The sequence below is a fragment of the Neofelis nebulosa genome, chromosome 11 (assembly GCF_028018385.1).
Source record: "Neofelis nebulosa isolate mNeoNeb1 chromosome 11, mNeoNeb1.pri, whole genome shotgun sequence".
NCBI classification, from domain to species: domain Eukaryota; kingdom Metazoa; phylum Chordata; class Mammalia; order Carnivora; family Felidae; genus Neofelis; species Neofelis nebulosa.
This window is the reverse complement of record NC_080792.1, coordinates 15,762,240-15,906,418: the sequence shown is the minus strand read 5'-3', so window position 1 is coordinate 15,906,418 and position 144,179 is coordinate 15,762,240. Positions and strand designations below refer to the sequence as shown.

Here is a 144,179-nt window from a genome sequence, read left to right as displayed (position 1 = left end):
TGCAGGAAAGCAGTATTATGTGAATCTAGCGGTATAAATCACTTGTTAGATAACCCAAGACTTTGTAATAACCACTTTATAAAATGAGATTCTTTCATGTATGAAAAAGTCAAAATGTAGCTCTTTTCTAGAATATATTTGTTAAAAGCAAACTGGAAAAAAGAGCTAAAGTTATGCAGGGTAGCCCATGCAAATAGTTGTTCCTTTAAATTTTCACTTTGGAATCAACGTTTTAATAGTTGGTTATACATCAGTTTTCACTAGACCCTGCATACAGCGAAAGGTAATGTTTGTGTGACTTTATTTGATTTTGAGCTTGATAGCATTCTAAAATAATTTAAGTACCTTAAATCGTGCCGTACTTATGTTATAACTGTAAGTGAAGACACTGTTCCTGCCATCTTTTTAAATTACAAGTTTTATATACATGTACGTATATATGTATATACATATACACATATATACATATGTATATATACACAGATATATAGTCTAAATTAGATACATATTTCTATTAAAACTTGAAAAAAAATTTTTAACGTTTATTTATTTTTGAGAGAGAGAGAGAGACAGAGCGCAAGCCGGGGAGGGGCAGAGAGAGAGGGAAACACAGAATCCGAAGCAGGTTCCAGGCTCTGAGCTGTCAGCATAGAGTCCGATGTAGGGCTCAAACCCACAAACTGGGGGATCATGACTTGAGCCAAAGTCGGACACTTAACTGACTGAGCCACCCAGGTGCCCCATATTTCTATGAAAACTTTTCATGGACTCATTAGTCTGTGATATGATCATGAGGAATAAAAGGTGGCTAAATTGTTCTTTAGACAATTTTCTGTTTAAAATTTTTGAAAAATAATTATTAAAGTAATGTTTTATTGCAGAATGTTGAAGTGTAAAAACATTATATATACATATATAATTATAAAGTCATTATTTTGTATACAGGATACTCCTGTAATAAATATAAAATCTCAGATTTTAAGATTTTAACTTCTCTCTATAAATGCCTCAGCAACACATAAAATCATACCTGATAACAATAAAAAAGAACTTCCTTAATAATTCAAGAAAGCTTAATCTTCATCTGGTACCAGAGTTTGATTTTGAACACATTTTTTTTAATTAGTTAAAAATTATTTAACATCCTGTTTAAAGAAATAAAACTAAAGTGTTCTCTTTTTACAGTGCTGAGTTCTATTCTAAATGTCATGGAAAGACAAGATACTTGTGCTCGAGAGCTGTTAACCAGGTTAGTGGGTAGTTACGACTAAAAAATTGGTGCTTAATTCCACTTGGATGAAAATGACCTTCTATTAATATAAAGCAAACCATTTTGTAAATATATCAAAATAATGCTTGTGGGAATAAAAACATCAAGTAATGGGTTATTATTTAAATTTTTGATATGGGCTATTATTTGAATTTTTAATAGTCCTTCAGTATAACCAGCTTTTAAAAGCATCGTTTATTTAAAATTTCAACAGCTATAATAAGATTTCAAAATTTCAAAAGTTCATTCAATTAGAGAAAATTTTTTTTAATTTTTTGATGTTGTACCAGACAACTGAAGTTTTCAGAGCAGGTGGTAAGTAACTCTTTAAGCAAATGGAGAGAATTCAACTCCCTCATAAACACTGAAAATCTAGAGGGTTTTTTTTTTTGTAATGCTTATTTATTTTTGAGAGAGAGAGTGAGAGGCAGAGAGGGGCAACGAAGAGAGGGGAAGAGAGAGGGGGGACAGAAGGTCTAAAGCAGACTCTGCTGTCAGCACAGAGCTCAAAATGGGTCTCGAACTCATAAACTGTGAGATCATGACCTGAGTTGAAGTTGGACGCTTAGCCATCTGAACCACCCAGACACCCCTAAAAATCTAGATTTAACTGACTTCCAAAAGTTATTTTACACTATGTGCTAAAATATGAAATATGTATAATATTAAATATGAGAGTAAGGTTGTTATTTATATAGAAAGGAAGAACAAAAAGAATTAAGGAATGCTATGTAAGCTTAGATTCGTGGATGTTTCTACTATTAGCTTGTACTTTTTCATATAAAACTGAAAATAATCTGTTAGGTTATTTAAAAATTCTGATTTCTGTGTAAGTTGGAGTGATATGTAAAATAGTTTGCACTCATACTTTCAGGTGTGATAACGACACTCAACTGTAACAAGTTGAATTGTTCCCCATAGTTGGGCATTATATCCAGCCACTCTTTCTATTTATGTTTACCCAGACGGGTTTTAACCTGACTGTTGAATATCAGCATGGCTAAAATTTACATGGAACACTAAAGTCTGGAACACTCCAAATGCCGCATTAGTGCGTTTCAGATTTTGTTTTTGTTGTTTGAAATGCGTGTATGCTAATTTCAGTTTCAAAGAAATTTGGAATTCAGTTTGACTCACAAATAATCCAACATGCTTATTACCAAGTATCTCTACTCCTCCTCTGTCAAGTCTCTCGTGTAGCCTGATCAATCATAGGCACGGTTTCGGTTGCTAGAACCCTCACAGACAGAGAAACCTAGAAATATCTAGGTTAAATATCCGTTAAATTCATTAAACAAGGAGGCCATTAGACTGAGCTGGCTAAATGCAGCCGTGGTCTATGTAAGCAAACCAAAATCTAAACTGTAAACGCCTCAGGGCTACAAATTCAAAACCCAAGGACAACCAATCACAAATAGCCAACTAGGCTTTAAGCCATAGGCAATCAATGACTTCCTTACTTTGCTTCTGCCTTTTCTCTATAAAAGTCTCTCTGTGAAAGTTCTCTCTAGAAGTCTCCCCTGGGTGGAGCGCTCCTAACCACTTCTGGTTTGGTATTCCCCAATTGTAATGGAATTTTGCTCAAATAAACTCTTAAAATTTTTTTTTACCATTTGTCTTTTAACAAATCCTAACATCCAGTTTTAATCAAAGCTCTCCCTGTCAGCATCTAGAGATTCTGGCTATCTTGGTCTCTGGCTTTGTTAGTATCACTGGTTTGTTTGAACAAAGCCTGTATTCTATTTTATTCTTGGTTACTCTTTGTTCACTCATTCATTTTCATTTATCAGTTTGGGGAGCAAATCCTCTTTCGTTTCTTGGATTTTTAGATTATCAGACCCTCGAAGCTTTTGCTGTTCTTCCATTTGAAACACATTTCCTTCTTTGGCATTCTTCAGCATCAACACCAACACCTCCAATCATTATCTGCGTGTATATAGGACAAAGCTTTAAATGAGGTACAATCTGCTTTCCAAATTTTGCACTGAGGAAAATGGCAACCTCTGCCTCAATTACAGGTAAATTTAGTTTTGCAATCTTTCGTGTATATTAAATAGATTTCAAACTAACATCTGCAAATTTTCAAATTTCTCAGTGCTGATTTCTCTCATGAAGAAAGCACACTGCACTGTTCTCAGAAGTATTTTTCTGCCTCTAAGTTAATTAAAAGGTTTGGGTGAGGACAATCCTTGCAATGACCGTGACGTTTGGAGAAACTTTATGAAATTCATTGGTGGCATAGAGGTGGACACCCACTGAACAAAGGGTCCAGTTTAATTTATACTAACACTCATTCGTTGTATGTCACTTTGCCTAAATGTCTCTGGTGTTTCTATAGAGCACAGGATAAGCATTCTTCCTGAGAGCATTTTGATATCTCAGCCTCCATTGACCTGTCCCCACGAGGGGCTATGACTTGCTTTTTAATCTTATACTTTTATTTTTCCTACCCAAATGGTACAAATTTCTTGAGCATTTCACTTAAAAGTATTCAATAACGAACTGTTAAAATGCCACAAGGTCTATCTCTTCACATGGAGGGTAGCTATAAGTTTGTGTTCTATCCGTGGAAATTCAGTGAACTGTATACTTACACTGTGTGCACTTTTTTGTATGTCTGTTTACCTCTATTTTTAAAAAGTTAAAGAAAAAACACCACCACTCTAGGTTACTATGTGGTAGTTTATACCAGACTAATACTCCTGTGCACCTACCAAAAACAATTAGAAACCGTGAGTAAAAGACAAAGAAAATGCCATCTCTTTGAAGGCTTTGCAGAGCCGCCGAAGCAGCCAGACCTCGAGGAATCTCGTTACGTTAGAGTAAAATTAGGATTCCACTTGTGTCCCAGGAGCATTTGGTGACTCTTGAAGTAGATGGGAGCAGCTAAGAAGTCATCAGGGTTTTGAGCAATCACACTGAGCTAACGTGCAAGAGCCGGCATTCGGGATTGGCGCGGCTTCTGTCCATGTTGGGGGAGTCGAGCTTCTGGAGCAAAGGGAGGCCACAAAGACGTGCCCCTGACACTTGGAGGTTTTCCCCTCGGGGCAATTGCTCTTCAGACAATAGGTTAAAAAACCAAGCTGATGGTGGGAAACGGCAAGATACATACGTGTATTTCTACTCTGTCTGCCAAGAAGGTCTGGAAAGTGATAACCCAGTAGCACTGGGTACACCTAATACCCAGATCTTGATATCTAAATACCATTCTCCAAAACGAGGAAGCAGGGATTCTTGGAAAAGCGGCCAGTTCTAGGGTTAGGGCAGGGAAAATACAACAGGAAGCTGGTACATCTTGTGGTGCCGGAAACGAAGCAAATAGACTAAAAAACAAAACAAAACAAAAAAGCCATGTCTGTTGAAAGGGCACAGAGACACGGTAACTCACTTGAAGGGCCTCCCGGTGGCCAAAACTGAGGTAATTTGAATATTAAATAATGATAGCATTAAATTTCAGCCTATAGAATAAAATAGATCTTCATGAACCTCTTCTGATATAAGTGGGTAACCGAATGACAATTAAATGGGGAAAGAAAAGACTTTTACTTACATTCGAACAAAAATGAAGAAAATAGAAAGTCATTATTAAACAAACACCACAAGAGCTCCTGCAGACGATGTCAGTGGGTGCTGAAATTAGTGGACAAAAGTATGATGAAAAAACAGAATATTTCCACAGTCTCGACATATTTTCCCCTGTACTTATTAATTACAAAGAAAAAAATGTGAAGAAACCTGGCACATACCACCTTAATCACGTGATCAAGGTGAACCTCACCCAGTAATAAGATATACCAACAACACATGATGTGCTGAAAAGGCACATCACACATTATTCAAATGTGCCCAGGAGATGACAAACGATGAAGGACTGAACATCTGCCAGATATTGAAAGAAACCGAGGAAACATGACACTCAAGCGCATTGAGGGTTCCTGGACATTACTGAAAAAGTAGGAAAATCCTATTCAGGTCTGAAGGTTAGTTAACAGTTTTGTACCAATGTTAATTTCATGGTTTTGCTAATTACACGATGTTTATGTAAGATATTAATGCTGGGGGCGCTTCAGGAAAGAGGAGAACTCTGTATGAGTTTTGTAAGCTTTCTTTAAGTCCAAAACTATTTCTAAATAAAAAATTTAAAAAATTAATGTCCCAGGATGTTTTGTCAAGCAATTTATTCATGAGAGTTTTGACTCTTTTGTTTAGAAATATCTGGGGCGCCTGGGTGGCTCAGTCCGTTAGGCGTCCAACTTTGGCTCAGGTCATGATCTCACGGTGTCAGAGTTCCAGCCCCACATCAGGCTCTGTGCTGACAGCTCAGAGCCTAGAGCCTGCTTTGGATTCGGATTCTGTGATTCTATCTCTCTCTGTCCCTCCCCCATTTACTCTCTGTCTCTCTCAAAGCAAAATAAGCAAACATTAAAAAAAAGAATATTTAGAAACATCTTACGCTCTAGTGTTCTAAAGCAAAGGTCAGTCAACCTGTGCTAGATGGTAGGTATTTCGGTAAAACAAGAAATTTGATATGTACTTTAATATAGTTAAATAATGAATTCTCTATTCCTTCCAACTGGCTTCCTACTTTATATTATGCTATTTTATACCCTATTTACCTTATTTAAATTACACTGCTTAATATTGTAATCCCTTATGTTCTTTCATAGTAAATTAAATTACAGCCTGAGACATAAATTGGATTATGGTTGTTTATCCTTAGAAAAGTGGGAAGTGTGACACATTTTATTATATTTTAATATTATAATAACAAAAACATTAATTTAGTTTATGTTGCTTTTCCTTCCAAGAAAATGAAAATAAAAAGTGTATCAATTATTTACAAGAGAGGATTTATTTAGAGTGCCTAAGGGTACTATAATAAGGGTATTTAATTTATATTTTAACAGTTTTGAAGAATGATCTAAAGATCTGAGAAGACCCATGTTTGAACTACACAAGCATGAATGTTTTTCAAGCCATTCAGGCAGTGCTAGGCAGCATATAATTTTTGCAGGTCCAGAAACAGATGCTTAGCATGTGCTGAGTCTGCCTGGGAGGTGGGGGGAAGAACCTGGAGGGATGTGCAGAGGCGGCCAACAAAGGGCACGAGCCGGCCACCACTGTGAGTGAACGGACTTGAATCCCACTGGGATGCCGTGAAGGTCCACAATTATTGGTTGTGGGCTGCTCTGAAGAATGGTCATTCCCCAGAACTCTGGCTCACTGTATGCACAGCAAAGCAGGCTCCAACAGCAGGATAAAGCCCACATGCAGAGAGATGCGGGTGCCGGCAATAAAGAGTCAGGCCAGGGCGTGCCGAAGTATGAGGGGGCATAGGTAGGACACAGACAACATCTACCGCCATTTATTTAACTGATGAGCCTACACCAGCTTTTGATGCCTGGGAAATTGTCGATGCTATTTTTCCTCCTCTTTTGCTCTTTGGGGCAGGGTAGAGAGCAGAATATTTCTATTTCCTTCTCCTTCTTCCCCTTTTTCCTCTCCTCCTCCTTCTTTTTCCTCTTCCTCTTCCCCTTCTCCTTCTTCCTCTTCTCTTCCCTTTTCTATTCCTTCTCCTCCCCTTCCTCCTCCTGCTCCTCCTTTTCCTCCTCTTCCTCCTTCTCCACTTTGTCCTCTTCCTCCTCTTCCCCTTCTTTTTAGTTCCTGTAAATTTAATTATCAAAAAAGGTGATCATACAGCAGCGAGGAGACACGTTTTCCATCGCACATGACATTGCTGTGCACTTGCAGCTTATCTCCAAAGCTTCATTATATCTTTCCTTAGTCAAGAAAGTACTTGTTTGTTGGAGAGGACTGCCCACGTTAGCTACGAGGCTATCCATTTATGGCAGCACAATGCTGAGGAATGCTTCAGGGCTGTCCTGCAGAGAACACATCTTGCAGGAATCTGAGAGATGGCAGACGTGATCTTTAGCCGCACAGTCTCCAGGCTGGGCTTGAACCTGAACCTACACACCTTGCTCCCTGGAGCTCATTAGTGTTTCTCGTTGCTAGTGATATGGTGGAACACAGTTTGTTCCAGATGCTGCTGGTGTCTGTAGGTCCAATTTAGTTCTTCACCGTATTTAACCTATGAGTACACCAGGAAGAAGATACATCACAGGCTAACTCACTTTGAACCATTAACCTAGATGGATGGCAGAAAAGAGAATTCCTTCTTCGTTTCAGAAAACAACGTAATAACTGTCTGACCACTGAATGTAGGGCCCCATGATATTGAACTTAGATAAGGTAGGCGTAGATAAAGCGTGAGTTTTCCTCTGAAATAAAGGAAAAGAGACTTTGGAGCTGTGTTGTGTTTCTGCCTCTAGAAGACGAAAGAGGAGAAGAAAGGGAGAGAGGAGAAAAGAGAGAAGGGTCCAAGAGAATGGGGGAACCGGTAACCTAACAGCAGGCTGCAGCCTCAGGAAGAGCATATCCACTGAGAAGTTCCTTGTGGTGGAGACTAACCAATGACTTTACAGGTGTAGTAATATTTTACATGCAATTTAAAACTGTCTTCGGGGCGCCTGGGTGGCGCAGTCGGTTAGGCGTCCGACTTCAGCCAGGTCACGATCTCGCGGTCCGTGAGTTCGAGCCCCGCGTCAGGCTCTGGGCTGATGGCTCGGAGCCTGGAGCCTGTTTCCGATTCTGTGTCTCCCTCTCTCTCTGCCCCTCCCCCGTTCATGCTCTGTCTCTCTCTGTCCCAAAAATAAATAAAAAAAAAAAAAAAAAAAAAAAAAAAAAAAAACGTTGAAAAAAAAAAAAAAAAAAAACTGTCTTCATCTGTGATGCAATTATTCACTCTGACCCAAAGTACGTTCCGTAAAAAATCTAACACAGACAAAAACTCTGGCCGGTAGAATTTGGGACATGAAGACAAAATAATCACAGTTCTGTATTTCCAGGAAAAATTCTGCTTAATAACATAAATGTCAAATATTCTATGAAATAACTGGTGTAGACTCTTTTAAAGGTCAATGTTGTTGGGCGCCTGGGTGGCTCAACTGGGTAGGCGTCCAACTCTTAATTTTGGCTCAGGTCATGATCCCATGAATCATGGGATTGAGCCCTGCATCCAGCTCTGTGCCGACAGTGCAGGGCCTCCTTGGGATCCTCTCTCTCCTTCCCTTTCTGCCCCTTTCCCTCTCTCTCTCTCTCTCTCTCTCTCTCTCTCTCTCTCAAAATAAATAAATAAGCTTTAAAAAAGTCAATGTTAAAATAAGAAGGGAGATCAGAAGGAGAGGAGGACTTCTTTTCATTATTTCTTCACAGGAGGGAAACACCTCCAAAAGCATTGCTTTGAGGCAATTGTGTTAGCAAAGGATTTTATAAATTTGGGGGGAGGGAGCGATTGTGGCAGCAAATGACTGAGACATTGGGGACAAGACCCAGAGCAAGTTTCCAAGCACTCTGACCTGTACATTTTCAAAACAGGATATCTGGTTGACATGAGCAAGAAAAAAAGATTCCTCTCGTTTCCCCAAGAAAAAATGAGTGGTCATTCTCAGTGACTGGCGTTATCTTAGGGCCATGTAGAATTCCCCAGTTGGGGTATCTAGGTAAAATTCTATTAGGTTAGGGGGCATTCCGGATAGTTCAGGAGCATGCGGTATTTCAATGGCACGAGAGACTAAATAAATCAATGTGCTGTAAACTCTCTGTCCTACATTTAGAAATGTAAGGGGCGCCTGGGTGGCGCAGTCGGTTAAGCGTCCGACTTCAGCCAGGTCACGATCTCGCGGTCCGTGAGTTCGAGCCCCGCGTCAGGCTCTGGGCTGATGGCTCGGAGCCTGGAGCCTGTTTCCGATTCTGTGTCTTCCTCTCTCTCTGCCCCTGCCCCGTTCATGCTTTGTCTCTCTCTGTCCCAAAAATAAATAAAAAAAAAAAAAAAAAAAAAAAAAAAAAAAAAATGTAATAACTAAATATATTGTGCAAATCTTAATTGGATCTTTAAATAAATAAAACAACTAAAAAAGACATTTTGGGGGCAATCAGGGTGTGTTTAATATAGCCTCCATGTTATATGATGTCACTGAACTAACATCAATTTTATTAGGTGTGATAACAGTATTGTAGTTATGTAAGAAAATGTTTTTATCATCAAGAGATGTGCGTGCTGAAATATTTAGGAGTAAAAAATAGCTTTACCAGAAGATGTGTGTGTGTGTGTGTGTGTGTGTGTGTGTGTGTGTTGTGATAAAGGAAATATGGAAAAAGGACAACAATTGGTCATTCTAGGTAAGGGTGTCATATATTCATAATACTATACTTTCTTCTTGACTGTAGGTTTGAAAATTTTCTTTTTTTTCTTTTTTTTCATGTTTATTTTTGAGGCGGGGAGGGGCAGAGAGGGAGAATCTGAAGCAGGCTCTAGGCTCTGAGCTGTCAGCACAGAGCCCAATATGGAACTCGAACTCACTAACTGCAAGATCATGACCTGAGCCAAAATTGGACATTTAACTGACTAAGCCACCCAAGCTCAAACCCCAGTTTAAAAATTTCAAAATGAAAGTGAGTGTGGAGAAAAGAGTCTTGAACTGATTCTTGTTTTTTTAAAAAAAACTGATTCTTCGGTGGCTCAGTTGGTTGAGCAGCCGACTTCAGCTCAGGTCATGATCTCACAGTCTGTGGGTTCGAGCCCCGTGTCAGGCTCTGCTTCTGATTCTGTGTCTCCCTCTCTCTCTGCCCCTCCCCTGCTCTCTCTCTCTCTCTCTCTCAAATAATAAACATTAAAAAATAATACATACATACATACATACAAACTGATTCTTGATTACCTCAAACATCAAAGACCAGATGAAGTCTGAGCCAGCAGAAAATGAGAAATAGCTTGGAAGGTATAGAGGAAAGTGGACAAGTATGGGGTCATTGTTGCCAAGAGGGAAGAAAAGAACGAGTCTAGAACAAGGGACCAGTACAAGTGTTCAGAGCTCCCAAGAGATCATGTAAGGCGTGGGCTGAGGAAAAGGCATTGGATTAAGTGACATGGCAGTCACTGCTCATAACATATAGCTCAAAACTCAGTTTCTAGTTTGAAAGAGGAAAAAAGGGAGATACAGTGAATTAAGTTTTTAAAAATGGAAATAACATCATGATGGAAACGGAGAGACAAAGATGACTTAAGATCAGGACAACTGGTGTCCCTACGGAGAAGCACAGAATTGAAAAAGCCCAGAGAGGAGGAACTAAAAAATTCTGCTGAAATGTGTGATTACTTTATCAGCAACTTCCTAGTTGCATTCAAATGAACAAGCTCATCCCTGGTTAAAGTGTGTCGTCGAAAGTTCTGTCTTCAAAAGAAGACAGAAGGGCAAGGAAGGCTGTTGTCAAGGTTTTGTAGATCAGGGGCACCAAGTCTCAGAGGCTTAGGCTGTGAAGTAAGAGAGGAGTCATCCAAAGGATGTGGCATTAAGTAGAGGTATCCATGGACTGGATAAAGAGAGAGAGGTTTATGTTGAAGTGCTGTTTCTTTTGTTGTTGCTGCCGTGAAATTCATTTATTTACTTTGAGAGAGAGAGAGCACAAACAGGGAAGGAACAGAGAGAGAGGGAGAGAGAGAGAATCCCAAGCAGGTTCTGCAAGACCAGCCCAGAGCCCAATACAGGGCTCGAACTCCTGAACCCTGAGATCATGACCTGAGCAGAAATCAAGAGTTGAACGCTCAACCGACTGAGCCGCCCAGGTACCCTAGAAATGCTGTTTCTTGAATTAGTGATTTGAAGGCGGAACAGTTTTCAATGATAATAAAAAAGGAAGATGTGTAGAGTAGATATGAACTTAGATGAACAAAGGAATTTCAGAATTGAGGCACTTCTGTGATTGTGGCTCTAGCAGTCACTCCCAATGGCTATCTGAGAAAGCAGTCAGCTTAGGAGTGAATTGTGTGACAAAGGCATTGTATTTTGTAGGGATTTAGGAAAATATTTCTGAATAAATGTAATTAGAAATTTGGGGAAGGGGTGGGAAAACATGAAATAAAAGGATATGTTTTGATCAACTGAAAAATATTTATCCAATTCTTACCTAAGTATGCAACTTTCAAAACTCTTTCTCATTAAATGTACTGTAGTTTTGACTACACTTTATTTTTTTTTTTTTAATTTAATGTTTATATTTATTTTTGAGACAGAGAGAGACAGAGCATGAGCAGGGGAGGGGCAGAGAGAGAGGGAGACACAGAATCCGAAGCAGGATCCAGGCTCTGAGCTGTCAGCACAGAGCCTGACACAGAGCTCGAACCCATGAACCATGAGATCATGACCTGAGCCGAAGTCGGACCCTCAGCCGACTGAGCCACCCGGGCTTCCCCTGACTACATTTTAAAAGTCAATGTTTAGCCATTCTTTTCTATGAACATATAATAGTTATTAGATATACTCACATTAAGAAACATTAAAAATTTTTTTTAACGTTTATTTATTTTTGAGACAGAGAGAGACAGAGCATGAACGGGGGAGGGTCAGAGAGAGGGAGACACAGAATCTGAAACAGGCTCCAGGCTCTGAGCTGGCAGCACAGAAGGAAGCATTTTAAGGACTAGTATGTGCCCACATAAACATCTTAAAAGTTCTTACAGAAATTTCGAAACAGATTATTATAATTCCAGTAAAATTTTTCCTTGGGTTGATTCCTAATTATAAACAGAATACTTGTTTTGAGGAAAGAGATAATTTATATTAAATCCATTATCTATGAAGAGCAAGTTGGGAAAATGTATTGGCATGTTGAAAATACAGGGTATATTTCTACATGTAAAAAATACAAAAAAACCCCACTTTAAACATAAAAGGAAATGTTCGAGTAAAAGCAATCTTTTTTTTTAAGGGAAGGCAATTTTCTGTTAATTAAATTACTTGTAATTTAACTTTCACGTATAAGTAGCAAAATGGGAGTGTCACATCAAGTTAAAATTAGCAATATTTAAATTTATGTATTTATGGTGTTTCATTTTAAAATTCTTTTAACCTTGGATTTATTCTCTGACCACATACAATCTATAGCAATATCCACAATGTACTTGATACATCTAAAAAGTACCTATTTTAAAAAATTTAATATTCCCATCTTACTGATTAAATTTGCTCTCTAATCTACAAAAGCACAAAATGTATTTATTTTTGAAGCTCTAGATCATTTGGCTGATTCAATATCTGAAAACCAATTAATGTAATCCATCATATCAGCAGACTAAAGAAGAAAAATCACATGCCCGTATCGATAGATATAGAAAGGACATTTGATAAAAGCCAATATTTATTCAGGATGGAAACATTTAGCAAACTATGAATACAGGGGAAATTTCTCAACTTGATAAGGAAATTTTACAAAAAAGCTACAGCTTAATAGAATGAGTAGATAAGCCACAGACTGGAAAATAAATGAAGAAGACATAGCTGATAAATGACTGTTATCCAAAATATACAAAGAACTACCTTAAATCTCAACAGTAAGAAAATGAACAACCCAATTTACAAAATGGGCAAAATACCTGAACAGACACCTTACCAAGAAAGATACACAAATGGCAATTAAGCATATGAAAAGAAGCTTGACATCGCATGTTATTAGGGAAATGCAAATTAAAACAACAAGATACACATCTATTAGAATGGACAAAATCCAAAATTCAAAAATTAAAAATACCAAAAAATACTGGCAATACCAAATGCTAGTGAAGATGTGAACTAATAGGAGCTCTCATTCATTGTTAGTGGGAATGCAAAATGGTAAAGCTACAGTGTTTGGCAGCTTCTTACAAAAGTAAACGTATTCTTACCATATGATCTAGCAATCATACTCATTGGTACTTACCCAAATGAGTTGAAAACCTATGTTCACCCCAAATCCTGCACATAGATATTTATAGCAGCTTTATGTGTAATTGTCAAAATTTGGAAGCAACCAAGATGTTGTTCAGCAGGTGAATGGATGAATAAACTGTGGTACGTCCGATTTAGGGCTAAAAAGAAATGAGCTATCAATCCATGAAAAGATAGGAAGGAACCTTAAATACATATGAATAGGTGAAAGACGTCAGTCTGGAAGGCGATATATTATTGTATGATTCCAACTACATGACATTCTGGAAAAGGCAAAACTATGCAGATAGTAAAAAGATCGGGGATTTCCAGGGGTTGGGATGGCGAGGAATGAAGAATAAGCAGAGCATGGAGAATCTTAAGGGCAGTGAAAATCCTCTGTATGATATTATAATGATGTTTACCTGCCATCATATATTTGTGCAGTCTCACGGAATGTACAACATCCAGATGAATCACGACATAAACTATGAACTTTGGGTGGTATTGATGTCAATATAGATTCATTGATTGTGAGACATGTACCATTCTTGTGGGGGATGCTGATAGTGGGGGAGAATGTGCATATGTGGAAGCACTGAATATATGGGAACTCTGTACGCTTTCTACTCGATTTTTCTGTGTGAACCTAAAACTGTTTTTAAAAAATCAGTTTAAAAATAGACAGCTAACAAGGGTGCCTGGGTGGCTTAGTCTGTTGAGCGTCCAACTCTTAATTTCAGCTCAGGTTATGATCCCGGGGTTGTGGTATTGAGACCCGCATCGGGGTCCATGCTGAGCATGGAGCCTGCTTGGAATTCTCTCTTTCCCCTCCCTCTACCCCTCTCCCCTGCTCATGCTTTCTCTCTAGAAAAATAAAATAAAATAAAATAAAATAAAATAAAATAAAATAAAATAAAATAATAGCTAACATTATACTTAATTGTGAGAAACAAGATGCTTTCTTCCTAAGATGGGGGAAAGGACAGGATACCTCCTCTCACCACTCCTATTCACCATCGGACTATTAAATCCTAGCTAGTGCGTAAGATAAGAAACGGAAATAAAATGTATAATGATTAGGAAGGAAGAAATACAGCTGTCTTTATTTGCAGATGACATGATTGTCTATGTAGAAAATTCTAAATGATTGACAAGAAAAATATCCCGAAAAAGTCCTGCAACTAATTGGTGATTGTAATAAGATTGCAGGATCCAATCCGATGATACTAACGTCAACTGTTTTCCTATGTACCAGTAAAGAACTCTTGGGATTTGGAAAGAAAAAAAAATACTATTTATATTAGCACCAAAAAATGAAATACTTAGGTATAAATATAACAAAATATATATAGCATGTATATGAGGAAATCTATATAACTCTGATGAAAGAAATCAAAGATCTAAGTAAGTGGAGAGATACTCCATCTTCATGGATAGAAAGATTCAATAGCTAATATGTCAGTTCTCTCCAATTTGGTCTACATATTCAGTCCAAATCCCACCAAAATTCTGGCAATTTGTTTTGCAGATATCAAAAAACCTGATTCTAACATGTTTTGGAAAGACAAAAAACATAGAATAGCCAACATATTACTGAAGAAGTACAGAGTCAGAGGGTAGTCACTAAAAAAAGATTTATGTAGTAAACCCTGATGTAACCACTAAAAAATAAATAAAGACATAAAACTAATGAACTATTGAGGGAGATAAGTGGAATTTTTTAAACTACCCACAATCCTTAACTCAAAAGAAAGAAGGGCCTGGTAAGAAATAAGTGGGGGCTGGGGGGCAGGCAATAGAGAAAATGGAGAAAATATAAAAATGATTAGCAAGATCGCAGCTTTAAACACAACTACATAAATAATTACATTAAATGCCAACATTCTCAATGCCTCAACTAAAAGACGGAGATTTTGATATTGACTTAAAGATGTGTGCTAGTTAAGTATAGGTTGAAAGTTAAAGGGGGGGGGGGAGGAAAGGAGTAAAGAAACGACAAAAGGGGTCAATTCACCAAGAAAACATAATTTTCCTCTATGTATATTTACCTAATAGAAGAGCTTCAATATACAATAAAAATGATAAAAATTTAAAGGAGAATTAAATCCATATACAATTAGCATTTAAGACTTAAATTTTCTCTCAGTAATTTATACCACAAGGAGACAGATGATCAATAAGGGTAAAGAAAACCTAAAACCAATATAACCAATTTGATCTAATTGACATTAGAGGAACCTCCATGACAAAACAAGATACAGGGCTGGCAGATGGACACATGAAAAGCTCATCACCATCTTTAGTCATTAGGAAAATGAAAAACAAACCATAGTGGAAAACCACTACAAATTAGAATAACACACACACAAAATTGACAATACCCAATGCAGATGAAAATGTCAAGGAAGAGGAACTCTCGAAATTGCTAATGGGGATACCAAGTTGAATGATCACTTTGGCAAGCAGTTTGGTAGATGTTTATATTTTTACATATTGACTATGATTTAGCAGCCGCACCTGTCGATTTCTACCCAAATCAAATCAAAGTGTATGTCTGCAAAAAGCATCTTTGCAAATGTTTATAGCAGCTTTTATCCAATAATAGTCCCAATGAGCTACTCACCAAGTGATGACTGAATAAATAAATTGCGATGCATCCATACAATGGAATACTATTCAACAGTAAACATAAAAACCACTGATACATGTGGTAATACAAATGAACCCCTTAAGCGTTATTGTAAGTGAAAGAATCCAGACACCGAAGGCTACATGCTGTTTGATCCTCTTTATATGACATTTTGGAAAAGACAAAATGATAGGAACAAAAAGTATAGCGGGGGTGAGTTGCCAGGGCTGAGGGTTGTGTAGAGGGGACTATCAGGGGGACAAGGAAAATTTGGGATAATGGAAATCCTCTACCTCTCCGTCGTGATGGTGGCTGTGTGGTTGCACATATTTGTCGAAACAGATAGAAATCTACACCTGACAGAGTAAGCTGTGCTTTGTGTCAATTATACTGCAAAAAAACCTGAATTAAAGAAATAAGGAAAAATGCTAAGGAAGAGCAGGAGCTACCCCTCCTCCATGGCTGAGTCTTCATGCAGGGTTGGAAGGATGATGCATAGCAAGCAGCCGGGCAGCACACCCTGAGGGATGAAGGAGAAACCTTCACCCTCAACACAGTTTGACTCACTCCCAGGGTCTCAAAAGCCCTGGCAGTTCAGAGCAAAGAGCAATTTGCCACCCTCCCTTCCTTTTCTTTCTTTACTTTTTCTTTTCGACATATGCCATCTTTCTCTAGAGACCACAATACAGGCTTCATATTCTAATCTATGTCCAATGGAGGTGGTATCTGATTTGGTGATGTCTTTGTGTAAAACCAAATGAAACAGAAATCATTTTCTATGTGTAAAAATTTCTGAGGAAACAGGAGACTGTGGGTTTTTGTGTGCCATTTAATCAAAATTCTAATGCATGAATCATATTCAACGGGTTGATAAGCTGGGAGGATTACCTGCTGTAGAAGGCCTAATTTGTTTCAAGCCACAGAATTTGATTTCTCATAAAAAAAAAAAAAGAATATTAATATACTCCATGCAGTGTTCTCTTGTGAGAATTAACTGATATTATGGATGTAAATTATCTGAGACTCAGAGAAATTAAGCAATTTGCTTAAGTTTACCCTGCATAAATGACAGATGAGGGATCTGGCATTAATTACTAGTAAACCTTGTTAAATATAAGTGGGAAGAAGTTGAATATCACGGCTCGTAGGAACTGATTTTTTTATAGGTTCAATTGAATATGCTTTACTGTGACTTCACACAAGAAAATTCACTATAATCCCTTTACTACACACACACACACACACACACACACACACACACACACCGCGCACGCTCACCTGGAAACCTTGCTTGCATTTAATTTGTCCACCAGGTGGCACTATCGGTCCACAGGCGGTCAGATAGTCTTGTAAAAAAGGTTCTTGTAAAACTTACCGCCTGTATTTGTTCTGAGTTAGGGAAACCTGTGCTTTCGCCATACTTGTTCCCACACATGTTGACATTCCGTTTACCATTCTCAAATGAAACATTACTGAAAAATCCAATATGTTCAGTTGTTTTACCTGCGTTGTGGTGGCGATGCATGGTGAGGCTGGTGGAAGTTCAAGAGAGCCACCAGAGAGCGTGCTACACGTGGATAACTCCAGGCTCCGCCCCCCCCCCCCCCCCCCCCCCCCCCCGGGAGAACACAGAACACCAGCGCGGGACCACTCAAACACCACCAAACTGGGGCACCAGACAGAGGGAAGGCAAGTGAGCTGTGAATAAGCACTATTACTGTAGTTTGGGTGGAAAAGAAAGTGGAGACAGGGCGAGCATGTTTGGGATTGGCTAATTTGAGTAACATCAGCAGGCTCTGGGGATGAGGGCTGTCCCTGGCTGTCTGGTACCTGGCCCTGGGGCCATAAGGGAGTTGGTTGGGGTGTGGACTGAATGTAATGGTCAAGAAGGAGAACTGACTGATTTCTCAGCTGATGTCAAACCTGGGTCAAGACGACACACACACACTCACACACACACACACACACACACACACACACACACCACGAGTGATATAAGTATCCATTAAGTGTTGTGGTAAGTCTATTCATACTTCATGTAAGTGATAGCCATTTGGATCTATCTTGTTAAAAACTTGAGACTCCATTTATTCCTAAATTCCTGAGGAATTCTGGCAGAGAATGTCTGTGGAGCAGGAATGGAACAGAGCAGGAACAGGACACGTAAGCCTGGGAGTTTCCATTCTCTGAGGTTGCCTTTGGATCCACTTAATGTGAAGTTTTACCTGGCTGTCTTACATTCCTTGTGTACAAAATTAAAAATGTTGAACTAAATAGCGAAGGCATGGTGTTTGATACATAGGACTTTAAAGAAAGAGCCTGAAAGAATAGTGGTGAAAGTTAGACAGGTTCTGGTAGTGGGGGTCAATTAAATAGCCATGTATTACACAGTAAAAAGCAAATATTGGGTAGCTCAGTTGGTTGAGTGTCTGACTCTTAATTTTGGCTCGTGGGATCAGGTCAGATCCCAGGGTCTTGAGATGAAGCCCAGTGACAGGCGGGGAGCCTGCTTAAGATTCTCTTTCTCCCCCACCCCGCCCCTCCCTCATTCTCTCTCTCTCTCAAATAAAAAAAAATTAAAAAGCAAATATTGTGGATTCCAGTGGCAAAATGATTACAAAACTGGGGCCAGGGCATAAAATTCAAACCTAAAACATAAGTTCAGGCAAAGGGGGCACAGATAGTAAAATGTACAAATCGAAAGCCCAGGAGTAGCAGACCAAGTCTGTAACAACCCCCAGACCTTCCTCTCCACCTCCAAAACCAGAAAGTACTACTTTCTACTCCCATGCAGAAGTAAAGAATCTCCTGGAAAGAAGGCCCTTTCTGAAGGTTCTCCACTCCAGCCATCACCATGATGTTGACAGGTGCTGGGGGGGGTTGGTGGGTGGACATTCAAATTTATACCACCTCTGAACCAAGCCAGGCAAGTTCTCTCAGGGCTTATGACCAAAGAAGCCCTTTCTACAGCAGCTCTCAAGAACAGTGCTCATGGATTTGCCTGAAGCTTATCCATCAAGCAGACTGGCCTGTTCGATATGAGATGAAAAGAAAGAATAGAAACAGTATCTGGTTGGCTTTTAAACACTGTGGGGGTTAGGGGCTCTGACCCCTGATGCATTTGAAAATCCAAGTATAACTTTTGACATCCCCAACACTGAATTACTAATAGCCTACTGTTGACCAGAAGCCCTACCGATACCCATATTTTATATGTCACGTGTTTGATCTACTGTGTTCTTACAATAAAGTAAGCTAGAGAGAAGAGAAGGTTATTAAGGAAATCATTTATATACATAAATGTATATGTATAAATATGTATAAATGATAAATGTACATATGTACATTTATGTATTTATATAAATCATTTATGTACATTTATAGTACAGTACTATTTATATATAAAAACATCCATGTATAAGTGGACCTGCACAGTCCAATCCTGTCTTGTTCAAAGGTCAGCTGCATTTCAAGATAGTATTGTTCTGGGAGATATTAGGAAATTAGGATAGCGCTGCCACAGCTTACAAAGAGGAAGGTGGCCCACAAGCAGCAAGATAAACCCAAGTAGAGTGACTGGATGGTCAGTTCCAGGAGATACATTAACGAGAAACATGTGGAACATCTTAAAATATACAAAATGGCCAGCTTTTCTAGTGTTATGATAACATTCTAGTGTTATGATAACATTTCTAGTGTTATAACAATCTGAATGTTCCTTTTTAACCGGTTTGGGGCAAAGATGAAATTGGATTCATTTTTCTCTATATTAAGCATCTCACATTTTACAAGTCGAATGACAGGTTGGGGGATTAATTGTGTAGATTTGTGTGAACAGCATCTATTTACAGCCCTCTCAAGCTTTCAAATAGAGCTAACTGAAATAGTTTTGAAGCCCTCGTATTGTTAGCTAGCCCCTCTTTCATTCTTCATCTTGACTCTAAAACCACTTGTCCACAACTTTCAACCCTTTACCTCATTAAAATTTATTACATTTTATTATAAATTCATACCTTTATGACTATGGTCTCCACTAGGCTATCAACTCCTAAAAAGAAAACGTTCATTATTTTATATTTCCCAAAGCCTAGGATATTAGATGGCATGCACACAATGGACAATTAAAATAGGCCGAGGGAATAACAGAATATACAGATTTTGATTTTCTAGGGAAAGAAATGGGAAGTGGACAAAATATCAACACTGAATTATCACTGAAAAAAGAAAAGGACCCTGCTTAATGTTGTGTCCTGGAGAGTTGCACAGCCAATTTTTAGTAGGGAACAGAATGCTCACCGGTGAAGAAAAAATGAGAAAAGGTAGTTATAAATATCAAAAAAGGAAAGGTTCTATTTATTTAAATTTTGGGTACAGTAAAAGCATTGCACTAAGAACAAAGTATAAATAGTTGTCTTGTAAGAGATAAGCATAAGAGAAATCTTACTGGAGTGCCCAAAACTCCAGGAGGAAAAGACATAAAGAATACGTAGAGAAGAATCCAATGGTGGCGTCTTTTTGCATATTTAATTTTAAGCATAGATTTCTACCTTATCCTAATATTTTCCCACCTTCATTTTTTAATCATGTCTCACAACGTGCCGTCAAATATTGAGGTTTTAAAGACATTTAAAATAGTTCGCCATGATTACATTTATAGGTTTTGGTTGGGGTTAAGATTTTTATTTTACCTTTTATATTTAGTTATTTTGTGATCACATAGATTGCATTTTCCTGGCATGGCCCAGTCTATACTGATGCTTTTTTAAAAAATTTTTAATGTTTATTTTTGAGAGAGAGAGAGCGAGAGAGAGAGAGAGACAGAGCATAAGCAGGGGAGGGGCAGAGAGACAGAGAAACAGAGAATCTGAAGCAGACTCCAGGCTCTGAGCTGTCAGCACAGAGCCTGATGTGGGGCTCGAACTCGTGAACTGCGAGATCATGACCTGAGCCTGAAGTTGGACGCTTAACCGACTGAGGCACCCAGGTGCCCCCTCCCTTTTCTAAAATTTTTTTTAATGTTATTTATTTTTGAGAGAGAGAGTGAGCAGCTGACAATGTTTTCTTAATGAGCATGGGGGATTTTCTAGACACAGGCACACCATCCTGTTGCAGTTGTATTTACTCAAATGCCAAAGAAAACTGTATATACATAATAAACAATATGTAAGCTTTTTGAGGCAAGGATGCTTGTTTATTTTGTTCATTTCTTATCTGCACTGTTCAGAATTGTGAACGGCCCTGTTAGATCATCAACACATTTATTTCACTGAGTGCATTAGAATCAATTTCTTTTGTCTACAGATTACTGTTTGGAAGGAAGCAAAAAAAAAAATTAAGGTGAGTCACTGGAAATTCACAAGAGGAAAACGTATGCAGCTTCAAATCACACACAAAAATTGTGTTTGGAGAGTGGAAACTGTAGACTTTGGAAATGGCAGTGTAAAAGAAGAATGCTTCTCAGATTCTGAGAAGAATGGTCAGCTCTAATAAAGACAGCTCAACTGGTGCAAAATTTGACAAAAGATTTGAATTTAGATGAGATTCAGGTTTGCTAAAAGAGCTGAATTTGGAAGAGAATCTTAAATGTTTGGTTTCTTTTTGTTTCCCCAGTGTTTGGAACAGTGCAGAGTATGTGGCACATATACAGAAATAATGAGTTTAAAGGAGATTAAAGATGAGAGGTTGCATATATATTGCATATATATTGGCCCTTATCCTTGAAATCTTATGCTAATGAGAGATAGGAGACTATCCTGAAAACAAATGATTGAGTTCATGGTTGGAAACTCATTGGCAAAGTAGCAAGAGAAGGAGCCCAGTAATGAAAGGAGGTAGGGAAAGTCTGGTTGTCTGTGAGCATATTTTTTTAATAATAAAGGGTCCATCAAGGACATCAGTCAATTGGGAATATCCAAGAAAGACTGGATGGATTGTTTGTATTTCTAATGTAACATCGTAAGTTCCTTGGGTTTCTTAAATCACTCTGGGATGATATTTTGTACTTCATTCAGTATATCTTACACATCTGTTTTTCCCATTTCTTCTAGATCTAGATATTTCTGTACTAGTAGATCTTTTTCTGAACATTGTGACTGCTCTTTTCTGAGGCCAAGGCCAAATTATACATGCATCTTTTAAAAGACAATAGCTCTGTGGTTGAAGAGTAATTACTTTTCCAACTTTCATAGTAAATTTTCTTTTAAAACACTATCTGCAGTGTGAAATTGAGTAGACATCTGATGGAGCTCAACCCATTTATTTCTCCCCTCAAAAAATCATTAAGTTTGAGTCACATTGAAAGCTGTACTGACATTAAATAATGCATTCTATTGCCTTAAATTGCTTTTCTACCTACATATTATCCAGGTACAAAAACACCTCACAGTCTTCCACATTTTGAGCTTGTGTGCTTTAAATACACACACACACACACACACACACACACACACACACACATCCACACACTTACACCACTTCATTATTAATAGATAATAGCAACACAAAGAGAACAACTTGACATAAAGTTTTGGTTTTTGGGGTATAATCAGTAATTTTTGTGATCAGGGATGTTATTGCCATTGGCTTTTTTGAGTGTTATTTAATTTGGTACTAATTTTCCAACAAAAGTGCTTGCTATGTTATAATTTGTTTTGCCTTTTATGAAGTTATCTTAATTATGCAGAAAATGTTAGCACTATGGTTGACTTTAATTAGCATATTCCAAGAAGAGAATTTAATCCAAGCAAGGATATAAGGGTATTGATTTTCTGTCTTCCATGTTACAGGGTCAAGTATAATGTGGATGCTGTTTGTATTAATATAAATTCCTAGCAATAGCATTGAAATCTGTCACTATTATTGATTCCTGTTTTAAATGGCCAATGCCCATTGATCTGAGCAGAAAAAATATTGGGATGGATTTAGCACTTGCTTGCTTTGACTTGTAGTCAATACATGACTTATTGAACAGACATTCATAATATTGCACTTTATGCATACCCATCAAAAAGCATGCAAAAAGATACAGTGGATGGGTATATTCGAAGTGGCTTGTAGACCACATGTCCTTGCTGGTTATTTTCTGATGGATTTCCAGGGAGAATGGAGAGAAATTGTGCATAGATGTGGGTATCTTGTAAAGTGCATATAGCAGAAGCTATGGTATCTGATATATTATCATGGAAGTATCTGGAATTTGTGAGAAAATCCCAAGACACTAAGAGTATTAGAATATAAGAGACTTTCTGGATACCTCTAGACAATCACAGAAGTAATGACAATATAGGCAGTAATGAATATGTGGCTAAGTTTGAAATTCAACACTTGTAGATCTAGGAGCTTATGGGGTGAAATAGTCTATTTCCTATTTCTTAACAAATAATAATTTTATCAATTATCTCCGAACTACCCCATGTCCAGGGGAGTTCAGATCTAGAAAGCAGAGGTACCACACCACATGACCTATCAAAGAGTTATCCCTGTTTTAACTAGGCCTTTATATTCATTTAATACCAACCCAACCTCAGACTTTTTGATTTAGCCCTTTGTCTTGTCTCACTATTGTACTGCATTCTGTGGTCTTGAAGCTCATATTTTTTGGTTTGTCCCCATTTTCTGTTGTTAACTCTTCTGGTTTTACACAACTTCTCCTGGCTATGGTCTGTCTGATGCCTATGTGAGCCTGATTTTTACAACTTCTCATAATTTTCCAAAGGGTAGAGAAAAAAACATACATTCTATCTTCAAGAAAAGCACCTACAGGTGATCCTGGGACCTGAGCTAACTTTGAATGTCATGCCTTCATTTCCATAGCTCCTGTGATGTTTCTTGTTTCTTGAAACAAGTGTAATTGGGAAAGAGACTCAGGTAACCTTGAGCAAGTCACTTCATCTCCTAAGATCCACCTCACTAATTTGTATAATGATGATCTTGATTTTAATTTTCTGAGTGATACTGATCTGTAGAACCTCTATTTAACAGCAGTAGTAGCTCAATAAAATTTCATTGTGAACTGGGATTTCTTGTGGTTATAGCTTGGTATCTGCAAGGGACTTAGGTAACTGGTTGATAAGTATTTGAGTTTGGCTGAATCTTAAGGCATTATGTTCTCAAATATTTAAGAATGTTGAATTTGGTTGTTCTTGGATGAATTACACTCTATACATTCCCCAATGCAATAATCTTCCTGGTTTCACCCTTTAAAAAAAAGACCCATCCTTTAAAAGAAATCACAAAATTGTGGGGGCATCGATCCAAAGCCAGTCTCTGGCGTTAGGCAACCTTGATCTCACACTGGATTCCACCACTTAGTGACTGTGAAATTCACCACGTCACTCAATTTTCCTAAGGATATTTCCTAATCTGCTAAATGAGGATAAATAAAAAAAAGTGAGGCTTAAATAAAAATGTGTACATACTTAAATGTGACATATTTGTTTGCTGTTATGCCATTACTATTATCAGTATTATTTTCATCACTATTATTATTAGCTGCCTAGTTATATCAAACCATGATTTGACACTAGTAAGCTGACCACAAATCATTTACAATTTGATGGGTATGTTTTAACTCCAAAGTACATTCATGTCCCAAATGACTGCCTTACTTTCACAGTGGGAAGGGATAAAATCTGTACAAGGCATGAGATTGAGCACATCTCTGTAAGTTCAACGGGGCAAAAATGAGGCCTAGAAAATCATTGTAAAATTTTGTAGGAGTCAGAATATAAGAATGTTGTTTACAGAATCCAGTTCCTTGTGGTGCAGAACTAAGGTCTGTGTTTTCTCAATGGATGTGAGCAGAGCCCCAGCCGGATCGGACCTGAGGCAGGCCCTGTGGAGCCCTGCAAACACAGTTCACAAGGCTGTGCTTTCTTCCAGGCCCAAGAGTGTGTCTGCTGCCATATCTTCTGCTTTTTAGGACCCATTTGATTAGGTCCTACCCAAGATAATCTCTTTTGATTAACTCAAAGGCAACTGATGAGGGACCTCAATTCCATCTGCAAAATCTCTTTGGCCCTAGAACATACCATAATCAAGGGAGTGATGTCTCGTCAGATTCGCAGGCTCTGTCTGAACCCAAGAGGAGGGGAATATGCAGGCAGTGACAATCTTGGGGGCTACCATGGAGTTTTGCCAACCGGAATTCTCCTTGAGTGACAAAGGCATTAATAAAAGGACTACTATTGGCTGGACCTGTCAATAACCTTTTCATGGAAGCAAATTATTATATGCAAGAGGTTGAGATAAACCCAGCTTTGGATTATAGAGAAGCTGGCGATCCATGAGGGCATATAGAGCAAACAAAGATTTGAAACGGGTGGAGAAAAACTGCAGAGGACCAGAGACGAGACTAGTCTGCCTGGAGAAAGGCTTAAGGAAAAGTAAAGTTCAAAACCAAGATGGAACCAGTTGATAAGGAGGTCTATAGATTTGTAGAGCAGAGAAGTTTATGTTTCCTATAAACTGTCAAGCACAAAAAGGCAATATTTATAAATAAAGATATTCCCTAAGATACATAAAGAGAAGCTAACAGGATGATTTATTTGTTTTTCCTCCAAAATGAGGTAAAGACTTTAGGAGAGCGTATGAGTTCAAAATGTATCATTTATAATTAAAAAAATTAAATATTTAGCAAACCTCAGAGAGTGAGATACAAAATTTTTTAAGGTTAAAATACCAGATGAAAAGATAAAACAAGTAAAGTTAACTACATATATATAAATAATCTGTATAAAACTAAAGTTCATGTTTGATAAACATTTATAGTAAAGGAGATCGAAGGTTAGTAGTTTTACACAAACTCATCATCTAGTAAGTGAAAGATAGTCTTTCAAAAAACAGTGTTAAATACCTGAGGGGTATAAATTGACCATACCTACCATTTTCTGAATGTTTATCATATGCTGCTGAGCTCAGTGATTCATATCCATTCTCCTAATTTTAATGTTTAGTTTGATATTGGTACTAGAGTTTTCAGAATGAATATGATGATTTATAGAGGTTGACTGCCTTAAGTCCCCAAGACAAGATGACAGAGCCCTCCCCAGTCAGTGCCAGGGCTGACTTCAAAGCTTCCTCTTTCATTTTTCTGCCTCCCCCCATTCTAGTACCCCAAATATAAGTAGTTAAGAAGCAGGAAGTTTAGGTAGGCCTCAAATATGCAGAGTACAATGCTTAATCTCTTTACTAGTGAAGGAGTTTTTAAAATCAGATGTCATTTTCATTTATCAAACTATAAAGATCTTTTTTTCCCTCATTTGTAAAGAAGTTTATTTATTTATTTTGAGAGAGAGAGCAGGGGAGGGGCAGAAAGAGAGGGAGAGAGAGAATCCAAAGCAGGCCCCAGGCTGGTAGCAGAGAACTCCAGAGCCCCAAGCCAGGCTTGATCTCACAAACTGTGAGATCAAGACCTGAGCTGAAACCAAGATTCAGATGCTTAACCGACCGAGCCACCCAGGCGCCCCTTTTTCCCCCTCATTTTAATTGCCACTTATCAAGTTGGCTGGTCCTCAAATGACAATAGATTCAAAACTTCATTTAATAGCCTTGGTTCATATCTGAAATCACTGTGAGAGTATCATGCAATAAACATTCTAAAACCTAGCATTCTGTTCATTGTCTTTAGCCACTGAGGAACCTGAGAACATTTTCCTTAAAAATTTTACAGGCCTAATTCTTGGGTCAGTGCTGTAAAGATTAGGACATGGGGGTTGTAGATTGTCTAGTCACCCTCATGATAGGCTGAAACAAAATTTAGTCCTTTAGCGCACACTACATATTTGGGAGGTAGCCCCCAGAAATGCTGGTAAGAGAGTAAGAGAGTCAGAGAAGAGGAAGGAGCCAGTGAAGACAATATTCTACACCAGCTGCCACTGGGGACTCTGGAAGCGGAGTAGACCATGAGCTGGGAAGAGTAGATAAAGGGCAAGGGAACAGTGGTATTTATCACCAACTCCCGCCAGTCAATGTGTGAGTACTGTTCCTACAGCATGTTAACGTGCTGATGACACTTTGGACAACTTAACAAATAGTTGAGTAGGTTCTGGACACTGGAGAATGCCCTCAGACAAAGAGATGTGGGACCCAACCTCCCAGTACATGACAAATACTATAATAGTAAGGCTAAGGGCTATGCGTGGGTTCTTGAGACATGTTTTTATCAATATTTATTTGTGCCTTAACTTTAGGTAGCTTCTGTATTATGACTAAATAATGATATGTAGAGAATGGCACATCAAACATATTAATATTCATGAAGAAAATGTGTTAATATGATAATGTTTATTATATAAAAATTTTATTTTATGTTATTAAAAAAATTTTAATATTTATTTATTTTGGAAAGAGACAGAGACAGAGTGCGAACAAGGGAGAGGCAGAGAGGAAGGAGACACAGAATCCAAAGCAGGCTCCAGGATCTGAGTTGTCAGCACAGAACCCTATGCGGGACTCTAACCCATGAACGGTGAGATCATGACCATGAACGGTGAGATCATGACACAGAATCCAAAGCAGGCTCCAGGATCTGAGTTGTCAGCACAGAACCTTATGCGGGACTCTAGCCCATGAACGGTGAGATCATGACCTGGGCCAAAGGTAGATACTTAACCAACTGAGCCAGCCAGGTGCCCCTATTATATACAAATTTTGTTTGTAAAAATATTGTTTAATGTTTATTTTATTTTTGAGAGAGAAAAAGGGAGTGTATGGGAGTAGGGGAAGGGCAAAGAGAGAGGGAGACACAGAATCTGAAGCAGTCTCCAGGCTTTGAGCTGTCAGCACAGAGCCTGACCTGGGCTTGAACCCACACATTGTGAGATCATGATCTGAGCTGAAGTCGGATGCTTAACCGACTGAGCCACCCAGGCACCCCTATATAAAAACTTTAAAATAGAATCCAAATTGTATATTTTATCATTTAATGCAGTAGGTTTGCAATGATGTTAAAATACCAATAGGAAAATCTAAGAAGAAAATTCAACAAAAGATACATAGCTGTTATCTTTAGGTATTAATTTTTCTCCATATTTAATTACTATATTTTTATATATCCTTAAATATGTAGGCATTCTTTTTATATTAAAAATGAATAATTACATTCTTATTTTTAAAAACTGGTTTAGAAATAAATTGTGATTAAATAGTTTTGAGAGATATGTGATTATTTTCATAGTGATGAGTTCTTTTTTTTTTTTTTTTAAGTAGGCTCCACGCCCAGAGCAGAACTTGAATTCATGACCTCAAGACCAAGACTCGCATGCGTTACTGACTGAGCCAGCCAGAAGCCCCCATAGTGATAAGGTCTGATCATTTTCTCTCACAGGCTGATACCTATCTATACCACTTACAATAACTGGGGTAAGCATACAACGGAGGACCACATATAATGGATCTAAATTTTAAAAGTTGTAAATCGAGAGCAAGATGATGGACTAGAAGCTTCCAGTCCTCACACCGCCCATAGAAACATAAATTTTAACAACCATTCATGGACAAGAATACCATTATGGGAGCCCAAGAATACAGCTGAGAGATTCCCAAACTGAAATGGAGCAAAAAATCTGAGAAGAACTTCATTTTATGAGGCCAGCATTACTCTGACACCGAAGCCAGATACAGCAATTTTGTTTGCAATATACAAGCAAAGTGTAGATTGTGTGAACACGCACATTCACATACATGTATACACACACACACACACACACACACACACACACACACACACACATCTCTTCTGTATGATCAGATTGCATAAATCGCTAATTAGACATTTGGATGGATAAAATGCCCAATGTGTAATTCTTGTTGTGCTGCTGATCAGCAGCACAGAGGATTGGTCTCTGCCAGACACAGAGGATTGGTCCCCAGTTCCATCAAGCTAATAAAAAGCCAGTCCTCTGCTTCACTCAACATGCAATAATCATCCTGTGTAGACCTATCTTCTCTCCTCTAGGTCTCAATGAAATTTGATAATTGTGTTACTTTGTGTGTGTGGGGGGGGGGGAGGGGGGAGAAAGCCATTTCACAGCATTGTGAAAAGGGAAGCAGTGCATCAACACTTTTGGATGCTGAGCACTTGGCAACATTTTTCTCTTGGGCTGTGAGGCATGCATCCTGGAAAACCGATGTACTTATTATGGGTTTTCCAATTGCACTGCGTCGTTAGACATAAGGTTTTATAGAAGACATCAGGTCAGAGATGTCCCTTTCTGTGCTTTGGCCGCTTTACCTTTTTTCAAGACCATTCACATAATAAGAAGTTATTTCGAAGCAGCATTTTACAAGAAAAAAAATACAAATGCATTGTAAATAGCATTTAATTTCCTGCAGGAGAATAGCTCAAAAATGGTAATTATCTAAAGCGCTGAAAAAAAAAATCCAGCAATCATTAAACAGGTTTCAATCTTTTGATAATAAATAGATGCACAGGATCTAACTGGCATTAGAAATAATGAAACATTTCATAGTTGGCATAATATTTTTTGTTGTATCAATATTTCAAAATATTACAAAAATCAAAATAACAAATTATGAACAATTGAGCTTGAAAAACATGAAAAGAATTACTGCATATCCACAATAATGGGGATGAAAAAGAAAGTTATTTTACATATTTTTCACACAACATTCTTTGTTGTCTGGGCTCTATCTGTCCTCAAAAGCAGAACAGAAAGGCAAGAATATTTCTGATCGTTGTCAAGAATTGCTTTAGGATTTCCAGTTCTCTTATTGCTTTTAATTTCTTTTAACACTTACTCATTTTTGAGAGAGAGAGACAGAGTGCAAGTGGGGGTGGGGCAGGAGAGAGGGAGACACAGAATCCAAATCAGGTTCCAGGCTCTGAGCTGTCAGCACAGAGCCCAACTCGGGGCTTGAACTCACAAACTGGGAGATCATGACCTGAGTCGAAGTCAGATGCTTAACTGACTGAGCCAGTCAGGCACCCCTCTTATTGCTTTTATATTAAGCAAGTGAAATGAATCTGTTTTATTTCTCAAACTGTGAAAGTTGTTCCCAACTGCATCTACTCTATAGTGTTTATGACAAAATGTCTAGTCTCCTTATCAAATATGCAAATGTTTATTTTAATTTAACGTGATGTTTCCAATTCAGTTACGAGTTTCCTGAAAGGGTGAACGGCTTAATGAATTAATTCTGATGCCCGCCCATTTCTTACTATTTTAGGTCTCAATACGTACTACAAGGAAAGTCCTTTAAAGTCTGCAGTGTAATCATTCTGTAAAGAAACTTACGTTATGCATACTCGTAGGGTCACAGTAGTCTCATGGTTTCTAGTATCACAAAAATGCTTTGAGATTTTGATGAAATCTGTGTGGATCTATGGATCATTTCCTTTGATAACATACAATAAATGACAAAAATAAATATGCAATTTTGGTGGATCTCTGTCCTTTTAGAGTGTAAGGGTTTCATTTGAGGACCCCCAGTTTATTTTTCTCCCCTATGTGTGGTGAATGGGAATTTAGAATAAGCAAAACGGGAAAAACAAGTGGGCTATTAAGTTTGAAGTGTGATGATGGCTTCACCTTTGTGCACCTCTGTCCCCTTTGGCAAAATGAGGCGATTGAATGAGATGATCTTGGAACCCATTCCACCTCTGACATTCTATAATTATAGATAACAATTATAATGATGTTGATAATTTCTCTAGAATAGCCATCCTCAAACTGTGCTCTTCAAGCCATGGGGTATTAGGAGGTGCTTAAGAGTTATCACAAGTTTGTTAATCAATGCACTGCATCTAAGACTGGGTTTAAGTGCTCAGATACTAACTAGAGCAGTTCCTCTTGAACGTAATTAGGCATCTGTGTGTGAGTTCATTTATATATTTAAATGCTGTGCGGTATGCTAGCCACCAGTCACAGGAGGCTATTGAGCACTTGAAATGTGGTCAGTGAGACTTGAGGAACTGAATTTTTAGTTTCATTTAATTTTAACTTAAGCAGCACCTGTGGCTAGTTTCTTTTTTTTTTATTTTTATTTATTTTAAAAAAAAAAATTTTTTTTTAACGTTTATTTATTTTTGAGACAGAGTGAGACAGAGCATGAACGGGGGAGGGGCAGAGAGAGAGGGAGACACAGAATCAGAAGCGGGCTCCAGGCTCTGAGCCATCAGCCCAGAGCCCGACGAGGGGCTCGAATTCACGGACCATGAGATCGTGACCTGGGCCGAAGTCGGACGTCTAACCAACTGAGCCACCCAGGCGCCCCATCTGTGGCTAGTTTCTAAGATGTTGGACAGGGCAATTCTAGGAATTTCTGAGCGAAATAACCTGCCTCAGTTTCTTATTATTAGAAATCTTTTTTTTTTCTTAATTTCAGTCCCAAATCTACTTTGTATTTATGTCTGATTTACTTATTATTGTAAAATTGAGATATAATTGTCATACGTTATATGAATTTCAGGTGTCCAACATAAGGTTTCAATATTTGTATATATTGTGAAGCAATCACCATAATATAAAATAATTAAGTCATGGGGATGTGATGTACAGAATGGCGACTATACTTAATAATACTGTATTATATATTTGAAAGTTGCTAAAAGAGTAGATCTTGAAAGTTCTCATCATTAACAATCTTTAAACATCAGCTGATGACTAATTTAAAGAGTTATTTAGAGGCAATCCAAGCATCAAATGAATAATTGTACTGGGTGACTGAAGTTTGTGAGTTAAAATCTTTTGCTCAGATTATAAAGTAGGCACAGACTTTGACTCCTAAGATCCGGGGTGAATTCCACCTCTGCAGGGTAGTAGCGGAGTGTTCTGTCAAGTGAGTCACTGACATCTGTAACCCTCCCCTTCTTTGGTTAAAGCAAGTACAATCATTCCAATCTCACAGGATTGCTGTGAGGATTAAAGACAATCATTTGTATGTAGGTCCCAGTGAAGGGCGTGGCTCATGAAATTTACTTTCTACGAGTGCTATTTCACCTCTCCATGTAGTTATGTAACGTGTAAGCCAGGCATGTTTAATTCACCTTTTGAAATGTACAGGTAAAATACATCTTTAGTGCCGAGGATGGAAAAAATAAAACAATGATACAGATGCTGCTAAACCAGTTTTACTTTTCCAAATGTGACTTCTAATTTGATGGCTGACTGTCCTGGTATATCCCAAGACTGAATAAGGAGTTTGAGGATGAAGATTTACAGTTATAGCTTAATGTAGACAGTACAGCTTTGCATCCAGCAAGTATATCCACTGACACTAGCAATAACATTACTGTCAACTCCAGAGTGGGCTTGTCACTGAGTCTTGAAAGACCTGTGCGTGTGCTGATGGGGCTATACATTTCTTCCTTGATTTGACTTCTCCAGAGGGACTAAGTCACCTGTAGTAGAGGCATGTTGATTTCCCAGGAAGACAGTTCAGGTGAATAGGATTGTGATCGCCTCTACCCTCGGGGAATTAACCTTAGGAGAATGATCCAACTTTCTCTTCATAAATCAAAAAGATATTTCTTGGGATGCCTGGATGGCTCGGTCGGTTGAGCATTGGACTCTTGATTTGGGCTCAGATCATGGTCCCAGGATTATGGGATCAAGCTCCGTGTTGGGCTCCACACTGATCGTGGAGCCTGCTTAAGATTCTCTCTCTCTCCCTCTGCCCCTCTCCCCCACTCACACACCCTCTCTCTCTAAAATAAAAAAAATAAAAAAAGATGAAAAGATATTTCTTGGGCAAATTTCTGAGTGAGGAACACTGAAAGGAGACTCTATTTTCTGTTACTTAATAAATGTAGTGCTCCCAGCATGCCCTGACACCCACAAATGTGAGACGTGAACACAAATTTTCCAGTTATATGTATTTTCCACTTATGTTTTTCAGTAGCTTTTTAAATTTTGAGTATAGCTGACACACAATGGTACATTATTTTCAGGTGCACAACCTGATTCAACTTCTCTATATGTTATGCTATGCCTACCACAAGTGTGAGCTACCAACTGTCACCATGCACTATTACAGTATCATTGACAATATTCCCTGCACTGTGGCTTTTATTCCCATGACTTATTTATCCCGTAACTGTAAGCTTGTATCTCCCACTCCCCTTCACCCACTTTGCCCCTCCCCTACCCTCTTCCCCATGGCAACCATCAGTTTGTTCTCTGTATTTTTAGGTCTGATTCTGCTTTTTGTTTGTTTTTTCATTTGTTTTGGTTTTTAGATTTCACAGATGAGTGAAATCATATGGCATTTGTCTTTGTCTGACATATTTCACTTAGCATAATATCCTTTTGGTCCATCTGTGTTGTTGCAAATGGCAAGATTCTGTCCTTTTTGTGGCTGTGTAATATTCTGTGTGTGTGTGTATACATTGTATATATATATTCCATTGTGTTCCTTATCTACTCATCTATCAATGCAGATGACATGATACTCTATGTAGAAAACCCTAAAGACTCTACCAAAAAACTGTTAGAATTCAGTTTTTCATACTGAATTTCATACTGATGAATTCAGTAATGTTGTAGGATATAAAATGAATTCCCAGAAATTGGTAGCATTTCTATAAATTAATAATAAACAATTGCACCAAAAATAATAAAATGCCGAGGAATGAACTTAACTAAGGAGGTGAAAGACCCATACTCTAAAAACTATAAAACATTGATGAAAGAAACTGAGGATGACACAAATTGAAAGGTATTTTCCACTTATTCTTGACTCTAAATTCCAATTCACAGATTTCCACTCTAAATGTGCTTAAGGGGAAAGAGTTTTTCAAAAATTTTAGTCTAGGTGATTTATTCCCATGCTCCATCAAATTCTTGAGTTTCCTTGTAGTTGAAAGCCAGAAACCTAAAAATAATTCTGTTTTATAATATCTAGTTAACATACTTCTTTCCTTAGAAAGGATTGTTACTTCTCTATTTCTTTGGGTGACTCCAAAATCTAAATGCCAGCTCTTCTCTTGGGACTCTCTTTGAACCCCTATGGCATAAAACAGATTTGTTCAATGAATCTCAACCAACTTACAAGATGTTTTACTGGATCAACAAAAAAATAATATTTTTATGGTGGAGGTACATGTTTTTCTGAGGACTAATAAAGGTCTGGACTTATTTTACCATTAAAGATATATTAGTAATTAGTGGCCTATTTGCAGGTGAAGACCTTCATTGACATTTGGGAAGCTGTGTCCAAGCAGCCAGTTCTAATTGACTTCAAAATGTGAAATGGCTCTACAGTGAATTACTCAATTATAAACCTCACCTCCTCCACTAAGATAAATTTTATGTAAAAATCCTGGGCATCTTCCTAGAGGGCCTGACCTGCAGGGAACCTGTCTAATTCTGATGCTCCGCAAAACTACATAATGCAAAGCCCTTTGCTTATTCTAAAAATAGTGAGTATAATTAGTCTTGCAAATCAATGTTTCCACTCATCAGGATGACAAAATAACTTGTTAAATAGCATGCTTAATTTACATATCCAAGAGTCAACAAAAGCTTCATCTACCATTTATTTGATTATATCCTTTTAGGAGAAAAAAAATGCAGTTCATTGGCCGGCTGCCACTCTCCAAAATATAGGAGGTAATTAGAACCATACTGTTGTCATGTTTTCATAGCAAAATACAATCTGCTTTCAGAGCAAGTATGCCATTATCTTATCTGGAGCTCCTTTATTCATAATTATTATGTTATTTACGCTTATGGGCAAAATTAATAAAAATATGAGTAAATTGACAATGGATTTTACATGTACCATCTTGTGTTTATCTCAACAAAATTTTTAGAAATAAAAATAAATATCACATACACATGCATATATTTGTAAATACTTCACTTTTTTGTATAATAAAGGACAAAATAATATGCAATAATAAATGTTTAATAATTAAAAATCTTTAATTTTTTCAAGGGATATGAAACATAGTAATGTAAAGAATTTTACTGATACTAGAATTGTACTATAATTAAAACATTTGGGGGCCCAGCAGCAAAAATCTACCAAGTTTATGAGAACATGTGAAAAATTTAAAGAGAAGGATAAATTTAGGTGTGTATTTCTTTTGTATTTCTACTTTCATCTCTGGATGTGGGTTACTATTTTTTGGTTCATTTTAAAACAAAGTTCCGGGCGCCTGGGTGGCTCAGTCAGTTGAGCGTCCGACTTCGGCTCAGGTCACGATCTTGCGGTCCGTGAGTTCGAGCCCCGCGTCAGGCTCTGGGCTGATGGCCCAGAGCCTGGAGCCTGCTTCCGATTCTGTGTCTCCCTCTCTCTCTGCCCCTCCCCCGTTCATGCTCTGTCTCTCTCTGTCTCAAAAATAAATAAATGTTCTTCTTCTTCAAAATTACTTTGGCTATTCGGGGCCTTTTGTGGTTCCATATGAATTTTAGGATTGCTTGTTCTAGTTTCAAGAAGAATGCTGGTGCAATTTTGATTGGGATTGCATTGAATGTGTAGATAGCTTTGGGTAGTACAAAGCTGTCATCATCAAGACAGCATGGTATTGGCATAAAAACAGACACATAGACCAATGGAATCGAATAGAAACCCCAGAACTAGACCCACAAACATATGGCCAACTCATTTTTGACAAAGCAGGAAAGAATATCCAATGGAAAAAAGACAGTCTCTTTAACAAATGGTGCTGGGAGAACTGGACAGCAACATGCAGAAGGTTGAAACTAGACCACTTTCTCACACCATTCACAAAAATAAACTCAAAATGGATAAAGGACCTGAATGTGAGACAGGAAACCATCAAAACCTTAGAGGAGAAAGCAGGAAAAGACCTCTCTGACCTCAGCCGTAGCAATCTCTTACTCGGCACATCCCCAAAGGCAAGGGAATTAAAAGCAAAAGTGAATTACTGGGACCTTATGAAGATAAAAAGCTTCTGCACAGCAAAGGAAACAACCAACAAAACTAAAAGGCAACCAACGGAATGGGAAAAGATATTTGCAAATGACACATCGGACAAAGGGCTAGTATCCAAAATCTATAAAGAGCTCATCAAACTCCACACCCGAAAAACAAATAACCCAGTGAAGAAATGGGCAGAAAACATGAATAGACACTTCTCTAAAGAAGACATCCGGATGGCCAACAGGCACATGAAAAGATGTTCAACGTCGCTCCTCATAAGGGAAATACAAATCAAAACCACACTCAGATACCACCTCACGCCAGTCAGAGTGGCCAAAATGAAGAAATCAGGAGACTATAGATGCTGGAGAGGATGTGGAGAGACGGGAACCCTCTTGCACTGTTGGTGGGAATGCAAATTGGTGCAGCCGCTCTGGAAAGCAGTGTGGAGGTTCCTCAGAAAATTAAAAATAGACCTACCCTATGACCCAGCAATAGCACTGCTAGGAATTTATCCAAGGGATACAGGAGTACTGATGCATAAGGGCACTTGTACCCCAATGTTTATAGCAGCACTCTCAACAATAGCCAAATTATGGAAAGAGCCTAAATGTCCATCAACTGATGAATGGATAAAGAAATTGTGGTTTATATACACAATGGAATACTACGTGGCAATGAGAAAGAATGAAATATGGCCTTTTGTAGCAACGTGGATGGAACTGGAGAGTGTGATGCTAAGTGAAATAAGCCATACAGAGAAAGACAGATACCATATGGTTTCACTCTTATGTGGATCCTGAGAAACGTAACAGAAACCCATGGGGTAGGGGAAGGGAAAAAAAAAAAAAAGAGGTTAGAGTGGGAGAGAGCCAAAGCATAAGAGACTGTTAAAAACTGAGAACAAACTGAGGGTTGATGGGGGGTGGGAGGGAGGGCAGGGTGGGTGATGGGTATTGAGGAGGGCACCTTTTGGGATGAGCACTGGGTGTTGTATGGAAACCAATTTGACAGTAAATTTCATATATTAAAAAATAAAAAAATAAAAAAAAAAAAAAAAAAAAAATAAATAAATAAATAAATGTTAAAAAAATTTTTTAAAAAATAAATAAATAAATAAATAAATAAAACAAAGTTCCTATGAAATTTGTTTATTCCCATAATAAACAAAATACTAATATTACTATTAATCTGCTTAGTTTTCAATCATCATATCATGATCAGTTGACTCAAATCTTTTGTGGATAGTAACTCTTCCTCGATCATCTGCTTCCCCAAACCAAAAGTGTTACGAGCTTTTTTTTTTTTTTTTTTTATTAAATTTTTTTTTTTTCAACATTTTTAATTTATTTTTGGGACAGAGAGAGACAGAGCATGAACGGGGGAGGGGCAGAGAGAGAGGGAGACACAGAATCGGAAACAGGCTCCAGGCTCCGAGCCATCAGCCCAGAGCCTGACGCGGGGCTCGAACTCACGGACCGCGAGATCGTGACCTGGCTGAAGTCGGACGCTTAACCGACTGCGCCACCCAGGCGCCCCTGTTACGAGCTTTTAAAAGTATGATTTCACTCATATGTGGAATTTAAGAAACAAAACAGATGAACATAGGGGAAGGGAAAAAAAGAGAGGGAAGCAAACCATAAAATACTTTTAATTATAGAGAACAACCTAAGGGTTGATGGAGGGAGGTGGGTGGGGGATGAGCTAGAAGGGTGAAGGGTTTTTTTTTTTTTTTTTTTTTTTTACATTTTACTTATTTTTGATAGAGAGAGGCACAGAGCACAAGTGGGGGAGGGGCAGAGAGAGACGGAGACCTAGAATCCGAAGCAGGCTCCAAGCTCTTAGCACATCAGCACAGAGCCTGATGCGGGGCTCGAACTCACAAACCCACAAACCTTGAGATCATGACCTGAGCCAAAGCCGGACACTTACCCGACTAAGTCACCCAGGTGCCCCTAACTAACTAGAATTTAAATAAAAACTTGAAATAAAAAAAAAAGTATGGCAGTTTTCCAGCAATAAATGGACTCGTCAAAGAACTGGAAAAGTTGAAATTATTGACACCAGTGAATTCTTGTTGACAGATCTCACTGGGAAGAAGTTCATTAGGAGACATTAGCTTTAGTAGCATGACCTTAGAATTAAGAATGAGAATTTTTGGCATCAGGATAGAATACCATGATAATATGGGTGCTATTTGCAAGGAAAAATGTAAATTTAATTCCATTTAAAATCATGAAATACTTGTTGAATAGATGCATTGAGCTGGCCTACTGTGTTTCAGGTTCTATTCAAAGGTTTGAAAAACCAAAGAGGAATAAAGCCAAAATGGTCACTTCCCTTATAAAACTTCCACTTTAATGAAGAAAGGAGAAGAAAAAGCAGTACTTTCACTAATAAGGGGAAGGGTATATTGTGAAAATACCTAGAAGAATGAGCTAGGCTTGTCCAGATGCCCTTTAAAATTTTAATATCTGAGGATATTAAATATAAGTTAAAACATGAAGGATTAGTAAAAGTGTTAAAAAAATTCCTATTTTACTCTTGCTTCCTCGGCTTAGTTGATTTTTAATTGCTTTAGGTCAAATGTTGCATTATTTTATGTTTAGGTTAAACTACTACTAAGCTTACTTAATAATACTCATGGCATAATAATACTTGTGTATTATTTGAATTTACTAATTAAACATGGTAAAAGTGTATTTAACATCTGAAGTTTGAAGAATGCATCATTCTTTCTAAATAGAATATGCATTGCATAAAATTCTCACTTATTACAAGTACGTGAAGGAAAGGAAAAGGAATCAAAACATTTAAAAAGTAATTATTCTGCAGCAAGCCTTTCCTAGGTACTATAGCATCAGGATAACAATAGCATAATGACAAATGTTATTGTTTTTATAAATATTCATACATAACAGATACTTATATATGATTTATACAGATGATAAATTATATAAGTTTATAGTATAATGATTGATACAATTATTATCCCTGTACAGAATTTTCACTACATGCATGGTTTTATATTAAGTTTGTAAGAAATTAAAAATGAGTTACAAACCACTTTATGTACATTCTACTTGTTACGACGATTATCCTTACATGACAATTATGTTAACTTATTTTATCAACAATTATATGGCACCTACTATGTGCTAAACCTCAAGCATAGAAAGAATTCAATCCCTACCCCAGTCCACAAAGAGCCCACAATTTAGAGAGGAAGTTGGATACGTAATGGTTCCATATGTAGTTCAGGAATGAGCAAAAACTCTTACATCTGTAATCTCATTTGATCCTGATAAGGTAAATAAGAAAAGTATTCTTATCACATTAACTTTAAATTATTTTTTAACGCTTATTTATTTTTTGAGAGAGAGACAGAGCATGAGCGGGGGGAGGGGCAGAGAGAGGGAGACACAGAACCTGAAGCAGGCTCCAGGCTCTGAGCTGTCAGCACACAGCCCGACGCGGGGCTCGAACCCACAAACTGTGAAATCATGACCTGAGCCGAAGTGGGATGTTCAACCAACTGAGCCACCCAGACGCCCCTGTCATGTTAATTTTAAAAGAAGCAGTTAAATGACTTCCCTATTACCACACATTTCGTAAATTACAGAAGCGCACTATGTGGCCGCAGTTGAGAGGAATTCACAAAGCTAAATAAAAACCACTTGAATCAGGTCCAAAAATCAGAATAAAATATAGAATTTTTAGATAAAAAGTTATCTAGATAATGGTCTCTAATGCAGCTTCTCTCAATTCCCCACTAAAAAAAAAAAAAACAATTAAGAAATGGAGAAGAGATGAACATTAATCTAAGAGTGGCAATTAGCTATTACCAACATCTGGGGCTGGAGAAGAGATTCATTAATCACAAGATGTGTGGATCCCAATTAACAATCATAATCAGAAGTTATCATTCATTCATTATTAAATGTTTGCTGTGAGCCATTTTGTTCTTCCTTGAAAGAGAGGTAGTAATATGATTTAGCTTTTTATCCCTACTATTCTGGATCCAGTTTGAAAAAAAGAAGTATCTACACTGAGCAGAAAACTGGGCAAGCAGTCCTTCTGTCTGAGATGGTCAACACGAATTCAATCATTTTTAACTTCCCAGAGACTGCCACACCCCAAAAACAGAAGGGCAAGGCTTATTCATGTGTGTTTATGTCGGTGGGAGAAGGGGTGAAGGTCTGGGCATGAAGTCCAACATGGCAGCTGTAATTTAAGAAACAGAGTGAATGGAGTCAGAAGAGTGAGGCATTCTTTGTTTTTGTATTCTATGATTTCATATCATTTTAAAAATAAGCATTAATAGAGGTGCCTGGGTGGCTCAGTTGATTAAGCATCAGACTCTTGGTTTCGGCTCAGGTCTCACAGTTCTTGAGTTTGAGCCTAACATAGGGCTCTGCTCTGACAGCGCGGAGCCTGCTTGGGATTCTCTCCCTCTCTGCTCCTCCCCTACTCTCGCTCTTTCTCTCTCTCGAAAATAAAATGAATAAACATTGATATTGTTTTCTACCCAGCTGGTACATTCATTAGCCTTAAACGCTAGATCCTTCTCTTCCTTGACCCCAAGAAGCCATGCCCACAAAGTCCTAACCTCCTTAGGCAGGGTCCCTCTGTTCCATTTCTGAAACAAGCTCTCAGACAGTAGCCTGAGTTGCCCCCCAAGGCTGTGAGCTGCTGACGCTTCTGGCTCATCATCTCCATGGCAGCCTGATTCGTGGCATGCTTCTCCTGCGGAGCAGGCTGCATTTTCTCCATTTGCTTGGTGAGGAAGTCCATCTTCCTCTTGAAAAAGCCCTTGGCATCCTCAGCTGTCTTTTCTATATAGTAACCTGTTCCCACATTGATGAGGACATGTTCCACATCATGTAGCTTCCCAGGGACATACATAGAACTCTTCACTGGGACAAGTAATTCCATTCTTTTCCCTTGTCGTCATGAACAAGAACTCCAGCTGGTTCTCAAGTATCTCCAGCTGCGGCAGGTTCAGTTTGGTGATGTTAACTGACTAGGCCATGTTGGGAAGGATACACATTTTTTTAAAAAGCATTAATATAAGCACTTAATAATAGGAGATAATATTTCTATGCAGTAATGCTTAATAAATTATATGCTTGCTCATCTAATTCAGGCCACATATGTGGGAATGACAAGTATTCCAGCTCTTAACATTACAAGTAAAATTTAGACCAAGTTCAGGAACATCCCTCCTTCTGTTATAAAATGCTTGCTCCAATCTAGCAACACCCAGTGGGTATGAGCAGTGACAAGGGGAATTTATACACCCTGAATGCACCACATCTCAACAGACTGCTTCTTACTCTAGATTAAGTAAATATATACAAACACCCCTGAGTTCTGCTTCTGCTCAGGACGCAGGAACCTTCAAGAAAGTGTCATTTCCGAACCAACAATGACAGAAAAAAAAAAAAGCAGATTATTTACAAAATCATAGCTTTCTATTGCGCTCAGCAGAGAGTTAAAGTCATGAGTCAAGTAAACTGTATTCCAGAAAGAGATAATCCCCTTTTGTGAGCAACAGGACACAGGAACTGTTTTATTTTAGCCACTAGAAGATGTGGAGGCCATACAAACAAGTAAGAAAGAAATGGCTGGAATCGTAACACATTATTAAAGAGCAAATGTGGGCTAGCAACAGGTTAGAATAACTAAAATCCGCAGACCCAGGGAGGGGTTCATGTTCATGTAGAAGCCTTTGGCATTGCTCCCCAGTAGGTGATCATGAGAGAGGTCAAGGATGTGGTGGGAGACGAGACCCCTTCGGGGGTGCAGGAGGCGGCTGCTGCTGGGGCACAGACACACAGCCTTGCCAGACGGCCTTCATCCTTCTCTGCTATGAAGCAAAAACCCTAAAACTAGGTGCATGCGCAGCAATCACTCGACACCCAGGGCCACTTAAAAATTAATTCTGAGAAAAGAATAGAAGCAAAAATCCCTCTGTTTTTGACTGAGGGTAAGAAAGCCCTCTTAACTCAGGATAAAGGCAAAAGTCAGCTGTGTCTCGAGAACACCTGTACCTGAGAGGGAGACAGGAAGCCATTGTGGATGCAGGATTCTGCGTCCATTTCAAGCAGGGGCTAGCCACCCCTGGAGAAGGAGCAGGAAACACCCTCCTGCCCGAGACAAATCACAGATCCGTGTCTGTGATGACCTTAGAAAGCCTCATCCCCAAAGGCCAGATACACAGGGCCTGCCTACGGTGGAGGCCGACCTGGGCAAGGGCCAGCCCAGCATGACCCCGTGGCAAACTGGTCCTGAGGAAAGTGAAAGTGCTCCCACTGAAGATGGAGCGAGAGTACCCTCTGAGGTCCAGGGGTGCAGGGCACCCCGAGGGCAGAGGGAGCCGGAAAACCCTGTGCACCAAGCCCTGCTCTCAGCACAGGTGAGAACAGCATCCGGAATGGCATCGAACAAAACAATAGCAACAGTGGAACCCGCACCCGGGACAACTCCTAACACAACTGAACTGGAACACTGTGTGTAATCTATTTCTGGCTGATTTTAGTAACTGCTGTCTTCAGTTATCAGCAGTTTCACTATCTATCAAGCTGTTTTGTATTTTTGTTTTGTTTTTAATTCTGCTTAGAATTTGCTGAGATTCTTGCATCTTTGCATCAATGTTTTTTTTTCTCAATTTTAGAAAGACCTTACCACTTTTTAAATATATATATATATATATATTTTTTTTTTTTTTTTTTTTTTTTAAGAAAGTGTGAGTGGGAGAGGGGCAGAGAGAAAGGGAGAGACAGAATCTGAAACAGGCTCCAGGCTCTGAGCTGTCAGCACAGAGCCCGACGCGGGGCTTGAACTCGCAAACCACGAGATCATGACCCGAGCCAAAGTCGGACACTTAACTGAGCCACCCAGGTGCCCCACTGTGGATGTTTTCTAATTTGTGGTTATATGCCAATGCTTTCACACACAGAAAATGTAGAGAATAAGTTGACTGATATGTATTTTCCACACCTCCATCTTTTGTCAAGCTGTGGGAGCTGAGAGAAGGGTCAATCTGTCTGATCTAGCTGGGCCTGGGGTTTGTCACACATGGTGTTTGATTGTGTTTGATGGAGTTCGCCACTGACTTTAGATACTCTGAGAGTTGCATGGACACTTTCTTATCAGCAGGACATGGGGCTAAGAACTGGTAGGATTCAGCAATCTGCCTGTGCTTCAGAGCTGAGCCCCCAGAGAGATCTCTTCCTACTTCCCAGCCTGGCTGGTAAGTTTCTGGGTCAGCAGGGCCCTCTCTTTGCTCTCCAGGGTTTCCCCTTCATTTCTATGCCTTCGAGAGAACTCCATAGTCCCATTGTCTGTTCCTCAGCCTTCAGAAGGGGCCTCCCTGTCTGGGGTGATTCAGAAGGTCTCAGAATTTCTCTCGGTGCTACTCTGATGCGTTCAGGCTTCAGTATCTGCAATACTGGGGCGTCTCTGGAATTTCTCACAGTTCTGTCACCGCACCTCCAGACTTTGGTGAATAAAAGCCCTCATCCCCTCAGGTGACCCCCTCAGTCTGCATGTCCAGCTCCCAGCTTTTGGTAGTTGAAAACCTAAGGAAGTTTTCCGAACAGCCCTTCCTCACTACTTTGTAGGCAAAAGGCGGCACGTTTTGGACAGACTTCTATCGGCTCTCCTGCTGTCCCCACCATACTCTAAAGGTGACTGCTTGGTACTGGGGCGAGGGTCTCATGTGCCCTCGGGAGAATCCTTCTCCGTTCTCCTTCAGTACCCCAAGTGTTGATACATGACTCCCAAGGGTCTGGTGACAATGTACAGGAAAATGTTGGTGTTCGAACGCAGACTTGCTCTGGGGTTGGGCTGCTTATAATTCTAATATGACTAGCCAGCCTGCATGTTGATGGGAAAAGATTTTCAAAGGTTAGCTGTTTTCACCTACCCGTCATCTATGGCGGATTCCTCTTTCACCCAGGAGAAAGTTCAGCCATGGGTCTCAAGTCTCCTCTAACTTGGCCTGGGGCGGGGGGCGGGGGGCGGGGTGTGGATTTAGTTCTTTTAGATTTCTTTGAGGCCACAGCAAACTGTCCCTCCCATCCCTTGTGACGGCTGTTTTCATTTGAATAGCTGCTTTTCAACAGATCTTCATAATCTCTAATATTTACTAGAAAGTAATATTCAGTTATTATAAATTGGTGACCCTTAAGTTATTCTCCAGCCTCCACTGCACGTGCAGTTATCACTCTTCACATTCCACATTCCATTACCCTGGTGTTTAAACATTTTTCTTCAGGGGTGCCTGGCTGGCTCAGTCAGTTGAGCGTCCGACTTCTGCTCAGGTCACGATCCTGCTTGCAGTTCGTGGGTTCGAGCCCCGCGTCGGGCTCTGTGCTGACAGCTCAGAGCCTGGAGCCTGCTTCAGATTCTGTGTCTCCCTCTCTCTCTGCCCCTCCCCTGCTCACACTCTGTCTCTCTCTGTCTCAAAAATAAACATGAAAAAAAAATTTTTTAATTTTTTCTTCATAGTCTTCTCACAGTGTGAAGTCTTTACTTATATGCCTACTTAATTATTGTCTAAATTTCTCCCCCAGAGTATGATCTCCATGAAGGTAGAAGCTTGGATTGTTTACATTGGCCGCTCTATTCCAGTACCCAGAAGAGTGACTGGCACTGGGTAGATACTCAATAAATACATATTGAATAAATGAATGAATGAATGTTAGGGTGAAGCGTTTGTTTACTTCGCATGACTACAATAAAAATCCACCTCCTCTTGAGAAGTGCTTAGAATTCGAACTGCTAGTTGCCCATAAGCTGGGAGGCTGAACTGTGAATAGTATACGGTATAAATCACCCAAGTCCAGAAGTCTGCCTCAACACCAGTGAGCTGGTGACTCTTAAGCAAATCAGTTTTATTCTCCTCGCTCGCACAACCAAGTCTACAGAAAAGCTGGACATTACCAAGTTGGTCTTGGTACCGGAATGAAATTGCAAACCTAATTTAAAAATAGAAGTTATTAAAAATAGAATGATTGTTAAAAAAGGAAATGTTTAAAAATAGAAGTTCTAGAAATAAACATGACTTAAGTAGTTACCTCTAAAAAGAAGAAAAGAAAACCTTTAGAAAATCTCATGGGGTGCCTGGGAGGCTCAGTTAGTTTAGCATCAGACTCTTGATATCGGCTTAGGTCATGGTCTCACTACTGGTAGAATCGATCGCATACCCTTGTCCGGGCTCCCAGTTGACAGTGTGGAGCCTGCTTGGGATTCTCTCTCTCTGTTCCTCCCCCACTCACGAGTGTGTGCACATGCTATCTCTCTCTCTCTCTCAAAATAAATAAATAAACATAAAGAAAAAGAAAACAAAAACAAAGGCCAGAAAACAATAGAAGAAAATGTAGGAAAATCAACCTTATCACAACAAGATATTTGATGCATAAACTAAGTGAAAATTTGTTTTTTAAAAAGTATATCTTGCTATATAAAAATTAAACCTTTAGGGGCACCTGGGTGGCTTAGTCGGTTAAGCCTCCGACTTCGGCTCAGGACACGATCTCGCAGTTTGTGGGTTTGAGCCCCACAGCTGGCTCTGTGCTGACAGCTCAGAGTCTGGAGCCTGCTTAGGATTCTGTGTGTGTCTCTCTCTGCCCCTCCTCCACTCACACTCTGTCTCTGTCTCAAAAATCAATAAACATTAAAAAATTCATTTTTATTTTTTTAACTTTATTTATTTTTGAGAGAAAGAGACAGAACGTGAGTGGGGGGAGGGCGGAGAGAGGGAGACACAACTGGAAGCAGGCTCCAGGCTCTGAGCTGTGAGCACAGAGCGTGACTGGGGCTCCAACTCACGAGCGGTGAGATCATGACCTGAGCTGAAGTCGGAGGCTCAACCGACTGAGCCCCACCCAGGTGCCCCCAAAACATTTTTTTAAAATTAAAATCTTAGACTGGGGATCATCATAAAGAAACCTAAGCCACTTATTAGGAAAAATATTTTCAGTATATAAGGCAGAATATTATCTTCTTAACGTAAAATGCTTCATATAACAGTAAGAAAATATGATACCTCAAATGGAAAATGAGTAATGGACGTGAATGAATAATTCACTACAATTAAATGATAAAAAATTTTAAATTGTCAGTTATTAGCTATTTAGCGAATGAAAAAGACAACACCAAGATGCTATTGTTTTATGTCTTGACGTTGGCATTAGCAATTTACGTTACGCAAGGTCCTCATGTTTGCAGACGATGACCCATTATCATCTACGATTAACTGATCTGTAAATTGAGTTCAATTCCAAGACAATGTGCTGGCAGGTTTGTTTTTTTCTGAGTCCTCCCTCCTTGGTTTGCATTCAACCGCCTTCTCATTGTGTCCTCACATGCTTGCCTTGTCTTGTGTCTCTTCCTCTTCTTGTAAGGACACCAGTCCTAGTGAATTAGGGCCCCACCTTCCGACCTCATCTAAATGTAATTGCCTCCTCAAAGGCCCGATACCCGAATACAGTCAACATTGGGAGTGAAAACTTCAACTTTTGTCTGAATTTTGGGAGGGGCACAATTCAATCCATAACAAGTAATTTGTAATGTACTGACCATTGGATCTTTCTTCACAAGTGCTATTTCAAGTGTTTTACCATTTTCTGTTGGGTTTTCTGTTTTTCTCTTATTGATGGGTAATTCGTTATATGTTCTTCCTATTTGTTCGTTGTTAAATATATGTATTGCAGATATCTTTGCCTCCTTTTGGCTTGGCTTTCACTCCTAAGTGCAGTCTTTAGAGAAAAAGGCATTTTTAATTTTAATGTAGACCAATGTATCAATGTTTTCCTTCTTCTTTGTTTTCCATTTAAGAAATTTTTGCCTATCAAGCGAATGATGATTTTGCTTCTATTTCTTCTAAAACCTTTATTGTTTTATCTTTCTCATTTACATCCATAGTCCATTTAGAATTGATTTAGGTATACAATGAGAGGAAGGTATCAAGAATAATATTTTCTATGTGCATATCCCTTTGATTCAACATTTATCAATACTTATTTATTTTGAGAGAGAGCGCATGTACGTGCGTTCAGGGGAGGGGTAGAGAGAAAATCCCAAGCAGGCTCTGTGCTGTCACTGTGAAGCGTGAAGCCCGATGCAGGGCTTGAACCCACAAACCGTGAGATCACTACCTGAGCCAAAATTAAGAGCTGGACACTTTGCCAACTGAGCCACCCAGGCTCCCTAAATCCAACATTTATTGAAAAGACTAGCATTTCCTTATTACTCTGCAGTTATCTTTGTCAAAAATCAGATGACCATATATACTGAGGTAAATGTTTAAAAATACATAAATTGAAGTATATACACTTAAATTTTAACGGATATTTTAGGACATATTCATTAAAATTTTTTTTTAATGTTTATTCATTTTTGAGAGACACAGAGCATGAGTAGGGGAGGGGCACAAAGAGAGAGGGAGATACAGAATCCGAAGCAGGCTCCAGGGTCTGAGCTGTCAGCACAGAGCCCGACACGGAGCTCGAACTCATGAACCATGAGATCATGACCTGGCCGAAGTCGGACACTCAACCTACTGAGCCACCCAGGCGCCCCTCTTTGTTTTAATTTTTAAAAGTTTTTTACTTTTTCTAAAGTAATCACAAACTATTTTAATAACAAGGAAAATAAATACTGAAAACAGTGTAGAATGTAAATTTCTTTCTTGGGATAAAAACGCTTATGTTTTAATATGAATATTCTCCTAAAGGATACTATTATTTATTTCTGAAATAGTATGCAGAATGGAATTGGATATTTACTTACAGTTTGGTTATTGAAATATACTCTTTCCACATACACCTATACATGAATATATGATACGGTATATGATACACATGTTTAGCGTTATGGTTTTTTACATGTTGGGAGGTCCTTAAAACCACCGTCAGGTACAATAATTGACCGGAAGGACTCAGAACTTAGCAAAGCTGTTATACTCATGGTTACGGTTTATTAAAGCAAAAGGAAACACATCAAGATCAGTGATGAAAAAAAGTACCTAAGGGCAGAGACCCTGTGTGGAAATTCCCACTGTCCTCCTTCAGTGGAGTCATGTGGGCGGTGCTCATTTCTCCTGGCAATAATGTATGACAATATGCCACGCTGGTTGGAGTGGCCAACCAAGGAATTTCACCTGATTCTTATTGTCCAGAGATTTTATTGGAGGTCGGTCACAGTGGCATGACTGCCGACAGGACTGACCTTAGCTCCAGCTCCTTTAGAAGTCAAGCCGAAACTCTGTGGTCCAAGGTTCCCACCATAAATCACATTGTTAGCATAGATAATCTGGTGTGGGCTGTGCCACCCAGGTTAGCAATGACATACTTTTCAGTCAGGACATTCCAGGGGATTAGAAGTTACCTCCCAGAAGCTGGGGGCAAAGGGCCAAACCTTTCTTGGGACAAGGTTAATTCTTTAAAGCACAGTTCTATATGGGCGTTTATTCAGCTAGGTTATACCAGTTGTGTATCACACAAGCATACATGTTTATTTCTTCATCTTATTGTGCTACAAGCTGAGTTAGTGATCTATAAACAAACAAAACCCCCAGAAAACAGAGCAAAAAAAGAAAACCAAAAAAAAACAAAACAAAACAAAAAAAAAACCCCACAAACAAACATACAATCCATTATAGAATTAAGGCAAATTGACACAAGAGCTTTCTAACTTTTGGAATAATTTACTGTTTAATTCCCTTATTAGTTTAATTTTTCCTCAATGGATTCAAGCTTTTAACTAATAAAATTATACTTATTTAAATTAAATTTTATTAAAATTGCATTTTATTCTTGAAACCTTGAAACCACTGCAGAAAAATACGTTGGTAATCAACAATTAAGGGAAATTTCTACTGCACAAATAATGACAAATGATGCTCAGAATTCATTTCGGCATAGTTTTCTTATCTGAAGGGCCAAGCAAAGATATTTATTACCTTTACCACTTTTCCCCATCGCGTTGGAACTATTGTTTATGGAAATTGGAAGATAATGCATTTTAAATATATACAAATCATTAAAAAGATCGTAAAATCTTTTATGTTGGTGTCATTATCACTTTTATTTCCTAATTTAGTTATACCCCAAATTGTTCGTAGTTATTTTGGGATCTGGTATCTAATTTATCAGTCATGAAGCACATTTTCTCAACTGTGCTCATCTCCTGTTATTTGCACTACATTTTGTACACACTTGGAAAGAAATTTGAAATGAGAAATAACCAAATAACTATATAAAATACTGTATCAAAAATAAGGGGATGTTGTGGATATTTAATAAAACCATTTCTAGGTTGTTTCTTTCCAAATACACTAACTTACTCTATGTGTGTAAATGTGTAACACCTCATTTGGATATGGTGTCATTCGCAATCCATGAACAAGTTTCAGAATATATTTTTGTTAAATGAGGGATGTCAAGTCATTCTTTGACCGCTAAGACTAGGATTCTCCAATTAATGAAAAGAAAAGCTTAAGAGCTATTACTTCCTACACAGGACAATAAACAATGTCCTACAAAGGAAAACCAGTTATGAACAGCTAGAAAAGTTAGGGAACCAAGAAGAAAGTCAACAAAAGGCAAGACGTACAGTTAGAGTCACCATGATTTTGGAAGAGAAAATCCTTATAGTAGATCTAGAACTGAAAATAAAGGGGGAGGATTATCCTTAGAATGCTTGGAGGATTTTTCTGGATTAGAGGCTGAAATAATTTGCATGTTCAATCTAGGTTCTGAACCAATTCAATCTACTTTTGTTATTTGACTTGTAAGTAATCTACACCTAGCCAGTCTTTATAAGAACAACCCTCCCTGTCTCCACTGGCAGGGGTATGAACTCAGAACTAGCAGGTATTAAATATATTACCACTGAGGCATGAATTCCCTTTGGCTGAATAATCTGGAGAAATGATATTTTGGAAAAACAAATTCCATTATCTAAAAATTACAAAATTTTTAAAATTCTCTAGTTTTCAAACAACAAAAACTGATATATAATAACTAGAAGGTGGATGGGGAAGAAGTCTTATACATGGGGGTAAGGGGACTTGTTTGTGTGGCATGATGGTGCTCATCATTAATCACACAAAGTCCAGTTCGGCCTAAAAGAAGTACCAAGACATCTTTACCACAACATGGATATCCTGACCACTGCTTGAATCAAGGATCCATAATCTAGAATTTCCAAGAGATTTTGCTGTTTCAGAATTCTCACTGTAAGGTACTTATTCCTATTGATTTTGATTTGAATTCATTATGTCCCCGTAGGCAGAGGGTAATGTTCTTGGTGACATAAAAAGGAATCAATTAGATCTGAGTCCTCCGCTAGGTAGTAGTCTGAGATCGGTAATTCTTACATTAACAGATGTTGAAAGGATTACCTGAACATAAACAAACGTATAAAACACCATTAAAGCCTCATTAATTTGGTCACACCCTTCAGAATTTATCATTATTTATTATTATGAAATGCATTAATGTTTACTTTTGGTGAATAAATTCTTTCTTCACAGAGTAAATGCATAAACACTTAAGGGAATATTATGTTTACAAGCCCTTTAGACACACTAATTTACATAAGTGGTACACTTAAGAATAGTAAACCCATGAGAATTTTTTTTAATGAGAAATTGTAAATTTTTTTAAATTCTGAAAATGTTCGGAGTTTTTCAGTATTAAAACAACTACCCCTAATCTTATTATATCTTCTTGAATGATTCTTATTTCTATCTTGTTTTTAAATGGGAAAAAGCTTTAAACTCTGTAGTTCTGCTATTTGTTCTATTGGGGAACCAACACAATCTGAAACAAGGATTTATTGGGGAGTTTATCTAAAGGAGAAGAACTGAAGCAGCCAGGAGAGTGACATAGTCAGGACAGCTCAATACAAGGGCAGATTACAAATGAGGACCAAGTTCTTATGGGACCTCCTAAGAAGTAAAGCAGGATCCTTCACTGAATTATTTATCTGAAGTACAGGAAACATGCATGTTATCTAACACCTCCCCTATCTGATTTTTTTTTTTTTCAACGTTTATTTTATTTTTTGGGACAGAGAGAGACAGAGCATGAACGGGGGAGGGACAGAGAGAGAGGGAGACACAGAATCGGAAACAGGCTCCAGGCTCTGAGCCATCAGCCCAGAGCCTGACGCGGGGCTCGAACTCACAGACCGTGAGATCGTGACCTGGCTGAAGTCGGACGCTTAACCGACTGCGCCACCCAGGCGCCCCCCTATCTGATTATTTGAGATCTTCCTTGGGGGCATTAATCCCTTGTACATCTGAGCAGCACATGAATGTAGCCTGAATAAAATTCTCTCCAGATCTTCAGAGAAGGTGAATTGTGAAGGCAAAAAGTGAAGATACAATGTGAAAGGGTTCTAGTCAAGCCCCCCCCCACCCCCCCCCCCCCACCCCAGCCTAGCTTCCAGACAAAACTCAAAAGAGTCCTTACTTGGCCCCAACTCTTTGTGTTTCTAAGTCATGGTGCCCCTCATTCTCAGAAAGTAGATCACAACCACGAAACATACTCTTCCCGGGATGCCTGCGTGGCTCAGTTGGTTAAGGATCTGACTCTTGATTTCAGCTCAGGTCATGATCTCATGGTTCATAAGATGGAGCCATATATCAGGCTTAGTGCTGACAGCACAGAGCCTGCTTGGGATTTCCTCTCTCTCTGTATCTCCCCCACCCTTCCCCAAATAAATCAAATAAACTTCAAAAAACCATATTCTTCTCTAGTCTGACCACAACCCACATCCCAACAAGCTCCAGACAGAGCCCCTCCAGAAACCTGCCAACTCTTGGCCAAGAATCTACCTCGCCAAGATCGACCCCCTCCCCACACCCACCATGGGCGCAGCTGCAACCCCCTCACATCCTTAAGGAAAAGAAAAGCCATAAAAGCCTCAGACCAACAAAGCTCAGAGCAGACATCCCTCTCAATGTCTGGAGCTTCTTCTCCTTTGGAGAATGAATAAACCATCCTGCTTGTTATTCTGCTCTTTGTGTAATTCTTTGCCACCCGCATCACTGGTCACCTTAACACATGGCATGCAATTGAGGATAGACTCTATCACCCTCTCAGGGAGGTGGAACACACCTAGATGGGCTTAGACTGAAGACATAAGAAAATGCAAAAATAGAAATCATTCATCCTGAAAACCAGAGAGAAAAATATTAAAAATAAAATGAACAGGGGCGCCTGGGTGGCTCAGTCGGTTAAGCGGCCGACCTCGGCTCAGGTCATGATCTCGCGGTCCGTGAGTTCGAGCCCCGTGTCGGGCTCTGTGCTGACAGCTCAGAGCCTGGAGCCTGTTTCAGATTCTGTGTCTCCCTCTCTCTGACCCTCTCCCGTTCATGCTCTGTCTCTCTCTGTCTCTAAAATAAATAAACGTTAAAACAAAAAAAAAAATAAAAAAAAAAATAAAATGAACAGAAGCTAAGTGACCTGTAACATAGTGTCAAGGAGTAGAATGTATGTGTAACTGAAGTCTCAGAAGAGAGAGCAGATGGGCCAGGAAGTACATCAGAAGGAAAAATATTCCCCAAATTTCCCATATTTGGAAATTAAGTTGAAGACCCAAGAACTTCAGGGGTGCCTGAAGTCGGTTAAGTGGCTGACTTCAGCTCAGGTCATGATCGCACAGTTCGGTTTGTAAGTTTGAGCCCCACGTCAGGTTCTTTGCTGTCTACACAGAGGCAGAGCCTGCTTTGGACCCTCTGTCTCCCTCTTTCTCTGCCCCTCCCCCACTCGCACTCTCTCTGTCTCTCTCAAAAATAAATAAACATTAAAAATAGAAGATCCAAGGGGCACCTGGGTGGCGCAGTCGGTTAAGCGTCCGACTTCAGCCAGGTCACGATCTCGCGGTCCGTGAGTTCAAGCCCCGCGTCAGGCTCTGGGCTGATGGCTCGGAGCCTGGAGCCTGTTTCCGATTCCGTGTCTCCCTCTCTCTCTGCCCCTCCCCCGTTCATGCTCTGTCTCTCTCTGTCCCAAAAATAAATAAAAAACGTTGAAAAAAAAATTAAAAAAAAAAAATAGAAGATCCAAGAAATTCAGCAAACACCACATAGTGTAAGCTTCATGACATGTTGGTATTTATATTACAAAGTTAGTTACATCTTAAAAGTATTTAAATAACAACATTTAAAAAAGTATTCACTTATGTATCATTTACAGTGCTCTTCATTCCTTTGTGCATGTCTAGATTGCCATTTTGTATCTCTTTCTTCTTCCTGAAGAACTTCCTTTATATATTCTAGGGCACGTCTTCTGGTGCTAAAATCTTTCAGCTTTTGCACGCCTAAAATCTTATTTCGCTTATATTTTTGAAAGCTATCATTGCTGAGTATAGAATTCTAGGGTGACAATTTTTCTCTTTGGTACTTGTAGATTGTCACAGACTCTGGGTCTAGAGTTCTTTGTTGTCCAGCAAGAAAGTGGGATGCAGGATTAAAAATGCGAAAGATGGCTAATGTCTGGGAGAAGACAAGAGCCCCAAGTAAGGGTCCTTGCTCTATTTTTATTAGATAAGAAGGCTTACAAACATGGTGATGGACGTGCACAAAGAGACAATGAAACTGTGAACATCAACTCATGGGCGTGAGGGAAAGGGGGTTTTGAAGATATGTGTGGTTAGGGGTTTGGTTAATACAAAACAAAACCCTGGGGTGGAAGATTGTTTAAGGCAGACATGAGGCCCAACCTCTGTTTACCTCAACTGGTCCAGGGGACAAGAAAGACAGAGCCTGCTACCTCAGGGTCAACAAGGCACCTTTCTTTTGCAATTAGCTCCGCTCTGGGCAACGTCACCTTGCTGAGTCTATAGTCCTATTTACCTGTTCACCTAATTTGGTCCTTCCTTCCTGTGAAAGCAGATTTCTGCTATAGTACTAAGTTGGGGGGTGTTTCTGCCCTGAATATCTATAGTACTAAGTTGGGGGGTGTTTCTGCCCTGAATATCTATCTAATCTTGTTTACCTCATATACCTTTGTCCTATACTGGGGCCTTTGCCCCACCTTACCTATTCTTACTTAACCTAGTTTTGTTTACCCAAACTTCGGTGTGAACATCCTATGGCTTTCTAATTCTTTATGCCTTGTTCACCCATCAGTGCAGGCTCAGGGAATTCCTAAGCTAATTCCCCACAGTAGATGGTGTGCCACTATCTCTTGGCTTCCACTGCTTCCAAGAGGATGTCTGCTTTAATTCTAATCTCTTTTTCTCTGTATGTGTGTGTGTGTCATTTTTTAAAAACAGCTTCTCTTTCTATCCTTTGTCTTAAATAATTTGAGTATAGTGTGATTTGGCATACTTTCCTTCATGTTCCTGTGGTCAGGGACATTGAACTCCTTGGATATGTGGATTTATAACTTAACAATTTTTAAGGAAAATTAGCTATTATCTCTTTAAATATATTTTCTCTCTTACTATTTGAGTCTCCCAATAACATGTATATTGGCCACTTGGGCTTCTCCAGATTCTTGTTTATCTTTTCAGCTGAGGTGACTGCCTCATTTTCCCTGAGTCTAGGTTTGGAAACCTCTGGTTAGTATGTGTTAGCAATTGTATGGCTCACCTTCTTTATTTTCCTTTTCTCAGTGATCACTGCCCTTTTCTACCCAGTGTTTAGTGTCTTGAAATATGTTTCAATATTCTGTCTTGTGTTTTAGTTGTTTCACATGGGATAGTTTATATGGTTTCTGTGAGTTCATCTTAGCTGGAGGATGAACTCCTCTTGTCAGTGTTTTTAATTTTAGCCTTTCTACTGGGCATAGAATGTACCTCATAATTTTTTTTTTTCATCATTTTTTTATTTATTTTTGGGACAGAGAGAGACAGAGCATGAACGGGGGAGGGGCAGAGAGAGAGGGAGACACGGAATCGGAAACAGGCTCCAGGCTCCGAGCCATCAGCCCAGAGCCTGACGCGGGGCTCGAACTCACGGACCGCGAGATCGTGACCTGGCTGAAGTCGGACGCTTAACCGACTGCGCCACCCAGGCGCCCCTGTACCTCATAATTTTAATCTATGTTTTCCTGATATCTAATGATATTAAACTTTTTTTGGCCATTTCTATATTATCCTTTGTGAAATGTCTATTTTTGTGCCGTATCATTTTATTTATTTTTTATTTATTAAAATTTTTTTTTTTACTTTTATTTATTTTAGAGAGAGAGAGAGAGACAGAGCGTGAACAGGGTAGGGGCAGAGAGATGGAGACAGAATCGGAAGCAGGCTCCAGGCTCTGAGCTGTCAACACAGAGCACGACGTGGGGTTCGAACTCAAGAACCGCAAGATCATGACCTGAGCGAAATCGGACACTTAACTGACTGAGCCACCCAGTTGCCCCTGTCCTGTATCATTTTAAGTGTTAGCTCTTGGATTAGAGTGTACAGTTATATTGCATTGGACTTAGAGCTCATAGTTTACGAGTCTCCAAGAAGATAATCACCTTTGCCACAATATAATTTCATTTATCACCCAACTGTGAACCTTAATGTCACATATTTCACATCTACACACGTCATGAACCCCAAAATGTGGTGTCATACTTTTGACATGAAAGACATAGCTATATCTTTTTGAAGAGCTTAAATAGGAAAAAAATAATATATTTACTTACATATTCAACATGTTGATGCTTTTAAATCCTTCTTGCATATATAAATGTGTTTTAGATCATTTCCCTTCAGTCCAGAGATCTTCAGTTAGTATTTTAATGCAATCCTGTGATGAATTCTCTCAACTTTTAATTATTTGGAAATGTCTTTAAATTACCCTCATTTTTGAACGACATTTTCATTAGATATAGAATTGTGGTTTGACAACTTTTTCTTTTGGCACTCAATCCCAAAGAAAACAGAAGAAGAAAAAAAGTACCAAAGAAAACTAGGAGAGACATAACATAAATTGCAAGCTGTACATTTAAATGCAACCATACTAACAATCACATGAACTGTAAATCACATCAACACTTCAATTTAGAAGGTGGAGATTCTCAGATTGGATAAAAATTCAAGACCCAACTATATTCTCTTTTCAAGAAACCCATTTTAAAAATAAATATATACATATATTAAAGGTACAGTAATAGAAAAAGATATACCATGAAAACACAAATCAAAAGAAACATGAAGTAACTATATTACTACCAGCCAACGTAGATTTTAGCCAATTATTAAAAGGAATAAAGAGGGTCGTTTCATAATTATAAAGGCGTAAATTTACCAAGTGAATATAACAATGGTAAACATTTATACATCTAATAATAGAACTACAAAATTCAAGAAGAGACAACTGATATATTCCAATACCCCCTTTTCAGTAACTGAGGGAACAGTTAGGAAAGCGGTTAGTATACAAAGACTATGCAGCCCTGACCACCAATATGTTTTAACTGACATTCATAGAACACTCTGCCCACCGACAGCAGAATGGGCATTCTTTCAAGCGCACATGAAATGTTTACCAAGATTGACCACATTCTGGGTGTAAAACAAGACGCGATCAAGTTAAATTGATTTGAATAATACAAAGTATGTTTCTATTCAAGTGGAATTAAGCTAGAAATCAATTACATAAAGATATGTAGAAAACAATCAAATATTTGGAAGCTAAGTAGCACATTTCAAGTAAACCATGGTTGAAAGAAGAAATCAAAAGGGAAATTTGAAACTTTTAAATTGGATACGAATGAAACACTACATATCAAAATTTGTGGGATGCCACTGTTCAGAAATTCAAAACACAAAATGCTTATATTCAAAAGAAGGAAAGTTTCAAATCAATAACCTCTACTTCTACCTTAATATATTAGGGGGAAAAGTAGAGCAAAGCAAACCTACAGTAGGTAGAATAAAGGAAATAATACATATTACAATTGAAATCAGTGAGATAGAAAACATAAAAACAATTGAGAAAATCAATAAAATAATAAGGTCACAGGAGAGAAAATACAAGTCAGCCATATTGGGATTGAAAGAGGTGACATCACTACAAATTCTACAGATACCAAAAGAATTAATAAGGCCATATTATAAGCAACTTTATGCAAGATGGACAAATTACTTGAAAGGCAGAAAGTATCAAAGTTTGTTTGAAAAGAAATAGACAGCATGTCCAGGGTGATGAAGTAAAGATTTAGAAAACTCTACTCTCCCACGAAAGGGACGGGAACACGGGAAAATATAAAACTAAACTTTTTCAAAATTCTGGAAATTAACCAAAATCCTGTGACAATCTGACAAATCAATGTTAAAGAAAATTGCTGAATTCACTGAATAATTACAAATCAGATTAACACAAAATAAGAATCTCTATTAGACAATATTTTGCTTGTATGTTATCAGTATGAGTATTAAATATTATTCCAGTGTAGTTTAATCCAGCATGTAATTTATAAGCAAACATTAAAGATCCTGAGCTAAGTACTAGGGGTAAATAATGAACAAACAATAACCATGTGTATGCATGCTCCAAAAGACCACATCCATCTGTCTTGTGATCAGAAGCTGACTTACGTAATAGAAATAAGGGCAGAAGTGCTAGCTTGAGGCATACATATTTGTAATTCTAACCCAAAACAAAGTGATTGGAAAGTCCTATAATCTTCTTGCAAAGATAAAATTTGAAGTGGACATTGAACGACATAAACATTCCAGTATCTCAATTATGAAAGATCAGAAGGAGGGAGGAGGATGTATTTTAAACCTGAGAAAACACCATAAACCTCAAAACATTTTCTGAAGCAAATCGTTTTCTATAATGCTTTAAAATGAGTGAGACAGAATTGTGTTTCCATGAATTAAAAATAAGTATGGAATAATAATAATCAGACAGCAGGTACTATGTGGTTATGAAGATGTGCTCTTGGGAATACATGATCCCTGTTTTTCAAGGCACTTACCATCTACATAAACAAGTAAGCATACTGTAAGAGTGCATCAAGAATATTCTCCTGTGGGAGTGAACATGTCACAAATGTCTTCTCCAGCCTCACTGTAGGAGTGGGGAGAACATGAGCGAGAAGGGTTCAGGGACTGCCTGAAGAAGCCTAGAGAGTAAATGAGAATTAGCTAGGTGCCTGCCCAAGGGTTGTAAACACAGGATGGAGGGGACGGTTCAGAGGGGCAAGAGTTAGGTAGTTACGAATGTCTGGAGCAGGCTGCAGTGGAAATTGTGGCCGTAGTAAGACACAAGGCTGCTGAGGAACTCTCTGCTCAAATTGTCAGGTAGAATCTAGAAGAGGGCAGTGGAAGAAAACCGAGTCAGAGTCCCAAGTCCTTGGAGGGGAATGATAGAGACCTGAGCAGGAGGCCAGGACCGTGATAAACAAGCTACACAATAAAAGCTTGGGCCACAACACTGTGACCTTGTGGCTTCCAAGACCTTGGGGATGACAGATCGAGGGCCACAGGTGCAGGGTCTGAGCTCTCCACTTCTCAGCCCCAAGGTAACCCCTAGCCTCATTCTAGTGCATTTGCATTGCAAGTACAGAACCCCACCCCAACTCTCCATGGAGAAAGGCTGCTAAGAGGGCTCCTGTACTTTCACTGGCAAAATCAACTGTAAAAGTTTTTATTTTTTTATTTTAATTTTTTAAATATTTATTTTTAAGAGAATAAGCAAGCAGGGGAGGGGCAGAGAGAGAGAGAGAGAGGGAGACACAGAATCCGAAGCAGGCTCCAGGCTCTGAGCTGTCAGCACAGAGCCTGGTATGGGGCTCGATCCCCATGAGCCACGAGATCATGACCTGGGCAGAAGTCTGACGCTTAACCAACCGAGCCACACAGGTCCCCCAGTTGCAAAAGTTTTTAAAAGATGTGGCTCATGATTCCAAAGGGTTTTTCTGTTACAATATACGTACCTTCCAAAGTGCCTCTGCCCATTATAAATCTCTTTCCTTACCAGTAAACAGTAGCTAGACCAAAGAATTCATGAGAATAATAAATGAGAATATGTTTTTAAGACATCAGGTTTCACCTGTCAGTAAATGAGGCTGCTATAAATTGCAATGATTTTAGAAATTTCTACTAAAGAACTACTTAGCCACCGTCCAATAGAAATATAATGTCAGCCAAATACTTAATTTTAAATTTTCTAGTAGCCATGTTAAAAGCTAAGAAGAACTGGGAGAAATTAATTTTAGCAATATATATTTAACTCAATATATCCAAAATACTCTCACTTCGACTTATAATCAACATTCAAATTACTTTTTAATGTTTATTTAGTTTTGAGAGACAGAACATGAACGGGGGAAGGGCAGACAGAAAGGGAGACAAAGAATCTGAAGCAGGTTCTAGGCTCCAAGCTGTCAGCACGGAGCTAGATGCTGGCTGGGTTTGAACCCACGAACGTGAGATCATGACCTGAGCCGAAGCTGGATGCTTAACCTACCGAGCCACCCAGGCGCCCCACACTGAAATTATTAATTTGATATTTTACATTCTTGTTTTCTTTCTGCTAAGTTTTGAAACCTAGTGTGTATTTGATGCTTACTGAACATCTTAATTTGCACTAGCCACATTGCACATTCTCTGTAGCCTTGTGTGTGACTAGAAGCTAATAATGGATAGCGTGACTTAGGCATTGAGAGTCATTAGCATTACCTTGTCCTGTAGTAAGGGCAATGTCAACATGGTCCTCACTATGTTTAGCTTTCCATCCTGTCTGGTTTTCTCATACTGCTTCTCTTCTCTTTCTCCAGTCCTGTCCGTGGAGGTCACAAGTCATTCCACAATATTTCTTGTGCATCTACTATGCCAGACGGTGTTCTAGTCACTAAAGAAACAGTAAAATACAGGTAAGTTCTCTGCCACCATCATGCTTATATTCTACTGGTCATATTGCTGTAGTTCTGTATCAGTTTTGGTCAGAAAAGCAGAGCCACTATTAATCATATAGAATCGGACTTTTATTATAAGGACTAGACCTTGCACAATAATGGGGACTAGTTAAGTGGCCTACGCAAAGCAGTTATTTTTGCATCTAGTGTTTGGCCTGAAGTCAGCAGAGCTGGAGTCAGGAAGGAAAGATGGACGTAAACTGGAGTAGTGCAGGAAACAACTGGAACCCGCAGAGAAAAACTAGGCTCATGATGTCTACTGGGAACCCGGATCTGTCTCTTGCCACTTTCAATCTTGATGCTGTAATGGACAAATTAGCACCAAATACCTGACCCGGGACACCTAGAATCTAAAAGAAGAAATCGGGTGGGAGCTAGAGGAACCTCGGGTCTGCTGTGGCCCCACCCCCAAAGGGCCAACCAGCACATGGGCCATGACGTGAAGAACTACAGTAGCTCCTGCCCCACACCAGAATCCTAAAAGAAAGGGACACGGTGAAGAAGAATTTGAACTTGTTAATTAGACACAGTACAAATCCACTCTAATGTCTACCTCCTGGGGATTCCCTGTATCTTCCTCCCATACATTTACATTTGATTTTCCTCTGTTTTATCCTACCTGTTGTCAAGAAAACTTTCAAATATCGATTGTTTGGAAAAAAAAAGCCAAAGAGTACTTTGACAAAACAGGGTGTGTCTATACTGTTTGCAGGGTTTGTATAATACTTTACGTGCCCTGGAATACTGTAAACAGTAATAGCACTTCCTTTAAAACGAGACACAGAAAAGGAGGTATTCCACATGAGGAAACAATCCAGATATATCAAGGTTACCCCATTCAACTCATAAAAATAAGTCTTTGTTTCATGAGGGTGTCATTCTTTCAGGTGTCATTCTCTCAGTAGTCAGTTCTGTGCTATAGTCCTTGATGCCCCCAGGAGATCACATAGTCATTTTCCCTGACCAATCAATAATGATAAAGGACTTCTGAAAAAAAAAGCCAAAGTGGGTGAAATTATTCCATTAAAAATTATTTCTACACAGCTGCTTAGAAGCTCACTGAAAACAGGAACAGTAAATCAGTAATACCTAAGCTGGCCAAGAATTACTTTTAACATCCCGGGAAATGGAACATTTGCTTTTGGATCTCTGCTTTTCTGTAATACACCAACATCCGAAAACAGGAGCTAAGCACATATAATTAAACTTACAATTTTACTATTAATTGCAGATTGGTTTCTTAATGTGCATTTTAATGATCTCAATGCTACTTTTAACAATTACTTTGTTGTCATTCCATCAGTGGTAAAGAGTCACCTACAGTTTCAGTTTCCGTCAAGAAGTCGGCTTCCATGAATTCTCCCTTACTTACCTTCAGTGTAAATCTCCTGTAGACAGGGAGATTCAATTACTATAATGTTGGGGAAAATTAAGTGGGTTCATTAATGGACCTCTAGTGACAGTGCAAAGGAGTTTTTTGTTTTCTTTTTTTTCCATATGATGGACTTTGCAACATCTATCTGGGTTATTCAGATATATTATTTACTTAATCTGTTTTCTCTTTCTGTATTCTGAAGACTTTACCATACCAGATAAATTACTTCTGAATAAATTAGTAGTTAGTTGTTTAATTAATTATTTTTTTAAGATTTTAGTTTTAAGTAATCTTTATACCCAATGCGGGGCTCAAACTCATGACCCCAATATCAACCGTCACCTGCGTTACCAACTGAGCCAGCCAGGAGTCCCAGGAGTCAGTTTATTTATATATGTGGAATTTACATGTAATTATATAAAATGTCACCACTAATTTTGCTGTCTTGGTTTCTGTCATTAACTGTAACAATTTCGATCCATTTATCACCAATTGTAAGAAAGAGCTATTGTGGAAAAAATTTCAATAGCACTGACAAAACACCATGGGAGTAACTTCTGATTCAGTGTTTAGCTTCTTACATTCTCCTACCTAATTTTTCCCAAAGTCAGTATCATTTTTCCCCATTCATGGTCTTATCTGTGGTGAAATGTTCATAGAGTTAGTTAAGACTACAGGAAACACTTTAGGTCATCTATTTGAAGGGAATACATTAATGACCTCAACAAGTATTTTTGATATTTCTAACTCCTGATGATGACACTATTTTATGGAATTAATTTAGCCTTGATAACATTTCTTCTCCTGAATTCCAGGAAAGTGGGCACGAATTTCACCTTTGTAATTTCACATGATTATCCTCACCTTTTATTTACCTAAATTCATGTTTTTATTACCTTGATTACAACCTACTACAGGACTTTTAATTATAAAATAACTTTTTACTGAGCATTCCTGTTGTGCTTGCCCTCTTCACATAAAATATCAAGTCTTCCCAATAAGTAAACAAAGTGTTACTATCCCTTTTTAATCTACAAAGAAACAGAGGCTCAAAAAGAGCAAGTCACTTTCCCTAGATCATACAGCTCCATGAGTCAGCCCTAGACCTTGCATCTAGACCCTGTGCTCCTTCCTCTACAGTATATGGCTTTTCTTTCTTTTTCTTTTTTTGTTCCCCCCCCCCAAAAAAAAACATGCTTGTGATTCCAAAATGTCAACGAGTTTTATTTTAATCTATGGATATATTTATAAGATTAGTTGCATACGTGTAGTATCTTCTCATAGCACAGATGCATTATACATATTGGGGTGCAAAATAATTTTCCCCCAGTTCTTTAATACTCTGCCACTCGGTTGATACCACCTACAACTGATGGTCATGATTCTGTCGATCTCTCTAAACAGATAAATTCTTTTTAAAAAAAATTTTTTTTAACGTTTATTTATTTTTGAGACAGAGAGAGACAGAGCATGAATGGGGGAGGGTCAGAGAGAGGGAGACACAAAATAAACAGATAAATTCTTAACTTAATTTTTTGTATTTCCTCCCCTTCATTCCTAAAGTCATCAATTTTTATTTCTATTCATTCTTTCTAGGTATATAAGAATAACTTAAATTGTTGCTACATCTGCTCAAAGTATCACGATAAAGATAAAAATATCACAGAAGTCCTTGGAATTTTCCAAATCCTCTTATTATTGCTTGTTGTGGAAACACATTGAATAATACATGCAATTAAAATATACAGACATTCTAATTTTATTACACATCTAATTACACATCTAATCTATTACACATCTAATAGTTGCTAGGAGGATTTTATGGCCCATTTGACAACATAGACATTTATACTAATAGTCAAGGTACAACATGGCAGTTTATGATGAAGTTTACGAGAGCCATGTACAACTTTGGACAGATTATTTAAGCTGTTGGCAAAGATGGCCAAGGGGAGAGACTTCCAACAAGAAGTTGGGCCCATGTGAAAAAACAGCTGGTTGGCAGTCCAGCAATGGTCAGTGGCAGCCAAGCAAGGCAGTTCCTAGGAAGGGTCAGAGATTGGTTATAAAGAGGCGATCGAGTATATTAGTAAACATATCAAGAATAATAAGAGCTGTGTTTCTTAAGTGAGAAAAGGAACAATAAACTTTGATGTGTTGGATTTGAATTGGAAGAATCACTGTAAACTATAGGTCATTAAATATGCATGTATATATACACATATCCATACAATATGTACATATATACTATATATACACACGCAATGTGTACATATACACTATAATATACACACATGATTTGTATATATACACTATATATATATATGCACATACATATACATATATATACACACATGCAACATGTGTATATGCCCTATACATACATGCAATATGTATATATACACTATATATATACACATGCAGTATGTATATATGCCCTTACATATATATATATATATATATATGCATATATATGCATATATATATGCATATATATATATATGTAAAATATATTTGTATGTGTTTGTATATATGTTTGCATATTTTTTTCTTGGCTTTGTTTATTGAGATGGTTTGAGACTAGCAACATCCCAGTAACAATGAGCACACCTAGCATTAAGGTCTCCATTTCCAAATATCATTCTCTATTAGAAGAAAACAAGGCTCCTTAGAGAAATGACTGAGTCCAGGGGTAGTAGGCAAAATACAAAATGAACCTAAAACATGTTATTGTGGCAGATACTAGGGAAATGCTCAAAAGCTGATGGAAATCTGTTGAAAAGAACAGAACTCAGTTTGAATGAACTATCACTTGCCAAAATCTGAGATAATTTGAGCATGAAAACAGATAATAATAATAATGGATTTTACACAATAACTTTTAGCAATATTTACTAATCTATGAAATTATATGGATACAAATAGGTAAAGGAATAAGTGAATAAGATAAAGCTCTTCCTTATAATGGTAAAAAATAAATGTAGAAAGAATGAGATAATTATGAAAATCACCTGGTGCTACCATAATAATACATTTTCCGTCAAGATTCTTCAATGGACTATTTATTGGGTGAATTTTGATGAACTAGTAGGTGAAATTAGGATACAAAGTGATATATTTACAAAGCACCAAGTATCTCCACATATTTAATAATTACACATGGAAAAAGATAAATTTTACAGTAAGGAAATCGGCAGACAGCACTTTATTTAACTGCTTAAAGTTAACATCAGTAGTAATGGAACACAAAGAAATCCCTACATCCCCAAAAGGGCATAAGAAGAAGAGTACCAAATCATTCTGGAACATCCCTATCAAAAATGCAAAGCTTGAATCTAATCATGAGGAAATATCAGACAAACCCAAACTGAGGGTCATTCTACAGGATAATTGATCTGTAACCTTCGATATAGTAATATCATAGAGGCCAAGAAAGGCCTGAGGGACTCTTCTAGAGGTGAGCAAATAAGTAAATGCATGGAGGATAGTGAGAGTCAAGTTTCTCATCTAGAAGGTATTTATAAATCTGAAAAAGGAGGAAAGCTGGAATGAACTTTGAGTTTTTAGTTGGAATTGGCGGTGTCATTTCACAATGTGGAGTCCGGTTTTGAATAGGGTAGATGGATAGATTGAGAGTGAGAAAGATGATAGATGGACATGGATACACAGATAGGTAGGTAGGTAGGTAGATAGATAGATAGATACATACATACATACATATATATTCGAGGAGTTGAAAGACTAATGACAGCTAAATGCAATACATGATCCTGGATTGGAAAATTTTGCAAAAATAGACATAATTGGACAATTAGCAAAACTTGAATTGGTATCTGGATGAAAGGAATAAGGATTTTCTGAAAAATTGTAATTATTTCAAAATAAAAGGGTTTTAAACATTTTAAGAAATGTTATACAGGATAAAGAATCTTAAGACACTGAATGTTATAATTTGGAATAGGCCAATATATCCAACTTAGTAGGTTTTAAAATACAGTTTTCTATTTTACTATGTAATTACATGTTCTAATTATACAACTAATTCCTGTAAGCATACTTATATAATTAAATGATATAATTACAGAGAGTAATTGCATAATTATTGTAATGACATAATTATAGTAACTACTCAATTGCAAAACATTCAATGCACAAGTAAAACAACCAAATTAATTGCTTTAATAAACTGTATCCAAAAAAGCCATTTTGAATTTTAAATAAAAATTTCATTTACAGATCAACCACAGCATATTTTTAAAACTCTCATATACCCATACATTTTAAGTGTATTGTTTTTGTCTCCGCTATTTTTAAAATACAGAAGTAGTTGAGAAAAATATTACAAATTAAATGTTTAAAATGAATTAATATCCTAAAATTTCCTAAATTCTCTAGTCCATTATTTTCTAGCATTTATTGCTAAGTACTTGAATGGAAGCAAGGAAAATGTTTTTGAGAGCAGTTTTGATTTTTTCTCGTCAGTTCTTAATTTTTTAAAATATTTATTTATTTTTGAGACAGAGAGAGAGCGAGCAAGAGAGAGAGCACGAGTGGGGGAGGGGCAGAGAGAGACAGGGAGGCAGAATTTAAAACAGGCTCCAGGCTCTGAGCTGTCAGCACCAAGCCAGACGCAGGGCTCAAACTTGGGAATGGTGAGATCATGACCTGAGCAGAAGTCGGACGCTCAACCAACTGAGCCACCCAGGTGCCCCTCGTCAGTTCTCAATAAAGAATCCTCCATGTAATTGGAGATTCATAAATATTTTTTATTAGTCTCAGGGCAAATAGGAAATCTATGGTGCGTATGCAAAACGCACCATTCGACGTTCGAAAGTTCATTATATAAATCACCAAGATGAATGCTCTCAGGAGATCCCTGGACATGATATTTTTGATTTGGATTAACATGAGCTGATCCAATAATACGGCTCTTATTTTACTCCTATTAATATATCACTTTGGTTTATCAACGCCTCCCTTTGCATAGCACTTCCTGAAGTGTTTTGCAGAGTTAGCTTTAGGTCAGCTTCCCTTTTTTGATTATTTTCTCTTGCAAGTTTGTGCCTTTCCCCCAACCTTATGACAGATGTCTGTGCTACTTTTTCCAGGAGCATTTGTTTTATTTTTAGGAAAATAAATACTTCTGTTTGTCATTCCACTTTGATGTGAATTTAGAACATTTGACATTATAAATTCTTTTATTTTCGAATCCTGAAAGCCTTTGATTATTAGTGGGGAACTGGGTGGAACAATCAGCAAATTTTATCTGTGAGAGAAATGGTGTGGTAGAAAAAGAATAACTCTGGTATTCTTGACATCGCAGCACACAGGCCTTCTCCCAATATTTGCATTTTGACACTAAAAAAATCATGGCACCCACACTTGTGTCTATGGTATTGAGAGCCTTTTAGCTTCCATAAAATGAGAGAGTAGTAAGATCTACTTTCAGCATCTGAAAGAATATCTTTTCCATGTAAATCTGCAATATTGGGATTATTTAAATGTTCTCTTACAGACTGTCATGATTAAAATTATAATTGAAGTTAAGTTATTTGCGGAGAAGTTAAACTTTTTGAGACGAAACCCACAGTACCTAAAATTGACCACTTTCAAGTGAACAATTCAGTGGCACCTGTTTTCAAAACATTTCATCACCCCACAAGAAAGCCCAGTACCCACTATAGCTACTGAGAAATATTTCCAGTCCACTTACTTTCTACTGACCTTCTGGCATTTATTCTTCAAGTCTACTGTTGGGAAAACTTGGGATCAGATTCCTTGGAATGTGGGAAGCACATCTTTGCCCTACATTACTAAACTCTATAGATCCCGGAGCTCTACCCTATCTTAGTATTCGCTTAAACGTATATCCTCAACGTCAGTCATGGGACTCATATCTCCCTACCCATGTCACTGCTGCTGATTCTAAATATGCTCTCCACAGCTCTACTAGGTAGGTGACCTCAACTGGGTTTTCCAGTGTTATTAATATATGATCTTCAGCTATTCCATGGAGAGTTAAAAAAATGGTGTTAGGGTGAAAATGGAGCCCTTGTCTTATTCTGAACTTTAATGGGAGTGTACTAGTTTTTTTTATTTAGGCATGATGTTGGCTTTTGGTTTATATCATTCGTATTGTTAAGAAACTGTCCACTTATGTCTACCATGCCTAAGCAAGTAAAGAGCTAGGAAACAGAAGGGGTAGAAATGGGAGAAAACTCAGACTTCACCAGACTATAATTTTCCTATTTTACGAGATGGGGGTAAAACCTCCTTTCCTTTGTGGGAATAAGTCCTCCTTCTACACTGTTTCTGTCTGATCTTTCTCCTCTATTGTAAGAGGTCCAGCATGGATGAAGTCTGCTAAGAGTTTCCCAATCCATCTTCATTCTTCATTTCTTTTCACAAATATTCTTTCAGGCTCTGGGACACCATTGTATGATGTCATTACATCCTAGTTCTGTTGATTTTAATGTCACGTCTAAACCCAGCTACCTGCAAATTCAAATTGATCTCAGAAGTTAGGTGATTTCTCCTGAACTGTGATCATCAGGTAACATGTCTGACTTTAAAAGGCAGGTTCGGTTTATTGAATTAAAATGCAGATCCCTGGCTTCACCTCAGATCAGCTGAATCACAATATCCATGTATGGCCACGAGGAATCATATTTTATTTTATTTTATTTATTTATTTTTTTTTTTTAAATTTTTTTTTCAACGTTTTTTTTTTATTTATTTTTGGGACAGAGAGAGACAGAGCATGAACGGGGGAGGGGCAGAGAGAGAGGGAGACACAGAATCGGAAACAGGCTCCAGGCTCCGAGCCATCAGCCCAGAGCCTGACGTGGGGCTAGAGCTCACGGACCGCGAGATCATGACCTGGCTGAAGTCGGACGCTTAACCGACTGCGCCACCCAGGCGCCCCAGGAATCATATTTTAAAAGTAAAAATAAATCCCACATGACTTTTATTATTCTTAATTTTTTAATGTTTATTTATTTTGAGAGAGAGGGAGAGAGAGAGACAGAGAGACAGAAAGAGAGAGAAAGCTTGGGAGGGGGAGAGAGAGAGGGAGAGAATCCCAGGCAGGGTCTGCTCTGGGGCTTAATCTCACGAACTGTGGGATCATGACCTGAGCCGAAATCAAGAGTTGGATGGTTAACCAACTGAGCTACCCAGGGGCCCCAATCCCACATGATTTTTAAACGCAAGACAGATTGAAACTATTTATTTAGATGAGATAATTTTATAATATATGTTGCCTAATGAAGCCCACATCAGTGAATCTGCCAAAGGTATTTGGTGAAGGAAATCATTCTGAAGATTGCAAAACCCTCTTTCCACACAAAGACAATCACCTTCTCCATCATGATCTTCAGGGAAAAAAATGCAAGGTGAAAAATAATGTAATAGAGATATTAAAAGTATGCTCTTTACTAAAAATACTAAGTAACCATAAGGTTGGGATCATGTAGCATCTTTCTGGGTTTCTGGTATATTATTGAATGCATACATAATCTATTGCATTAATACTATTGTACCAGTTTTCATAATACAAGTCCCAAAGAAAGTATTCTAGTCAACATTTTTCTTCCATGCTGTGGCATTGTTTGGTATTTAGAAAAAGAATGGATAAAACCTGCCAACTTGCATCTCAACAATAAATTTTAAAACAAAATAAGCAATCATGTCAATGAGGCTTTTAATAACCGCTCATGATACAACAGAGCGTTTTAAATTATCATGAAGTAAGCACTTCATTTACATTCAACTAGGCATGGATTGTGTACTAATTAAACCATCACAGTGAGGGATACATCATCATGTGTTAAAAATACACAGGCAGATAGTTCTTAATTGGAATTCTTGCACAGGCTTTATGAAGAAGAATAAAGATTGTGTTTCAATTTGAAGTGGTTTTGTCAAGATGTGTGGTATAGATTTGAGACAAGACTTTATAGCAGGGCTTGATAACCAGCCACCAAATCCGGCCCACTGCCTGTTTTTGTAAATAAAGCTTTATTGGAGCACATCCGCATCTATTCCTTTCCTCATTGTCTGTGGCTGCTTTTACACTATGAGGGCACAGTTGAGTAGCTGTAACCAAACCCGTGTGACCTGCAAAGCCCAAAGGAATTACTATCTGGTGCTTTATGGAAAAAGTTTGCTGACTCCTCCTTCAGATGCATTCAGACCTCATTCTGTGATATCTTGTTCTTGGGTCATTTATTACGTTACTATTGGTCTTGTTTTTCTAACCAACAAAATGGGAATTAAATGACCTAATGTCTAGAGAGTTCTGAGCCATGTTTTAACTTAAGAGAGACCCTATATGTGGATCTGTAAAGCCCTTAGCTTCAAGTTGGTTATATTATGAGGTACAGGGGTTTAGGACTTGAACATATGAATTTTTGGAGAGATACAATTCAGTCGATAGCGTGGCACTACTGGGGATGAGATGGGATCGGTCAGCGAAGCCATCTGAAGAAGCCGAAGGATGAGCTACAAAACAAAGAAGAGTGGATGTTGACTCTTTGAAGGAGAAGGTAATGCATCTGAGGGTGGTATTTATAAAAAGATTTGGTGTTGAAAGAGCGTCCGGTCTTTAGAAAACCACAGGGGGTTTAGCAACCCTGTGTTTCAGTTGGTGGTGTCCATTGAGAGAATGCAAGTCTTTGGGAAAGACAAGCACTTGAGTGACAATGGCCATAGTCTTACAGTTCTAGCTCATGTGCAGCTTGTGACTGGGACTTGTAAACCTAAGTCCTCTGCTTCCTTTTGATTCTGAGGACTTTTGTTCAACAAAAACTGTCTTAAAAGATTTCCTTTTAAGGATTATGGTTTCAGCGTCGTCTCTAAGGAACTTCAGTGTATCACAGGATCAACAAGTTCCCCTGTGTTTTCCACTAGAAAATGCAGAGGTTTACGTTTTCCGTTCAGATTGATGATCCGTTTTGAATTAATTTTAGCATATGATGCAATGTGTGGATTGAGATTCATTGTTTTGTGTATGAATATCAAATTTTTACACCACCACTTGGTAAAAAAGTTTTTCTCCATTGAATTGCCTTTGCATATGTCTTCTCAAAAATCAATTGGCCATATGTGCATGGGTCTATTTTTGGATTCTCTATTTTCATTCTTTGATATGTATTTCCATCCTTCTGCAAGTATCACATCTTAAATACTGTGGGTATGTAGTTACATCTTTTTTTTATACTTGTCTTAAAATCAGGAAATGTGAGTTCTCCAACTCTTTGTTTCTTTTTCAGAATTGTTTTTAGCTCTTATGGTTCCTATTGAGGGTCACCCTGTCTACTTCTACAAAAACAAAGACAAAAGCTCCTTCCAGGATTTCTGTTACAAATGCATCGACTCTCTAGACAAAAAATTACATCTTAACAACATTGCATCTTTTAATCCATGAACACGCCTCCATTTATTTTGGACTTCTTTCATTAATGATTAATGTTTTGTAGTTTTTGCAATACCTACATATGTAAGCAATTCTCTTTTTTTGTGTGTGTAAATTTAAACTGAACTAATTTATTAATTTTCATTTTTAATTGTTCATTGCCAGTGTATACAAATATAATGAAATTTTGTATATTGATCTTTTATTCTGCAATCTACCTAAACTTTATTATAGTGGCTGTTTTTGTTGTTGCAGATTTATATGATTTTCTACATAGGTAATCAGGTCATCTGTAAGTACAGATGGTTGCATTTCTTCCTTCCCAATCTATATGACTTTTCTTTTTCTTGCTCTATCGCACTGCCGAGAACCTTGAGTGATATTTGAATGAGTGGTGAGATGTGGTGAGACTTTACATCCTTTCCTTTTCCCAAATGTTGGAGGAAAACATTCAGTCTTTTACCTTTAAATATGCTATCAGCTGTAATTTTTGTACATGCTCTTTATCAGGTGAAGGAGGTTTCCTTATCTTTCTAGTTAATGAGAAAAATATTTTCATGATCGGATGTTTTTTTCAAATACTTTTTCTTCACATATTGAAATAGTCATGATTGTCTTTAGTTTGCTGATGAGTTACATTACTTGATTTTTGCATGTTGAACCCAATTGGTGCATATTCCATTTTATATATTGTCATATTTAATTTACTAATATTTTGTTGAAGATTTTGTGTCAATCTTTATGAGGGATATGTGTGCAGTTTTCCTTTCTTATAATGCCTTTTTTCGGGTTTTGGTATTAGGGTAGTGCTGACCTTATAAAACAAGTTTTTCACCACCTGTGTGACTAAAGTTGGCTTCTGTGTTGACCTTTAAAAATTTTTTTTAATGTTTATTTATTTCTGACAGAGAGAGAGAGAGAGACAAAGTGTAGGCAGTGAAGGCACAGAGAGAGAGGGAGACACAGAGTACGAAGCAGGCTCCAGGCTCTGAGCTGTCAGCACAGAGCCTGACGTGGGGCTTGATCTCACAGACTGTGAGATCATGACTTGAGTGGAAGTCAGACGCTTAAACGACTGAACCACCCAGGCGCCCCATGTTGACCTTTAATAAATAAAGTGCTCATATCAAATTGCTACAATTAGTACTTGCTTCTATCAAGCCACCTGTCTGCAGTCAAAAATAATAATTTGGATGCGACTGCCCTTAAAACGGCTAAATGTGCCATCATGAAATTAAACTTTGTGCACATGTGTTACTAGAAGGGGGTGAGCCTTGCTATGGCCTTGCAGGTCCCACACACCACTGCAGTATGTGTTTCATGCCTGCCCTCAGCCCCCGTGTCCTTCTGCTGTCCTCTCATGTGTCAGCGTGAGTGTTGTGTGCACACGGCTGTGCTGCAGAGGCCCCGGGTAAGGAGGGCGCGTGCTGATGCTTCTCTGTGTGCCCAGAGCCTGTCTCTGGTGGTATACCTCCCTTTTGCTATTAAAATGTCATATAATCCAGGCAACGATAAAAGAAACAAAGCAGATTTAACAATAACTACAGCTGTAAGGTGAGCCTTTCTTGTCTGCACAAAGCAAAACTGTCCAAAAGAGGGTGGGGGAAGATAGTTATTGGTGAATGTATCATGTACAGCTAGAAAGACTGTGGTTCTATCAATAATGGGTTGTGTACTACATAAATATCACATCGGTTAATTTTACTGATAGTGTTTTAAGGTTTTTCTATATCCTTAACTGATTTTATGGCTATTTGTTCTATCAATTTCTGAGAGTTGGGTTTTGAAATTTTCAATTATTATTGTGGATTAGTCTATTTCTCTTTTCAGTAGGGTTGGTTTTTGCCTCAGTCTTTTGCAAAAAGGATCCAAAGCCAAGTATTAATATTCCAGAGTTCTTCAGTGAATGTATTATCAAAAGCTGACCTACACTGATGAAATGTTTTCAAATACAATCTCGATGAAAGCAACTACTCAGATATCACACATTCCCAGGGTATGTACTGATATATTTCTAAGATGCTAAGTGAAACTCCCAATTCTGTTTCCCAATTGGCATATGATATACAATTTCTAAAAAAAAATGAATCTTCGGTTAATACGGACGTATATTTCCCACCTAATGTAATACGTTCAGTCTTTGTGTACCATAAGATTTTTGTCCATTTCTACTCCTGACCTGCACATCAAGAGACTAATATTTTAATATTTTAGAGTGAGCAATTTTTTGTTTCATTTCTTTTATAGTTAACTCAGTACACTATTTTTAAGAGCAAATAATTACATCATCTATCTTTTTAAAAAAATTTTAATGTTTATTTAATTTGGGGGGGTGGGCAGAGACAGAGGGAGACAAAGAATCCAAAGCAGGCTCCAGGCTCTGAGCTGTCAGCATAGAACCCAACATGGGGCTCGAACCCACAAACCGTGAGACCATGGCCTAAGCTGAAGTCGGATGCTTAACTGACTGAACCACCCAGACGCCCCTCATCAACTGTCTTGTAAAGAGCTCAGCTAAGTTTCAAATGCTGCCATTCAACTCAAGGAAAGATACAAATTGCAGTGTCACAAAAATGGAAGTTTCGCTTCTTTTATGCTTTGAAAGCTTCAGTTGTAATGTAATGAACTCTATTAAAATAGGACATATATTATAAAACATCAAATTACTGAATTTCTTTGGATTATGTTTAATTTCGGTTTCCTAAGAGCATTCGACACATTAAATATTTATTACCACTACCTTTTTCCCTAACGTGAGTCCTTATCAATTTTTATAATATTAAAAGGAATTAAGCATGGGAGAATTTTTTAAAGTGCTATGTAGTGAGGTAGTTAAACAATCTACTTGTTAGTTTTGTTTAGAGACATGACCATACAGTGTCCTTCATGTTCATTTGAACACTCTTAGTACACATAAACATTAAAACTCCTGGCATCTTGGGGCACCTGGGTGGCTCAGTTGGTTGCGTGTTCAACTTCAGGTGAGGTCATGGTTTCGTGGTTTGTAAGTTCAAGCCCCATGTCAGGTTCTGTGCTGACAGCTCAGAGCCTGGCACCTGCTTGGGATTCTGTGTCTCCCTCTCTCTCTGCCCCTCAACCACTTGCGCTCTGACTCTCTCTCTCAAAAATAAATAAACATTAAAAAAAAAAACCCACGACTCCTGGCATCTTAAAATATTTTGGCTTTTTCCATGTCACAGCTTGTTTTATTTGATCTCAGACCATAAAAATACATGAAAATTATAGCTTTCTAAATGTAAGTTAATTTGACACAGAGTGATTTTACTAATGTTTTATGATTTTCCTTATTAAATTACACATTTATATAAAGAATTTATTTACTTATTTATTTATTTATTTATTTATTTTCAGAGAAAGAGAGAGAGGGAGCATGAGTGGGGGAAGAGCAGAGAGAGGGGGAGAGACAGAATCCCAAGAAGGCTCCATATTTAGCACGGAGCCCAACACAGAACTCGATGCCACAACTGTGAGATTGTGACCTGAGCCAGAATCAAGAGTCAGATGCTCAACTGACTGAGCCACCCAGGCATCCCTTTAAAGAATATAATTTAATAGAATACCCAATGACTAAAAAAAAGTGCTATGTAGCTATCGCATTGCTCGATTCTATTGAATTTAAAATTATTAAAACATAAGCCATTTCAACAGTAGCCTCAGTATACTGAACTCTACACATCTACACTATGCTATATTTTCTAGAAAAGGCATATTATTTTCAAGCAGAATGTCAAAGATTGCAATCTATGCAAACGAGCTTGCCCCATCCCACTGTTGCAAAGGCAGAAACAAGACAAATGGAAATACGAATCCTAATCCACCGAGAAGAATGAGATTTCCCATATTTTAATCCAGTGAGGCTAGTGATTCATATCAGTCAGTGTTGATGGATAAAAGCACACATATGAGAGAAAGTAGTCGTGGTCCGCTGCAAATTGCTTTTCTCATGGAGCCGAATGGCAAGATTTTTGTGTTTTTAAACTCATCAGACTTTTTAGAAGATAGTGTAATTATTGCTCTGAAAATGTCATATAATTCAGTTACTAATAAAGGAAACAAAACAAATTTAACAATAGTCACACTTTAATTACTTAAAAAAAAAGTAGATGTATAGTATTTTGTTACGTCTTCTAGTGGTATTTGCTTAATACCTTTACGTCATAATTGAAAAAATGCATACGTTGAAAAGGAACTTACTGAACTGGTCACCATATCTTTCAGTTGATATCCATGCCTGTTGGGATATCTCCTTGTGAGCAACCTTCACTGACATAAAGAAATTCTTGGGGCCAAACAGTGAGTTCAGCACATGCCTAACCAATGACTCGATGCATTTTCTTTACAGCCAGCCAGCAAGGATGTGGTTGGTCACCAAACTTGCACTCACAGCTGAAATATATGACTATTCTAGAAAAATGTGAGTTTTCTGCCTCTTGTATACATGGAGAACCAAAATACTTAATCCTAGATTTTTTGAAATTCTTAATGGTATTTACCAGAAGCCAGATAGTGGAAATCAAAGGGATTCTGAATGGTGTATACGAATAGCAGGAAAGAACGAACATTTGAGCAGCTTGTTGTGTTCAGAAGCACATATTATTTACATGATATTGTAACAACCCCATGCAGCGCTATCATCCTTTTATCTCCTAATTAGAGGAGGCAACCAAAGTTTGAGGAAGTAAAATAAAGAATCTGATATCACACAGAAACTTGCAAAAGTAGGACTTTGATTATCACTCTAATTACAGCATTGTTTCATGGAAGTAAAACAAAACTATCCTGTGAAAAAAATCCCAAAGATCCTCACTTACCATGAACATACATTTTAATGACACTACAGTTTGTTAAGCATAGGTCATTCTTCCCAGACATTGTATTTCCCATCCAGTCCTAATATCAGCTAGACATGATCACCCCTCTCCCTTGGAGTTTTCATGTGGAGCTCTTTACCGATTCATCGTTTGTGCAGCTGAAGTACTTCCTGCCTAAGACCTAGTAGGAAGCGTGTTACTGGTGAAGAATGAAGAGGGGTAACCTAATTAGTGAAGGAGCTCATTAAAGTCTATGTTTTAGCTTTTCCATTTTATTTTTTTCCACGGTTTTTTTTTTTTTTTTTAATTTATTTTTGGGACAGAGAGAGACAGAGCATGAACGGGGAAGGGGCAGAGAGAGAGGGAGACACACAGAATTGGAAACAGGCTCCAGGCTCCGAGCCATCAGCCCAGAGCCCGACACGGGGCTCGAACCCACAGACCGCGAGATCGTGACCTGGCTGAAGTCGGACGCTTAACCGACTGCGCCACCCAGGCGCCCCTAGCTTTTCCATTTTAAATGTTTGATCTGTATTCTTGGATATCAACCTCTAGACTGTTTTTAGTTAAAATGTCCTTTAAAAAATTGATCTACATTTCAAATTGAAATCATCTACATGTACAATACAAATGTACTTTAGTGAAGAGGGACTGAGTAATTTCAGAATTATGACATTAGATTATATCTACTTATTTTTAAAAATGTATAATGCCAGGATATCATGGTGAAATTGATCCTTATTTCCATAACGCTGAAGACAGGGTGCACAGAAACACACATGGTAAAACCAAACAATAATTCAAGCATGCTTGCATCCAGTGATACATAATCTTACATGTGACAATAAGGCAAAGCAACCAAGAATCTACACACATTTTGCTGGGGTCTTAGTTCAGGTTGCTAGAACAGAAGACCACAGACAGAGTGGCTTGAACAATAGACATTTATTTCTCACCATTAGGGAGGCTGGAAGTCTAAGATCAGAGTGCCAGCATGGCCAGGTTGTGGTGAGGGCCCTCTTCCTGGTTTACAGGCATCCTCCTTCTTACTGTATCCTCACACAATGGAGGGAGAGAGAGAGAGAGAGAGAGATGGAGAGAGAAAGAGAGAAAGAAAGAGAGAGAGAGAGAGAGAGAAAGAGAGAGAGAGAGAGAGAGAGAGAGATGGAGAGATGGAGAGAGAGAGAGAGAGAGAGAGAGTTATCTTCTAAAGATCCCCCCTTCTGAAAACAATCATATTGGAGATTAGGCTTCAATACCTGAATCTTGAGGGGACACAAACTTTCAGTCCATCCTGGTTGACTACGGCCACGTTGTTTAAAATCATCAGTCCTCTACTATGAAAGACTGAAGGGCTGTTTTTAAATTCAGGCAAAGTACATCATGTATACAAAATGTGAGGAAATGCCATGCAACCAATGAATATGGTAATTAAAAAGCTTTTGGAAGATTATCAGAAAATAAAGTTGAAAAAAATGAAATTTTATGAACTCTGGCTTAGTCTATATATAAAGTATGCGTGGATATAGGCAGGAACTGAAAGAGTGGAAAAAACAAATTGATCTGAGAAGATGAAATTGTGGGTAATATTTTCCTTGTTAAAAATTCACTTATTTTTAAATCATTGCTTCTTCAACTTTAATGTGCAGACGAGTCACCTGGGGGTCTTGTTAAAATGTGAGTTCCAACTCAGCAGGTGTGGGGAGGGTATGAGATTCTGCATTTTACAAGCTCCCAAGTGGTATCTGTGTTGGTGATTTGAGGATCATACTTTCGGTAGCAAGGGTCTCTATTATCCAGGTAGGTAGAAATTAGGAAAAAAGAAGGGAATTACCCGCAGAAACACTCCTCTCAGGTTTCAACTTGCACAGAAATTGTTCCTTTGGCCATGATCGTGGGAAACATCACTGGAAAGGGAAGGAACCTCTCCCCAGTGATGACCAAAATGTATGTCCTATCAAGCATTTTGCCAGTCTCCTTCCACACTGTATCTCGAAGCCTAGCACACTTTTGGGCAGTGATAGGCGCTCAGTAGTTGTCCAAACAACGAACAAAAAAAAGTAGTTTGTTTGCCTTGAATCTTAATCTTAAACTTCTCTTTTTAGCACAGCAGCAGCCTTTCTTCATTCAAGTCTGTGGCAGCCCGTCCCCTGCCTCCATGTTCTTTCTTCCTTCCTCCCTTCCTCCCTCACTTCCTTCCTTTCTTCCTTCCTTCCTCTCCCACTCTTCCTTTCTTTCTCTTTCTTCATTTCTTCTCTTCTTTTTCTCTCTCTCCTTCCCTCCCTCCCTTTTTTCCTTCCTTCCTTCCTTCCTTCGTTCCTTCCTCATCCAGCTTATTCATTTATTTGGAGAGGGAGAGAGAGAGCGCACAAGCGGGAGAGGAGCAGAGAGAGAGGATCCCAAGTAGGCTCTGTGTCCTCAGCACAGAACCCAATGCGAGATCATGACCTGAGCTGAAATCCAGAGTTAGTCGCCTAGGTTGCTGAGCCACCTAGGTGCCCCCATTTTTTTTCTTTTTTAATTAAAGACAATACTCATGATAATCTTATTCTCCCTTTCCCGATTTTTGCCTTTGTCATAAGCCTTGCGAAAGGGACTAGCTCTGAAACTGACCTTTACCTAATCGATACCCAGTGTTTTTAAAGTGGAGGGGGGACCTCTCAGACACCCTCTGTGTTATGTTATCGGATGACAGGGGGCTTGCCATTCTTGCTTGCTGCTGTGTTCCCAGGACACAAAATGTTTCCTATCCCTAGTGAGCATTGATACAGATTTTTGGAATGAATGGGGGAAATGACTAATATTCATACTAATTTTGTCTTTAATTTTTAAATATTTTTTACGTGATGGATTTTTGCATTAATTTTTATTTTTAAAATATTGTATTAAAATTATTTACCTTGAATATTGAGGGGTTTTTTTTTGGGGGGGGATGTTATCTCCTTAAATGTTGCAGCAGAGGCAAGCGCTTGATTGCTTCCCCTCATTCCGGGCAAGCGGGTGCCAAAATGCAGTATCTACCACTGAGATGCTGAATTCTTTTTTTTTTTTTTTTTAATTTTTTTTTCAGCTTTTTTTAAAATTTATTTTTGGGACAGAGAGAGACAGAGCATGAACGGGGGAGGGGCAGAGAGAGAGGGAGACACAGAATCGGAAACAGGCTCCAGGCTCCGAGCCATCAGCCCAGAGCCTGACGCGGGGCTCGAACTCACGGACCGCGAGATCGTGACCTGGCTGAAGTCGGACGCTTAACCGACTGCGCCACCCAGGCGCCCCTGAATTCTTTTTTTAAAAAACAGTTTTGCAGTAATGATTCAAAATAAAAGTACCTTATGGAAAATATTTCGTTTCTTAAGGCGTTTAATGAGAATTGCAATTTCGTTTTGTCAGCTTAACCTGAGAGTGCATGTATTATAGTAGAACAAATCGGGAAATGATGGAGGCAGCACTGATGATGCAAGGTGCCTTTCTGCACACGAAATAATGCCATTTCATCTGAACAGGAAAGCATGGTGAGTTCAGAAGGACCTGTGCCCAGGCTGTTAGTATCCAGTGTGCACAGCAAGGGGGATACATTGCTCAGTTCTGCATTGTGCATATGAGCTTTTGAGAGTTCATTAATAACCGGTTGGTGTGGTGGTAAAACAAAACAAAGAATGGTTATTTCCACTGTGCTTTCCATGGAAAAATCCTGGGAGGGGGCTGCCTGAATTTACTGGATGAATCAGGGGTGTAAACTAACACTTGGGCCTGGTGCTTCCACACCGCTCGGGCTTCCTCAGTCTTCGTTGGCACTTTCTCCTGTTTTCCTCATTCCTCTTAAATTGTCTCTTATCCATGAATCAGTGGTCACAGGAGCACGCAGGCTGGAAAATAAACAGAATCTCAAACCGTTCTAGTAACACATTCTAGCCCAACAGCTACTTCCTACACTCTCCAGGCTGGGTTCCTGCTCAAATTATCCACTATGGTAGACACCTACGTTACCTGTAGGATAGAGAACATGCAGAAAGATGCTTGGATTACAAATTCCCAATCCTGATCCCAAACTCTGCGTGGTTAGTGAAGCTTTGTGATATTCAGGACTCAGATAACAACTTTCATAATTGCACAAACTTTCTTCAGCTTTTCGAATCTTAGGCGACAACTCATTAGGCAATCAGATGCCGTATCTCATCCTGGATCGCTGATATAATAGATGTCAAGGGCATAAACAGGTGTGCATACTCTTCTGCTGCTCTCATGGAAGATGTTTTCATAATGAAAAATCAAGAAAACTGTTTCTAGATTGTCAGCTATACATTATTCAGTATCGATTAACGTGCTCCACATTACACTTTTTAATGCCATTTAGCTTATATCCATGCATTATGAAGGCCATTACCTATGATTGCATAGCGTGCCATTTAAAGTCAGCTTATGTTACATATTCCATATGTTGAAAGTACATAATGATATTAATTCAGAATCAGGCAGAGGATAGACATCAAATCATGTTTGGACGTCATGACATATGTCCTGTACATGAAATTTCTTGATGACTTCCATTATATACATTCATGCTGGCCCAAATACCTGGGGGGAAGGCCTCAATAATTTATGGTCCTCCTTCAGAGAAATACACATACACACAGAAGTGCTTTGGTGCAGGTAACCTCTTTTTTTATATAATCGAGCCTTGTTATCCATGGCAGTTATGTTCCATAATGTGACCAAGAAAAATTAATTTACTCATGCCTGAACAAAGCTTATCGAACACATGTATTTTTTCCATAAGGCACATTATAGCCTTTTTGAACTTAGGACACTCCCTCAGCACTCCGGTACTGTGCTTGGGAGCCATTTAAAAATTTTAAATTTAAAGCAAAATTGCCAACAAAACCCCAACAATTAGAAAAGCATGGAACTCGACAGATCATGAGCAGGACCCTTGTTTTTAGGGCAGAGAATCACCTTGTTTGACCCACAGCAGGATACTCAGGTTTTCCACTGCTCTGCTCATATCCATGAACGATTGCCAAGGCACCATATTGATTCTGGGGTTATGAATACACTTTAGCGAGTCGACACAGTTGCAAATACAGAATCTATGAATAATGAGGATCGACTGTATATATTTAAATACATGTCCTATTTTTTTTTAAGTCGACAACCTGTATTATAATTCATGTACTTTATAGGAAAAAAAAGGAACACAGCAAACAGGTCAGGGTTGCACCAAAAATAAGAAAGAAAGAAAGAAAGAAAGAAAGAAAGAAAGAAAGAAAGAAAGAAGAAAGAAAGAAAAAAAAGAAAAGAAAAGAAGAAAAGAAAAGAAAAGCCTCACAAAAAACCTGCAGGTTTGTACAGGTTGCTCTATTTAGACTGGCAACAGGCTCTCCTAGACTTCGGGCACGGCAGCTGCACTTGTCTGATGCCCTCTTTGCAGATGCAGCCCCGGGCGCACTTGGCCCAGCCCGTGGGGCAGCAGGAGCCTCTCTTCTTGCAGGAAGCGCATGTGCACCTTGCATTTCCGGGAGCCGCTGCAGGAGCAGGTGGGGGCGCCACTGGTGCGGGAGCAGGTGGGATCCACTTGATGCCAAAGCCCTGGCTGGAGTCCAGAGACAGCTGCACCACAGGGCGGTGGCGAGCGGCGGGCGCTTCAGGGGGGCGTCTGCATGTCCCCCTTTTCATTGCCGGTTCATAGTGATAAATTGTACTTTGAGACCACTTTGTCCTGGAAGGACAACTACTCCCATCGGGCCTAGCAGGAAGGTAACAAATCTCCAAAGCTAGGGAGGAAAGTCACCCCATCTGGAGGGGCATCCCTACTCGCTCACCTAGTACTGCTAGTCAACGTGTATGTTTGCAGATAGAATTGTACAAATTGAGCTGAAAGGAGGCATAAAACTGATCTAAGTAGGATCTAATTAGTTTTTTAAAATAGGAAAGGGAAGCCCAAGGTCACATGGTGAGTTACCAGTAGAGTGAAGACCAGAATGCTTCATCCAGGCCTTTTTTTTTTTTTTGCAAAACCACTTCAGTTTCCAAAGCTATGTCCTTTTGAGCCACTGGGATTTTCATGCCAACAGCGTGCTGCTCAGCCGTATAGACATATTCTCGTAGTGTCATGGATAGATGTATGGGCCATTTAAAAATATGTACGAGTAATAACAGTGAGATGTACACATTTATGTATTTAAGCTGGCTTAATTCTCTAATCTGGCATCGATAAGCAAAGAAATAACTTGCTAATAAAAGTGGTCAAAGGGAGTTTCTTTTTGGCTTTAAAGATTTTTTTTTAATGTTTATTTATTTTTGAGAGAGAGAGAGAGGCAGACAGAGTGCAAGCTGGGGAAGGGGCAGAGAGAGGGAAACACAGAATCTGGAGCAGGCTCCAGGCTCTGAGCTGTCAGCACAGAGCTTGACATGGGGCCTGAACTCACGACCTGTAAGATCATGACCTGAGCGAAGTCGGATGCTTAACTGACTGAGCCACCCAGGTGCCCCCAGAAACCATTTGCAAATGCAGGGGTCATATTTTGTATCCCACTGTGTTGATAAATTAAATATGATCATTTTTTACACAGAGGAATAGTGTAATATCAAGGCAAGTGAACACAAGCTTTCATGACCTTACCTTTGGTTTTCTTGGCAGCCCGGAAGCCAGACTCTTTGTGACTTGCAGCCGAGCTATTTGGGGTAACATCATTTTTTTTTTATAAGAGTGTAAATAATCAAGATTAATTGACCATATGTAGCAGGAACAATAATAAATTATGAATCACCTCATCAATTTGGGAAAACAGCTCTCTTCAGACTTCTCTTGGCCCTCATTTGAATGAAAAATTAAATCATTTCATTTTCCTCTCTTCCCTCCTATAATAAAAATAATCCAATGTTTCATAAACTCTTACTAAAATTGGAGGCACGGATTTCGCCAGTCCAAAAGAGTATGGCAAATCATATCCCTCTGCAACTAATCACTGTGTCACTAAAGCTGTATCCTTTAGTGTTCGAAGGAAATCACGGTAAAAGTTGTCCTGGCTTAGAGCTTCTCCTGTATCTCACATGGCCTGGGTGCCAGCCTCCCAGATGAAAACAATACGGCATCATTTCTTCTGACCTCCCCGAGGACAAAATATTTGTGTCTCTTAAAATAGCCATGTCTCCCAACTGCACATCAACAGCAGACTTGGCATTTTTATATCACAAAATACTATAACTCAGTCATCCCGCAGCGCTACTCTTCAGAGATCTGTATAGCACCCCTTGAGCTATCAAACAATTATGCCTCTTCCCTCGAAACATTTCTCTAGTTCATTTCTTCATGTGGCTTCTCCCTGAACAGACAGCCCCCAGCAGGAAGAGGTTGTAGAAGGCATTCCTACTTTCCTCCGCTCCACACAAGTAGCCGTTGGGTTCCTAACCAGTTGGGAGTTAAATCTGACTTCTTCTTGAGTTCTAACACCAGCTCTGGTTTCCACTTCTCACACTCAATCCGACACCACTGGTCAACCTAAGCCGCTCACGTTAGACCCCTGGCATGTGACACTATGGCAATAGCGGAGTTGAGAAGACAGTGGTCTTGCACTTCCTGCCCTTATGTCCACTTTATTTCTGCCTTTCCATGGGCAAAAAGTCACCATGGTAATCACTGCTCTCCCTCCTGTGATGCTGTCTTCCTGTCTGTTTTTTTTTTTTCTTTTCTCAGGAACAAATAACATCATTAAGTCTATTGGGTGAAATTTAACAATTAGATCTTTAATCTGTGTAAGAGAGATGGGAAACCTAATTTGCATCCTAATTTAGGAGAAAAGACACAGTTAAAGCAACTCAGGCCGACACGAAAGTTTTGTGAAATCAGTATTCACGTGGAAACCGACTTCTAAAACTCTTCATAATAATGATGATGAGTCCTTTTCTAACCATATTTTAAATTACTGACATGTCGGGGCACCTGGATGGCTCAGTCCATTGAGTGTCTGACTCTTGATTTTGGCTCAGGTCATGATCTCATAGTGTGTGACATTGAGCTCCACATCGGGCTCTGCGCTGACAGCGTGAAGCCTGCTTAGGATTCTCTCTCTCCTTCTCTGTCTGCCCCTCCCCTGCCTTGCTCTCTTCCTCTCAAAAAAAACAAATAAACATTAAATTACTGACATGTCTCCAAATTCGTGTTTAGATATAATTCTAGAGAATATTATGATATAAGAGGGAATATTTTTAGTATGAATCATTTATTTTAAAAATAGTATGCAGAGCCTAGAAGCAGCCAATACTTCCACTAAGAAGCACTCTGGTATGAGTATGTGAATATTTTATGTTGTGTCTTACACAGAGGCCTAAAGGAGAAAAAAAAAATCAACAAACTGAATTAAGCCATGATATTGCAAAGGTCTTAATTGAGTGTTAGAAGGACTGATGGTCTATTATTAGTTCTCAAGGTATGATCTGTCAATAATCCACCAACAACTCGCTCCCCAAACCACCAGAAAAACCTGTTGAACTAGCAAAGCTAACCAAAGCTAACCTAAAAGTGAAGCTATCAGGCTTGCTTCCTAGGAAAGCACAGGACCTTGACAGTCATAGAAATCTCTCAGAAAGGAGATCAACAAGAGAGGATATTTACAGGGTTCGAGGTCCAGGCTAAGTGATTTCAAGGTGCATCTCGCAAGGCAGAGAGCTGGTTGGTTTGGGTGGAGTTCATGACTTAAAGGCTTTGTACTTTAGGCACAGAAGTGTGTATTGTGGAATAAGCTGTTAGTCTTGACAAGGTTGGTTTACTGTCTGGCAAGAATAGATATTTTCCGGGGGAATGTATTTAAGTTGTTTTGCCTCACCCCAGTACTATTTTTTTTTTTAATTTTTTTTTTCAACGTTTTTTTAAATTTATTTTTGGGACAGAGAGAGACAGAGCATGAACGGGGGAGGGGCAGAGAGAGGGAGACACAGAATCCGAAACAGGCTCCAGGCTCCGAGCCATCAGCCCAGAGCCTGACGCGGGGCTCGAACTCACTGACCGCGAGATCGTGACCTGGCTGAAGTCGGACGCTTAACCGACTGCGCCACCCAGGCGCCCCTCACCCCAGTACTATTTAGCACAAAGTCAGAAGAGAATGCTGTGTCCCAGAGTCACTTAGCTTTGGAACAAGAAAGTCAGAATTGCTTAGCACAGGGACAGAAAGAGAAAGAAGAAAGAAAGAAGAAAGAGAGAAAGAAAAAGAAAGAAAAGGAAGGGACAGAGAGAGAGAGAGAGAGAAAGGAGAAAGAAATTAGTTCCAGTTCTCAATTCTGCCTCTAAACTCTTATTTTTCAGTAAAATTTTCCCATATACAGATTTAGAACAGCAACAACGACTTGATGTCCAGCTAACTAAGCTATTGGACCAATGTCCCATGACACCAAAATCAGCACTGACCCATAATTCCTAACTTTCAGGGCAATGTTCTTTCCAGTACTTTCACACAAAAGAAATTGGGTTTTATTCTATTTTTAATGTTTTTTTAAATTTTTAAATTTTAATTTTTTAATGTTTATTTTTGAGAGAGAGAGAGAGACAGAGACAGAGCACGAGCAGGGGAGGGGTAGAGAGAGAGGGAGACTCCGAAGCAGGTTCCAGGCTCCGAGCTGTCAGCACAGAGTCCTATGCAGGGCTTGAATCCCCAAACTACGAGATCATGACCTGAGCCAAAGTTGGATGCTTAACTGACTGAGCCACCCAGGCGCCCTGGGTTTTATTCTATTTTTAATTAAAAGTCTAACCTAATTGCAACTAACATATGGGTGGCAATTATAGCTTCAGCTGGAAAGCAAACATCCGTTTGATCATCTAGAGGTAAGAATGGATTTTCTCATGCTGAATATTTGATAGGAGAACTTAGATAATTATTGCAAAGGATTTCAGAAGTTCTGCAAAAAAATCTCAAAATCTCAAATGAAAGCTGTAAGTGTGTGGACTTACACATGCAAATGTACATGTGGCTGAGGGAGCACTATAATAGTGAAGATACAGATGTGTATTATAACCTAGCAAATGGGATTTTTCTGGGCTAGACCCTAAATCCAGAGTCATTATTAGTCTCTCTCAGGCCTTGGGGGGAGTTAGAAATAGATCTCTCCTTCAGGTAGACTCAGCCCCACAAATCTCTCAATTTAGAGTATAAAGCATGGCTGGAATTCAGCACTATCTGTCTCCTTGACTGGGCAGTCTTGTATAGGACACAGTCTGCAAAATACATGTGGTAACCCTACCGAAATCAAGGACTCCTGGCCTTCCTAAGTCCACTTGCTACAAAGTGTATTTACTGGAGAAAAAAACCACATAGATGGAATTAGAACCTACCGCTTCAAGTTCCTATGCTGTTCTTAGGATGTGTATATGGTTTTAAATGTCTCTATTCATGTGTGCAGTATAAAGCCTTTGAAAGAGGTTTGCATCAGGTCTTATGTTGTATACTTACACAAGCTTGCTGGTATATCATTAGACAGACCATCCTGAATTCTAGAGGTTCTAGAAGATTCTAGAAATTACAGACAAATGTTTTCATCTGTTTCCCAGCTCCTTGTCCCACACAAGCTCTATTATAAAGCCACGTGAAAGTGAACATTCAGAAGCAAAAACTACTGGAAGAAAACAAGTTAATGCACATTTGTTGGGCTTGTTGGAATCTAAACTCATAGCAAAATCTTGATATACCCGGAGCTAGTCATTTGCCTTTTATGAGGCAATCAAAATTCAAGATTCTATATACATATCATTTGGATTCCCTTAATTTCTCTTTATTACAACCAGAAATGAATCATAAGAAAATTCATCTTTAATGCCCCAATATTTCTTATCATTTTATAGATAATATCCCAAGATATTATCATCATCCATCTATTCAGTATCAAAAATATTTAAATGACATTCAGTCCAGAAATTAAAATAAAACTTATCACACACTTAAAAGTGTAATTTCCTGGAGAGCAAAGAATTTGTATCTCTTGGTTTCCAGAAAAATGAAAAAGCAGCTTTGTGTGGCATTGACTCAATGGCTACAGAGAATGCAGATACGATTTAGGGAGAAATGTTCAATATTCTACAACAAAATGTTCACACGTATCTTTTTTTTTCAGTTTTCTCTTTTATTTACAACAATAGGATTATCCATCAACCAGTGACAAAACAGTATCACTATCTTTCAATTTACTGTAAAGTGAATAACAGCTCAGATTGTAAGTATGACCTGAATACATTGATACTTGGCTCTTGGGGTGTAAGGAATGGCATGCTAAATAATATTTCAGCAGGAGGTCCTTTGCCACAAGTATGCACTTTGTCATTTCAATGGCTATTTGGTTTGAGAGACTAGGATCAAAAAAACTTCTGTGTTCTAATTTAAGACATTTAAGAGATAAGATCAGAATGGTGGGTAAAGCAACAGAGCTTCCCCAAAGCTTTTTGATTTAGAACCTTTACCAACTCTTGCTTTGAATTGTAATTGTCTCAAGAAATTGGAGAAGATTGATACAGAGATCCTAGGTAGAAAAAAGTGTGCTTTTATTGCAGAGACAAGACAGATAAATTTATGTGTTGAAATAGCACGTGGAAAGGGAATGATGAGCAAGAAAACATGGAGGAAAGACATTTCATTTTACTTCTGCTAATTACAACAAAAGTCCTGGGACAAAAACCCATTAAATGATCTACCAGAAAACTCTGAGAAGTGGAGAAAACAGGCAGATTGGCGAGTGAGCTCAGAACTTGAGTCTCCATCCAGTGATGAGTTCTGTGGGCTTTTTCCTTGCCGGGTATATATCCCAGCCCAAGTGCTAGAGAAGCTCACAGCTTGGAAACGCCAGCTCGCACAGACCTAAGAAAGCCTCAAGAAGAGCTGGCTCTCTCTAGGCAAAGGGCTGGGAAAGGGTAGCCCTGTTAGGTTACCTTCCTTTGTTCTTTCTGCTCTTGAGATAAGCACCATGAAAAAAGTTGTGTCCTCCTTTTCCACCCCAAAGAGTGCGGGATTAACAGAACTGTTTTCCACCTTCTCTCCCCTCTCTGCTCCAGTTACCAGGAGGCAGACCTCCCGGTAGAGCCTGTGGGTGGACCTCTGACTTTCAGTCCCCCCGACTGATCAAGGTGGGGGAGGGGTGCCCCTTGCTCACAGAGCCTGTGGATGGAATCCTCACCTTCATACCCTACCCCCTGCCCGGGCAGTAACAGGGAGGTACCCCTCCACAGTGATACAGGTGAGCAGACTCTGACAACCCCTTCCCCAGCCAGTGCTGAGGATGCTGTGATGTGGTCCCCTCTCCTGAGTAACACACCAGTGAAGCCAACCAGAAGAACGCTGCAGAGGCTTTAGAAACTAAACTGACATTTGAATCAGAGCCCACCAGGACTTCTGAATCTAACAGGTTGACTAGCTGCTCAAACAGAAGATTTAAATGGGAACCAGAATCTTGCAACACAGTAGTCAGAACGTCCGGGATACAGACCAAAATTACTTGTCACATGAAAACCAGGAAAAGTCTCACGTCATCTGAGTACAATCAACAGATGCCAACAGTGAGGTCATATGGATGTCGAAATTGTCAAGCAAGGATTTTAAAGGAGCCATCCATAAAAATGCTCCAATGAGCAACTATGAACATTCTCGAATTACAGATGAGAAATTAGAAAAGCACAGCGAAGAAATAGAAGATGTAAAGAAGGACAAAAGTGAAGTTTAGAAGTGAAACAGTGATATCCCATCACCTATGCATTAGGTTGGCAACATATAAGAAGTTTAACAAAGTGTTGTGATGGATATAGAGTAATAAGGTCTCTCATCACTGCTATATGAAGGGAAACAGGGGTGGCTGCTTTGGAAAGCGCGTTGGCGTGCCTGGTGGTGCTCACGTGTGCATAAGCCCACCTTCTGACATTTCTAAGGGCCCATTCTACAGAAACTCCACCACGGGTGCCCAGACAAGTGTCAACTTGTTAACTGGAGGATTGTTCATAAAACTTTTGAAGCACTGTTTACTAATTGAGTAGACGGATATATTTTAGAACGTTTGAATGTTACTTGACTACAGAGCCACTAACGCGAATTAAGTTGTACTCCCATATACCAACATTTAATTTAAGGGTGAGTGAAAAAATGCAAATTAAATAAGATTTCAGAATATGAAATGTTTGTTGCCATTCACGGTTCATGTACATTAAAAAAATAATACTATACGTTCATTTTGAAAATATAAAGATGTACTAAAGTACAAAAATACATGCTGATTAGTGGTTACATTCTGATTAGTGATTATGTCTCTGCTGTAATGAAGCTGAATACGTTTGAGAAGGGTTCTCAAGTGCATTCCAGGAATTATGACTTATGTTTTAATTGTGAACATTTTTGAAGCCAATACAGTGTAATATTAGTATTTTGTTAAATTTGGTAGTCCATGAATGTTTGCCATGTCGTTCCTTTACTTCCTATATTCTTTTGGAGCCGACAATTTAATACACAGTTGTTGAAATAGTTTCTTTCTTTCTTTCTTTCTTTTTTTTAGGCAACAAAATCTAGGCGCTGCAGTTAGATTTTCTGTGATCCTTAGTCTTGCTCTAATTCCTTCCTAACCTGTACACTTACCATAAAGTGGTCCTGGATTTCATTAATAATAGCTTTATTTAATTTAACTGCTTCACTTCCAAGTAACAGCCATTGTACGCAATTTCTAGGAAGACGAAAACCCCAGCTGACAAGAAAGTGATGTCCAAGAAGGAAGTAGCTCACTTACTTTCTCTTTCTACTTAGAATATTCTTATTTTAATTTACAATAAGATATTTTGTGAAGACACCGCAATGTAGAAAGGTAGCGATTGTTGGGAGCAGCTAACGGTCGGTTCAAACAAAAAGTGACCTAATGGCAGAATGCATTTTAACGAGCATTTTAGGATAAAATGACATGAACCATCAAGATAAATACAATAGGCATTGTTTATTGATTTTACTATAGCTAAGTGTGGTGCAAGGTAATTTACAATGCAAACCTCACATGTGAGAGATTGAATGTACAAATATACAATGACCACAGCATATCTAAGAGGAGAACTCGGACCCACCATCTGTAGCAATGCGTCTAGGACGCTAAATCATAACCGTTCTAGCAACCAGTCCCAAATGGGTGGGACTTACTCAGAAACTGCCAGCTTCCCTAATTTTTACCTTTGCTTCCGACCTAGGAATAACCAGGGAGAGCCAAACCCGCTCCCCTCATCACACAGGATATTCTACTTCTGGTTTAGTCTGCCTCCAGCTTTCCCAACCAACATATCCAACCGGGGCAGACCTGAAATCTTTAATCTTCACAATCTTCCCTGCCTTTGAATCTCCGTCAAAGGCAAGTGAGAGTGTGCTGACAGCTCAGAGCCTGGAGCCTGCTTCCGATTCTGTGTCTCCCCCTCTCTCTACCCCTAACCCGCTCGCATTCTGTCTCTGTCTCTCTCAAAAATAAACATTAAAAAGTAAATAAATAAAAGCTCAATAGTTTAACACAACGAAGGATGTGCTCCACAAACACTGCCTCTTGTCTGAAAGCTCGGTTCTATGTGTTTTTATCAGAAACCAGGCTGACTACTCAGCCACTACTGGTGGCCATTGCACACTGGCTGGTAAGCCTCCACCTGGAGGCAACACCCGTCACTTCTGCTGACGTCGTCATTGGCCAAAGCTTTCACACGTTCACCTAATTTTAAGGTGTAGGAAGTACAATTTTTCCATGTACATGGGAAGAGGAATGATGAATTCAGCTACTGAACAAAATACTGTAAACAGTCTTTGTTGTTTAAATCCCTTAATCATGGGGGCGCCTGGGTGGCTCAGTCGGTTTGGCGGCTGACTTCGGCTCAGGTCACGATCTCGCGGTCTGTGAGTTCGAGCCCCGCGTCGGGCTCTGGGCTGATGGCTCAGAGCCTGGAGCCTGCTTCTGATTCTGTGTCTCCCTCTCTCTCTGCCCCCTCCCCCATTCATGCTCTGTCTCTCTCTGTCTCAAAAATAAAAATAAACATTAAAAAAATATTAAAAAAAAAAATCCCTTAATCATGTTATAAATGAAAAGGTCTCTGATTCCTCTTCAAAGTAAAGACCACTGCAATGGTAAAAATACAAATGCTATCTCTTTCTTTAATTCTTGGTATATTTAAGCTCTAATCGTATGAGGGGATTTTCAATATAGTAGAATTGAGTGGCTTAAAGAGACAGTTTGGCTCTTTGAATACAAACAGATCTCTGTCGGGGTGCCTGGGTGGCTCAGTCCGTTAAGCGTCCGACTTCCAGCTCAAGTCATGATCTCACAGTTCTTGAGTTTGAGCCCCGCAACAGGCTCTGTGCTGACAGCTCAGAGCATGGAGCCTGCCTCAGATTCTGTGTCTCCCCCTCTCTCTCTGCCCCTCCCCCACTCATATTCTCTTTCTCTCTCTCTCTCTCAAAAATAAAATGAAAAAAAAAAAACCCCAAAATCCCCAAATAGATCTCTATTTCAACCCCATAGAAATTCATGTGGTTGTTCTAGACCTCATAACAGGTGCTACCTGTATGTATCCAACCTTGGTTGGTTCCTGACTTACGGGCCTTTGATATATCAATATTGTAACCAGTGACAGTGCAATTCCTTCTGGAGCTTCTTTTTTATCTTAGGTGACTTTGTTCAGAAAATTATTTTATTATTTTCTCAAATAAATAGTATCGTTCACTGAAGAAGAAAATGTAAAGCAAAAAATTAAGAAAAAAACGTTATGTATAAGGTATCAGATAGTAACAGCTTATTCTAAAAATGTAAATAATTTCATCTCTTGTAGTCCCATCATAAAAATCTCGTTCTATCCATGACACTGCAATAGGGCAACTTTTGTGCCCTCTTTGACCTTTGTACTCTGCAGCCACTGTCTCGTGGATCAGCTACGAACTTATGATCCAACATGGGCGAATCACACACTCCGTTCAAGAGTACAAGAATTTGGACAAAAGCACTCGTGTGGAAAAACTTGAGGGCTGAGGCCAGGGTTTGAGGACAACGTGTATATACACAAACAAACTGAAAAACTGATTAGAGAGAGAAAGTGTGTGTGAATAATGCAGATTCACGAGGAGAAGCAAAGTCAGAGACAATCAACACCGTAGGGAGAGAGGGACAGAAACAGTGAGACAGAGAGAGGGAGATGGAAAGTAGTTGTGGGACAACCCAGTTCTCCCGAGCGTATTACACTCACAAGTGAATGCCAAAGATTCCTTACATCCTTATATGAAACATCGCTTTTAATCAAGCTTATTTTTACCATGAGTTAAACACAACCACTGCCAGCATTCATAATGAGCACATATGATCACACTTGGAAGTATCATCATTCGTCGAAGCGGTCTCCTATGCTTCACCATTCGGGCGGTTTCTAGCATCCCTCCTCATTCTGGGCCGGTTCAGTTGAAAAAGACTGAAACCCTCTGTCCACTCATCTCGCACCCCTGCGCCTCTCCCTTTTTTCCCTTTCTCTTCTCCAGTCATGATGGGGCAGGCTTGAACTTGGCTGCCTTTTGTCCCTCTGAGGGCTGAGCCCCTGGCTGAGTTCTGATATGGTAAGGACCATCCCCACTGTCCGGACAAAATTGAGTTTTCAAGCTTACCGTCCTGTTGCCGGTTTAAACAAACAAACAAAAAATCTCATTTGACAGTCAAAACTGAAAAATGACTTCTTGTTTTAGTGAGTGCTCATTGAAACCCAGAACGTCATTTCTACGAAGGGGACAGAGGGTGGGGAGGGGGAAACCTTTAGAACAACAGTAGTTGCCTGATATGGACGGAAATGCCACTGAAACTGGTTTTTGGTTTTGGTTTTGTCTTAAGCCCCAGCATGGGGCTTGAACTCACGACCCTGAGGTATAGAGTCACGTGCTCTACCAACTAAGCCAGTCACGTGCCACTAGCTGAAACTGTTCTTAAGCACTTTTTCTACTCTACGTAATTTATTAGAGGTTTGAAGCAGCACATTTAGACACAAACAAGTATGAAAAAATGAAAAGAAAGAATACAAAAAGGGAAAGCAGGCAAACAGCCAAAATAATATGTCTAAAAGATGAGAATAACCTGTATTAAGAATGATATAAGACCTTGTAGGGGAAATACGGCATACAGGGGTATCTTGTTAGCAAAGATCTGAATATTTAAGATATATCCACAAACAGCTTTACTGCTGATATTCAAGTGGTTTTTAAATGCGGAAAGAATAATTTAATGGGACTTGATATTCTTTTACAACAGAATAGAGATGTAAGTCCAAATCCTTTGTCAGCTTGAAAAGCTTCACAGATGGAAGCCAAGAAAGGTTTTTAAAGAAGGAACATAACCCCAGGTTACAGTTACATTGTCTTCCAGTAAGACATATGTGCATGCTTTTGGAAAGCAACATTTTATCTTCTGCCGTCATGAAAGCGTCAAGAGACCTTTCTTAAAAGATGCTGATCCTCTGGCAGGCAGGAGAATGAGATGCTTAAAGGCCCACACTAGTACTGTATTTTGTCGCTTTCAGTCTTTCACGTGCAGATCCCAAAGTGTATTTTTCACTATTTTGCGACCTGTTTTTGTAGGGATGTGAACTAGTAACTCCTTTGGCGAATGTTATATTCAAAATGAATTGAACCTCATGCATCCCATTGGTGATACAGCTCGCTTAAAACTTGGCCCGTCCTTTTTCTTCTCTTTAGCTCTTCACCAACACAGGGGCAGGTGAAAACCTAAGAAAGGTGAAGGTGTACAGGAATAATAAATCTTTTTATGTCACGTTCCTCTGATTCCACAGAAAGCATTGCACTGAAGCACCCTGTAGTTAAAAATGAACCACAAGGGGTGCCTGGGTGGCTCAGCCTGTTAAGCGTCCAACTCTTGATTTCCGCTCAGGTCTTCATTTCGGCTCAGGTCGTGATCTCATGGTTTGTGAGTTCCAGCCCTGCATTGGGCTCTCTGCTGACAGTGTGGAGCCTGCTTGAGATTCTCTCTCTCCCTCCCTCTCTGTTTCTCCTCCCCCCCTCTGTTTCTCCCCCCACTCGTACTCTGTCTCGCTCAAAATAAATTTTAAAATCTCAAAAAAAAAAAAAAAAAAGGACCATGAAGCTGAAGCTTAACTTTAGTCTTGATGTATTTCTGTAATTTATTTCTGCAGCCAATTTATTGGCTAAGAATCCTGTAGCCAATGTATTGGCTAAGAATCTCTTAATTCTCAAAAGATAAGAAACTTCTAAAGGAAAAGTTCAACATTTTTTTAGGGAAAAAAGACTATTTTCATAATTTCGGGGGAACAATTATAGTTGGCAAATTACACTTCATAATTGACAGACTTACTTGCAAAAGAGACTTAAAAACTGCCTACAAACAAGAAGAATACAAAATATAGGGGAGCCAGGGTAGCTCTGTCGGTTGGGCATCTGGCTTTGGCTCAGGCTGTGATCTTGTGGTTTGTGGGTTCGAGCCCCACATCAGGCTCTATGTTGACAGCTCAGAGCCTGGAGCCTGCTTTGGTTTCTGCCTCGCCCTCTTTCTCTGCCCCTCCCCCGCTAATGCTCTTTCTCTCAAAAAGAAATGTGAAAAAGAATTTTCATATAAAATATAATCTCTTAATAAATAGACATTAGACCCGGTGAGACGGTTCATAAAGGACATACACATGCCAATAACTTGGTGAAAAGTGCTTAACAGGCTGTTTTTGTATATTATTAACCTTGTATACAACATACTTCCTGAATGTGCTGGTAAATTCTGATAGTCTTCTGTAGTTTCATTTCTCTGTACCTATTTTCTTCATATACAATCATGATGTTTTATGGCATTCTTATTTATTTTTAATTTATACGTATTTGTTCCTTTCTTTCAAAAAGTTTCTTATTGAACTGGCTAGAAGCTTAGTATAATGTTTCATATTAATCATAATAGTGAGTCCTCTTGTCTTATTACTAACTTCAAAGGTTTTCCATATACTACCACCAAGTATGACAATTGTTGTAGTTTTTCCCTATAAAAGTAAGGAAGTTCCTATTCATTCCTGGTTTGTTAGTAGATATTTTAAAAATCACAAATTGATGTTGAGATTTCTAATGCTTTTTTTTGGAAACCTAAAGAATTGACTATATGATACCTCCACATTTTAAATTGATATAAGTTGCATCAACTGATTTTTGAAGGAAACACTTTCTTTCGTGGAATAAACTCCACTTGTTTGTGACACATTGTAGTTTGTTTACATAAGAGATTTGTTGGTTTCTTAATGTTGTTTTTAGAACCGCACATTCATATTTTAGTAGACAATGAATTACAAAATAAGGACAGAAAAGTGAGAATGAATTCGTCTAAGCTCAACACCAATGAAAATGAAGTACCAGTGTATGTCCTACCAATTTGACTCCAATGGGTTCATCTGTGAATGAAAGAGACATCACCATTATATAAATATGTGCAGATAGGAAGAGCTCTTTGATGTAACATCATCTAGATGACTCTTCGTAAAATTATGAGTAATTTTCCTATGGAACCAAACAGCCTGTTATTATTTGGGGATCCTTGTGATGTTCTCTTCCCTACTCCTTTGTAGAAGCAAATTGTTTTGCTGTGATGTTTGACCATCAGGTCCCAGGTCTTTGTACCCGTTTTTAACAGAAAGGAAAAAAAAAATCAGTTCTTACAGTTTCATTACATATTATAAGAGGCATAACAGACTTTACAACATTGACCGGGGCATAGATTTCAGTTGACTTTCCTTCTCTCCGTATCTTTTAAGAAATTATGTCCTACTACGTTGGAATACCTATACAATCTTATTTCCTGTTATTCCTCTTGACATGCCTTAAACCAAGGGAATTTTTTACCATCACTACATTTTTACCATGAGTTCTCTTTTGGCTATGCTATTTCCTCCACTTTGAAGTATCTACTCTATTCACTGCATGGCTATGTTGTATCCCTTAGGTAAGGTCCAGCTCCTTCCAGAAGCCTCCACGAGCTTTTGGATAGCCATAACAGTTAATTTTCCACATACCTAGCTCCATGCTAGATCCTGGGCTGACTCCCTGAACAACATGGGCAAGTTCCCATCTTTCATAGTTTCTCATAAAACAAATATTAAACAAATTATTGTAAACTAATTACTTAAAGTACCCTAGAAATAAATTCAAATACCTGTGATATTTACTTTGATTTCTACTTTAATGTGTAGAGATTTTGATGGTTTTCATTTTGTGATTAGCCTAAAGGATTAACTACTAGTAAGTACTTTCTGAGAGTCTTTTGCTTTTGTTAATATATTTTATCATCTCATTAAAAAAATCTGTGTGCCTTCTGTACCTTTCCTGTAATTTTTTTCTGCTTTATTTTCTTCTCAGCTATACTGTTCATGTTTGTGTGTATGTCTTAGGGATGGCATTCTTCAAAAATACATTCTCTACATTGACATCATTTATTGTCCTAAATTATTCATGCATTTCTCCTGATTCTTTGTCTCATAAGTACTTCATATATCTCATCAGTAGTTATGTTTCAAGGGCGCTTCACATTTTAGAGCTATTTTCATTTAATATCTGGTGTTTATATACTTGCCTATGAGTTCTAAGATTATTTGAAAAACAAATACGGTTCTGTACTATCATCTGAGGTTATAGAATATTAGTTCCATTTTTTATGAGTTGAGAAATTTTATCTGCCCCAAATCCAATTTTTTGTGTTATTTCCATTATGCTTTTCTTAGTACCACCTTATTATCCTGTTAAATTGATTCTTTCTACATGGAAGGTAGCCTTTGTCAATACGCTTTCTTCTCCAGTGAAAATTTCCTATTACAGATGAAGTTTGGAACAATGCAAGTAACACTTTTTTTTTTTTTTTTTGTCAAATTGTTAATATGAATTAGAGAATGGATTTCCGTGTGGAAAGCTGACTGTTAGGAGCAGTGAAGAAAAGCAAGACAGGCCATTGAAGTAGCTGGGGCCCCACAAAGGCAGGTGGATGGGAAGTTAATGCTGTGAGGAAAAAAAATTAAAACTAATCAAATAAGTTAAGGCATGGCCACTTCTCAGCAGAGAAAGAGACTGCAGGAGAGAAAAATGCGATGGAGAAGACCAATAGCTCAGTCGCTTGCTTGGAAATTTATTTATTCACGTGGAGAAAAAGCGACAACATGTATCACAAAACACTTCCTCTTAAATGGGTGCCCATGGGGTTTCATGTTTACTCATATTAATAAGCAAAGTAGGTTAAAGGAAAAGTAGCAGCAATGGTGCAGGTGCTACAGTTAAAGTAAGTAGAAGATGAGAAATTACTTAACCAGAATAAATATGATAGCAATTAAATGGTCATAAAATTAGGACTAAAAATGCCTTTGTACACAAGGTTTTCCTATGAACAGAGATGCTGTAGAAGAGAGAGAAAAGGAAAAGGAATCTAAGAAGTAACTGAAAAGGCTATTTTAAAAATATTTTTTGCAATTGAATAACTAGATCAAAAGCTTTTTTTCCTGAACTCCAGAAGTAAGTATGGATAAACAGGATGATCCCTTTAAGGCAGGGTTTCTCAGCACAGCACTATTGCTATTAGAGGCCAGTTAATTCTTTGTTGGGGGAGGGTGTTGTCCTGAAAATTCATTGTAGGATGGTCAGCAGTATCCCTGGTCTCTATCCGTTTGAAGCTAGTACCATCTCCAGTCCCCGAGCTGGGGTAACCAGATGTCTCTAGACATTGCCAAATGTTTTCAGGGATGGGGTTGGGGGAGGGAAAATGGCTCAGGGTTGAAAACTATCACTTTAATGCAATATTCAAATTTAAAAAATCAAAACAAAGCCGTCTCCTTAGTCACAGTATTGATTTTACATAAAACAAACAAAAAACTCAGACACTATTTCTATGGTTTTACTATCTACGGTACCAGGGAGATAGTGACCTTTACCTAAGGCACAGGTGCTGAATGCTAAAGTCAGTATTAGTCATTTAATGCCTATTTTACAATGAAAGAGTTGATAGTTGTGTTAGCGATCACTATACTGTTTAACAGCATGGGCCCCAAAGATAAATGTCTCCGTAAGCCAAGTTTAAAGAAATCTGTCTACTTAGAATCATCCTTATTATCTTGTTTGGAATGTCCCTATTGAAGACAACAGCCAAAAATATACCTAAAGACAGAAGGTGAAACAAAACCCCAAACATGCATACTGGTAAAGGTTCCTGGAACTTCTCAGCAGTAATGACTACAGTTTTCTTTGTTCTGATCTTGGCTGCCCGTGTCTTATCTCTGATCTCAACAACACGAACTTCATCTATGGGATAGGGTCTTCCAATAATTCTGGTTCCTGTCTTATCCTAGAACCAGCTGGGCCACAGATCTTTTAAGAACCCGTTTAGATGTTGCAATAAAACAGGTTTTGTCCTGTCGTGTCTTTCCACCCTTCTAAAGAGGCCTGACCTGAATGTTTAGGGCAGTTGTTTCTTCAGACTTTTTTGATCAATCCTGTACCAATATACGTTTTTAGGAATTGGTACCAATCCTGTACCAATATACATTTTTAGGAATTAAAAAAAAATTCTTTTATGTTAATTTATCTTTGAGAGAGAAAAGGAGAAACAGAGCATGAGTAGGGGAGGAGCAGAGAGAGAGAGCGAGACACAGAATCTGAGGCAGGCTCCAGGCTCTGAGCTGTCAGCACAGAGTCCGACATGGCACTTGAACCTACAAGCAGTGAGAACATGACCTGAGCCAAAGTCGGGCACTCAAATGACTGAGTCACCCAGGTGCCCCCGTTTTTTGGAGTTTTTATTCACCCCATTATATACTAGCTACTTATATACCAACATTGTTTTACTAATATAATACACTATCATAAAGCATACAGAAATAGATATTAATAAGGGATTGAATGAATAAAGTATTAAGTATACTTAAATTTTTTATGATACAATTTTTTTACCTGACTAAAATTTCATTCTATTCTAGTGAAATCCATGTGATCAAATATTTATCTTAAAAAACCCTGACTTAAATATTTGAGATTCAGAAATTCAAAAATCTAGTTTGAAGTTCAGTTTATTTGATATATGATGCATAATGGCCATCTTTGAAAAAGATACATCACAGTGGCATGATATAAAACAGAAAATAAATTCTTAGGACAAGTTTGCCATTATTAATAGTGAATATAAAATGTATAGGAAATAACATTCTAAATGTTTTGAATTTTTGTCCAATTGCATCGAATCCGACTAGTTCACTATTATTTCTACCTAGTAATGTGGCTGATGAAGAGCTTACACTAGAAGTAAAAATAAAATCTCTGAGGAATCACATCACTATGATTTTAAATTCTTATTTTCTTTTCAAGGATTTATTGAAAGGCACTTCTTCATTTCCTGAGAATTGGTTTTAGTTAAAACTAGGTAATATAATCCATCAATCTACTAAACTGGCAACAAATACATTTTAATCCTTTGCAGTATATGGAAAACAGAGGAGGGCACTGTTGCTTATATCTCTGACTTGGGGAACTCATGATTTTCCTTGAAAATAAGGTACACATTCCAGTTGATGTTGGAGGGCATGAAAATCAGTCTATACGTTAAAGATTAGTAAAACCCAATTGTCACACGCTAGATTAAAATAAGTGGAAGTGGAAATGAGCTATATCCTTCTGGCACAGCCTGGATAGTTCTCCCTTTTCTTAGAGCTGCGTATCCTCCTCAAGCCCACTGATTTATGGATTGTTCCTTTTCCTAAAGATCCATGTGTAACTTTACTCCTTTAATGAAATGCAAATCGTTTCTGGATTCTGTACGCAGCTGAATTGTTCCTTTATTGTCACTCAGCAAGGTCTCCTGTGCTTTACCTTCCAAACAGAAAATACACGAAGGCGGAACAAGACCCCACAATGACTTAACATTCTAGCTGTTAATTAGACACTAGGAAGTCAAGGGTGGAAAAGGCTCTCTTGCTGTGAATGACTTCAGCACTTTGTTTGAGATTCTTAGGGCCTGGAATTATAAAATTATTTTATTGATAAACAATACAAGTATTTTAAAAGTGCAATTAACAACAATTAAATAAAAGAGCAATTCAGAATGTGCTATAAATCACACTATTTTATGCCCTGAAGAAAATGGTAAAATCTATGTGTCCTGCTAAATCTTTCTTTCTGTTTTCCAACATCATAGCCAATGACCATCAGGTCACATCAGTCTGAAGAAAATTGATTTTACATTTACAAGTCCAAAAATTGCCTAGGTGTTTAATTCCAGACTGAGTTACACATTTCCATAGATATAGAAATCAGATGCTTGGGGTGTGTTGGAACAAAGAGGCTACAAATGGAGGAAAACACAATTACCCACATTAAAAAGGGACAGACATATATGGAAGCAAGCCATGCAGAAAGTAAGATTCATAAAGTTCTCACACAACTATGTTGCTGAGGCCTTCCAGTTATTCTATTGTAAAGTATGCATCTAGAATTTTATTCTTATAATTAACGTGGGCTTGAATCACAAAGTTATAAGTTCTAGATGACAATTCGTAAGTGTTTTCTGGGATGAACTAATACTTCTATATTTTTATATAGTCATCTTTGCTCATACGTCTTACTGGTATGTTACAGAACTTGTCTAATTTTTTTTCTGTGTAAATAATTTCTTTTGGAGCCATCATATTAAAAGTATGTTTCAAAAACTGCTGTGTTTTTATAGACACCTATGTTGAATGCTGTTCTACATTATAATACCTGCCCACTTCACGTCTTTACCAAGCAAACTCAGGCTTGTCATTAAGACGGCTCTCATATTTCCCTAGGAACACGTTCGTGGATCCTACCTTACTCCCACTATGAGGAGTTTTAGGTGTGCCCTCTCCAGAACCCCTGTGGCCCTGTGCCTGCCCCAGCATTGTACTTCTGACCAGTGTCATGCTGAGCAGTATTAAAGCTTAAGGCAAAAGGAAAAACCAGTACTAGTGATCTTTCTTTGTTTAAAATTTTGATAGTTTCTTCATCATTAAATTTTTGCATCAATTTTGATTTTTTAAAATATCACTGCAAAACTTGATTTATTTGGATTACTAAGAATTTTTTTTGGCACCCCCCCCCCCCCCCCCCCCGCCTTAAATTTTATGCCTGAGCTGAGTGCTTCACTAGCCTCTTTGGTCCCAGCCTTGCTTTTTACAATGTATTGTTCTTCTCTCTATATATGCCGGTCTCCCTCATATAGACTGTGGACTTCCTGAGAGCAACGGCCAAGTCCTTCCATGTTGAATCACCAGCACCTGGCACAGCACTAGCATTTAGTAAGTGTGCAATAAACACTTACATAAATACAGATTACAGATACACGTATGTCTTTAAACCCTATGTGTGCTTTTAAAAAAATTATTCTTGGGGCGCCTGGGTGGCTCGGTCGGTTAAGCGTCCGACTTCAGCTCAGGTCATGATCTCACGGACCGTGAGTTCGAGCCCCGCGTCGGGCTCTGTGCTGACAGCTCGGAGCCTGGAGCCTGCTTCCGATTCTGTGTCTCCCTCTCTCTCTGACCCTCCCCCATTCATGCTCTGTCTCTCTCTGTCTCAAAAATAAATAAACGTTAAAAAAAATTAAAAAAAAGTTATTCTTTATGAGTCCACTTGATTTCAAGCTTAATTATTAAAACCTGGAAAGTTAGTCATCATATATTTTTTGACTTTCATGGATAGCATTAATTGTAGTATTTCTTTTTAAAATTCCATTTGCGGGGCGCCTGGGTGGCGCAGTCGGTTAAGCGTCCGACTTCAGCCAGGTCATGATCTCGCGGTCCGTGAGTTCGAGCCCCGCGTCAGGCTCTGGGCTGATGGCTCGGAGCCTGGAGCCTGTTTCCGATTCTGTGTCTCCCTCTCTCTCTGCCCCTCCCCCGTTCATGCTCTGTCTCTCTCTGTCCCAAAAATAAATAAAAAAAAGAAAAAAAAAAAAAAAAAAAAAAAAATAAAATTCCATTTGCTAGGACATCATACCCCAGTGCATACTGGCTTCCCTTGTTAGAGAAAATTGTGAACTTTTCCCTAATTGCCCTTGCACAGCATATTTTTTTGTTATTTTGTGCCCATAACCCATATATATATATATATTTTGTTATTTTTGTCTGATTTAATTGAGTTTTATTTTATTTTTAAAAAAAATTTTTTTTTTTTTAGTGTTTATTTATTTTTGAGAGACAGGAGAGACAGCATGAGAGGGAGAGGGCAGAGAGAGAGAGAGAGGGAGACCCAGAATATGAAGCAGGCTCCAGGCTCTGAGCTGTCAGCCCAGAGCCCAACGCGGGGCTCGAACTCACAGACCGCGAGATCATGACCTGAGCTGAAGTTGAACCTCAACCGATTGAGCCACCCAGGCGCCCCTAATTGAGTTTTATTTTAAATGAGATGCTTGATCTACATCTCAGTAAGCTGTGCACTAGAGCACAGAGCTGAGCCACAGGCAGGATGGGGGGAATGGCAGGGTGTGGCTAGAACCAGAAAAGAAATAGATTAAATTGGCATCTTAAAATGAAAGGAGAGCATAAAACAGGTACACCTGAAATTGGAATTTTTCATTTTATTATTCTTTATTATTATTCTATTAAGCCTGAGAAAGCTTATAAATTTAATTTGAAAGAATTCTATGTTATAAATCCTATACTCATTGACAAAAGTGGTGACTATAATTTTCCAAATCAAATCATTTGGCAAAAATTTGGTTAGCTAGGTCTATATATAATATACTTATTACTTGGGATAGTTTAATGGATAGTGAAATTCATGTTTTCCATTGCCATTCCGTTGAGTTAACTCAAGAATAGAGAACCCAGAAGTATAATGCTACTTTACAGTCTGTGCACATGAGATGAAACTGAGGAGAAGTGAACGCAGTTGTAGACCAAATCTTACATACTTTTTAAGAAAAATAAACAAGTGGTTCTGAGTATCCTCCTAATTTTTGATTTGTAATTTCTGTCTTGTAATTTTTGCGTCAACACTGCAGTGAAAATCTGGCATCACAATTATCATGATCATTAGTATGTAAATGTTATGTTAACACATAAAATATATGCTCTAACATATAATATCATCATCACCATCACTGCTATTATTTAATAAGTATTTCTCATGTGGCAGGTGTTGTTCTAACATATATTGTACATAAATGGATATGCAGTGAAGAGCAAAGCCAGGATTCAGATCCAAGGCAAAACAGCGATTAAGAATGTGGGATATTCCCGGGGCTCAGTCGGTTGGGAGTCCGGCTTCAGCTCGGGTCATGATCTCACGGTTTGTGGGTTCGAGCCCCACATCAGGCTCTGTGCTGACAGCTCGGAGCCTGAAGCCTGCTTTGGATTCTGTGTCTCCCTCGCTCTCTGCCCCTCCCCCACTCTCTCTCTCTCTCAAAAATAAATAAACATTAAAAAAAAAAGAATGTGGGATATTCCCTGAAAATTGTCTTATCTCTCTGAGATTTTTCTCTTTGCCGTCTGCTGATCGTGGCGATACATGAACCCATCCTTAGAACACTACTAGATGGTGGTCATCTGTCCTCTGGAGAACCCATTTATTGATTGGAAATCAATTCTCTTCTACAAAAGAAACTTGCATCTTTGACATTTTTCATTGTACCAAAGTTCTTCCTTACAGAGCCCTGTTTTCTTAGAGCCTGTTCTTGTTCCTCTAGGACTTTTCCTTTTCAGACCATAGAAGACGCTCTAAAATCTTGTTTGTATGGCAGAGCATCCAAGATTAGAAGACGGCTATGATTAACTGTCCCTTTATATCTTCCATTCTTAACCAAAGGACACAATGCTACATTCCTTCTTCACTGTTAGTCTTTTCTGGGCATCATCTTAGTTTTCAGTATTCCTTTTTTTTTTCTTTTTCAAACTGGAGTATAGTTGACAGACAACGTTGCATTATTTTTAGGTGGACAGTATAGTGGCTCAACTTCTCCGTACGTTATGCTGTGCTCACCACAAGAGCAGCTACCATCTGTCACCATTCAACACTATTACAGTATCATTGACTCTATTCCCTATGCTGTGCCTTTTATTCCCATGGTTTATTGATTCCACAGCTGGAGACCAATATCTTCCATTCCCCTTTACCCAATTTGCCCCCCTTCCCTCTGGCAGCCATCACTTTGTTCTCTGCATGTATAGGTCTGATTCTGCTTTTTTTGTTTGTTTATTCATTCATTTTGTTTTTTAGAATTCCCCAAGAGTGAAATCATATGGTACTTGTCTTTGTCAGTCTGACTTATTTCACTTAGCATAATACCCTCTAGGTCAGAGATAAACACTACACTATATTTGTAATTTGACACGTGAAGTCATACTTTTAGAAATGCAGTAGTGTAGATACCAAGGGTCTTGGTTATCCCAAACCCGTTCGCCTATCTCTTACCACATTTCAGAGTTTCCTTTTAGTTGCCTCTTGCGTTATTTATCATAGTTTATAACTGAACTTAGGAAGGAACAGGGAGAAATAATTCCATGCCATTCTGTCCAATCTGGGAGTCCCAATCAACTTTTAACTTTATCTTCTTTAAACCTTATCCCTTGTGACCTATTCCATGCTATCATTATGAGCTTTGTCAAATTAAAATCCAAGCTGTACGTCTCCTGATTTAAAATTCCAAATTAATCCTCATTGCCTATAGGCTAAGCTTCCAAGTCCTTAGAATGACCGACAAGATTATTTTGTTTTGTTTTGTTTTGATGTGACCTCTGCCTACCTCAAAACCCTTGTCACTCCAATAACACCTCGCACTTTAGCGTGACAGGGTATTCGCAATACCTTGAAACAACATGGTCATTCTTTTTTTTTTTTTAATTTTTTTTTCAATGTTTTTTATTTTTATTTTTGGGATAGAGAGAGGCAGAGCATGAATGGGGGAGGGGCAGAGAGAGAGGGAGACACAGAATCGGAAACAGGTTCCGGGCTCCGAGCCATCAGCCCAGAGCCTGACGCGGGGCTCGAACTCACGGACCGGACCGCGAGATCGTGACCCGGCTGAAGTCGGACGCTTAACCGACTGCGCCACCCAGGCGCCCCAACATGGTCATTCTTTACATTAGTATGTCCTTACCTCTTCCCCTGGAATGCTCTTCCTTTCTCTATCAAGCAGGCTCCATTTACTAACGTTGAAACCACACCTGTAATTTAAAGGAGAGAAACGTTAATAGAGTATTTGAGGGGCTGAAAGAATAGAAATGAAAGGCAAGCTGATTAAGATATTAATAACGATAGGAGGCAGCCCCTGGAGGACCAAAGGAGGAGTGTTCTGAGGAAAAGAGGGCCGTTTCACTTAATGACCAATTCTCTAAAGTATAATTTAATAAGTGACTCATTTGCTGAATGAAAATCTTTTCAAATTTACTTGTTTCTTATGACTGTTTGGTTTAACTTGCCCAGTTTCACATTTTTTCCCCACATGAGATGGTCGATGGTCATGAGATCGAGTTCCACCCTGGGTTCTGCACTGAGCTTCATTGAAGCCAGCTTGGGATTCTCCCTCTGCCCCTCCCCCACTCATGCTCTCCCTGTCTCTCCATAAATAAACATGAAAAAATATATATATTCATCGAATATATGATCTTGAATATGAATTGTTTTTGCTAATACAATCACCATGAATATGTTATCATAAGATACATAATTTTACAATTTTGTATTTACATATATATTATAAACAACTAGGTGATATAATTATTTTAATATATATTCAATAAGATACTTCCACATTTTTCACGAATATATTTCTAAACTATATTCTACTTGAATATATTTGGCAAATACATTTTTTATTAGAAGTATATTCTTCTTATAAACCTCCTCAAGAATAATATATTCATCAAAAATATATCAAAGAATTAGCTTCCTAAGAGTTAATTCTAGTGAAGTTTGATGAAGGAGACATTTAGCTGTATTGAATGGTGGCAATAATGGAACAGTTTTCCCAGTAACTCATAATTTATGGAGATCACTGAATCTCTGTGGGGTCAAATAGTGCTTTTTGACTGCTAATATTAATATATTTTCAAACAACTTTTGTTTTGACCTGCAAAGACACTGCATCACTCCTGATCCTACCCACTTTGGTAGAACAGCTTTGAAGCACATGTTTATGATAATCTCCCCATGGGTGTTAGTCAGCCAGAACTTTGGCGCAAGGTTCCACATAGGATGGAATGAGACAGGCATATCACCAAGAGACATAGGCAGATAGATTAGCAGAAATCTTTGGGAATACACAGGGAATCACAGAACAGCCGTGATTATATCAGACTTTTGTTTGGCATCGCTAAGTCATTCCAAGGGTAAGGGTGACAGATTATGGTTGTTCCATCCCTGAAACGCCAGAAATGTACTGCTCAGTAAGCCACACACCCCGGCCATGTCCACTGATGTTGGCAATCATTTCATTTAGAAAGGACATTAAGTTTCAATATTGTCAAGGGATCTTGCAAGAGTTTTAGCCATGGCAGAGCTGGTAAAAACAGATTTTAAAAAACTGTAATCACAGTATCTTAAATTATGGTTGCATCATTTTCCTCTAGAGGGCATTTTCCCTATGTCCTAGGGAGCAGACGTGGGGCCGGGAGCTGGGTCTCATAGTAATTTCTGCGTGCTCCGTGACAACTGCTGGTCATTGGAGAACCAAGGAGGACAGAGTGTGGTCTAAAACTTCAGGCACTTTCTTGTCTTCTGGATGATAATTATTGTACCTTGATGACAGCATGAGCAACTTACTACTCTGCTGAGCAGGAATCCTTCTCAAATATGAAGCCACAGAACATAACCTTCCAACTGTCTCCTCCAAACAATAAGAAAGATCTGGTCCCTAATGTCAGGCTTTCAGAGAACTCTGAGGGTCAGAATAAAAAGATGCTAAGTTCTGAGTGTGACTGGATTCTATCAGTAATTAAAAATAGAGAATGAGCAAAGAAATATGTAACATACACACATATGTATACAGTAAGTCATGGTCCAAACCCAAAGGATCATAAACATCAACTAATTCAATGTCCCTATTCATCACTAAGAGGTTTACTTTATCTACTAAATATTATATTATTTATGTAATCCATTCTACTAGATATTATGTGAATAGTGCCAGTGATGCTTTGGGCATAATAACTTGTGCACTGTGTTGTTTCTTAAGATGTCTGAATGGATGAAGAGGTGGGCATCTTCTAAGTCACAGGCCTCCCCTGAGGCCTGTAGCTTCCTATTCTTCTGTCTTGTACTGAACCACAAGAACATACTGCAATGCTAAGGTTAGATGACTTAAAACTGATCTTTGATAGATTCAGGAGTTCCTAAAGAATCTGTCAGCACTTCAAGACTTTATTAGAGTGTTAATTAGAAGTAAATAAAATGCTAAATAATAGATATTTCTGGTTAACTGAATGATAAATACAATACATTTGGAGCACATTGTTTAGCCCACTTTTTTTTTTTCAGATACTCATTATTATCTAGGGAAGAAAAAAAGGGAGATAGAAAAACGATGAAATGCACCAAAGATTCCTTCTAAGCTCTATTCCTCAACAGTTCTCTGCATATCATCTTAAAATAAGGCAGCTCAGTACATTCTTGAAAGTTCAGAATCATTTTCGCTGTGCTGCTTTGGGCTTCTGTTATGGGGCCCGCTAGTTTGAAATTACAAAGAAAATAAATCATGATTAGTTATTTAAACATAAAAGAGATACTTGCGGCTTAGAGGCTTAGAGCTAAATACTACTACTCTGCTAAATAACTCAGATGTTGAAAAAATAAAAAGCAAAAGGTCATTTACTTCCACTGCCACCACTAAGGTGACATTAATATTCAAAGGCCCAATGTCAATAATAGAAATGTCTTCAGCACTGAGACCTGGACTGCATGGGAGGATTGCATTTCTGCAATTAAAATATCATGTGCAAGAAAAACCAAAGCAGGTCTCTCCCACGTCACTGGAAGAGTGCAGATGATAAATGTGAGGAAACAGAAGATCATAAACTTAGGATTATGTGATTTGCAGTCCTGATGTGATGACGAGCATACTTCTGACCTCAGTCTGTCACTATGGTTTTTAATCTTGGCCAATCCATTTGTTTCATCAGTTGAGTGAGTGCCAAAAGAAACACATTCCTTCTTATCTTTCGTGTACAGTCTACATTGAAGGCAATTTTATTGAGTACCCAGGGTACCTAGAAGAAGAGATTTACATGGACTAAATTTAATGGACTCTCAAGTCACCCAAATAATGGTGGCCATTATCATGTGGCTGTTAAATCATGTTGCCTATGAACAGTGTTTTGATATACTGACCAGCCTGTGGGTTGCGAGACTTCAGGAACAGTGATGTGCTCTGGAAAATTAATACTAGCCATTTCAGGGCTAATTCTAATTTGCTTCATATTTCTATGTTCAGCAGAGTATCAGATCTTTCTAAATCCATCTTACATAAACTTTCTCATATTTTAAGTAGATAGGGCAAAAACATCCTTTGTAACAGTTGAACAGTTGAGAAGAATTGTTCTCTTCTAAGAAATGTTTGAAAGATTTGAGTAAGGTCTAATATAGAAAACTCTATGCTTTTCTATTTATGTGGAAAAGAAACTAGTGAATCTATAGTCAAAGAAATAAAGGTGACAGAAAAACTTTAAAATGGCTTATTCTACACTGGGTGTTGTATGGAAACCAATTTGACAATAAATTTCATATACTGAAAAAAAAAATAAAAATAAAATGGCTCATTCTATTTTAATTCTTCCTTTTTGTTAATTATTATTTTTTTAAATAATGGTTTCTACATTCTACTATGGCTTTTTAAACTTAGCTATTGACTTAATAGTTCTGTTAAAACTGTGGCCATATGGTCAAACCACAACTTAAATATTAGTCACACTGTACCTAAGTGTATAGCTAAATATATAATTAAGATCTCCTTGTCAAAAATGAACATTTATTATTTCCTGTTGTTAACTATGTGAAGATTATCTACCAAATTCAGATGCATAGGAACCAAAATTGAGGAATGCATACAGAACTCAAACACATCTCCTTCACATTGGCCATATATGATATTTCTAATTACATATTGTGTAATAAATCACTCTCAAACCTAGTGGTTACATTAAAAAATTATTTTTAAACATTTATTTATTTTTGAGACAGAGAGAGACAGAGCATGAACGGGGGAGGGTCAGAGAGAGAGGGAGACACAGAATCTGAAACTGGCTCCAGGCTCTGAGCAGTCAGTACAAAGCCCGACGCGGGGCTCGAACTCACGGACCCTGAGATCATGAACTGAACCAAAGTTGGACGCTTAACCAACTGAACCACCCAGGTGCCCCTAGTGGTTACATTTTTTTTTTATTCCCACAAATCTGCACCCTGGGCTATCTCTATTTAATTTTGCATTAGCTAAGGTGACGAAGAGCCTGGAATCTAGTATCTTGTAAGCTTGCTTCCTCGCATCTAATGCATGGATTAAAGAGATTCAAACAGCTGGGTGATAGAGCATCATAGCCTGTAACATTTTAGAAGTTTTATTGTGAATGATATCAACCATTTGTTTGGTCAAACACAGAGAATGCACAAAACCCGGACTAGATATACTCTTGGGGCAGAGGAAATAGTATCTGTGGTGTGGGGAGTAAAACCCTAATTGAAAGTTCTGACTACTTAGCGTTCTCTCCCTCCTCTACTTTTCTAACATATGACTTAGTAAAATCCATTTCAAATTGAAAGGCTCCATGAAAAAAATCAGTAATAATTAGAAAGGAAATCATAGGATTTGAAACTAAATATAATTCAAAAAGTAAGAGACATAAAAACAAAATGAAGATAAACATATCAGAAAAATTGTCACAGGATTTAGAAGAAAATATTAGGACATTTCCATAACTCATAGATTTCTTAGAAAAAAGAAAACTGAAATAGATCTAAAGACGTATATCAAAAACAGGATAAAGATAGAAAGTGGAGTGCTGAATTAGAAAATAAAAGGTTACATTGTTACTAAAATTAATGCTACTTTAGAGGCAACAAAAAGTAACGTAGATAATGGTAAAAGTACAGACCAGGCAAGGCTAGACTTGAACAAACTCATGCAAAGTTAAGTGGAAAAAAGCTAGCAGTAAAATAATGAACAGGAAAAATAAAATATATAAAAGACCGATGAAGAAATAGGATGTGTGCATAGTTATATGACTAAAGAAGAGAAAAAATAAGCACTTGAATTTTTTTTTTCTTTGAAGCTGGGAAGGTTTTTTTCTTTATTTTTAATTAATTAATTTAAACTCAAGTTACTTAACATACAGTGTAATACTGATTTCAGAAGTAGAACCCAGTGATTCGTCACTTAATATGTAACACCCAGTGCTCGACCTGACCAGGGCCCTCCTTAATGCCCAACACCCATTTAGCCTATTCCATCACTCCCCTTCCCTCCAGCAGCCCTCAGTTTGTTCTCTTGTGGTTTGCCTCCCTCTATGTTTTTATCTTATTTTCCTTCCCTTCCCTTATGTTCATCTGTTTTGTTTCTTAAATTCCACATATGAGTGAAATCATAGGATATTTGTCTTTCTCTGCTGACTTATTTCACTTAGCAGAATACATTCTAGTTCCATCCACATTGTTGCAAATGGCAAGATTTCATTCTTTTCGGTCACCAAGTGTGTGTATATATGTATAATATCTTCTTTTTCCATTCATAAGTAGATGGACATTTCGGCTATTTCCATAATTTAGCTACTGTTGATAGTGCTGCTATAAACATTGGGGTGCAAGGACCTCTTCAAATCAGCATTTTTGTATCCTTTGGATAAATACCCAGTAGTGAAATGCTAGGTCATAGGGTAGTTCTATTTTTAAGTTTTTGAGGAACCTCCATACTGCTTTCCTGAGTGGATACACCAGTTTGCATTCCCACCAATAGTGCAAAAGGATTCCCCTCTCTCTGCATCCTCACCAACATCCGTTGTTTCCTGAGTTATTAATTTTAGACATTCTGACAGGTGTGAGGTAGTATCTCATTGTGGTTTTGATTTGTATTTTTCTGATAAGGAATGATGTTGAACATCTCTTCATGTATCTGTTAGCTATTTGGATGTCTTCTTTGGAAAAGGGTCTATTCATGTCTTATGCCCATTTCTTCAGTGGATTATTTGATTTTGGGGTGTTTGATTTTTGGGGTGTTGAGTTTGATAAGTTCTTTGATAAGATTTTGGATACTATCTCTTTATCTGATATATCATTTGCAAATATCTTCTCCTATTCCATTGGTTGCCTTTTAGTTTTGTTGATTGTTTCCTTCACTATGCAGAAACATTTTATCTTGATGAGGTCCCAATAGTTCATTTTTGCTTTTGTTTCCCTGGCCTTCAGAGACATGTCTAGTAATAAATTGTTGCAACTGAGGTCCAAGAGGTTGCTGCTGGTTTTCTCCTCTAGGATTTTGATGGCTTCCTATATCACATTTAGGTCTTTCAATCATTTTGAATTTATTTTTGTGTATGGTGTAAAGAAAGTGGTTTCATTTTACTGCATGTCGCTGTCCAGTTTTCCCAGCACCATTTGCTGAAGAGACTGTCTTTATCCCATTGGATATTCTTTCCTGCTTTGCTGAAGATTAGTTGGCCATACATTTGTGGGTCCATTTCTGGGTTCTCTATTCTGTTCCAGTGATCTATGTGCCTGTTTTTGTGCCAGTACCATACTTTCTTGATGATTACAGCTTGGTAATACAGCTTGAGGTCTGGAATTGTCATGCCCTCAGCTTTGGTTTTCTTTTTCAACAACTTTGACTATTCAGAGTCTTTGCTGGTTCCATACAAATTTTATGATTGTTTGTTCTAGCTCTATGAAGAATGCTGGTGTTATTTTGATAGAAATTGCATTGAATGTGTAGATCACTTTGGGTAGTATAGACATTTTAACAATATTTGTTCTTCTAATCCATAATTATGGAATGTTTTTCCATTTCTTTGTGTCTTCTTCAATTTCTTTCATAAGCATTCGATAGTTTTTAGCACACAGATCTTTTACCACTTTGGTTAGGTTTATTCCTAGATGTCTTATGGCTTTTGGTGCAATTATAAATGGAATTGATTCTTTGATTTCTTTCTGCTTCTTCATTACTGGTGTATAGAAATGAAACCAATTTCTGTACATTGATATTGTATCCTGTGACTTTGCTGAATTCATGTATCAGCTCTAGCAGTTTTTTTTGGTGGAGTCTTTCGGGTTTTCCATGTAGAGTATCATGTCATCTATGAAGAGTGAAAGCTTGACTTCTTCCTTGCCAATCTGTATGCCTTTTATTTTTGTTGTTTGAGTGCTGAGGCTAGGATTTCCAGTACTATGTTGAACAACAGTGATGAGAGTGGACATCCCTGTCGCGTTCCTGACCTCAGGGGGAAAGTTATCATCATTGAGGATGATATTAGGTGTGGGTCTTTCATATATGGTCTTTATGATGTTGAGGTATATTCCTTATATCCCTACTTTTTTGAGGGTTTTTACCAAAAAGCGATGCTGTATTTTGTCAAATGCTTTAGCTGCATCTATTGAGAGGATAATATGGTTCTTTTCCTTTCTTTTATTAATGTGGTGAATACCAACTGATTTGTGAATATTAAACCAGCCCCGTAGTCCTGGAATAAATCCTGTTTGAACATGGTGAATAATTATTTTAATGTACTGTTGAATTCAATTTGCTAGTATCTTGTTGAGAATTTTTGCATCCATTTTCATCAGGGATATTGGCCTATAATTCTCCTTTTTAGTGGGTTTTTTGGCTTTGGAATCAAGGTAATGCTGGCTTCACAGAATGAGTTTGGAAGCTTTCCTTCCATTTCTATTTTTGGAGCAGTTTGAGAAGAATAGGTATTAACTCTTCTTTAAATGTGTGGTAGAATTCCCCTGGGAAGTCATCTGGCCCAGGATGCTTGTTTGTTGGGAGATTTTTGATAACTGATTAAATTTCTTTGTTCAAATTTTCTATTTCTTTCTGTTTCAGTTTTAGTAGTGCATGAGTTTCTAGGAATTTATCTATTTCTTCCGAATTACTCAGTTTTTTGGCATATAAATTTTCATAGTATTCTCTTATAATTGTTTGTATTTCTATGGTATTGGTTGTGATTTCTCCTCTTTCATTCATTATTTTATCTATTTGGGACATTTCTCTATTCTTTTTAGTAAGTCTGGCTGGGAATTTATCAATTTTTTTTGTTATTTCGGAGAACCAACATTTAGTTTCATTGATCTGTTCTACTGGGTGGGTTTTTGTTGTTGTTGTGGTTATTGTTTCTATATCATTTATGTCTGCTCAGTCTTTATTATTTCTCTTCTTCTGCTGGATTTAGGCTTCATTTGCTGCTCCTTTTCTAGATTCTTTCAGACTAAGGTTAGATTGTGTATTTGGGACCTTTCTTGCTTCTTGAGATAGGCCTGAATTGCAATGTGTTTTCCTCTTAGGGCTGCCTTTGCTGCATCCCAAAGGTTTGGACTGTTGTGTTTTCATTTTCATTGGCTTCCATAGTCTTTTTTTTTTAATTCTTATTTAATTTCCTGGCTAACCCATTCATTCTTAAATAGGATGTTCTTTAACTTCCATGTATTTGAGGGCTTTCCAAATTTTTTCTTGTGGTGATTTCAAGTTTCATAGCATTGTGATCTGAAAACATGCATGGTATGATCTTGATCTTTTTGTACCTGTTGAGGGATGATTTGTGACCTAGTATGTGACCTATTCTGGAGAATTTTCCATGTGTACTCAAAAAGAATGTGTATTATGCTGCTTTAGGATGAAATGTTCTGAATATATCAGTTAAGTCCATCTGGTCCAGTGTGTCATTCATAGTCATTGTTTCCTTGTTGATTTTCTGCTTAGATTATCTGTCCATTGCTATAAGTGAAGTCTTCTATACTAATAGTATAGATAATAATGGTATTATTCTCAATGAGTTTCTTTATGTTACTAATTGATTTATATATTTTGGTTTTCAAGTTGGCGGCATAAGTATTTACAATTGTTAGATCTTCTTGATGGATAGACACTTTAATTATGATATAATGCCCTTCTTCATCTCTTGTTACAGTCTATTTTAAAATCCACTTTGTCTGATATGAGTATGGCTACTCCAGCTTTCATTTGACATCCATTAGCATGATAGATGGTACTCCGTCCCCTCACTTTCAATCTGCAGGTGTCTTTAGTTCTAAAATGAGTCTTTTGTAGGCAACATATAGATGAGTCTTTTTTAAATCTATTCTGATAATCTATGTCCTTTGATTGGAAAATGTAGCACATTTACATTCAAAGTAATTATTGAAAGTTATGAATTTAGTGCCATTGTGTTACCTGTAGAGTTGGTCTTTCTAGTGATGTTCTTCAGTCAGTTGTAGTCTTTGTTGCTTTGGTCTTCCTTTTTTTCCTCCACTCAGAGCATCCCCCTTAAAATTTCTTGCAGAGTTGGTTTAGTGGTCACAAACTCCTTTAGTTTTTGTTTGTCTGGGAAAGCCTTTATCTCTCCTATTCTGAATGACAGCCTTGCTGGATAACAAATTCTTGGCTGCATATTTTTCCCATTCAGCACATTAAATGTTTCCTGCACTTCTTTCTGACCTGTCAAGTTTCAGTGGATAGGTCTGCTACTAACCTTATGTGTCTACTCATGTAGGTTAAGGATCTTTTGTCCCTAGCTGATTTCAGAATTCTCTTTGTATTTTGCAAGTTTCACTATGATATATCTTGGTGTTGACCTGTTTTTTGTTGCTTTTGAGGGAACTTCTTTGTGCTTCTTGGACTTGAATGCTTGTTTCCTTCCCCAAATTAGGGAGGTTCCCAGATATTATTTGTTCAAATAAACCTTCTGTCCTATTTTCCTGCTGTTCTTCTGGGCCTCCTATGATACAGATATTGTTTTATTTTATGGAATCACTAAGTTCTCTAAGTCTCCCATCGTGATCTAATAGTTTCCTTTTCTTCTGCTTTTCAGCTTCATTATTTTCCATAATTTTATCTTCTGTCACCCATTTTCTCCTCTGCTTCTTCAATCCTCATTGTGACTGTATCTAGTCAGTTCTGCATCTCAGCTATAGCATTTTTTATTTCAGCCTGATTACTTTTTAGGACTTTGATCTCTGCAGCAAGGGTTTCTCTGGTGTCTTCTATGCTTTATTTTCAAGCCCAGCTAGTAGTTTTAGGCCTGTTGTTCTAAATTCTTGTTCAGATATATTGCTCATATCTGTTTTGAGCAAGTCCCTGGCTATGATTTCTTCTTGACCTTTCTTTTGGGGAAAATTCCTGTGTCTTGTCATTTTGGCCAAGTTTCTGTCTTTTGTGTGTTTTAAAAGCTTGGTATGGGGGCGCCTGGGTGGCTCAGTTGGTTAAGCATCCGACTTCAGCTCAGGTCATGATCTCATGGTCTGTGAGTTCGAGCCCCGCATCAGGCTCTGTGCTGACAGCTCGGAGCCCGGAGCCTGCTTCAGATTCTGTGTCTCCCTCTCTCTCTGACCCTCCCCCATTCATGCTGTCTCTCCCTATCTCAAAAATAAATAAATGTTAAAAAAAATTTTAAAAAAAGCTTGGTATGTATCCTGCACCTGAGAATACTGCTATATTATAAAGGGGGTCATACACTATCCAGGACCTGGCACTCCAGGAAGTGTTTCTAGTGTATGTTGTGTCCACTCTGCGGTTGCATTTTGGCTTTTCTTTCCCACTGGTCAGTTCTCTCCAAAGCTCCTCCTTGCTTGCAGTGGGGAGTATTTGGAACTTTAACTAGGAGTGCTCTGATTTCTTGGTTGAATTAAGCTTGGAAAAAAGGGGGGAAAGCCTGACCTCCAAAAAAGAGAAAAGGAAAGGGAACAACAACAAAAACAGAGGCTCAAACACTATAAGGCTGATTCCAAAGGAAAAGAAAGGACAAAAAAGAATAGAAGAAGAAAGAAAGAAAAAGGAAAAGAATAAAAAGACCGCTGCAGAGAGAGAGACAGAGAGAGAGAGAGAAGAGGAAAAGAAAAAAACAAACAGGAATCTATGAGCCTGATTCCAAAAGAAAAAAAGAAGAAGAAAAGAAAGAAAAGAAAAAGTAAGTTTGGTCCTATATTCCACCAGAACTGTAGGTGTCATTTTGAAGCACTCGATTTTCAGTACACGTGGTACACATGGGGTGCTGACTGTGCTGGTCCTCTGGAGGAAAGACCCACTCTGCTGGCTCCACCGTGTTGGTGATGGGGGAGAAATGGCACCACTCCAATCACTCCTGCCCAGACAGGGGATCTCACACCCCCTGATGTTCAGGCAGCCCTCACAGAATAGCCAGGGCAGGCAGCTCACCTTGCATCACTACTCTTTTACATTTTTTCTTTGATGCATAGCTAGTATTCAAAACCTGAAGTCTTAAAGGACCTGGCACCATGCAGATCTGCCCTCCTCCTCTGGAGTAGAGCCTCTCCACGCTGTGTCTCAAGCCCTCTGTCCCTGAAAACAGTTCCATGCCTGCACAGTGGGTGGAAGTATGGTGTAACAATGCTAAAAGCAACAAAGATTATATTCCCTCTGGGTGTGCCTCTGCCTTCTGCTGATGAAAAGCCTTTGGCTGGTGCCCGCGGGGTCTTTTGTCCTTCATAAGTACTCTTCCATAAGTACTCCATAAGTACTCTTCCACAAGTACTTCCATAAGTACTCCATAAGAACCCTCTTCCATAAGTACTCTAGGAAGGGGAATGTTCTCTCCCAGTGCACCTCAGAGATCACTACACCACACTATGCACTCTGGGGCCAGTACCCTCCTCCCCAGGGATGTGCACCACAGCTCTGCTCCAGAGAAAGTCATGCATTTCTAAAACCTCATAGTCTGAGCTCCAAACCCTGTTTGCAAAACAAACAAAAACAAAAACAAAAACAAAAACAAACCAACAAAAGCTGCACTCAGTTACTTCTTGCTCCCCAGTCCATGGTCCAGAGAGGTTTTCTTCTTGTGTAAACTTGATGCCACACTTTCTCAACCCCTCTTTTTTTCTCTCCCTTTTGTCTTTCCATGGAAAGGGTTCTCTCCCCTCTGCAGCACCTCCATTTTTCTCTCTTCCAATTCACTTCCATGAACCTCCCAGCTGGCATACTGTCTCCCTCCAATTGTGGAAATCTTTATGCCACTCCACAGATCAATTTCCTTGGTGTTCCAAGTGATCTCACCTCCATACAGCTGTGTTTGAGGGACAAGGAAAGCCCAGGATCCCCCTACTTCTCCTCCATCTAGTACATGAATTTTTTCCTAAAGTATAGAAAAACCAGAATTTTCAAGAAAAAAGTACAGTGTGAGGGAGAAAACGACATGTAATAATTACTAATAACATATATTGTAGTGACATTAGAAAAATAAAACACCTCTGAGGATAAAGAAGGAATCCAAGGGGCATCCAAAAAAGAAAAACCATGTCACTTATCCAAGAGGAAATATCAGAGTGATATTAACATTCCAAGTAGCACATTTTAATACTGAGTCACATGTCCAAAGAAACAAAAGTTTAATTTAGTAGAGTTTCATTCTTAGCCATATGTCATTCAAATATTCTGGCATATAGAAGAATCTGAAGAATAAAACAACCATCAAATTTAAAAGAAACAAGAAACAACTTACCCAAATACAAGTGACAAGCAATAAATGCAATCAGTCAAAATAAATAAAAATCAAAAGAACCAGAGTAATAGAAGCTTCAACTTAGGATATAGAAATCTGTGAAATGATAATTTCTATATTAATAACAAGCTAAATCAGACTATCTTTAAAACCATAACTTCTCTTGAAATCCTTGAAAGGCAGAGGTCTCAGAGTAACTAGCTCTAAATCTAAAGGAAACAAGGACCTCCAAGAGAAAGGAAGGTGAGCACTGGATTACCTAGGGCAAAGCATGGGAAAAGAATGGGGATGCCATACAAATCGGTAAGAATTTGGCTAACAATTTTAATAGACTGCTAGAGGCCAAGTATGGGATGGTATGAGATTACAGAAGCTCTAGAAGCCACAGACATGGGGTTATTTGCATTTACTAGCAAATCCTTCTCTGTGGACTTCTGTAGGTGCTCAAGAGAAAGATAGGGCCAACAAGGAAACTGGAGAATGCCTCCCACGGGTCCGGGCTTTGGGAAGGAAGACAGAAACCACTACTGCAAGACCCATTTTCTTCTCCCAATGGAACAAAAAACTTAAGTCTTGGTGAAGGAAGGCAAACTCTTTGGTCCCCAATACACACATGAAGACCCATTGCAGCTGTGGGAATGAAAGAGAGAGAGAGAGGACCTCTATCTTAGGGGAAGGGCAGAAAAATATCCTGGATTCAAAACTTAAGAGAATCCTTCCCACTATGAGAGAAGTGAAATCACTGAGAAAGCCCTACCCCAAGGACCAGGGTGCTAGTGGACTGAGGCTAAATCAGGAAAACCTTCCCTTATGCTTTACACACTGTTGTAGAAACTGTTAATTCTTCAATACCCAGCCCAAATACCCCATGTTATGTTCGTCTCATTTCCTCCTATCATAGTCATTCATTCTTTTATTCAACAAATATTTGGGAATATGCTATATGTCTTTAGACATGAGGTTACATCAGGGAACAAAATAGAGAAATCCTTTGCCTTCAAAGTGCTTATATAGGAGACACAGAAATAACCAACTAAGTTCATAATGCCCAGCAGTGAAGAAGAGTAAAGCACTAGAAGTGGTTAAAGTTAGAGGGAGAGTGAATTTAGCTATAGGATAGTCAGTAAGGCCTCCCTGAGGAATGGCATTGAAATTACCATCTAGAAGAAGTCAGACATCAAGGGAGGGAATTATCCAGGGAAAGCTCTTTCCTGATAGATGAAAAACTGAAAAGGTTCTCATGCTGACATACACTGAAGACACAAAAAAGAGGCCAGTGCGGTGAAGTCAGGTAAGCAAAGGGAAGCACAACTGATTCCTTCATATGACTTTTACCTAACCCTCTCCCTTGCACGTTGCAGATACTACGTGAAAGCATGTTGTGTGCTTTGGCTAACACTGGCACAGCCTGGCTTGTATTATGGTCCTCTCCTAATCTATAAACTGGGAAGGACCTTGTTTTATTTATTCATTTTGAAACTTCAGTGCCCGACACTAAATGTTAGCTCAATTACAGTCCAACTAACAGCAGCACTGGTATATTAAAACACACCATTTTCTAAAGCAGAAAAAAGAAAAACAATTTCAGCCTTAAGATTGAAGGAAGTTCTTTTCTTCAATCCCGAGTAAACCAATGATGAGTTGCTTCTCCTGGAAGGGCCACTTATTTCCTTTGTCCACCCCACTTATGAAACCAGTTCTGGGTCATTACGAACTTCTGCCATCATGGCAAGAATATATCTTAGCTGACCCAGATGGCCTGCTATATCCATGTAACAATTTTAATCTTTGTACAATTACCAAAGCAAGAACTGAAAGATAGATTGAGACTGAAACTGATTCTGTTCTTGAAGAACTTTTGAATTTTTGGTTTAGAAGACACCACGATTCTCTGGAATGGGTCTACATCTCAGAAAACTGCAATAATTAGGGTCCCACTGTTGGATTTCTGCTCAATCCATAGCAATCTCTCCTTAACTCCCGCTACTCAAAGGTGAACAGTTGGTCAAATAATTTAGTGTCTTTGGTAGCCAATACATGTGAAGGAAATAACCAGTATGCTGCCTATCATTAATCAGTTTCCTTATTTTCTAGTGGAGGGATGTCTATCAGATGAAACCTCATCTCTTATCACTCCAGCCTTCCATCACCCACAGGATTCTGGTGATCAGACTCTGACAAACGTGTCTTTAATTGAAAATACAGCAGATTCTGTGAATTTGGCTCTTTGCTCTCTTCCCCTCCCTCTCTCAAGACAGGGATTCACATTTCTTACCAGAAAGAGAAGGTACCAGAAAGAAAAAGAATAGTGGTACATTTTCATATATTCGTGTGTGATACTTTACAGAATCAGAATTCTCAACGAATATTATAAAGGGAGGTCAGATAGTTTAGCTTTGATACAAGAAACCATTTGAAAATTCTAATTAGATGGAAAAGGAATATGGTTTTTAAATTAAATTCTGCAATCACTTCAGTTTAAAATTTCCCTTTTGTTAAATAATAATAATGAAAAAAAACCCCTAATGCAGTGTGCTAATACCGATACTTTTTTATCTACCAAGTTCCAAACAACTGCTGATTAAGAGAATGAAATTTCATCATAAGAGGGAAATTTAATGCGTTCTCATGAACAATTAAAAAGATTATTTGCATATTTTTAGCCTATTGGAGGAAAAAATACCAAGCAGGAAAGGTTTAGCAATAATCACATGCTGAGAAGGAGTGGAAAGGGAAACATTAAATGCTTTTCTTTCCTCCTGAAGCCATGGATAGCATTTCAGGAGGCTTATTAGCATGCACATCGGAGTGACCTGATTTGCCAGTCCTCTCTGCACTTAGGCAGGTGTTTATTGCAGGTGCTCCATCATTGGTATTTTTATCTAAGAAAAATCTGGAATATAGAGAGGACCCAGGCCCAATTATATTCATGATAGTATAGAACAGCAATGGGAAGAAGGAGATTACCCCCAAACAAAGCTTGAGAAACGTTTGACAAGCTCTCTTTGGAGAGTCTATTTCATGACATTTACTCTTTGTCGCCCAGTATCTGGTACACAGAGCCATCAAAAACATCTGTACCTGAAGTCATGGCAGGAGAGGTATGGAGCTGAAAAGAATATGAGCTTTAGATTCAGAAATGGCCAGCCACTTACTACCAAGTGGCTCCAAACAAGACATTTTTTTACATTGCCAAAAGATCACACATGTGTGGGGTTGTAATAACATCTACATTTTAGGGTTGTGATGATCAGGAAAAAAATGCATTGTTTTTTCAGTACAGTTTCCTATATATAGAAGGCACTCATTGCTTGGCAGCTAGGACATAAAACATTTAAATAATAATATAGGTCCATTAGCAGACAAGCAGCACATCATTAATGGGAGAATAATCAAGTTAGTATCTAAAATGTGAGAAAACAATGTAGTCAATAGAGTCATCTTTGATTCTGAAGACCACGATGATTTCTGTTACCCTGTACCTTCTACCTGCACTTTTAATGAACCCTGACATTGGAATGACTATGCTTCTTTCAATAAGAAACAGGCAAACGGAAAACCCTGGCACATTCCCTGTGGCATGTGCTTTCACTGTCCCACATCTCGTTCCCTCTGCTCATTTTTATTTCCGCCACAGCTCTGGTGGGTTGTGATGCTATGCTGACATTGTCCCACCCAGAGGTGCACTGCCCGGCTCTGTTTGCCTCACAGCTTTCTCAGGAGCCAGTAGCCCTTTCGGACTACACAAACATAGCCTGTAACTGCAAGATGAGAGGCATGGGAGGGTACAGTCAATGTCTCAGGCAACCTTCAACTAGTGGGAATAGGAGCCAGTAGAAACATCTCTCCGGCCTCCTGTCAGTTGGAAGGAACACTCTGGAAAGCATGGCGTCATCTGTCAAAGAAACTTCCTGTTTCAGGCTCCATCTTCAGGGGTGCCCAAATTAAGCCACTTTTCAAAGATGGGATGGGTATCAGGTGTAATTTAGCTTTGGACACACTCAAAAAGCACACCTAACTTGGATATATTCTAATTTGAATAAGAAAGTGGGTATCGCTTTTCACAAAATCTTTTATACAGATGAAAGATGTGTGGTAAAAGAGGTGACGGACAGATCGTCAGGAGAAAAACATTTGGGAAGCAACATTTGTCAACTGTACAGTACCTCTCACTCATTTAATGTGGTGTTATGTACAGACAGGTAATGAACTCTTACAAGATACCAGAGATGGAAATGCAGAAGAGAATCTTGGTGGACAATACATCTTACAATTTTCTTTTCTTAGATAATGCGCTCCAGGATGAATTTTATATTTCTAGATGAAAAAAAAATATGTCGTTTGCCAACACCTACGCTAATAGTACCAGAATTTTTAACTTCTCATTGTGAAAGATTTTCCAGATACATGAAATATACAGATGAATATAAGGAATCCCATGTAACGATAACCCAGCTTCAACATTTGCCAACAATTTATTACTCTTAATTTTATCTATTCTCTCATTTTTCCTGGAGTATTTTAAAGCATCTCTAAGACATCATATCATTTTATCCATAAATAGTTTGGTATTTATCTCTGCCAAATAAGGGCATTATTTTACATAACCGCATGCCATCGTCATGCCTAACAAAATTAATATTAGTATCTTAATAAAATCTTATACTGAGTCCTCATTAAATTCTCCACTTGTCTCAAAAATGTCTTTTATGGTTAACTCATTTGAATGAAGATCCCAAAAAGGTTCTACATTATATTTGATTGTTACACTTTTTAAATATCTTATGATTTATTACAGTTCCTCTTTCACATTAAAAATAAGTTTATTGAGGGGCGCCTGGGTGGCGCAGTCGGTTAAGCGTCCGACTTCAGCCAGGTCACGATCTCGCGGTCCGTGAGTTCGAGCCCCGCGTCAGGCTCTGGGCTGATGGCTCGGAGCCTGGAGCCTGTTTCCGATTCTGTGTCTCCCTCTCTCTCTGCCCCTCCCCCGTTCATGCTCTGTCTCTCTCTGTCCCAAAAATAAAAAAAAAAAAAAAAAAAAAAAGTTGAAAAAAAAATAAGTTTATTGAGCTATAATTAAGGTATAATAAAAGGTACAGGTTTTAAATGAACATTTTAGGAATTCTGATGAACATATACATTAGGATAACACTCCAATCAATATGTGGAATATTTTCACCATGCCAGAATGTTCTCTAATGTTCCTTTATAATCACCACCCTACCCCAAGACAACTGAGACAACCATTAGTAAGATTTCTAACATCATAGCTTTGTTTGACTCTTCAAGAACGACATATAAATAAAATGGTAGGATGTGTACTCTTTGTGACTGGCCTTTTCTTCTCTCAACATGCTACTGAGATTTATCTGTGCTGTTGCTTTATCAGTGTTACTACCGGAGACTAGTAGTCCACTGAATAAGTAGGTCACTATTGGTTTATCTATTCACCCTAAATAAAGCTGCCCTGAATATTCTTCTACAGTATTTTGTGGATTTTTTTTAAAATTTCTCTTAGACAATACCTAGGAATTACCTAAGGAATTCCTCAGTTATATGGTAAGTGTGCGTGTGATTTTTTTTAACGTTTATTTTATTTTTGAGACAGAGAGAGACAGAGCATGAATGGGGGAGGGTCAGAGAGGAGACATGAATCTGAAACAGGCTCCAGGCTCCGAGCTGTCAGCACGGAGCCCAACGCGGGGCTCGAACTCACAAACCACAAGATCATGACCTGAGCCGAAGTTGGCCGCTTAACCGAGTGAGCCACCCAGGCGCCCCGGTAAGTGTGTGTTTTAACTTTATAGAAAAAAATCACAAAACTGTTTAATAAAGGGCTAGTGTTTTAAATTTCCACAAGTAATATATGAGGGTTCATGCTGCTCCACACCTTTATCAAATTTGATGTTTCAATCTTTTAAAAATTTGGCCATTCTAATGGGGGTCTAATGGTAACATATTCTGTTTTAAATTTTCATTTAAAAAAATTAAATATTTATTTACTTGAGAGAAAGAGAGAGAGAGAGACACAGAGAGAGACAGAGAGAAAAGGAGACACAGAATCCAAAGCAGGCTCCGAGCCCAACGTGGGGCTGGAACCCACAAGCAGCAAGATCATGACCTGAGCTGAAGTTAAGACACCCAACCGACTGAGCCACCCAGGCACCCCTCAATTTTTGTTTATGATGGCTAATGATGTTAAAGCCTTACTATGTACTTATTCTTTTCTAAATTGTCTGAATTCTTTTGTCTCTTTTTATTCTGTCTTCTGCTTCATATGTTCTAAAAGTTGTTTATATATACTGGATTCAAGTCATTTGTAAGATATCTGTATTGCAAAAATTGTCACCCACTCTGTGGCTTGCCTATTCATTTTCTTATTTTTTTTCTTGAAGAGTAAATGTGTTAAGTGTGTTAATGAAACCCAATTTATCATTTTTCTTCTTTAATTATAGTGCCTTTGTGTCCCTTTTAAAGACAGTATTGCCTACTCTCTGTTACAAAAATATTCTCTTCTTTTTTCTTACAGTTTTATAATTTTAGCTTTTACATTTAGATCTGTGATCTATCTCAAATTATCTTTTTTGCATGTATGATTTGAGAATGGAATTAAATTTCTTTTTCTTTTTTTAAAAAAAGTTCTTTTTCTTTCTAAAATAGGTATCTAGTTTCTCCAGAATCAGTGGTTGAAAGACTATCCTTTCTCCCATTGAATTAACTTGTTGCCATTGCGAAAATCAATCTATATGTGGATCTGTTTCTGAATTCCCAGTTCTGTGGCACTGATCTATCTGTCTCCATGTACATCAGTATTTAAACTGTCTTGTTTCCTGTTACTTTATCTTGAGTCTTGAAATCAGGTTGGTGAACCTCTCAAACTTTTGCCTCCTTTATCAATATTGATTTTGACTGCTTTATGTCCTTTGCATACCCATATAAATTACAGAGTTAACTTATTAGTTTCTATAAAACAGCCCAAGAGAATTTACACTGGGGTTGTAGTGAATAAATACTGATGAATTTATGTAGAATTCATGTCTGAGTATCAGTACTGAATCTTTCAATCCATGAACATGGTATATCAGTTTACTTAGGTCTTCCTTTATTTATTTCATCAATGTTTTGTAGCTTCCAGTTTTTGGGTCTTACACATATTTTAGTAACTTTATTTTTAAAATAGTTGGTTGGTTTTGCTACAGTTTATAAATAATAGCTTTACTGTATTTTCCAATTAATTGTTGCTTGTGTATAGAACTACAATTGATTTTTGTATATTGGATACTGCAATCTTGGCATATTTAACTATTAGTTCTAGTGGAGTTTTGTTTTTGTACATTCCTTATGATTTTCCAACATAAACAAGCATGCCATGTGCATTTTTCATTTTTCTCAGATGTTAATATCAATGAGCATAGGACAGAAGAATCACATTATTAACTAATTATTGTGAAGTAAATAAGGAACGTAAAGCATGTACTTTCCCAAAGGTGTTTCTTATTCACGGCACTATACAAATATTGTTAGATAAAATGAGATTTCATTTGGCTTAGTGCTATTTGACAGTAGGTGAACTCTTACCCCAAATTTGGATGGTATTTTAGTTTTCTGTATTTTCTATTTTATGTGCAAATAAATGCATAGAAATATTATTGCATTACCAGCCAAGAAAAATGTCATATGGGCTTCTCAAACACTTGTGTCACAAGCAAAGGAACTTCCCACAAGGCCATACCTGCACATGCTGACTAAACATTGTAGCATATGCACTATGCATGATTTCAATTGTCAGTAATTCCAATGGAGCTTTTTGTAGTGACAGGAACAGAGTATCTGATTTGAAATTGCCAACAGCTACTAGAGGAAGTTTCTTAGTTGCCAATTCAGATAAATATGGGGAAATAGAAAATTGGTCCTGTACACTATAAAATTTCCTCCTTGCATGCCATGGATGATGTTGATGGGAACTGCTTTGAGCTTGTCATAAATCCCAGCTGTCAAACTTTAAAGTCAAAGCAATGCACACTCCCTGTGATTACTCAGGTCAAACTGTTCCTCTTACAAAGCTCATCTCCAGATAAATCTTGCTGGCATCAAGTTCTGTCTTGATTAGCAAATAAGGCTGGTCACAGTGTGTCCTCTATAACCTATGGCCTAGCAAAAATGTATATGTGATGCTCACTATTAATCTTCCTGTCACGAAAAAAGACGACATAGACGTAGCATTGGGGAATTAGGCTCCAGAAAGGAAAACAAAGACAACATTGCAAACATTTCAGAATGCCTGCATTTTGTTTCATGGTGATATTGTTTCCGACTATTCCCAATGTGCAGATACTCACAAGGGAGAGACACATTCAAAGATGCAAATTCTGCTCTGTTAAATTATGACTGACACATGCACAATATCTGCTGTCTGCCTGATGTGGGGAGAAATGTAAGCAATTAATTTCTAGAAATGAGAAAAAAATGTCCTTATCCTAGCTCCAGAGGAAGTAAAATAATACAGGGATTTTGAACATTATTTTTCAAAACAATATTACAATTAGCATCATCAATAATGGCAAAGCAAACAAGGAGATTTTGTTTTCTTCCTCTCAAGAGAAACACTTTTCTTAGTGTTTGCTACATGAAATAAATAGCAGATGTATGAAGAATGGAAAAATGATTAATAGTTGGGCTAATACCCAAGAGACATGGAGTCTGCCCTAGTATCTTTTTTCTTGTATTTGAGACATGAGGTTTATCTAAGTTATAGAGACTAATAAATAGAATGAACACTCATCTACACACTGCCTATCTTAAGAAAAAGAACACTGCCAATAATTTATGAACTTCCTGTGAACTCTCTGCGATCCATTACCTTGCCTCTCTTCCTGAACTGTTTTATCCTTCTCTTGCTGTAGACTTATTTATCTATTCCTAAAAATGAATTATTCAATTATGAAGTGCTTTCGGACTTCATGTAATTATTATTCTTGCTGTGAACAGTTCTGCACAATTTTCTAAAACATTTTGGGAGATTTATTTTTGTCTATGCAGCCACATTTGCTTTGTTTTTACTGTCACATAATATTCCATCACATGAACATATGACACTTTGGTTCTCTCTCTTTTTTTTTTTTTAATTTTTTTTTAATGTTTATTTATTTTTGAGACAGAGAGAGACAGAGCATGAACGGGGGAGGGTCAGACAGAGAGGGAGACACAGAATCTGAAACAGGCTCCAGGCTCTGAGCCGTCAGCACAGAGCCCGACGCGGGGCTCGAACTCACGGACCGTGAGATCGTGACCCGATCGAAGTCGGCCGCTCAACCGACTGAGCCACCCAGGCGCCCCTGGTTCTCTCTCTTCAGTGGACATTTGAGTTGTTCCCAGTTTTCTTACTACGACAAAAGATGCTGTACATATTCTGATACATTTCTCCTGTAGACGTGGGCTAGAGTTTCACTAGGATATGTACTTAAAAGCAGAATTATTTGGTTGTTTTATACTTTGCTGAAACACACCAAAAGTCTCTAAAGTGGTTGTTCTAGTTCACATTCTCACTAGAAATATACAATGATTTCTTGGTACCACATATTTCAGTATTGTTAGTCTTTTAACATTTTGCCTACCCTAAAGATAAGAAATGGTCCACTGTTTTTTAGCCTTTTGCTGACTGACTTCTGACTTTCACAAATATTGCTGCTATGAATACTGGTGTACCTTTGATTTTTGAATGCAAACTATCTGAAATAAATTCTCCTTGGTTAAAGTGTAATATACTTTAAAACATATTTTATTTATTCTTTTAAGTTTATTTATTTATTTTGAGAGAGAAAGAGCAAGCAAGGGTGGGTCATAGAGACAGGAAGAGAGAGAATCCCAAGCAGGCTTTGCTCAGTGTGGAACCTGATGTGGGGCTTGACCTCATGACAGAGAGATCACAACCTGAGCTGATATCAAGAGTCAGATGCTTAACTGTCTGAGCCACCCAGGTGCTCCTAAAATATATTTTAAAAATATTTTAGTTATGGTTTATTAGTGTTGTGTCAAGGAATTTTGGGTCTGTATTTGTGAAGACACTGGTTGATAGTTTTCTGTTTTGTCATATGATTTTTTTTTATCAGCTTTGGTATTAGAGATTTTCTGGCTTCAAACACAAGTTAGTCTTAGCCAGTGATTCTCATTCTTGTGTTTTCTGAAACAGTTTATGTTATTTCTTCCTTGTATGTTTGACAGATCTTAGTATATGATTCTTGAGTTTTATTTGAATGATTCTTATAAGCAATTCAATTTATTTCATATATACTGGGCTTGCAGATTCTTTGTTTCTTTTTATATCAATTTTAAAAGGTTGGATTTTTCAAGAAAATGTGTCCCTTTCATGTCAATTTTAAAATTTGTTGGCATGAGGTTTTCATGATGTTCTCTCATTATCTGTCTAATGTCTGTATGAACTGTGGTGATAATTCCTTTTTCATTGCTGATTTGGTGATTTATATTCTTTTTCTTCATCAGTATAGCTAAAAGATCTTGTTAATTTGTTTTTTCGAGGGCTAGCTTTTGGTTTGATTGATACTTTGATTTCTAAAATAAGTTTCCCTTTAAGTAATACTTTGTATCTCACCAATTTTGATATATTTTATCATTTACCTCAAAATATATCTTTTTTTAAAATAATTTTTTCATGTTTATTTATTTTTGAGAGAGAGACAGAGCGTAAGCAGGGGAGGAGCAGAGAGAGAGGGAGACACAGAATCCAAAGCAGGCTCCAGGCTCCAAGCTGTCAGCACAGAGCCCGACCCATGGGGCCTGCACCCAAGAGCTGTGAGATCATGACCTGAGCCGAAGTGGGTCACTTAACTGAGCCACCCAGGCACCCCAACCTCAAAACATAACTTAATTTCTCTTAACATTTTGTCTTTTTCTCTTGTATAATTTTAAATTTATGCTGTTTAATTTCCCACTACAGTAGCTTTTCCTAGATATCTATTATTAAAAATATAATTTGCATGATTTTAACAAATGTTAATTTATTGAGGCTTATTATATTACTCAGAATATATTTCTCTTTAATGAATGTTCTATGTGCACTTGAAAAATATTTATTCTGAAGTTGTTAGATGTAATATTCTACTTGAGAATATTCTTTTCTGTTAGTAATATGTTGTAATAATAATCATAGTTTTTTATAACTATAAGTAACATACTTATATATAAAACTAAGTAATAATAGTTTTTTACCCCAAATGTATGTTGAATTTTGTCAAATGCATTTTACCTATAGTTGAAAATGATCCCATGGTTTTCATGTTTAAACATGTTTGATATGGTAAATTATACTTATTGATTTTCAAATGTTAACCTAATTGATTTTCTGGGATAAATTCTATGTAAATTTTTTTTTTTTTTTACATATTGTTTGAGTTGATTTGCTAATATTTTGTTATTTTTGCATCTATGTTTGCGAGGGGGTATTTGTAATTTCTCTCTCTCTCTCTCTCTCTTTCATTGCCCATGATAGATTTGTATGTTGTCTATCTGATTTCAGACTTACTGTTAGTTACATAGTCAAGACATATGGAACTAGCAAAAAATACAGGTAGATTAAAGAAACAGAGTAGAAAGTCCAGAAATAGGACAACAAATTTATGGACAATGGAGTTTTTACAAAGTTCTTAAGGCACTTATATAGAAAAAAACTTTTTCACACTAATATTAATGGAAAAAACTACCTATATGCAAAAATGAGAATCAACTTTTTACCTTACACTATATCTAAAAATTAGCTTGAATGATAAATCAAAATATGAAAGCTAATCCTATAGAATTTCTGAACGATAACATAGGAGAAGATATTTATGCAGTACCGGATTAAACAGTGTTTCCTTAAATAGGACATAAATCATTAAAAATTTGATAAAATTATACTTTATTAAGATTATATTATTTGATTCTTCAAAAGATAACATTAACAAAACCAAAATGGCTGACTTAAGACAGGAAAAAATATTTGAAAAAATGATTCTTACAAAGAAATTGTAACTAAAATATATGGATAACTCTTAAAATTCTATATTGAGACAAACCACTTAATAGATGATAGAGAAAAGATTCAGATATTTCACAAGGTTTAAAAATAGCCAAAAAGCACATGAAAAGATGCTAAAAATTATTAGTTCACAGGACAATTCAAGTAAAAAAAACCACAAAGAAATATCATGACCTACTCTCCAGAACTGCCTTTTTTCCTTCTAAAGACTGAAATATTAATTGCAGGCAAGCATGTAGAGCCACTGAACTCTTCTATGCTGCAGGTAGAAATGTGAAACAGTAATACCACCTGTAAAATCATTGGTCAGATTCTCAAATAGTTAAGCTTACACTTACCTGATGCCATTCCCCAATCCATTATATAGAGTGAAAGAAGGGAGACACCCAAAGTGTCCATACTTTACAATTCCATTGATACAAAATTCTAAAAGCCAAAAAAAATAATCTATAATGACAAAATCTGGATCGCTTTGTGACTAAGAGCAAAGGTGGGCTGCACTTCTGAGAATGCAGGGTATATTCGCTATCTTGACCGGGGCGGCAGTTTCATGGACGTATCCATCTGTCAGAGTGCACAACTTGCACATCTTAAGTGGATGTGGCTTCTTTTATATACATTTCCCCTGAGTAAAGTTACGAAAAATTAGGTATGCAAACCCAAAAAAACTTTATAAATTATTAAAGGGCAAATCTCACAGTTCAGTGACTTTTGGTAGAGTTAATTCTTAAAAAGTGGAGTAATTAGGCAGGATTTGCCCATATCTACTTTGCCAGACTGTGTCTTAATGTGTTTACAGCACCACAGAACGAGACAGAAGCCTGCATTCTTCTGTAACCTTTTATCAAACTATTGCCTTCACCTGGAATCTTCTTCCTTTCTCTGTCTTCCTTTAGAATTCCCCTTCATTTTTTTTTAAAGTTTATTTACTTATTTTGAGAGAGGGTGCACACACACAAGCAGGGGAGGGAGGAGAGAGACGGGAAGAGAAAGAGAACCCAAGCAGTCTCCTCACTGTCAGTGCAGAGCCTGATGCAGGGCTTGAACTTTCCCACTGTGAGATCATGACCTGAGCCGAAATCAAGAGTTGGACATTCAACCGACTGAGCCACCCAGGCACCTCTCATCTTTTTTCTTTTTTTAAGTTTATTTATTTATTTTAAGAGACAGAGAATGAGAGAAGTGAGAATGAGCGGGGGAGGGGCAGAGAGAGATGGAGAGAGTGAATCCCAAACAGGCTCTGAGCTGTCAGCCCAGCAGGGCTCAATCTCACAAACTGCGAATCATGACCTGAGCCGAAATCAAGACTTGATCTCTTGAGCCACTGAGTCACCCCGGCTCATCTTTTAAGACCTGACCATCAAACATCCTCTTTTTTTTTTTTTTTTTTTGCCCCCTTATACTTCCTGGATGTTAACAGCTCCTGCCTATAAACCTTTTCAATTTGTGTGTGTTTCCCTGCCATCATAGAATTTCACTTACTCTGCATTCTTCTAGAGGTAGTTGTGTGAACATCAACCTTCTTCACTAGACTTGAAACTCTTTAACATCCGATTGGGTGCTCTGGGCTCTGAAACAGGCCGAGGACCTAAGGGACAGATATGAAATGCACAGTTAGTTGAAGTTAAACTTAATCATTTTCAAATTTAGTTAATTTAGAAATAGGTCGCATTTTCCGATTACAAGCCTTTTAGGGGAAAGATGGGCAGCGGTGTATGCTGTTAAGGTTAAAGAAAAACACTCATAAAGAAGGGGTCTCTGGAGAGAAACTTCGAGTTACCTGTGAAAAACATATGGCATCTTCTTCCCTCCATTAAGGGGAAAATTTCTTAGTTTTGTTCTAAAACTTAAATCACTTCTGAATAAATGGGGCTTTCCAAATGATGAAGTATTTGCTTTTTAAATACTGCACAGCTTTCAGGCTTCTTAGAATTTCTGTGAAGCATTTTCGAACTTTCAAAAGTACTTTCAAACATCTCAATTTTTGCTAATGTGTAGATGCCACTTTCAAAACCAAATTGCACCAGACAAAATTAAACATGGAAAGAAGACATTATTCCAGGCTATTGCAACAGAGGAAAGACCAGAACTCAGTCTGAGCTTTTAAGACTCAGGGTGGAGGGACTATTGGCCTTCTGTTTGCTCACTGACTGTAACCAAAGGAAAAATAAGTTTTCATGCGTCTTCATAATGGAAGATAGTTTTGCACATGGAGCAAAGCAGCCAGGAAGGGAAGTTAGGCTCCAACCCTCGGACAGAGACTGGGAAGATAGGAACACTATCTTCCTCAGTGGTGTCCTGTCAATGGGACAGACCCAAAGTCATGCAGAAAGACCACGTTGGATTGTAAAACTAGCAAGAGGCTCTTAAAAAGATTTGCATCTCAAAGGGACAAAGAAAGATTTCACAATGACAAGTTTTCTAAAGTAAACGTTCTAAGAAAAGGATGCAGAGAGGCCCTGGTGGTTAGGCCATCTGGATTCTGTAAGGGCCTGGGTGAAAGGGAGGTCAGGGGCCTGGAGGCAGGAAGAAGACAGTCTACATATAGTCAAGCTGAGGGAAATATTGAGGTTATCTTGATCACTGCCTTCTTTAACTAATGATTTTATGTTTCTGACACTGAGCCTTTAGCTTTGCCAAATTAAACTTTGCTTAAGTGTCCTTAAGCAGCAGAGAACTGGTCCCTTGATCTGGAAAACAGAGGCTTCAAGGGTATGTCAGTTTGCTCTCTGCCAAGCTGAATGTGGATAATAATAGAGTTTTCTTCCAATACTTCAAGGCCAGAGCAAGGACAAGATAGCTTCAAGTGGCCCAGCTATAGTTGCACAAAAAATACTTTAATAGGGATAATTTTTCCTAATTGATCAAGAAAATGAATCTCTCCTCCAATAGTAATGAAAATAGAATTGATAATGCTTGCTGTGCACTAACTTAGGTCTTTACCATACTGTTGGTTGAAAACGATGCAGCATACATATTATTTTGGGAGCAGAGAGGTTGAATTTAATCAGTGCCTTTTGTTTTCTTGCTATTTGCTTTGATTGCTACAGTTTAGCAGTTTGGCTCTGTTGAGTCATTATCTGTTCCTCTCTTTCCTTTCTTACTTCTTTTTGTTTCATTAGCATCTTTATTTTATAATTTCTTTATTGTTTGAGCTGTGGTGCTCAGTGTTTAAATGATTGTTTTGTTTCTAAATTCTTTTTTCATCAGAAACTTATTTCAAACTAAAGTAGTCTGAACAAATCTGAGGTCTACTTTGGAATTGTATTTCTTCATATGCTTGCGATAGAGTTAAATAGCACAGTATTGAATGATGTGAATAATTATGTAAATTAGGATAATATGCTATAGGTTGGGAAAGCTAATTGATTGCATTGATAGCTCCAATTAATGGCCTCACTACATCCATGCTCTTTGTAGTGTGATTTTGCTGCTCCTCTCATCAAGAAGATGATTCATGATTCACTCCTTGAATCTGTGCTGGTCTTGTAAGTTGTTTTGACCAATAGAATGAAGCAGAAGACATTTCTGCCGGTTCCAAGCCTAGCAACTCTAGTAAATGCCTGCATCTTCTGGGACAATAAGCCTGAACTAGCCATTGGGAGGAACAGAGACCACACTGAGGAGAGATGAGTCCCAGTTGAGGCTATCCTAGACCAGCCAGCCCCTACCCATCTAACAAATTGAGTGCAAGTGCATGGTCAAGTCTAGTCAAGATCAGCCACACCTGTCCATATCAGCAGACCAACTGATTGATTCACAGACTCAGAGCAAAAATAAATGTATACATTTTCTACCAGTAGGGTATTGTGGCTGTTTGTTACACACCACTATTATAGTATTAAGGAACTGATACATCAACTTTCTTTTTCCTATTATGGCACACACTTACTCCCACCTAATTATTTCAAACATCTGATGAGTGTCATACAGTGGTAAATACTAAATAGGCACAGAAACACGTATCAACAACCTTCTTTCAGTTGATATGCTCCTGTGAGAGACAGAAGGAAAAACCATCAACACTTTGTAATAAAGTGTGATGTGTTATATCAGATGAGCATAGACTTCATGAAGTCCCCATAGGGGTTATTTAACTTAAACAGGCATCAAATGATCTTCCTGGCAGTGACTGAAATGTGTGGAATCTTGAATGAGGATGAGTAGAAGATAAGTTAGTTAAAAAGGTGTGACAAAAAGAGCATTCTAGAAAGCAGCAAATTATTTTCTAAATCACAGGAGCAAAAGCTACTGAAAAATGGTAAACATTTAAAAATAATGACCTATATGGGTTTAGCAGAGATGATTTGGGGAATTAGAGCAGAAAACAGATTAGAGCATACATTTCCTTGTGTTCTGACTTTTTGATCTCTATTCTGAAAATTACAGAAAAATGAAGATAATTAAGAATTACAATTGATGTGATTCTTCTAAGGATTTCAGGAGCTCTTGATGATTACCATGAAAAAAATAAGGGAAAGTGAAATCTATGAAATATGCAGGAGGAGGCTACCATAGTAATTCAAGTAACAAGTGAGAAGGATGTGGTACATACCTGCAGCCTTGGAAATGGTGCAAAGAGAGAAAAGAGTAAGAAGGATAGAGACCTTGCACTAATATTCAACAAATAGGTATAGGGATAAGGAGAAATGAAGGGGAAAAAAAAGAACCACCACATATTTGGAACAAAACCCAGAAATTAAGCTAGTAAAGGGCATCAGTTATAGAGCTTAGTATTCCATGGGAACTTCCAGAAGTTTCTGAGGGAGTCTGACTGAGTGACTGAGTGACCACTGAAAGATGGAAAGACAAGCATGGTAGAAACTTTGAACTCAGAAATATTTGAGGACTAAATGTATGCCATAAATTATGCATGAATTTTAATCTCATGGCTGTATCTTCGTTAGTGAGAGTTTCTCAAAAGAAGATGGAGTAGATGACAGAAATGGCCACATAATCTTTCCTTGATTTGGGAGATAGAATCTCTTTCTATACCACTGCAATCTGGGCAGCACATGGGACTTGATTTGACTTAAAAAAGCAATGGAAGGGCGCCTGGGTGGCGCAGTCGGTTAAGCGTCCGACTTCAGCCGGGTCACGATCTCGCGGTCCGTGAGTTCGAGCCCCGCGTCAGGCTCTGGGCTGATGGCTCGGACCCTGGAGCCTGTTTCCGATTCTGTGTCTCCTTCTCTCTCTCTGCCCCTCCCCCGTTCATGCTCTGTCTCTCTCTGTCCCAAAAATAAATAAAAAAACGTTGAAAAAAATTAAAAAAAAAAAAAAAAAGCAATGGAAGGGAAACTATAAATTCTGAGCCTGACCTCAAGAGGCTTTGGTAAACCTCTCACTCTTGGGACCTTGTTACAACCAAGTGTGCAAGTCTGGGATAACCTGCTGGGACTAACAGACCACATATAATAAAGACAAGCCATTCTACTTAACATCCCCTTTGACGAATTAGCCTCAGTCTACCGAGAGCTGGCCAGAGGCGCATGAGCAAGCCCTGCTGAGACCAGTTGAAGAACCTTCTAGTTGACCTGGACCAAGGTGCATTTCCAATGCCAAATACATGATGATTGTTTTAAGTCACGATGCTTATGATGATTTTTTTAAGCTGTAAAAGCCAACTGATAAGACATTTTACTAGAAAGATGGTACCAGAGTATCATGGCTTACAGTTGGAATCAAGGTATTGCTATTGTTCATGTTCTACAATCTGTAATAACATCTGCATATTGAACTTGTGACATGAATATAAAGGCAAAGAAAATGAAGCAGGGTGGAAAGAAAATGATGACTCTCTACTTAACTAAACTAGGTAGGGATAAAATTGATAACCTTTATGGTTTGAATTCATAAGCCTATTTTACCCTCAATTTAGTTTTATGTCTTCAAAAGCTTCTGTCCAACTTTACAGATTTCAAAAAAGAAATAATATTCTTTTGAAATTTCAGAATTGCTTTTTGGTTCAATTAAACCTTGATGCCAGGGCAACTGAAGCTGTTACCAGTTGACTGTCCTACATATCTTGGCCAAGTGAATACATTCTGCATTTTTCCTTTATCAGCCTTGGATGAATTATTCATTGATTGAACTCACATTTCCAGGAACACAGATGGAAAATGGTTTAAAAAATGTGCCCTTTAATAGACTGTCCTATTTTTTTTCCTCATTAAATGTCTTTGTATAGTCAACTATTGCTTCTAACCAACCACAGCAATGCCCTGGTGGCTCATTATCACCTGAGGTTCTTTTACTCTTCTATAATATTTTTTTTTTCTATACCTGAGTTTGCTACTCCAGAAATACCTGTGCAATCATCATATTTGAAATTGTATTTTTTACGCTCTTTCCTCTGGCAAATAAAAAGTATGAAATGCAATCCATGAGACTATGTGAAATTCTCAGTTTTTTTCTTCCTTTATTTCCCACTACTATTCTTCTTTTCCTCCATCCTTTCCCACTTCCCTCCTTCTTTCATTTTGCAGAATGCTGTTACTATTTGATATGTTGTTTATTGGTATGGCTTGGTATCCACTTTATGCTTGAACTCCCATCTCTTCTAAATGCATCATGTTTGAGTCCATGACAAATGTTTTTTTCTTAAATGTTGTATAGCAGAAAGACAAACAATTTTGAAGTCCAACATTTTGTATTTGATCTGGAGGGTACCATGTTCTTGCAAAGAAATGAGTCAAATAACCTAAATGATTCTCACTATCTTATCTATGAAGTAAAGTAAATATCCCTATTTCAGAAAGTATGAGAATAGCATTAATTGTGTATATTAAAAAATATATATATAACATAGGTGGAACTTTAAGACGCTTAGAGTTGTGTGAGAATGCCAAAGAAGTAAAACAAATAGTAGGTTCCTGAAATGAAATGAAGTGGAGAAAGACTTTTCTTGGACTTAAAACTTTAAATGACCCTCAAAGGGTTATAAACATTGGTATTTTTAAGAAAGAAGAGCTCTTCTAGGAAGAAACATTCCAAATATCTGGGTTCCTAATGACTAGTCTTAAGAACACTTAAAATGGAACGTCTGTATTTTTATTACTCTAATCTATATATCGCATATTCTAAGACCGAGACCGTATGTGGATACACATTTAAGGAAGTTGCAGCAAAGGCTATTCTCTTTCATTACGGTATTTTAATTTTCATAAGAGAAAATCTGTCCTTATATAGAAAGAATATATTTTAAATTCCAGAGTCACGGCTTCTCTTCCATTTTCATCTATTTTTTTAAACCACATTTTTCACTTCACAATCTTGGCACATATGTTATGCAAGAAAGCATAAAGTATTATCTGAAGTACAAAGTCATATATATTTCAAGTGGGGGTTGAGTAGACAAAAAGATTAATTTGCTTTTTGTCAACTCCATTCTCCATTTCTCTCTGTCACTGATTTCTTTCTGTGGTCCTTGGTGAATGGGAAAGACACTGTGAACAAATTATCATAAGAACACATAACCCCACGAAAATGTGTAATGTGGTGAAATTCAGATTCAGCCTAACCCTACATTCTTGGCTGTACCACCTTAGATATAATTTACTGGAAAGGCAAGAGATACAGTTTATTTTCAAACTGAAGGCATTAAGCACGTCATTAGATGGTATAATTACTTGGTTTGCTTTTTCTATTTGTGGCCTCCAGAGGGCAGCATTCATTCTTTCACTACTAGAGAACACTAATACCTGTTTATCTATGTATCTATGTATTTATCTATTGATCTATCATCTATATATCTATGTATCTATGTATCTCTGTGTCTATCTATCATTATCTATCATTATCTCCCTATGCCCCCTTGAGTTAAAATCGTGTTTCTATGTAGGTGCAAGCGTCCTTCACGAACATAGTAGACTTATGAGAAAGAAATACATTATGTATTATCTTTAAAAAAAGTTAATAGATGTTTTATTTGCATTTCTGAAAGAACAAATGCAATGTGGCCAACTAGGCAGAATCTTTCTCTCTGAACATTTCAGTAATACTAAATATCAACTAAAAGTGATTTTACTTTCATAATGACAATAAAAAAAACCCATTTGATTTTAGAAGTAATTACACATTCAAATGGATGCTGAAAATTACCCACTCCCTCAAAAAAAAAAGTCCAGAAAACAAGAATGGAAAGAACAATGGACTTTTGCCAAGAGAAACAATGAGCTTTTCTAAGAATAAAGAGTGATATGCACACATCCTGAACAACACTCAGCTCTCCCAATACACAGCAAGGAAAACTGAGACGATCCCTCAGTAAAAGCCTTTCTTATATATTTACTTGCTTAGATTTTTTAATAAGTCAAGACCAAGAAGTAACCACTTATAAATCACTGTTACTGTAACTATGGAAGGAGTGTATAATATAACAATTTGGGAATAGGGGAGATGAATATGTGTTGCCTAACAAAGAAAACTTGTAATGACCTCTCCTCTGACAAGCTATTTGGAATGATTCAGAGGGAAGGTAAAGAAAGCTTTATTCTAATTTATTCTTTATTAATTTCAAGTTTTTGGTATGTCTTCATTCAAGAAAAAAGATGGGACAAAATGATCATTTTTACAGAGACATTTCAGTTAGTGGTAGAGGAAAGATACCAATCTCAAAATTAGCATTGAAAATTTGAAGCATCTGTGGGAGATTCTGGTTACAGAGAAAACAGAGACCATGAATGAGGACCATGGAGAAGGTAAAAGTACAAGACATGTTATTAATAATTATCTGTAAAATCACAGTGACTAAACTTATCCCCCCCCCAACTAAAGATTTGTTGAAAAATGCAAGAAACGGAAACGTTTTATTTTAATGTGCTGTGCTTGCCCACTCAAATCTGTCTCTGGTTATTTGCAGGACCTGGTCATGTAGACTTTCACAATGACACTTATTTTTTATGAAAGGGGAGCCTAGGTTCCTAAAATCCACTTGCAAGAAAATTAATAGTTGGGGGAAAATGCAGAATGATTGAAAGATGTTCTTAACAAATCATGACATTTTTCTCTCCACCCTTAATAAGTAGAAATGAAGCTACATCCATGGGATTCTTCTTTCGCATGAGCACTGTAATTTACACGCAAAATAAATTCAGGTGGAGCTATTCGGGGAGCCTAGGTGTAACAGGATCACCATTTGTCAGAGATTATTACTCTAGAAGGCTCCCTAGGAGAGGCATAAATTTGCCCTGAAATAACACATCGCATAATAACAGCAAGGAGCTTGTCTCTGCACTCCTCACGGGCAGCACACCTGCTCAGAGGGACCTTCCTACTGAGCCTATCAAGCCAACCTGCTCATTCATGTGGCAATCCAAGCCTTTAGTTAGGAACTACTGGAGCAAAACCAGACCATCAAATCACCCACTAACATGTTGTCTTTGAAGCATAGAGAGGATAGATCTGTTTTGTTTGGAAGCCTAAATATTTGAAGAAGGCCAGAATGGATACATGGGAAGATAGCAATTACTGGAGTCAATAGTTTGGCTGATTTATTAGCTATGAAGATCAGTGTCCTCATATTGGGAATAATAAAGGTCTCCTCATCGGGTTATTGTGAAGTTTATAATGGCCTTAGGGAAAATGTCTAGCATCGTGCTTGGACATATAGAGTCCTTCTGTGTTGGAATCAAAACTTTCATAGCACAACTATGGACGTTGTCCTTCATAGAAGAGAACAGTGAGTCACACGAACAGTGTAACCCCATGCCCAAAGCAGTAGAACTGACCCACTCCTGTTATGTGTCCCTGTCCACATTTAACTTACGGATTGCGGTTATTAAAGGTTGGGAGAAATATAGGGAGATTCTGGCCATGGGACTCTAAACAGTTAAGTGGCCTTTCATGAGTTCAAACCTGGTGCTTACTCAGTACCAAGTTACAAATAACACCTTTCTCTATTATAAGTTCTTGAGCCACTTGTAAGGACACTTTAAGGCAAAGGTATCTCTTTGAAGGTGACAGCAAAGCTCCTTGTTATTGGGTTCTGTTTTAGTTAATTGCATTATTAAGCATTGTCACCTGTACCCATGTACAGCTCTATTGTCATTCTGTCATTTTGGAAGAGTGCTATGAGGAGTCGTAGTCACTTACCAAGCCTATACGAATAGTTGGTAAGTGTGGTTTTGTTAAAACTTAAATGAAAAGCTAAACTCAGCAATTTAATCCAAATAATGAGCTACCAATTATTTTCAGGATCTTAAAGCCCCTTTTGGTTATAAATTGCTGTTTGCAGATAGCAACTAGTCAATCATTCTCACCACAAAGCCTCTTATTATGTAAAATGGTTTTAATCATTAAAAGTGTTTGGAATTTCAGAAAGTCAGACAGCAGTAAAATACCAACTAATACACTCAAAGCTAGCTACAATGAATTTCATCTTTATCTGGTTCCAAAGAAAACATTGACTAAAATATTTTCGGTGGATGAGTATCAGTGGGTTTCCACTGCATAAATTATTTCCAACAGGGATAAACGTATGGTTAAGCAGAAGAAGAACTGACTGATTTGATTAAAAGTTTTTTTCTTAGAAAACTATAAATAGAGATCATGTAGAGAAACATGGCAAGACTTTTCAGGGCATTATAATTTATAGGACATATATGATTTTATATCTATATCTACATATTGTTACATATACATAGATGTGTATACACAGCAATATATGAATGTAATCCACATAAAGGACCTCTCAGAAAAGAACAATGGATACTGCAAAATAATATTTTGATTCCCCTCACTAAAGCACCTTCCTTAAATAATTATTGTTTTCTTTTTTAAAAAAAGTTATCACTTACTTTAAAAAGCCCATAAGTCAGCAGTGAACAGGATCAAAACACACAATTTTAAAATATGAAAACATGAACCGCGTAGAGAAAATACCCTCATCCTACAAGAAAAAAAAAAGTAGAAAAATGTTCTAGAATTAGTTTTAGCTTCTGCACAAGTTCACTAGTTCAAGAAGAGAGAAGACTCTGAGGCTACTTAGTGTATCTCCATGTGGTACACATTCAGTAATACTTGAGTCAAGGTCATCAATGAACATAGCAATAGATGTTCATGGTTTATACTATTGAATTGCAGTTGTATAAAGGGGATATTTTGCTTGAATCCATTATGGGACAACAAAGATCTCTACTTCGAAAAAGAAAGGAGTTCAAATACGAAACATAAAAATGCCAAGAGAACTTCAGGATCCACTTTTGTAACGAATTCTTCTTCTAGGCTACTTTCTGAACCCCTTTGTGAGGATGTGTTAAGTAATTCCATCATTCAATACATATTTATTGAGAACCAACTAGCAGGCACTCTCCGAGGTGCTGAGAATGTAACAGTGAACAGAAGTCAGCATCCTCATGGTATTATTCTAATGAGGAAAATAGATTAGGGATAAACAAATGAATTATGCCATATAGTAGCATGTAATGGTAAACACTGTGAGAATAAAAATAAAGCAGCATAAGGGTAAAGAGAGCGGTGATGTTGCTATTTTAGACAGTGGACAGGGAAAGCCTCTCTAAGAAGGTGGATTTTGCCTAGACAATTAAAGAAAGTAAGGGAATCCACAAATTTCTAAAGGAAGAACATTCCAAATCTAGAATGGCAAATGCAATGGTCTCGCTGTGGAAATATCCTTGGCTCTTCCACAGAACTTCAGAAAGGCAAGTGTGGCTAGCCTTAGAAAGATTAAGGGGAAGGATAGTAGAAATGAAACAGAAGAGAAAAGAATGAGCCAAGTTGTGTAGGAACTTGGCTTTTATTTTGTGGTGAGGAAGTGTTTGCGGAGGTTTTCCCAGGGGAGCAACATGATGGCTTATAGTATACAGGATCACTCTGACTGCTGGAGTTTTAAATCTAAAGAAATATCAGTCAGCAAAGTTTGTCACTTTGCTTGAGCCGAGTTTAACCAAAAAGGTGCATGGAGTAGACTGATTTGCATTTAATTAGGGTTGGGGTTTAACAAGGCAGAGGGACGTACAGGCAAGAGAGTTGACGATAAACATACATTCTTTTTATTGTGAAAAAAAAATGTACACAACATTAAATGTATCATTTTAACCGTTTTTTAGCGCACAGTTCAATGGCATTAAGTATATTCATATTGTTGTGTCACCATATTCATCATCAATTGCCAGAACTTTGTCATTTTCCCAAACTGAAAGTCTATACTCATTAACAATAACTCCTCATGCCCCGCCTCCCTCCAGGTCCCCGGAACTACCTTTCTAGTTTCTGTCTTTACAAGTCTGACTACTCTAGGTACCTCATGAAAGTGGAATCATAGATTTTCCTTTTGCATCTGGCTTATTTCACTTACCATAATGACTTCAAGGTTCATCTATGGGTGGCATGTGTCAGAATTTCATTGATTTTTAGGGCTGAATAATATTTTATTATATGCAGATGCCATATTTTATCATTCACCCCTCAGTGGACATTTGGCTTGTTTTCACCTTTAACTATTGTGAATAATGCTGCTATTAAGGATGTACAAATATCCGTTTGAATCTCCACTTCCACTTGTTTTGGGTACATAGCCAGAAGTTAAATTGCTGGATCATATGTCAATTTTCAGTTTAATTTTTTGAGGAACAGCCATACTGCTTTCTACAGAGGCTGTGCCATTTTCCATTCCCATCACTAGTGCACAAAGGTTCCAGTTTCACCACATGGTCACTAACATTTGTCATTTTTTGTTTGTTTTCTTACAATAGCCACTCCAATAGATGTGAACTGGTATCCCACTGTGGGTTTGATTTGCATTTCCCTAATGATTTGTGATGTGGAGCATCTTTTCATGTGTTTATTGGACATTTATATATCTTCTTTGGAGAAATGTTTATTCAAGTCCTTTGCCCATTTTTTAAAATCAGGTTTTTAAAAATCATTGAACTATAAAAGTTCTTTATATAGTCTTGATATTTTCCCCTAACAGATATATAATTTGCAAATATTTTTTTCCATTCGTGGGTTACTTTCTCAATTAGCAGTGTTCTTGAGGCATGAAGTTTTTGATTTCGATGAGGTTCAGTTTATCTAATTTTTCTTCTGTTGCCTATGCTTTTGATGCAAGCGATCACGGACAAATTCAATGTCATGAAGCTTTTCTACTACACTTATTTCTGAGTTTCATAGCTTTAGCTATCACATTTAGATTTTTGATACACTTTGAGATAATTTTTGTATATGGTGTAAAAAAAAAAAGGTGTACACTTCATTCTTTTGCATGTGGATAAGTTTTCCTAACACCATTTGTTGAAAATACTGCCATTTCCCTATTGAATGGTCTTGACATTTTGAGTATAATTATTTGACTAAGACATGAGGGTATTTCTGGACTCTTGATTCTATTTTGTTAGTCGATTTGTCTATCTTTATGCAGTGATACACTGTTTTTATTACTGTAGGCATGTGGTAAGTTTTGAAATTAGAAAGGGTCCATTGATATTCCATATGAATTTTAGGACAGGTTTTTCTATTTCTGCAAAAAATTTTGGCATTTTGATAGGGATTATATTGAATCTGTAGATCATTTTGAGTAGTATTGACATCCTAACAATATTAAGTATTCCAATTTATGAAAATCCCAATGAGCTATCACCTTACATCTATTATCCAAAAGCTATTATCCAAAAGACAAAAGATAAGTGTAAGCATGAATGTAGAGGAAAGGGACCCTGGTACACTATTGGTGGGAATGTAAATTGATAGAGCGGTTTGGAAAATACTACGCAGATTCTTCAAAAAATTAAAAATGGAGCTACCACATGATCCAAAATCCCACTCTGGGCATATATCCAAAGAAAATGAAATCAGAATCCCAAAGAGATATCTTCACTCCCATGTTTATTGCAGCATTAATCATAATACCCAAGATAGAGAAACAACTCAAGTGACCATCAATGGATGAATGGATTAAAAAAAAAGATGTTTTACACAGATGTGTGCGTACACAGACACACACACACACACACACACACACACACACACACACACAAATATTATTTGGCAATGAAAAAGAAGGAAATCCTGTCATTTGCAGCAATATGAAAAACTGGAGGACATTAGGCTAAGTGAAATAAATAAGCCAGACATAGAAACACAAACACTATGATCTCACTGATATGTGGAATCTAAAAACAAAACAAAACAAAACAAAACAAAACAAAACAAAACAACTTGAACTCATAGAACTCATAAAAGCAAAGAGATGAAAGGTCATTACCAGGGGCTTGAGGATATGAGGGAAATGTGGAGAAATTGGTCAATAGGTACAAAGTTGCAATTACGCAGCATGGATAAGTCTAGAGATCTCATATACAGACATGATTATTGTAGTTAATATTATATCGAATACTAGAAATATGCCAAGATTATAGATTTCAGGTGCACCCAACACAGACAAAAATGGTACTATGTGAGGATATATGTTAATTAGCTTGTCTGTAGTAATCATTTCACTATGTATATGTATATTAAATCATCACATTGTACATCTTAAATATGCAATTTTTATTTCATATATTTTTATGTATTTTATATATAAATAAAAACTACAGTTATGAATGTACATGAGAAATCTTAAACAAAATATTAGCAAAGTTCAAAATTACACCTAAAAGACGGCCAAGCTGGGTTTTTTGGGGGGTAGAATGCAAAGTTGCTTAAACATTAGGAAATCAGTCAGTATATTTCACATTAATAGGTTAAAGACTTAAAGTCATATTATTTTTAAAAATGTAAACAAATATACTAATTGTGATATCTCAAACGATTTTCTTCAGCTGCAAAATGAAAAGAAAAAATTTAAAAATGTGAATAAGTTATTTTTTAAAAATAGAAAATAATATAATATTATTTATAATTATATACAATATAATATAATTATATTAAATAATATAATAATATCTTGTATCCTCAAATATTTTATCCTCACCTTTACTGAAAAACTAAAAGAAAACAAAAAATGTATTTTGTGTAAGTCAATTCATTTCAATCTTAGGTTTAATTCTATCTCAGAGAGAAATGTTAGTTTCTGTACAGAACTTTATTCAATGTTTTAATTCCACTTAATCATGAGACTGTGGGAAAATTCCCATTAAAAATAAACATTTTCTCCTTCTAATTATGGCAATAAACATGACATTTGGAGGTAAGTCTGTAGTCATTTTATGAGCATTCATTAATAATCAATCACACCCTAGGATTAATTTAAAAAGTCATAACTCTGCTGATGCCAGACTTCCACATCACATACGCATTTGTATCCAACCCATCTATCTCTATGGAATAAATTTAACAATTATTTTTATCTAGTATCCAATGGAAAACTTATCAGTCATAATAAAAACTTTAATTAACAGGATACCCAGACCAAAATTTCCTTTAACTAAATGTGCATGTATTTATATGGGGAAGACAGGGCTTTGTCATATCCAGAGCATTAGAGAAAT

General features: G+C 38.0%; 1 long non-coding RNA gene and 1 pseudogene across 1 annotated transcript; both read right to left on the bottom strand.

Annotated features, from left to right (window-relative positions):
- Window positions 1-40,093: 40,093 nt before the first annotated feature.
- On the bottom strand, window positions 40,094-40,583 carry LOC131489762 (prefoldin subunit 5-like; annotated as a pseudogene).
- An 18,362-nt stretch (window positions 40,584-58,945) lies between these two features.
- Window positions 58,946-130,316, bottom strand: LOC131489994 (uncharacterized). Its single transcript, XR_009250888.1, has 3 exons — window positions 130,210-130,316; window positions 104,144-104,210; window positions 58,946-59,372 (listed from the first exon to the last, which is right to left on the bottom strand). It is a non-coding gene; the product is annotated as an uncharacterized LOC131489994 (long non-coding RNA).
- Window positions 130,317-144,179: the final 13,863 nt, after the last annotated feature.